Source organism: Pezoporus wallicus, unplaced genomic scaffold (assembly GCF_028554395.1).
Source record: "Pezoporus wallicus isolate ANWC-B61680 ecotype Strahan unplaced genomic scaffold, APGP_CSIRO_Pwel_v1 contig_5785, whole genome shotgun sequence".
In the NCBI taxonomy this organism is placed as follows: Eukaryota; Metazoa; Chordata; class Aves; order Psittaciformes; family Psittacidae; genus Pezoporus; species Pezoporus wallicus.
This window is the reverse complement of record NW_026641150.1, coordinates 4,897,982-5,041,169: the sequence shown is the minus strand read 5'-3', so window position 1 is coordinate 5,041,169 and position 143,188 is coordinate 4,897,982. Positions and strand designations below refer to the sequence as shown.

At 39.9% G+C, this 143,188-nt stretch overlaps 5 protein-coding genes across 13 annotated transcripts in view; all 5 read left to right on the top strand.

Annotated features, from left to right (window-relative positions):
• The window catches only part of LOC130606216 (interleukin-1 receptor type 1-like), a 14,354-nt gene extending 9,712 nt beyond the window's left edge, over window positions 1-4,642 (top strand). The window contains exons 9-12 of the mRNA XM_057422336.1: window positions 1,529-1,677; window positions 1,974-2,117; window positions 3,569-3,730; window positions 4,225-4,642. Of these exons, the coding sequence (XP_057278319.1) occupies window positions 1,529-1,677; window positions 1,974-2,117; window positions 3,569-3,730; window positions 4,225-4,616 (847 nt within the window). The 3' untranslated portion in view covers window positions 4,617-4,642. The remainder of the gene's footprint in view (window positions 1-1,528; window positions 1,678-1,973; window positions 2,118-3,568; window positions 3,731-4,224) is intronic.
• A 19,497-nt stretch (window positions 4,643-24,139) lies between these two features.
• Window positions 24,140-50,773, top strand: IL1RL1 (interleukin 1 receptor like 1). 4 transcript variants are annotated; one of them, XM_057422339.1, is made up of 14 exons: window positions 24,140-24,246; window positions 25,940-26,083; window positions 26,172-26,300; window positions 30,482-30,578; window positions 31,455-31,525; window positions 33,726-33,927; window positions 34,217-34,385; window positions 34,465-34,627; window positions 37,154-37,222; window positions 38,818-38,950; window positions 39,038-39,195; window positions 47,779-47,922; window positions 49,528-49,686; window positions 50,355-50,773. In XM_057422339.1, exons 5-14 carry the CDS (start codon window positions 31,459-31,461, stop codon window positions 50,699-50,701), a joined length of 1,611 nt encoding a protein of 536 aa, XP_057278322.1. In that variant the 5' UTR covers window positions 24,140-24,246; window positions 25,940-26,083; window positions 26,172-26,300; window positions 30,482-30,578; window positions 31,455-31,458; the 3' UTR covers window positions 50,702-50,773. The 4 variants fall into 4 exon arrangements, with proteins under 4 accessions (XP_057278322.1, XP_057278324.1, XP_057278325.1 ...); XM_057422341.1 differs by lacking the exon at window positions 25,940-26,083; XM_057422340.1 differs by lacking the exon at window positions 24,140-24,246 and having other exon boundaries at window positions 25,925-26,083.
• Window positions 50,774-58,137: 7,364 nt separating this feature from the next.
• Window positions 58,138-76,636, top strand: IL18R1 (interleukin 18 receptor 1). Of its 2 annotated transcripts, XM_057422344.1 has the most exons (12): window positions 58,138-58,353; window positions 59,853-60,030; window positions 61,046-61,155; window positions 62,201-62,441; window positions 67,615-67,792; window positions 69,109-69,262; window positions 69,752-69,814; window positions 70,570-70,726; window positions 70,909-71,042; window positions 72,406-72,567; window positions 74,087-74,245; window positions 75,898-76,636. In XM_057422344.1, the coding sequence occupies exons 3-12, from the start codon at window positions 61,110-61,112 to the stop codon at window positions 76,206-76,208; spliced, it is 1,605 nt and encodes a 534-aa protein (XP_057278327.1). In that variant the 5' UTR covers window positions 58,138-58,353; window positions 59,853-60,030; window positions 61,046-61,109; the 3' UTR covers window positions 76,209-76,636. The 2 variants fall into 2 exon arrangements, with proteins under 2 accessions (XP_057278327.1, XP_057278328.1); XM_057422345.1 differs by lacking the exon at window positions 58,138-58,353 and having other exon boundaries at window positions 59,714-60,030.
• Window positions 76,637-83,438: 6,802 nt separating this feature from the next.
• Window positions 83,439-94,432, top strand: IL18RAP (interleukin 18 receptor accessory protein). 2 transcript variants are annotated; one of them, XM_057422335.1, is made up of 10 exons: window positions 83,439-84,032; window positions 85,081-85,345; window positions 85,449-85,623; window positions 86,406-86,580; window positions 88,614-88,682; window positions 88,933-89,053; window positions 90,732-90,886; window positions 91,732-91,869; window positions 93,233-93,403; window positions 94,047-94,432. In XM_057422335.1, the coding sequence occupies exons 1-10, from the start codon at window positions 83,909-83,911 to the stop codon at window positions 94,415-94,417; spliced, it is 1,764 nt and encodes a 587-aa protein (XP_057278318.1). In that variant the 5' UTR covers window positions 83,439-83,908; the 3' UTR covers window positions 94,418-94,432. The 2 variants fall into 2 exon arrangements, with proteins under 2 accessions (XP_057278318.1, XP_057278317.1); XM_057422334.1 differs by having other exon boundaries at window positions 85,048-85,345.
• Window positions 94,433-95,887: 1,455 nt separating this feature from the next.
• On the top strand, window positions 95,888-129,195 carry SLC9A4 (solute carrier family 9 member A4). Of its 4 annotated transcripts, none has more exons than XR_008973914.1 (12): window positions 95,888-96,627; window positions 99,773-100,236; window positions 105,161-105,420; window positions 108,565-108,782; window positions 112,472-112,674; window positions 113,811-113,897; window positions 115,219-115,289; window positions 117,601-117,762; window positions 122,718-122,818; window positions 124,255-124,386; window positions 125,104-125,191; window positions 128,337-128,389. XR_008973914.1 is itself a non-coding variant. In XM_057422331.1 (12 exons), exons 1-12 carry the CDS (start codon window positions 96,324-96,326, stop codon window positions 128,636-128,638), a joined length of 2,388 nt encoding a protein of 795 aa, XP_057278314.1. In that variant the 5' UTR covers window positions 95,888-96,323; the 3' UTR covers window positions 128,639-129,195. The 4 variants fall into 4 exon arrangements, 2 of the variants coding, with proteins under 2 accessions (XP_057278314.1, XP_057278315.1); XR_008973915.1 differs by having other exon boundaries at window positions 122,718-122,814; window positions 124,255-124,378; window positions 128,337-128,360; XM_057422331.1 differs by having other exon boundaries at window positions 122,718-122,814; window positions 128,337-129,195.
• The last annotated feature ends 13,993 nt before the right edge of the window (window positions 129,196-143,188 follow it).

The following is a 143,188-nucleotide window of genomic DNA, read 5'->3' as shown; positions in this document are numbered from 1 at the left end:
TTGTTGAGGATATTTGTACTGAAGCTTAGTGGGGTGAGAGGAGAAAAGGGAGACAGATTTCCAGTGGTGAGTTGGGGTTTGGGAGGAAAATGGATGTGGACTGAGTAAAGTATGAGAAAGGCAACTGGGCGATAAATTGAGGGTGGTGAAAAGCAGATTAAGTGGAATTGGGAGAGAAGAAATTAGACTTGATTTGAAAAAGCAACTAAAATTGGAGCAGAAGGAAATCTGCATTTCTTAAGTATGACAGGTTGGGAACTAAAAATTGTAGTTTTTTTGTCAGCTCCCATCTCATGGTTGTTCTATGAAGATAAAATGTGATCATTTTTGCAAATTCTCAAGCACTATGTATGATCAAGAAACTGGCGAAGAAATGGGAATGATATGTTGAAAGTAAGAATATAGTTGTGAGAAATAAGTCTTCATCATAAAACAAAGGGGGGGAATAAAATGCTAAATTGAGTGCTCACCAAGAGAAAATCTTATACAAACCTATTGTACTGTCATAAAGAATTGCAGTGTTATTAGGTCATAATGCAGAGGCACATGGTCCCTGAATTGATACCATAAAAGCAGTGTTAGTTTTTGTACTTCCTAACATTTAAATAGTCATCTTTGCAACCATTAGTCATTCGCATTAGTGATATTTATTAATTTGTTTTCATTTGTTTAAATTACTGTGACTTTTTGCTTAGAAAGTGATTAGTGTGGTTCTATATACGGCCTTTAAGATATATTTCTAGCTTTTATTTTGCATTTTAAGTGATAACTAGTATATGTTTTCAGGAAAGTATAGTGCTTGGCTAAATAGCTGGCTAATTTTGCTTTTGAAATCTCTTGTTAACAAGATAGTGGAATCCCTCATTTTCCTGGTGATTAAGAAGTTGTTAAGGTCATAGATCATGGTACATGAATGTGCAGCATAATGAGCATTTCTGTGTCCTTGTGCAGTGTATGGGGGATAATGGGTGTCTCTTAATAATGAAGCCTGGCACTAGCTGTTACAAGTCCTTTCTGATCCATGGGGTGAAGCAGCAGTTTAGATGCCACTCCCTGCAGCTGAAATAGCACTGAGTTGCTGGTGTCTGCTGCAGGTCACCACTTTTGATGTCCTCCCTATCCCAAAGCTGCTTACCACAAGATGACGCCTCTTTTCTGTGTCACATAGCATTGTGGAATTTCTCTCTCTCCACCTACTCTTATAGGGGCTGGGAAGCCTGTAACAAGGGTTTGCTTAGGTTTGTAAAATACATTTTTGTACTTCAGGCTATAGAAATCTTACATTCTTTGGGGAACAACCGCTCCAGATAAGTTAACATCTCGATGTTTTCCAGTGTCAATGCTAAGTGTCAGTAGGAGGCCCAACTGTTGTTTGGCTTTCCTTCCTATAATGTAATTGTTCATCTGTTCTGAAGTGTGGTTGACATTTGCAGATGGAGACAACCATTGTCATGCTGCAGCTGTTAGTGATGAAGCCATTCCAGAGAGGGCTGTAGTTTTATGGCTCTATCTGTCACCTTTTGGATAGGGAGGAAACTTCTCATGATGGACGCCCTGTGCATTCTGTGACGCTAGTAATTTTGGAAGTGAATAGTGAAGATTATGAAACACCGTTTGTCTGCCAAGCTTCAAATGCCTTTGGGCAGGTTGCATCCTATATTATATTAAAACGCAGAGGTAAGAAATGCTTTTGTTCTTGAGGCCTGTGTTTTTCTTGACTTCCCCAGAAGAGGTTTTGATATCAGATGCTTATATCTCATGTTGGTAGAAGACAGATGAATTAGAGTTTGCAGTATGCATGCATGTATCTGTGCATGTGGAAGGAGTCACTGTAGTAGTGTATTTGTCATTATTAAAAATATAGATAAACGGAAGTGAAAAAATGATACTCAAATTTATATTACGCTTGTGTGAAATATCAGACTTGGACAAATTTGACATTTAAAAACCAATCTTCTTATATTTTCATGCAGCTCCTGACATACAGAGGTGGCTGACTGGAGGCCTTCTCTCTCTGTTAATTTTAACATTTACCACTTTCATAATCTACAAGATCTTCAAGATTGACTTGGTGCTTTGGTACCGTAGTTCTGTCTGTGCTTTTACAAGTAAGGAAGGTATGTGAGTGTGACCAGGTATGTTTGTGTAACTAGCATACTGACTTTTTCACATGCCATTACTTCTAAGCAATGGGATTATTTAGTAGAATGTATTTTCCTTGAGGAATTTTCAGATACCCACAAAGACATTTTGGGGTGGGGGGGGTGGGATTTTTTCATTCATATGAGTAAAATACATAATCATAGCCGAGGTAATAAACACTGCGTAATGTGGAGGGCAGTCATGGCAAGATAAGTCAAAAGGAACTTCAGGTTGTTCCTGAATTAGCATGTTGCTTTTTGCTTTTCTATAAAGTAGTTTCTTTATATGTAGTTTTCTGGTCACTCTGATGATGATCAATAGGTGTCAGCAGAGCTGCATCCTGTAAACTAGCTGTTTAAAGATATGCATTATATTTTATATTATATTGAAAATCAGACTTATTTTCTCAGAGATTAATTTTTCTGGCTTTGTTTTTAATTATTTTTTTTTCTTTTTTCCCCCAACTTCTCTCTCTTGCTCCTTCTAAATTAGTTAGTATATTTATATGGCAAAGAAAGAAAATGCTACTATTATTCTTATGTGTTTTGATTGCTGTGTTGGATACTTATATTGCACATATGTGAAAAAAAATGGAATAAGTGCAACATTACAGATATTTTGCATGGCAGTGCTCAGAATTAGACTGTCTGAAGTTCCCTATAGCTTGAAAGTAAATGAATTCCATGCACTGGGATAGTTGATGTTCACCAATGGCTGTTCTAAATGCTTTCACAGAAAAGGAGTTTCAGCTTCCGGTTGAAAGTTCAGTCTTCCCAGAACACTTTAATAGGATTCTAACGAAAAAAAAGAAAAAAAAACACCAACCAAAGAAACTGTGTTTTGTAGCTTGTTGAGCTAAACTTAACTTGTTGAATTAAATCTGATTTTGGTTTGTTTTTTTTAATTTCTGTTTATTATGCAATTTAACTCCCAAAACCTCTGCTGCCTTCTGGCCTTTTCTTCTACCTGCCTTTCCCCCACAGAATTATTACAGGAAAGAATTGCTGTTTTCTCTTGTGGTTAATCAGAAGTGGAGAGTGATTCCTCTTGAATTTGTTTCAGGAGAGGGTGAAGAAAGTCCTTCAAGAAGACACTTTCCTAATGTCCTGGCACCTCTGGGGTGGGGGGCTTCTTGCATGTCCCAGGTCCTGCATCCGTCTTACTTGCTGGCGCGTCTCTCCTTGTGATGGGAAAAGAAGCCACATTCTGTGACTGATAGTCCTTTGATTTGTAGAGCATTTTAGTGGTTTGATGCTATTCTGTCAAACAGATCATCTCCCCCCCCCCGGCTACTTTTTAACAGCCCAAAATAAAACCTTCCAATAAAGATATGTTGCTGATTTTTAGGTTTGGAGTTTTTGTTTGTTTAGGATTTTTTTTTGTTGTTTGCTTGTTTTTTTAATAGAAACATTTGTGTTTGTTTTAGATGGGAAAGTCTACGATGCATATGTCCTGTACACAAAAAGCAGTGGAAGCAGAAGTTTCTATCACTTGGAAACCTTCGTTCATAGAATACTTCCTGATATTTTAGAACAACAATGTGGATATAATCTCTTTATATTGGGAAGGGATGATTTACCGGGAGAAGGTATCCTTTAATTAGTAGAGCTTAATAATTGGTCTTTTGACACATTGTTCTCAGGTTAAAAGATTACATATGCAGTTTTAAAAATGCCTGGTTTTGGAAAAAAAAGCTGTATTTTTTTTCAATGGATAATTTGTCCAATGAGCAATTTTTTTATTTTTAAGTTTTTTTGTTTCTTACCAAAAATTCTGTTCTGCTGTTATGAGAGTCTGCACTTTCTTTTTATTGATGAACAGATGAGGATTCAGCTGCGTTATTAATAACATTGTTGAGGTTTTTTTGAATGGTATCTGCTCCTGGGAACTGAAGAAAACCATTTTTATCAGTAATTTCATGCAACAGGTGATGAATCATGAATGACAGTGTGGAGAGCTTAAACATACCAATACTCTGATTTAGCTACTGCTCCATATATATGCAATTTTAAAATTTAGAAAGAATTTACACCATTTGTAAAGTTTCTATGCAAACTTTGATTGTTCCTTCATTGCTTCCAGCTGTGGTCAGTGTTGCTGATGAAATCCTTAAGCAAAGCAGAAGACTGATGATTATTTTGGGATCAGAAACATCTGGTTGCTGCCTATTAGAAGATACCACTGAGCAACAACTAGCTATGTATAATGCTCTCATCCGTGATGGGATTCAAGTGATTCTTATAGAAATGGATGAAATACCAGACTATACAAGCATGCCGGAATCAATCAGATACATTAAGGAAAAACATGGAGCTATCCGATGGAAAGGGGACTTCTCAGAGAAATCTTGTTCAGCAAATACACAATTCTGGAAAAATGTGCGGTATCAGATGCCATCTAAGAAAAAGATATCTTACTCTGAAGTGTATTTGTTGCCCCTGACTTTGAACCATTCTGCAGCAAAGGGAAATTAAGGTGTACTTATTAAAATAGTACTGAGGAGGTAATTTTGAAGTGTGTATTTTGTCTGGGGACTTTGGTTTGGTTTTGTTTTACACAAATTCTTTATATTAAAAAGTAAGTATTTTCTTCAAGGAGTAAAAACTACAGCTCTCTTCCCCAGATTAAATACTAAGAGAAAAGCTCTGTGCAACCTTACTGCTGTTCTGGGTTTTGGGTAGTGACACAGTTTGTTGTGTTACTCTCAGGCAGGTATGAGAAGCAAAGGTTGCCGATAGTGGTAGACTGTTAAATAGTTGTGGCCTACATAAATGTAAGAGCCACTGATGAAGCAGCTGCAAAATCAATTATTTAAAATTGAAACTGCATTTGATAATTTAATCTGTTTCTGTCAGCATTTTCCTAGCTGTTTTGTTCCTTTTCTTGTTGCCTCTTTGTGATTCTCTGAATTCCTCATAACTGCAAGAACCTTCACTGTGCAAGATTTGAGGTCCCCTCCTGAGCAGTAGGCCTTATCTTTGCTTCTTGAAGGCACTGGGGAATTACATGATATAGCAGGTATATTTAAAACTCCTCACAACACTAAATGTGTTTCAGCTAAACAGTTGGTACCAAATGTGTTTAGCAAATGGAATGGTATCCATGGCTTTTTAGACATTTGTTGAATAATTCTGTGATATCTGGTCTATGGGGTGTTTCTAAACTTGGTCTCTTGAAATGGTCAGGAAACTGAAAATACTCCTTTCAGGGTTCCAGCATTGAAGAATCATAGAATAGTTAGGGCTGGAAAGGACCCCCAGATCATCAAGTTCCAACCCCCTGCCATGGGCAGGGACACGTCACACTAAACCATATCACCCAAGGCCTCGTCCAACCTGGCCTTGAACACCACCAGGGATGGAGCATTCACAACTTCCCTGGGCAACCCATTGCAGTGCCTCACCACCCTAACAGGAAAGAACTTCTTCCTTATATCCAATCTAAACTTCCCCTGTTAAAGTTTTAACCCGTTACCCCTTGTCCTGTCACTACAGTCACTAATGGCTAGTCCATCCCCAGCATCCCTATAGGCCCCCTTCAGATACTGGAAGGCTGCTATGAGGTCTCCACGCAGCCTTCTCTTCTCCAGGCTGAACAGCCCCAATTTCCCCAGCCTGTCTTCATACGGGAGGTGCTCCAGTCCCCTGATCATCCTCGTGGCCCTTTTCTTTACCTTTTCCAACAGTTCCATGTCCTTTTTATATGGAGGACACCAGAACTGCACACAATACTCCAAGTGAGGTCTCACGAGAGCAGAGTAGAGGGGCAGGATCACCTCCTTCGACCTGCAGGTCACGCTCCTTTTGATGGAGCCCAGGATACGGTTGGCTTTCTGGGCTGCGAGCGCACGGTGAAGCTGGCTTATGTTCATTTTCTCATCAACCAGCACCCCCAAGTCCTTCTCTGCAGGGCTGCTCTGAATCTCTTCTCTGCCCAACCTGTAGCTGTGCCTGGGATTGCTCCGACCCAGGTGCAGAACCTTGCACTTGGCATGGTTAAACTTCATGAGGCTGGTACCAGCCCACCTCACAAGTGTATCAAGGTCCCTCTGGATGGCATTCCTTCCCTCCAGCGTATCAACCGAACCACACAGCTTGGTGTCATCGGCAAACTTGCTGAGGGCACACTCAATCCCACTGTCCATGTCAGCGACAAAGATGTTAAACAAGACCGGTCCCAACACCGATCCCTGAGGGACACGACTCGTTACTGGTCTCCAGCTGGACATGGAGCCATTGACCACAACTCTTTGCATGTGGCAATCCAGCCAGTTCTTTATCCCCTGAGTGGTCCATCCATCAAATTGATGTCTCTCCAAGAGTATCATCTGAATGCAAATGTGAATTCTGCTTGCCTTTTCTTTTTTTTTTCTTTCCAACCCAAACCATTCTCTGAGTCTATGGTTTAGTATGACTGTGTAGGCATTTTAATATTGTGTGAAAATGAGTGTGGGAGAAAGGTTTCAGTTATTGTGGTTGATTGTTAGCTAACTACTTGAATGTAGCGTGACATGGAGTGGCTTATCCTTTTATCATGGGACTTTATTTTAAAGTTGAATTTTGTTTCTGTTTTCTCCCCTTGGAAGCTTTTTTTTGCCGTTTACATAAGAAAGCACACTACTTTTTGTGGTAAAATAAAAAATCCCATAGAGGCAGATGTGATGATTGCTGTTTATTAAAAAAACCTCCACAAACAATTAGGTGGCAAGAGATCTACTTCTGGAAACTTGATAGCTTCAGAAGGAAAAGGCAAATGCAGTGTAATCCACGGCAAAGTATTTATTCACCATGATGTAGTAGATACTTCCAGTTTATTGTCTATGCTGACAGAGAAGAGAGTCTGAATGGTATGTGGAGGATACATTGAAAACATTCTTTGCAACATCCTTTACTTTTCAACCATAACTGTATGGTATTACTTCTATTGGCTTGTTCTTGTCAATTTATTTGTTACTCCAGATTACCCCTTCCCTTTCTTGCCTTGTGATTAACTTGTTTCAAGTTTTCTCATTCCACTGTGTCTTTCCATCCATATTATGAGGCCAGGTTTTTTTCTGAGAGACTTTACTCCTTTCATAATTTTCCTCCCATATCCTGCTTTCTTACCCTTGTGGCAGCTAGGCCTGTTTCATGTTCTGATGTACACATCTGGTGACTGTATTAGTTCATGGATAGATGGTTATGTGACAGGAAAGAGCATGTGCATTGAGCCCAAACCCAAACCAAATTGTTACAGCCTGGTGGAATCTACACAATGGCCCCAGGCTGGACAGCCCTGACTGACTTTTTTTTTTCTTTTAGTCCTTTTACTTTACCTCTGTATTGCATCCTAGAGGGTAGAAGAACACAAAGATGATTTTACACTTCCCCTTGGTGCCTTGAGCTTCTACTAGAGGGGGGAGCCTGTTCTGTCTTTTGTTCAGAGGCTATGGTAGTTTATCTACTGTACCTCCTTCCATAGCTGCAGTTAGCTTGAAGGTGAAGCAGGCAGAGTATAGTTAATGCTTACAAAATCTGGGCTAAGGAGAGATGTTTTTTTCCCTAGAAATACTTAAGGATGTATTACATTGTAGAGCTTCAGGATACAACCAAGTAAAACCAGTGGCTATCAGCTTTACTCCAGAGAACTCCCCAGATCTCTGGTTTACTCAATGGATGCTACACCACACGAGCACAGGAGCAGTAAACAGTTTCTTCCACTCATCCCTACGCTCATTACTCTTGAAACTAAAGGAGAAGAACACCACTTGATGTGTATGCTTGTTCTCTTTTAAGATGGGGTAATATTTACCAGGACCTGGTGCATTTGTTGAGACAAACTGAACTTAAGCCGCTAAAAGTGAGCTAGAAAGTAGTACAAACCACTTGTGTCCTCAGCACGCTCTAGGAGTGCTTTCCATGTTGAAACTGATTTGGAAAAAGGAGTCTGATGTCTGCTGGGCATCAGTGGGCATAGTTAAAAAGTACAGCTCATGTGTAGACTGTTTCTGAGAGACCACCTTGGTAGCTTTGGCATTACAGCTGGAGCTAGAGCTCAGTTTGGCAGTGATGGTGACTATCAGAGATTGGTATTTCACCCTGAGGAAAGGCAGAAAGTTCACCAAGTCATTAAGGTGAATTTTCTGCTCCAGAAAAGTTGGATTTTAATTGCTGCTACAGATTAGGTAATTTAGATATGTAAATTCTCTTTCTGGTTTATTTTTGCCCCCAGCCACTCATTTGATCTCGACCTTAATTTGAGCACGACAATGGGTATAGTAGAAGGGGAATTTTAATACTGTCTCATTAGTTTGGTTCGTTCTACTTCACTAAGTAGTTACCTTGATGGACTTTATTTCTGTTGGCAATTACTGAAATCTGTGGTCTCTCACTTATCTCGCCAGCAATATGTATCAGGGGAGTGCTTCCTTTTCCTGCATTGTCCATGGAAACATACCCCACTGCTGCCTCATGTCTCCTTTAATCTCTAATGCTGGTTTTGATGTTTTGCACTTTTTTTGCTTGCTTTATGTACTGTGAATACATACAGGTTCCCTGAAAGATGGGAATACATTCAGGTTCCCTGAAAGATGGGAAAGGTCACATTCAAGTCCTTAAGAAGGCATTTTTTATCTCGTTGAGCACATTGTTTCTAACCCCATGTTGTTTGTTTGGTTTCTATTTTTCAAATATGCATAGTTAACTATTTCTTCTATACCATGGAAGTGAGTGACTTGGCCAAGAAGATGAATTTGGAAAGAAATCTGATCTATCTACTCTTACCTCTCGCTCCTAGGGAAGCACACTCGGACTGTATCAGCTAGGTCTGTACCTTCTGAATAAGGTGTGGCACAGCTGCATCATCTCAAATGGAGCTCAGGGGAAGTGACAGGACAAATGCATCTTTGTAGGAGTAAAGTTACAGGCAGGTACAGGAGGCTACAAATTCTCCCACTTCTGAAGCGGTGAATAAGCAGGGTATTTGGGAGTTACAAAAAAAATCAGATTCATCTGTCCCTTTAAAACAGGAAAAAAATAATTGGCAGTTAACTTCTCTACATATTGCATCCAGGAACAAACAGTGAAAAAGCTAAAGAGCTGTCTTGACAGAGACACTCACAGTGGGAAAGAACTTGTGTGCCATATGTCCCTCTACCATCTGTGTACGCTCTCTTCTGGGTCGTGACATCTGGTTCTGCTTTGGTAGCTGGCTCCAATTCCTGTATTTTTTGAGTAAATGGGACTTGATTCTCCTCTGAGACTGAAGAGAATAGACCACACGCTGACTTCTGCAAGAAAAGCCAAGTTTTTCATAAAAATATGTCTCTGCAGCCTAGATCTGAATGGCTTGGTTCATGTATGTGTGTAAATGAGCCAAGGATGTGCCAGCACTGTCTGCTGTCACTTTTAAAAAGTTACTAACTTTGGTGTGTTTGACATTTTTGGAGGGTTGGGCCATAAAGTTAGCTGGGTACCTATATTAGGAGATGAACTGGCTTACCACTGAGGAAAAGATCATGTACAAGAGAGCAGACAACTGCGGATGGGAAGAGATCAGGTGTCCCAGAGTGAGGGAATAATAACATCTGCCATAGGAAGGGGCTGTGGGGATCCCCAAACCCCAGAGCAGTGAGCTGTACTGGAGCTGAGCTGTGCAAGGCCTCCACCTAGTGATGCCTGATGCTGGAGCTCTCCCCTTTTATAAAAGGCCACTCTGTTTACGTAAGATCCTAACGAAGTTCTGTTGCTAATAATGCCAAGCCACAACACAAAAAAAATCCCCAGCCACCAAGAGGGAGTTCAAAAAAGTAGATATTGTGATGACTGCTGTTCTGAATTATACTGTAATTATTACTTTTAGTGCTTTCCCCATCCTTTGAGGAGACTAACAGGGAATTTAGTGGAAAATGAGAATTTTGGCCTTTGAGACTGTACATCTGTTAACTCACTGCCTCAGAATTAATTGGGAAAGGGGAAGGAGTGGTCCTCCATGGAGTTGTGTTTCTATCAGTCTCCAGCATATGTCAGCTAGATCTGGCTGCTTTATGTTGAGCAGCACTTCCCATTGCTTATTCCAAGGAAAAGACTATGAATGGATACTACTTCGTCTGGGATCTGCATTCCAGGAGATCAGCCATGTGTGACAGCTGGAGGACCATGTACTCCTGAGCCAACTGAGAGTCCCACAGCTCACTTGGCGTGGTGAAGTATGGAGAATTTGTGCCTAATTTAACTATCTAGCCCACTGAGCTGGTGACAAATGATCCAATGGTCACATGGTGAGAAAATCTCGGAGTCTGGGATGCTGAAGTGTTTGTAGGAGCTCAGTCTGCAGATGGACAGCAGGCAAGATTCAGTAGCCTTGGAGTCCTTGAAGAACTGCCCTCAGAGAGGAGCAGTCAGGCGTGTCATGAAAAACATCTCAGACTGAGTATCACAGTGTTCCTGGGAGCAGGAAGCACTGGCCAGTTTCCCTGCCTCTGACAATTTGTGAATCCAATTTCACAGGCAGTGTCTCTGCTAAATGAAATGCTCAGTGTCCAATCCTTGCTATGGGTGGTTGCCCAGTCCCAAGGGACCTTGCAAACCCTATTTTTTCTACTTGTGTGTGTGTATGTGTGTATATATATACTAAATTTTTCTTTTTAATTAATCTAAAGCCATATGGTTTGTAAGTTAAAGAGAGTTTGCAAAATGAAAGTGATTGGGTGTTTCAAAGGCTATCTGAAGCCTTTACTAAAATTTCAGTGGAGCCAAATTTTGTACTTGGATTAATGCCTGTCTTAATAGTATTAATAACAATATTAATAGTAATGTTAACATTAATAGTAAATGCAGTCAAATAAAAAATCCTTCCATGGCTCAGGGGAAATTATTCTGTGTTCCAGAACTAATGGTGAATATGAGACTTTGCAGAAAGTGACTAAAGCAATTAGCACAGAATTGCTGGGGCAGAGTGATTTGTATTGCTACCGTCAAATCAAGGAGCTCCTGGTAGTAGCTGGCTTTTGTAGTGTGAACTCAGATGGTAATACTTGAAGTGTTATGGTAGTATATACATTAGGGTACATGAATGTCATCTGATGACTGAAAGGTCCAAGAGCTGCCCTAGGCATGCCTTTGTGTGTAGGAAGTGTTCAAGCTGGGGTGGATGGGGCATTGAGCAACCTGGTATAGTGTGCCCATGGCAGGGAGCTTGAAACTGGATGATCTTAAGGTTCCTTCCAACCCAAACCATTCTGTGATTCTATGATTCTAAATGCACAGTGCTGCCAAAGCTGAACTATTCTGCTCCAGCTGTGAGGAGGTTGTGTGCAGACACTGGTATCCTTGGAGAGGCTGGGAGTTGTAGCACAGCCAGGCCATGGATTGTTTCTCTTTTTCTTCAGTACGTCTTTCTTTTCTTTGAAACCCACCAAAAGTGGCTGCTTCTTGCTCACCTTCTACTCAGTGGTATACAGCTGCTTCCCACAAAAAAACACCACCATATTTACATGCCTGCACTTGTGAGTTACAACAAGTCCTAGCTGGAATTGGGCTAGAGTGCTTGGAAGGGGGTCACTGTACATTTCTCTCAAGGATGTGAATAATACAGGCCTATTTCTATTTATGGAGTAGGGTCCTGGTGGATAGTATGAGATGGTCTTTCACAGGAAAGATATTAGAATTCTTGGCCATACTGTGATAGGCATTATATCCAAGTGCATGTTTTGCAGAAGAAAACATGCCATTTTTAAAAATAACCCTATGACTCCTTTAGCAGCTACAAACCATCCCAACTGAGTAAGAGGCTCATTAGGAAAAAAAAAAAAGCAAAAAATCCTTGTAATACTTTACAAGTGTTTAGCAAATTTGACCTAGACCTGGCAGCATTTATTAAAGTCTTTGTGGATCTCCTGGGGAAGAAGGGAAGAGGTGAGGAGGAATAAAGCCAGCAGCACCCTACATGCTTACTCATTAAGATCATATGTAGTATTTGAGCTACTTGTGGGACATGTGAAGCAGTAATGTGCCATTTTATCTTTAAATGTACTTCTAACCACAAACGTACTTACTATGGGCATATTTTACTGCTCTGGCTTTTCTCTTTGAAGATAACCCCAACCAACCTGATGATCTCTTGATTTCCTGAGTGAAGCCACCTCCTGGATCACCGTGTTCCCTTCACAAGACCCAGTGCTGTGGAAATTCCTTTCCTTAGATACAGAGCAGGTTTTTTCTTCCTCTAAAAGATCCTAGTTTGTTGTCAGTGAAGTGTTTTCAGGCAGTGAGTACGGTGAGGAGTGTTTTCAGGCAGTGAGCAGTTTTGAAAGGAACTGTTATTTTTGACCTACACTGAAAACCTGCACTTGTATTTCATAACAGAGTGTGGGATGTGCCTACCTGCAAGTGATCCTAGATGCCTTGGGGAGGAAAATGAGGCTTTTCACTTGTGATCAAGTTTGGTTACAGACGCTGTGAGTTTACATGTTCCTTTGGTTGGGGGCTTGTAAGGTCTGGAAGGAGATGTGCAGGCTGCAGCAGCTCCAGCTGACCAATTTCTTGGGCCAAGAGCTGTCTTACAGCCAAAGGACCCAGTTTACTTATGAGGGCTGCTGGGAAAAAAGAAAAGAGCAACAACAAACAGTGGAGAAGAGCACGATAAATCCTCTGCAGAATGAGGCCAGCAGCTGACTGAGCCAGGCATTCTGTCTTCTATAGCTGTGAAAGGAGCTGCTGAAAATCCAGCTGATATCTCAACAGCTGCCCCAAGCCACCCGGCTGGCTCCCCAGTTGCCAAGGCAGTCAGGTAGGTCACTGCTACCTTCTCACCTCACTGCCCTCCAGCACAGAGCCAGAGATGCTCCCACATCAGGTTTCTCTCCTCTTACCAAGCTGCAGCACTGGTTGTACAGATACCTTGTGATAATGGGTTTTGTCCCCAGTAGCTGGGGTATTTTAGTGTTGTAACTTTCAGAACACAGTGCTGGTTAAGCAGAAGTGAGTGACATTGTCGTAGAAGCTCTCCTGGAAATCATGGGGTACTCTGCTCTCAGTGTGCTTTGGTCTCCCATCTGCCTGTTTGCCTACAGATGCCAGCATGGAGCTGGTCACATCTGCAGCTGCTGGGCAATGGCTAACTCAGACTACATGGATTTTATCTCCAGCACTGAAGATGTGAAATCTGAGCTCAGCTCGAACCCTGGGGTCAGGATAACATTCTGATGTCTGAACCCTGACGTTTCTTTAGTATTTTGCTTCCTTTTCCACTCTGTAGCAACAAACAAACCCCCATGTGAAACCTGCTGGGTTTTGTGTAGCTTGTTTGGCCTATGTCATTCTAGTCTTTTATGGCATTTTTCCACTGCCTGTAGCAATAGGTGTCAGATGAAGTTGTGTATTTACAATAAGATGCTTTTATAATGCTTACTATGCGAGTATTTAGACTCAGGCAGGCTGTTGACTTTCTCTCTTAAGAGTGAAAAAGAGGATTTTTATTTTCCTTGATATTGGTGGCAAGGAAAGTCACTGGGATGAAGTATCCTGGGGGACGCTGAGAAACCTAGACACTGTTCTGTAAGCCTTCAAAACTACACGAAAGGAGCTTATTTGCATTCAGATACAATAATGCTGAGTTGCTCTGTTGTTATTGCATAACACAATTAACCACATCCATTCTCCAGATAAACAATAAAGCTGCCTTTCCTTATTAAGGCAACTCTGGACCCTAGGAGGTATTAAAACAGTAAATCTTTCTCTTAAAGGAAACAGTGTTCTTCATTGGTTCTCAGTTAGCAAACACACATGCAGCATGAAGTTACTGGAGAAATGTCTACCGGGACCATGCTGGTGCAGCCATACATTGCTGCTGGATATCATGAGAGCTGTGACACTTCTTTGCTATTGCTCTGACATGGTCTCACAGGTGTTTATTCCCTGTCCTCAATAATTTGGACCATCTTGCTCACTCTCTCTATGGTTGCCCTTTCTACCTTGCCAGCACAGCTGCCTGTCTGTGAGCCCTGCCCAAGAAACAAACCAGCTGAAAAATGTGCTTTTGCTGGTTATTTCTTAGGCCGATCTGTTTTCTGGACTGTCCATCATCCAGGAACACAGGAGAAGCAGGGAAGACAAGGGTGGATGATTAGGATGGTATGAGAAGTACTGCTCCTATAGCACAGCCTTGGTAGGGTTATGCAAGCTGTTTGATGGTCTGTGTTCTTGTGGTTATACTGTTTCCAGCACTCAAGCATGGTCCCTTGGAGCCCCCTCTGTAGATTACAGTACACATGTCAGGAACACATTGAGATAATGTCTCTCTTCTTTGGCCACATGTTTGGGTTTTGAGGATTCTTTTGCCCTATGAGTTTCAGTTGCTTTGGTGAAGGAGTTGAGCGAAAAAGGTTATATCTCAGAGTAAGCAGCACAATCTGACACACCAACTTCTGATGACAGGTATTTTCAGCAACCAACACAATTTTTCTCACGTTTTGACCCATTCCTTTACCAAGCTTTAGCACAATCTCAGTCCTGGCTATGCAGCAGATTAAAGAGAAAAGGATGATGGATCTTCAGGAAAGAAATAGCAGCCCTGTGTTTCTCCTTGTCTGAGGACACTGCAGAAGCAGGAAGTCCACACGGGTTTCTGGGGAGACCAGACTTGGAAGAGAGATCTAATAGGAGGTGAATAAAAAGACAAAACATAACAGGCTCAAGAAATGCCTGGTGCTGAGAGCAATTGGAGGCTCAGATATTATTGCTATGGAGTTATGTTATATGTTGGATATGATCTTACTCTTTATTTTTCTTATTAGTCCTTACAACAGAAGTACTGATCTTGATGGTCTGAACCAGCAGAGCTGTTGCCATGCTTCTATTATTTTCACAATAAAAGCAATACAACGATGGAGCTATTCCATCAGTTTGCTGCCACTGCTGATGACAAGCATTCTTTCACATCTTTTTTCATGCCTTTTACTGATGGTTTAATTCCATAAATGACAAATCTTGGAAGGAATCATTTTGTCTGAATTATAGACTCTTCAAAGTTCATCATTGCCTGCTTCTTTCGTCTGTCATTGCCTGTTCCTTCATGTCAACAAAGTTTGTTGTCATTGTCCATTCTGTTGCCTCAATAGGCTCCACAGTTGCTTTTTATCCTGCTGAGAATTTGTCATTTTGCCATGATTTCAGTAATCTCAACTAGCTGTTTCTTGGTTCAAGATCTAGTATTTCCATTGTTTGTCACAGTACTTTTTTGTTTGTTTTTTCAAGGTTTAATGGACCACCTGAAGGGACTCTGTTTGTAAAAACCACCTGGAAACATTCTGCTAGAGCAGGTTCTACTTTTGTCATCACTATCATATTGTCTTAGTCTTTAGAACATAAAAATTTATTTCGTCTTAATGCAGTTGATAATTTTACTGCTTCCTATTGGATTTTGCATTTTGACTGAAACTGCTGGATGCTTCTTTCTTCTCATTAGTTTGCCCAGAATTTCAGTCGTAAGAAGTTAGCTCCTTCTTTCCAAATATTGTTTAACTCAAATGACCAAACCAGAAGAAATAGGTGGCAGTAATAATCAAATACAATTGAGGACACTGGTACACAGTAAATTCAGCTGACTTCGGCAAAAAAAGATCCCTGTACCTGGAACCTCACAGACTTTTCTATTGGCATGGTGCAGGGAGATGCACAGACTAGACTTAAACGCTGTTATAACAGTATATTTGGAATTGAACTTCTGGAGTCAATATGAGCCTCAAAATAGATATGGCAAATACTACTTACAACGTCCTTATTAAATTCCACCTTTTTAGCTACAATGGTAGGTGGAGATGCCCCCTAACAATGACGCACAGATGTGATTTAAATAGGTTCCATTCTAGGTTTTCTATTCTCCAGCTCAAAAAGGCAACAATAAGGAAAAGAAAAAAAAAAAAGGTATAGATAATCAGAATTACTCATTTTCACTTTAGCTGGAGCACTGGAAATATTTACTGGCAAATGGAATTTCCAGGAAGGAGTTAAAGGTGAAGTTGATGGAAAATATGGCTACAGGTGGGAAACTGACTGACTGAAAGGAAACATAACTGAAAGGTATGCCCCCTGAAATGTACAGTCTCGGGGGTTTTTTCTTTGCACATAATCTCATGCCTTTTCATGTTGGCTGGAAGGGGTTATAGTAACATTTGCTACAATACTTAGTTGCTCATTTGAAAGCTGCTGCTTCTGAAATCTAGAGATGTTCCTCTGCTTTCCTCATGCTGTTTCTTGAAAATGTAGTTGAGGCATGTGCTTTTATGCTCATCTTCTGTTGTGACAGATATGCTAGAAAACATGTTACAGTCTTGTTAATTTTCTATTTCTTTTGCTAAGTGCATGTAGTTTCCATCTAGATTAGAAGTGTTTACAGAAAATTAATTTTTCCTTTTTGGATTCAGATTTTCTCATCAGACACATTCTTGTTGTGTAATTCAGTATTCAGAAACTTCATAATAAACTACTCCAGAAAGACCTCACAAGATGAACTGAATATTTTTAAAGAACCCAAGGACTTTAGTATCGCCCACCTATTTTTCAAAAAGCATTTGTTCTACAGATATGTTTCTTATCAGACAGAATTGCTCTTCTACTTATGACTACTTTTAAACTGTGTCTTTCCAACCCTTAGCATATGAATTCATAGAAAAAGAGTGCTTTTGCTAGTGATGTGGAGAGAGATTAAACTGATTTTATGGGTTTATTTTGTACGATGATAGACTGCGATTTCTGCTGAGCTCTTAAATTCAGTTGTGGTTGCCCAAAGGTCAGGTCTTACAGCTGAGGTTTTGCTGGGGCAGAAAACCAACCTGACAGAAACTTTCTGCTGACTTTACAGTATCAATAGGCTTTGTGATAGCAGCAGGGGGAAAGTCTGTGGAAAGAGCGCTTCACACATGCGCTCTCATTCAGAAAACTTCTCTCTGTGTCAGAAAATGAAGATAGATTGATTTGCATGAATGTTGTATTGCTTCTGTGTTATCCTGCAGAGCTAGAAATGCCAGTTCCTGTGGGCACTGTCTTTGCTGGAATTCAGACACACACACACTCAAAGGGAAAGGGACGGTCTAATCCGGTTAGCGGCAGAAAGTTGGGATCTCCAAGACCTTCGGAGGGAGCTCTAATCCCCAGATTGGCTACTCTTGACCGTTATTGTAGAGATAACTGATAAGAAATGCTTACTTACACCCGCAGTCATAGTGTAAGCTGGCTGTCTGTCTTCTGAGAATAGACGCTAATGGAGCAGAAATGGCTCTGATGGTACAAAAAATCTGAATGCACAGTGTGCCCCCGCTCAGCTCTTCATTCTCCCACTGGCCTTATGATTAAAGCAATTAGCAGGAAACTGCTGACCTCTCTTGTCTTATAGGAGAATGTATTCCTTCAACTCTGCCTAGAACACTTTCTGCTGCTTCTGAGGTACCTGGGGCAATCTGCACCTGCTAGTACAGTTTTATTTATTGAAAGCAAATGTCAGGGAGCCCTCCACTTCAGAGGAGTTAAGAGCATCAGAGTACAAATTTCTTATTAATGTCCATCCCATGGACATTTGGCTAGAGTCAGATTCACTCTTGGGTGTTCTCTGGCTTCCCCATGATTTATAAACCCCAAGACGTAGCATCCCAGTTTCAGTGGGCAGGGTGGAGGTCTCTTCTCATGCTGTAGAATCCTCTAGAGACCTTATAAGTTGTGTTTTCCGGTTGCTGGATGAGTGCTCTGTAAAATAGCCTTCTCTGGGCATTGCAGATTGTCCTTAGTCCAAGCTGTAAATGTTTTTATATTGGAAATAATTCCTTGTCCTTTCCAGAGGATGGTGTTCTGAGTGTGTAGACTGCCTATCTTAAGCACAGAAAAGATCTTGATGAGTTTAGGCTGTGCTGCACATTATTGCCTGCGATGTGGGTCAATCATATTTTCTAAATCCCAATTCAGGTGGTATTTTGCTGGAAATGCATGACTGCTGTAGCATGGCTCCAGAACTGTAGCTCATGTGCTGCTGAGCAGGATGCTCAGGTGAGTGAACTAGGTAAGGTTTCAACAGAGCTCAGTGCTATGGTATTTCAGTGGCTAGTAAGAAACACCATAGAAGAGACAGTACCAGGAAGTCTGTTTCCCAAAAGGGCTTTGACATGTCACTGTAACTGGGATTTAGAGAACAGGAAGCCATCTCTTGGCATAAAACAATGGGTTTCTCTGCTTAGAAATACGAAATTTGACACCTTACATTTATTCTCAAAATCCACCAGTTTCATTGCTTCTGGAGAAGCATTTTTTCCATATATCTGTTTTTCTCTCTATCTCTGAGCCACAAAGAATGTTTTTTCCCCCAGCAGATTTTTCTGCTTTAAAGAAGAACAAAAGGAATAAAAGGAATGAACCTTTTCAAAAAGCACAACTAGATACCTTATGTGAACAGATCGTCAGGCTCTGCAGGAATTCCTTTTTTTCAGGGAAAGAAATTGCTCTTTTGACATTTAGCAGAATCATAATATTTGTGAGATGAAATGAAATGACTGACAAAATTTAAACTCAAATAAGAATTGCCTCCACTTTCATGTTTTCTGTTTCCCTATTAATGTAAGAAAAATAACTGTCATACCAGCTTGCACAACCTCCCCCATGCCACATCCCCAGCTTTTAATCCTGTTGCTAACCAAAAGCATGAACCATCAAAACCAGGCAAAACAGAGGATGATGAACCCTGCCTGTGTCAATCATGTGGGATGGACATTCTTAGTTTAAAGCAGCTTTTCCAACAGCTTCAAAAAGGGTGATCAATGTATCTCTCCTTAAATTCATGTTATGCCTTTTGAACCCAACTCTGCATCTACTTTTGATCCCTTCATGTGGCAATTAGTTTCTGGTTTTATTTATGTAAAAGATTGCTGTTCCTTGCTTTAACCATGTGCCTGATCATTTAATTTCCTTGTTTCTTTTATCATAACAGGTACTGAAAAATTGTTCCCTATGTAATTTTTCCTAGTGCTTAAAGTCCTCCCTTTCCTCAGCTGCAGTGCCAGTCAGTTTGGTTTATCCTTGTCGCAAAAGCTCTCTGTACTTCTGATATCCTTTCTGCTCTTTTCAGTAACGTTTTTCATGCTAATGTATCCTTTTTGTCACTGGTGAGCAGAATTGTACCCAGAGCTCAAGATAAGGATATGTCTCATCAGTAGAATAACATTTCCTGTTTTGTTCTCTGTTCTTTTGCTAATAATTTCTCACAATCTATTTGCCCCCTTGGCAGCTGCTGAATATTAGGCTGTTTTAGGAGAAAATAAAAAATGACCCTAAGATATCTTTCCTAGGTAGTGAAAGCTGACTGCTTTCTATGTGTTGGCAAGATTATTTCTCCAATAACAGTGCTTTGTGTGGATCAATCGCTAACAATAACTAATGAAAGCTAGAGGACAGCTGATCTCATGGGATTTCCCACAAAAAGGTAGCCACTCCCAATAGCAATCATTCTGCTACAGACCTGTCTGACAGAGTGGCCTTTGCTTTTCAATTAGTTTCATGTGATCTATGAAACTTCCAACATTTGGGTCCTTTCTTGGAGCCTCAGTCCTGGACTGGTGTGTCTGGGAGCCACAGGCAGTCCAACTGTTGGGCTCCAGTGTGCAAGGCTGCGATGTAGTGAGAGGACAGGGAGATGTACTTATGGCGTACAATGCATAGCACACACTTGCTTCTGCAGCCTGTTATCTGCAGATCATAGGTCAAGGAACAGTTTGGCCTATGATCATGGACTCTGAGAGCAATCGGGCAGGAGTGCTTGAAACCTGCAGCTCTTGAATGCCTTCAGGTCCTCAGGAACTGCTAACATAATGTGGAAGCTCTGCTGTTGGCCATGGAAATGAGGTAGAACAGAGACATTCCTAATCAAATGCTTTTGGGTAAAAAACCCACACATGAACTGACCTCAGCTTCTGGCTGAATCCATGCTGAAGACTCATATTTCTAGCATAGGCACTGATTAGCTGTGGGTTAACCTTTTCATGGGGGCACTGGGGAAACTTGTGCTCCACTACATCAGAGAGCTGCCTCCCAAAAGTCATCCAAATTCCAAAGAAGAAATGCCTTCAAAAGATGTTTGCCTAATTTGGAGTGACTCCATCATTCAGCACTGGATTCCTGTGTAGTTGTGGGTTGCTCTTATACTGTCCACAGCCTGCAAGGAAAGCAGATGAGGTAGGGCTTCTCTGTGTCTTCCCTGCAGCTGCTGCTTCTTAATGACGTCTGGCGTGCCAAATATTTGGATACAAAACCCTCTCAGATGTGAAGCAGCCCTGGTGAAGACCTGCCTGGGTTTTCAATAGGCCACTGTTATGTAGAGGTTTGTTTTCCATGTAGAATCCTACAAAAATGATGACTTTGACCTGAAGGACAATAGAAGGGTGAGCAATTGATACGCCAATACTGTGATATGTAGGGGGGTGAGAACAAATAGCTCATTTCAGACTGATGGGAAAAGAAGCTTGGTTCCTGGAAATCATATGGAGAGCTGCAAGGTTTTCCATAGAAGAGTCTTGGTTAATGAGAAGAGAGGAAAAAGGTTGTGTTGAGTTTATATTACCATGGTGAAAGAAACATGCCCGAAACATCACATAATAAGTGCTGATAGGAACTCTGCATGCCATTTGGTATCTTTGCAGCTTACAGTTAGGAAACTGTGTCTATCCCCCGAATTTCTTGCAGGTGGCCAAACTGGATACATATAATTCTACAGTAAACACCCCAATTACTGACATCCTCTGTCCTGGTTTCCACGTAACTAGCTGCTGGGAGCCAGGGCCAGAGAAGGCTTTCATGCTCATAGCCTTCCCTGCTCTGAAGGCTGAGGATTAGGCACTGTAAGGATTTCTGAACTCTAGCAGGGGACTCATTGGGGCATATGTTTGATTCAGCTATAGGAAACTAATAAAAGTATTATATTTTTTATTATTCTAGAAAAAAATAATTTGAGTGACATTCATAGGACAAGTTCAGAATTCTAGTTTTCATGACAAGCCTTGATTTTTTTACCCAAATATTTTGAACTTTCAGGGAATGCAGACTCCAAGTTGCAGCCAGATCTGATGGTAAATACAATGAGATAATTATAATAAAAAATGTTATTCTAAAAACCCAATATAGAAAAACCCAAGGTTTTTTCTTAAATAGTGATATTATCAAAAATATAAGTAATTTTTGCAGCTAAAACTGTGCTCCTGCATGCTGTCACTGTGTCATGACCCTCTTTAATCAGTAAGATATTAACTTCCAGTAATTCATATCCATTGAGGAACAAACAAGACTATTTAGTAAGAAGTCATTATAAACAACATCCTTTGTCAACTAACTATCTTCAATGAACTTTCGGAGAATCCCAATTCATTTTAGTTTTGTAAATTAACAAGAACTGTGTCTTTCATGTCTGTGTTATGATTTCCAGAATGTCATGTATTTGTGGAAGCGTCTTCCTAAGAAATCCTATAGAAGAAACTCATAATTCTCAGGGAAGAGGTCAGATAGGAATAACAATGATGTGCTGAATAATCTGTTTCCACAGTAATGGGAAATAGAGTGGGTGCTGCACAGGAGGAGGTTAGCTTTCTGTGCACTATGAGTGGAGGGTTGACTGTAAGGGGCTGGAACTTTTGCAATTAGTCTATGCTGTTGCACCACGCAGTGACCTCTTGGATCTAATGATCTTCCACTTAAAATCTGGAACATTACACTTTGATATATCTTGTCTGTGCCCTGAAGCCGGACACAGGAGGACTGGTTTATTCATCTTTTCTTTTGTGCATAAACTTTGGATAGGTTTCTTGCCCAAAGACACTTGCATGCTCAGACTCATTCTCATCTCTGTATTGTAAGGCATTCTGGCATCTGAGGACAGGACGACCTGTGGGAATGGAAGGTCCTTCAGAGTCAGTACAGTATTTATTTCCATAAGAGCAACAGAGGTACTGCACGAGTCCCCTCTCTGGTGGGCTTTGTGGTCTCCCCACAGGGATCCTGCTGTTGGCCCAGTGACATTCAGAGCAGCTGCTGTTCTTTTGCTTCTGAATGGCTGTATCCAATCTCTGTGGGATGGTAATGCGGCTGCTTTCCTTTCGGGGCATGGCATGGAGCAGAGAAATTGAGAACCTCTTTAGAAAGAGAATCTGATTTTAAGATGCAACAGCTTTGGTGATGACATTAAGATTTTTGTTAGAATATGCTCCTTGGCTTGACAAACATAACTATCATTGTTAAGATCTTTATAAACTGATGGTGATCAAATAGCTTTCCAAGTAACATATCAATGTGCAACCCAAAGGAAAATATATGACAGCCACACTAAAAAGAGCAGATATAATTACTGTTACATTAGCCGATTTCTTCCTTTGGGATGTTCTCATTTCCATTTTGCATCCTCTGAACTTTAGAGTGCTAGCTGGCAACTATAGTGGAGCTGAAAACCTGATAAGAGACTTAATATCTCTGCCTTGGTGGAATGAAGGAGAAAGGTGAGTATAATGAAAATATTGATGGTTTTGTAACACATAAAAATTCTTGTTTATCTTTTTCTGTCCACGTGCATGTTTTCATTTACTCTTGTGTGGGACCCTGACATGCCAATTGACCTTGTCTGGCTGCCAGGGGCCCAATAAGCTGCTCTATCACTCCCTCTCCTTAACAGGACCTGGGGAGGAAATACTATGAAAAGCGCATGGGTTGAGGTAAGGGGAATCACTCACCAATCACAGTCAAGGGCAAATCCCAGACCCAACCGCCTTCCCCCCACCCTTCCCTTTTTTCCAGGCTCAACTTCACTCCCAACTCTTTTACCTCCCTCCAGGGGCACAGCCTGCCTCACCGTGGTCTGCACCACGGGCTGCAGGGGAATCTCTGTTCTGCTCTGCTTGGAGCATCTCTTCTCCTCCTTCTGCACTGACCTGGTGTCTGCAGGGCTGTTTCTCTCACTTCTTCTCAGTTGTCTGTCACAGTTGCTGTGCAGCAGCTTTTACTCTCTCTCAAAGAGATGCTACCAATGTCACCGATGGGCTGCACTTTGGACAGCAGTCCGCCTTGGAGCCAGCTGAAACCGGCTAAATCCAACATGGGGGCAGCTCTTTCTTCTTACAGTAGCCACCCCACCCCCAGATCTTGCCACATTAACCCAGTAAACTCTGGTTAGGCATATACCCCTCAACAGTTTCTTCTTACGATGACTGTCTCGAACTTCTCAATAAAAAGAACCAAGAGAGCTATTTAGGGACCAGCTCATTCGTCTTTATCACAATGTGGGTTGTAATAGGACTGCATGATTAATGTTAAAAATCAGGGGCAACTCTTCCCTTGAGGGAAGAGGAGTCCATCCCCATTATAACCCTTGAAAAACTTTTCTGATTTTTATTTTGCACAATGCAAGAGGTGCCTGTGCTAGCCACAGGTAAGGCATCACAACACAGGGGAACAGGAAGAGCACTGCAACCTCAATAGGGTGGATCCCCACCAGATAAGAAACATTAGACCTATCATGCGTATGGGCACACCCAACAACAGCTTCCCCCACCATCCCACCATCTGTTAACTCCACTAGTGCTCCACTAGTGTTGGCCTCAACAAATGTAGATTGTGAAACCTTTCCTGCCAGGATTGCTTCTGTCCAGGTGTCCCCTATAGTGTGCAGTGACAGTCTGCAACCCGGGTGCAGAAAAATGTACCTAGCAAATATTTCCTGGCTAATAAAGGCAGGTGTTAGACAGCCACGACTAATACTCTGCTAGGCTAAGCACTGTTTCTTGGGCTAGAGTGAACCCTGATGTTGCTGAGCTGCTGCTTTCCTATCTCTGTTTTTCATCTCAGGATTTTATCTTTTTTGTGTCATCAGTTTTACTCTTCAGCGCTTGAACTCCTAACTCTTTTGATATCAGTAACTTCATTTAATCTGGGGTTTCAGGTTTTGTGTCTATATCTTTTTGTATGGCTTTAACTTGCATACTTTTCACAGTTCAGAAATCATTTTGCCAGCACAACTGAGTTAAGCTCATATAACCATGCGGCACCAAAATCAGCCATCACAGACACATCAACACAGGCAGCTGAGTCTCTGGGCCGTTGACTCCTTGTGCTGGTAAGGACCTGAGGGGCTAACTACAGCCTCTTGATGCCAATACCAGATTTTTCTTGAAGGTCTAACACTTAGTGGCAGCTCCATTAAGTTCCCAGAAAACTCTTGTAGCGCTTCACTGCCTTTCCTGTTAAAAGATTTTACTTGCTGTCTTGTCTAACTATTCCATGCTTCAGTTTAAACCCATTAATACTTGACCTCTTTGCTTGAAGAACATGTTTCTCCTGTTTGCTGAAGTGTTATGCACGCAGGCTGCCAAGGGAGCAGCATCTAATTCACCAAAGACATTTCTTGACTTATTTCCATTAGCACATTTTTCCATACACTTACTAAATAGAAATTTTTTAGAAGCTGGGCCAAAAGTTAAGAAGCATTCTACATTGACTGTAGTTTCTTAAGAAAGCTGCAGATGGCTTTTGCTCAGCTGGAAACTATCCCCTTTAGCCAGGAGTTCAGCTTCCCACCTGCATTATGATCTGGAAACAACCTCGGCATGGGGAACAGACTACAGGATGAAGGGCTCTTCTTACTCATGGAGCAGCATGATGACTCTCTCTGATTTAAGTTTCAGTGGGCTTTATGACAGAAGAACTTATTCCGTGTCCAGGCAATGGGAGTTAGCTTGACCTGAATATGTTTAACCTCTCCCTAAAGTAAGGGACATGTCATTGTGAGATGATGATGGATCTACCAGTGAATGTATACCCTTGCTCCAGACTTCTCACCTGAGACAAAACTTCAGTGGTTTGTGAGCTTTTTGAGGGAGGGATCTGAGCTGACCCTGATGGGTTGACCAGAGTATTGTGAGATTTCATTTTTGTATGGTTTGATTTTGCATTTTCTGTGTCATGTGTAAAGTGCAGCCCCCAGACCACTTCAGAGGAGAAGCTGTACCAAGAACTGCGGAAAGCATGGGTGTGACATCAGTAAGATTTCTGCATACTGGCATATAATTGCTACATCTTTGTGTATTGTTGGAGTTGCTGCATGCTGACAGCAGTGTTCCATGAATACTGGAAGTGATAAATGATATTCATAACTCTGCCAGGGAAAAAGAAGAATTAGAATGATCATAGTACAAAATCTGTTTTGGTTAAAGGGAGAATGAACAGTTGATTCCCAAAACATCTTTAGGGGTTGTTCTGCTAAGATGTACAGGCAGATTTGTCCTCTGGAATTCGGCTGATTTGGTACTGAAATTGCCTGCTTAAACTGGCTGCTGCACAAGGTGAGACCTTTGATCTGATGGGTCCAGGTTTAGTGCTGATGCTTAGAAGGCTGCATGGCAGTCTTGAACAGTGCTCCCTAAAAATGTCTTTCTGGCACGCAGTGGCCCATATGGTCTCCTGAATGCCTGCTCTTGTGGGTCACTGTACGCTGGGTTATGTCCACTCCTTGCTCTCCCAGAGCTGTTCTTTATTTTCTGTGGAACTGCTCTGCCCCTCCAGCCTTCTTTCCCTCAGAGAATTAATTTACCTGCTGGTGCAGACAGCTGGTTTCTCAGCAGCCTTCTTTTAAAAGCTTCAGTGAAGCAGATTCCTTCATTAAAACCTGTTCCTGCTGCTCCAGGGGCTTTTAGAACTGTACACCTGGAACTGCTGCCCAACTAGACCAGGCAAAGCTGTCACTGTTTTCAGACAAAATCTGTTTCAAAGCACCCTCTGCCGGCTAAGTGTCCCTTCTTTGTTCTCCCCAGGCATATGAGAAAGCCAGTAACCAGCCAGCAGACTTATTGCTTTACAAGCACGCTAAAGTGGAATAAGTTGTGATAAATGGAAAACCTATGCTATTAGTGAAAGATAACTGATTAATTGGAACTATGAGATGTCATCTCTGATAGGTACTTAGGTTTACAACAGTAATTTGCATGTTCTGCTCTACTCAGTGGGAGGTGTCTCAAAATGAAGCTTTATATCTTGCTCCTACAGATAGGAATTGCACAAGCCAGTTAGAAACAGTTCCCAGTAATATTTGGTACGAGCTACAACAGAGAAATCAGTGCAAAGGACCCAGCCACAGAGAGCAAGCCACTTTTCTGCTTTCTTATTTTCCAGATGGTAGGTCTAATTTTTATATTACCATTTAACCATAAATAACTGAAGTGTTTTATAAGAAAGTTTATTTCAGTTCACTTAAATGCTTCTTTATCTCAAGAAAAAAAAAATAGATTAAAATAGTGGCTATGCTTATGTGCTAGACAAATAATTTTGGGGCCGACATAAAGATTTACCTTATTATGAAATGTATTTAGAAGTGGCTTTGCTGTCAGTTTTCTGGCAGATATTTTTACTAATTATTCAAATACGCAGAACAGTGCAATGGATTTTTCAGGGTTTAGTATATTTATGTACTTTCTTGTTTCAAAATACTTTGTAAAAATAATGTGTATATTAATTCTATCCTTTCCATACTTTAACATTGTTATTCCTAAATTTTACACTTACAGCTGTAACTAGTGTAGGTGTTAACAACTGTGAATGCTACTTCTGGAATACGTTCAGTGTTACTGTTGCTATTTTGATAGCCCATTTTCAGTCAGAATGGGTTTTCAGGTTTGATAATGAAAACAACTTTTAGGAGGTGAATGAATGAATTCTAAGTCTGTTAAGCTTTTTGGAGTAGAAATTGCAATACCATTTCCAAGTTTTGTTAATATGCAAGGTATAGTACTTTTATAATGTTTGCTTACTTACATAAGCAGTACTATAAACAGTTTGTTGCCAAATACAATTTTGGAAAGAAAATTGCAAGTACGTTACTGACACAGCTGCCTTGGGAAAAGCAACGAGTTAAGCCGTATAGGGGGTACCCAGTTCTTTCTTCTTCCTTAGATATTGGATCTTTAGGGGCTAGGTTTTGACATACTCATGTAGGTATTCCAATCTATGTATTTGGATCTATTGATTTTTCCGCATCATACCGAAATTTTCCTCACAGAGGAAAGCTCATAACATGCAGTTATTCTGAGCTATAGTAAGAAAGAGATATATGGAAAATGTCTCATCTTTTTTCGCCTGGATAGTAGCAATCTAAATTTATGGCATACTGAAGATCCAAAAATCTGTTACGCATGTTCTACTTCAGACAAGTGTATTAAAACATAAGTTCCAAATAAACTTGCAGAAGCATAAAGAAAACTCATAACTATTTCCAGAGATTATGGCCTTCGTCTCTCAGAGTTTAAAGCTGCAGGAACTTCTTCCTTGTGACTGTGGGATGGGAGGTGTTTTAATGCCTTTGTGTTGTGAATCGTAATACCCTGATTATTTGAGCTAAGTACTGCGGATGAGCGGATGCTTTAATTTTGCTTTGCATAAAGTAATGGCACAAGCTGTAAGGCACTAGTGAACCAGTCCTTCTCTTGCTATTTGCTGTCTAGAACTGCAGCCTCTGCCACAGTTTTTATGGAGGTAATTTGGCAGTTTGCTGCTGGCTTTGGAAATTGCAAACAGAATCATGTTGTTTTTTGATTGCCTGAACTCTTATATTTTCAGGGAACATTCCTCTTTAATTAGACCCCGTGTGTTGCACGTATTCATACATGCAATCCCCAAAGTTTACCCAAACTGCTGCCAGTACATGGCAACTTAAAAACAGGGGTAAAATCAATCAAGCCATCATCAAAGTTAGATGAGGAGAATTTGTCCTTTATGACAACTGTTTTGCACTGATTTGGTGCAGGCTGGTAGCCCAGTATGCGTAAGGTCTCTTGAGAACAGAAGGCTAAATACAAAACCTGGCGAGTACTCAGGCAAATAAAAATTTCTTACTCCTGGATCATTCTGGCCCTTCTTAGAAGAGTTGATGAGGGCAAATATTGGCTGTCTCCGTTCCTAGACAAAGCTGTATCTCAAAAATGGAGAAAGCACAGCTCCTTGCAACTTTTGTTAAACACCTACAAATAAAATACCAAGTGAGAAAGGACCTCATTTCAGACCGTCTCCAAATCTAGTCTATGAAACTTGTTTTCCTTTAAAAATCAATTGTTTTACGTTTTCATCATCTTGTTGAAGCATCTGCTTGCTTAAACAAAATAGTACTAAAAAATAGTAGGAGAGTTGGTATAACTGCTGGTATATACCTTGTTAGGGGCAAATAAGTTTGTGAAAGAGAACTAACCACTTGAAGACAAAAGGCTCCCAGCAGAGCAGTAATATTCTGAATATTTTTATGTCTATTTAATTACCCTAATTAAATTTTATTTATTATTCATCTTAGAGTTCTTCACTTATCTGATTCTTAGGGGCTGTTTGGAGACTTCACTGTGGAGCCTCAGTCGACTAGATGTATATAATCTCAGTTATATGAAGTAGCCCTGCTGCAGTTAACGTTTTGCATATCATGCTTGCTTATGTAAATACACATACGTGTGTTTTGGACACTGTAGGCAGTCAGCATCTAATAGCACAGTGTGCTGGTAGCCCGCATAAATATCTTTTGAAAGAATTCGCCTTCCCTTGCTACATCCTGTAGTTTGGTCTATACCCTGCTGCAGTCCCAGACATGTGTCGTGGTTTAAACCCAGTCAGTCCTTCTCTGGAACAAGTGAGCCTTTCCAAAAGTATTTGGGTACCAAATAGTTGAAAGTCAGCTTGCAAAACTGGCCATCTGGCTGATCAGAGGGACCTTTTAGGAAGAAAAGTTTTCCTCTGTGTAAACCAATGCTGATTAGCAAAGTCACAAAAATATGGAGGTGGCAGATTATTTCGCATGATCAATAATGGCTCTTGCGAGCTGCAAGTGAAAAAGGTAATTTCAGTGAAAAAACCAAAAGGAGCATAGGCTAACCAAAGGTGATTTGAACCAATAAGACTAGGGACAGCAAAAGGTAGTGACACATAGTTGAGTAGAGGGGAAATTATTGCAGAGAATGAAGTGGTGGTGGTTTAGAGGAGATCTATATGATAATGAGGCACAGTGAAACCATGCCAAGGAAAATCAGTTCCCAGAAAGATTAGAGCTAGATGGAAGTGTTTAGATTTCACCCAGAGAGACAGAAACAGAACAGGTAGATATCTCATGAATAGTGGAAGTGAGGTGCTCAGTACCATGTGCCAGAGAAACTTTCATCACTTGCTTTTGATGAGCTGTTCAAGAGACCAGGACACCATGTATCTACCAAATGTTGCTCACATCAGCTGAATAGCAAACTGGTTTCCAAATGTGTGCAAGGCATTTGCACTTCCCTTTTCTTTCTCAGGAGAACATAGAGCCATGAACCCCCGTATAATTTTTCAACTGTGATTAAAGTAGACTTTAGATGATGAATTAAGTCAATAGAATTGCTGGCAAATACAGATCTGTTTAGTTCCTGAACTGGATCCAGGCCTCAAATAATGGGGATATGTGAAACTCAGTTCTGCATTCTTACCTGCCAATCTAGTTGCTCCCTGGTAGGGTCAGAAATAAGCTCTAGGAGCAAGCCTTCCGCTCTAAAGAATGAACAAAGACAACTGATTTGCTGCCTTGATGCTGTGAATTTTGTTGTGTGCTGTTTTGCTCTATATCTTTCTTCGCAGGGGGCTTATCCTGTCCCTGTCATCCCCTGAACCCTCTTTTGGACCAGCTTGTTCATGTCGTCCAGAGCAAAACTCCCGATATTTGTTTAGGTGAAAAGTACCTGCCAAAATCTCTTAAACTGGCCTAAGATTTCCTTAAAATAAAAGAAGTCAATAGGCTGCAATTTCTTGTACGTGGCGCTTTTCCCCAGCTCTAATGAAAGCAAGCAGCACCTCATGCACATTGTTTCTGCAGCCTCCTGACTGGTCATTCACTTCTCATAAAAGGCATCAGCCTTGCTGTGACATTAATGCTGGAATGGTGTTATATATACATAAATACCTACATTGAAATTCTCATGTTTTTCTCTTCCAGCACTGTTTTGTTATTATTTTTAAGAGTTTAGGAATAAGCTTATGGATATTATTAAACCTTCTAAAAGAAGAAACTTTCTGTATCGGTACAAACCCAATAGCATTTCTGAAAGCTCAAAATTGAGTTTGTTCTGAATTTCAGACTTCACAAAAATGTAGGTCTTGATAAGGTCTTTCAAAGTTTGCTTAGCCTGGAAATCTTAGGCACTGCAATACAAATGCTTTGCAGCAAGTGTGACGACAGTACTTACCTTGCCTGTACGTTTCTTGTGTATTTTTCACTCCTCCTCATGTTCGCTGTCTGCAAGATAAATTATAATGAATTTCTACTTGATTTCTCTTGAAAATTTATCTTCCAACTGTAGTACTATGAGACAACTTCTTTCTCCTCCATGATATTAGAACCCACCACTCTGTGATGTGAGGTAAAGGACAGAATTCAAGCAAAGGGTTTATTTAATGGTAAGTGGAATGCTTACAGCTCCATAGTATAGCTGGATTGTATGTCTGCCATCTCATGAAATATTCCTAGATTGCATCAATTTAATGTCCATACACAAATAGCCAGTTTCTTTAATAAAGGAGTTTGCTGGTGAGTGCCTGAGCTACACTGCAAGGTGTGAATTACATCAGGCTAATATCAGTTAGACACAAATGAAAGCATCAATGAGCCATGAGACCTTCTCTACTGCTGCTATATGAGTGCAGTATATGTCCTGTTACCTACCTTCCCACTCCATTTTTTGAGTTCCCCTTCAGGTTAGCATTGCTGATGGCACTCCCCTGGTTTTGTTCATACTGATGAATGCTTACTTAGAGAAGCTGTCACTGAAGATACCTTCACTTCCATAGATAGCCAAAAAGGTGTTGTGCCCCAGGCAGTTGATTGGATGTAAGCTTAATTCAAAACCAGGTTATGTATTTTCAAATCCAGAAATTAACACTTTGTAAATCATGGTATAATTTTTCTGCACTTGACTATGAAGAGAATGCCAACATACAATTAGCTTCCTTAAAAAAAAAAAGCAACTAAGCAAAAAGAATCTTTTACCAGAGGCCCACTATGGCAGAGTCATCCCTCCACCCTCATTAAACTAAGTCATAACAGTAGTTTGAATGCAACATCAGCCAATACATTGATGATAGAAAGAAGAGCATTATCTCAAAGCTGCAAAACCCCTGCTACACACTCACTCTGTATAGATTCATCACATGATGCACTTTATCACTGCACAATACCATTATCTGTTAGTAGATGTACATCAGTGCCATGGCAATAGCATAACTGACGCAGTCAGAGCATATTCTGAGATATCAATGTTTTTCTTTTTGGTTTAGAAACATGATGGTGTATGTACATTTGATCTTCCTGTCTACCTTCGTCTCGGTTTCCCTGACATCTGAAACATGTAAGTCACATTTAAAAAATACTTTCTGATGAGGTTTATTCTGAATAAATGTGTAGGCCATTCCCAAATTTTTATGTTTTTTTGTTTGTTTGTTTGTTTTTTGGTTTTGTTTTTTTTTTTTTTAAGAAGTTAACTAGCTCACCTCAAGCCACAAATCACAAATGAAAGTTGGCTTTATGCATTTTCTCTTTATACTACAATCTGCCAAGTGCTGTCCATTTCTTTGACATTAAGTCTGGGTTCTACTTCTGCTCTTTGGCATCTCTGCAAAGATGCCTTTTGGAATGGATTTGAGAGCAGCCGGTGTTCCAGGTCCCAGCTTGGCAAAATCTCCAAAAGCATGCTTAAATTGCTCTGAACTTAAGTTACATATATGCGTATGCACCCTGCTGAACCAGCGATGTAACGGTGTTTTGCTTGTTAAAAATGCTTTTCAATGTCCTGGGTTTTGGGCTGTTAATCCACAAGTACAATGTAACTATAACATTTCCCTGAACATGGGGGATATTCAAACCAGTAAGCTCTTTCTGACTCATCTATATAATGCTGAGTAGTGCTGACTAGTGACAGTGTTACATTGCGCTCACATAGTTCTGATCTTCAGCTGAGCTGCTTATTTGTCTGAAAAATATTATAAGATATGATCTCTAAATATTTCCCTGAATTCTCAAGTTTACAATATGAATCCTAAATTTCAAATTAATTAGATTTCTTAAGTGGCCAAATTCTGCTGAAGAATTTGCCAAGATAATTTTCCCTGATGTGATTGATTTTGGATGAGGTCTCTTATTTTCTATGTGTTCCCTCTCCTCCTTTATTTTAACCTGAAGAAAGCTGTATTTCCAATGTGTTCCTCCTTTATTTGTGCAATGCTTCCTTCCCTGACACCCTTGATACATCCTACTGTCTTTGCAAGGCTCACAGGTGGGAATGTTGTTACAATAGGGGTCCTCATACCTGATGTGGCTAATTTAGGTGACTGAATTAATAAGCGAGATGACATGTAATGTCAGTGGGGATGGACCACTTCTTTAGGAAGAACCAGAGCAGAAGCCAAGTGCTCACCATGTAGAAAGACTCACTACCTAATTTGTCTGCCTATATGTCTAAAGCCAGGCAGTGGCAATACTCCCACAAAGTGTTATTTTTGACAGATATTATTAATTTTGGTTAGGTATTTGGTTACCACACTCCTCTCTCTACTGTAGTCCCTCTGTCAACCTCCATCTTTGTCCAGTCTTCATCCTTGCTTATATATTTCCTTTTCTCCAAAATGCAATATAACTTTCAGTTATTCAGGTACCCAGGGATTTCGATATTTGTCAAAATTGCTTGATTCAAGTTTCTCTGGACCAATTACAGAATTCAAAAGTAGGAATATACTCAGTTAAAAAAAGTAAATAAAATATCTTGCAACTAGTTCTTCTTTTTCCTTATGTGTGAGCATGTGTGGTTTGTTTTCCTAAGCTTCTTATTTTTCTCTTATTCCCTTCTGGCATCTTTTCACCTTCCCATCAGATACTTCCTTTCAGTCTGTTACATTAGTTTCAATGTTTTCATATTTTTGTGAACTTCAGAGAGAAACTCTTCTGGATTTTGTGTGTTTTCTGTTTGTTGTTTTTTTTTTTTTTTAATGATTTTATTTACGGGCTTCCTCCTCCTGCGTTTTTCTTTCATGAAAACTAAAAAAGAAGCTTATTTATTTCTTTTTTTTTGTATTAAAAAGGCAGGACAAGAGCTCTTCTCTGTTGTATAAATATTTATCACATTGAAGTAGGGAAAGCTAACTTCATAGTAAAGCATTAACGACAGTATTTTCCTTTGTGTTTATATTCCTGGATTTCAAGGAAAGATTTGCGTACAAAGTTCATTTCAAGAAATAACCATTTTTCAGTTAAAACCTCATGTTTAGTGTATGTCTGGTTTGAATCCAGGATTTTATTTCCTTGTTTGCTTGTTTGAGTCCCACACATTAATTACTAAACAAACAAATGCAAACAAATTACCCCATAACTCAAGATAAATAAATTTTTTCTTGAAATATCATCTAGTGGGAATGTTTGCTATATATCACCTCTGAAAGCCCAAAGAAGGTAGAGTGACATGACTGGCCTGCTGGTCCAAGAATGCCAAGTTCCTCTCTGCTCAGTGGGGCTAGGGTTTAGTTCTTCTGAGATATTTATTTTTTGTTCATTTGCAGTTGATGCAATGGAAGGTGAGGCTTTAGTTATAAAATGTCCTCGATGGAGTTCATCTGTGAAAGTCACCTGGTATCACACGGATACAAACAAAATGATTCCTGCTGAAGAAGAAGGATCAAGAATATTTTCCTTAGAACGATTTCTTTGGTTTCTGCCAACTTCTAGAGAGGATTCTGGAAACTACACTTGTGTTATACATTTGTAAGTACAACTTTGAAAAGTGAAAGGCATAAGACTAGAAAGAAACATACTTTTTTTAGCAGTACATTATTATCATGAAAATGATGCAATTTTTTTATGGTACACAGCAGTTCATGTGGCTTTTCATCCTGTAATTGCTATTTTTATCACAGGTCATTAAAATCAATATGTGACTGAACTACAGTCATTATCCATATGTTTATAAAACAAGATTTACATTTGTTACAAACATTTAATATATTCCTTATAAAAATGCTATCATTGACATAACTTTATTCCACTTTTAAAGTTCAAATAATCGCACAAGGTCATTCAACATGAATGTGCAGGTGCATCCATACAAGCAAGAAATATGTTTCCCAAGTCGGATTCGTTATCCAAATGACACTGGAAGAGGAAAAATTGTTTGTCCTACAATTGACAATTATAAAAGTGCTACTATCATCCAGTGGTATAAGGTAAATAAAACCCTGACAGTGCCAGCTGAAGATCAGGTTACTGTATTTGCAGCCAAATACAGAAATATTTATTTTCCAGGACTGTAAACCTCTTCATGGTCAGAGATACTTCAAGGGAGGAAAATACATTTATATTAAGGACCCAAGAAAGGAGGATGATGGTTATTATACTTGTCAATTTAGCTACACTCATAAAGGAAATGTGTTTAATGTATCAGCAATGAGGATTTTCATAAGTGGCGGTAAGGCAGTCATTTTGTAGCTTGCTAAGATAAAAAAGACTGAGGTCTACTTAAAGCAAAAGAAGCTTTTTTTGTACGTTAAAGAGAAAAAGTTTCTGTTGTTTCATCTTCTCATAGAAACTTCAGATCAACTTTTTTAGGTGAATTTTGTGAATGGAGATCCAAGTGGAGCAAGATGGGGGTAAATTCAGACCTGGTCACATTCAGCCTTTTGCTAAAAGTCTCTGATGATTCTGGTTACATACTGCGGTTGGAAGACCTGGCTGGTAGAACTCATTTCTGAATGAAGGGATGCCACAAAGCTCTGCTTTCTATTTGTTCAAAGGGAGAAGAATTTGTAGCTAGTTAGGATCATCTGGTGATCACTGGACCACTGTGTTGATGGCCTACAACTCAATACTTCTGGTCCATCTTGATTATCTAGTATTTATTTGATAGTGAGGCTAAAAAAATGTTTTAGGTTTATCTTGAATGAGACAAAATGAGCAAGATATATATAGAGACAGAAAATGAGCGGAGCTCAGTGATGACTGTGTCACTGTTATTTTGAATGCAGCCAGCACGGCTAAGTGTGTAGTCTTTGGGGTGCCTCTAGAATGCAGTCTCCTCAGGGAGGCTTTGTGCTCAGGGGAAGATAACACAGCAATCAGCAGTTCCAGACTGCATCAACTCGCAAAACTTTAATGTGCCTTCAGTTCTTTAATCAGATCAGTAGAAAAATGTTTTGGGGAGGGTTGGGGATGGGCTTTGAGTTTGGGTTGCTTGCTTTGTTTGTTTCCTTTCTTTTAATGGATAATGTTTATTTGTAGATTGACATCGTACCTTTTTTCTGTGGGTAGGTACACAGCCTGTGAACAGAATGCAGATTTGGAATGTAGGGACCTTGATTCCAGTTCTTCCTGCTGTGCCCAGATCTCAGTAGAGGAGTTCGTGTTGATTATTCTGGGCTGGACAGAAGACAGATTTGAGCTGAGACCTAGTACAGTAGTTTAGGAGGTGTCATGCCTTTCCTTCCTCTCTAACCTGTAATACCCTGTTGGTCTACATGAGACTTCCCTGCCTAACACCCAATTTTTCTTTGGATGTACTTTCACCAAAATGTCTCTAACTTGTCATCAATATTGTTGTGTCTAGGTTATAATGAAAATTTCTGGGTTTTATTTGGCATAAAGTCATCCAAGTTTACAAAAGCCTCTGTTACATCCAGGCAGATTACTTTGTTTTAAAGTTAATCTGTCTTTCTTTTGAAATAACTGCAGAAAGAAATAATTGCAACATAACGTGAAATCTGAGCTGAGTTTGTTGTGTCTCTTCCAGCTTTTGTTAAATTCAAATTACTTAGTAATACCTTCGTTGAGTTTTTATCAGACCTTAAAATTAGTATCTGATGAGTGGAGCTGTTATGTTTTGATAATATTGGCTTATGATGTAAATTCCTGCTGCTTTGCAGATCCACTCTGACCCGGAGGACTTTCTGCCTCCGAATGCTGGCAGCTAGCTAGGAAGTTACTGACTTTCTCCTGACTTCTTTTCTTACCAGATCCAGCTAATGACAATTAGAAACAGTTAGGATGTGTGAAGATAATTGCTTTTCTTACAGCCTGGGAAGCAGAGGGTTAAATGAGTTCTTGCATATTTTTTGAGGGAAATACGGTTATGGGTGTCACATAGGTGCCTTGAGATGGAAAAGCTTAATGAGAGAAAGGATAACAAGCAATATGTTTGGAGTGGGATACATAAGACAGTATAAAGGACAAGAGAAGAAGAAAACCGCATCAAGGAAAAAAATGTGAAAGAACTGAATGCCTGTTTCGAGTTAAGCATGTGGATGTAGTTTGGACCTGTCCATAACAATTATTACTTGGAACAGAAAAATAAATATGTCAAAGAAAAAGCAGTATCCTTTTAGAAGGTAATGATAAGGGATGCCCAATGTAATGGAAAGCAGCTGAATGCAGCAGTGGTGTACAGACAGCAGGGAGAGACCTGGGAACAAGATGTGCTCAGCTGTCAAGCTACAGGGTTGGGGAAGACAGGGGAACATGGGTGAGCATCTGTGGGCTATAGGGTCTCCAGTTCAGATACTGAATAAAAGTGCATTTTAACTGTTTCATATCATGGATATGAGTAATTTCTCAACTGTTGGAAGGAATCTTTATCTCTTTTAAAAAATGAAATAAGCAACTGAGAAAACACAAGCCCATAACTGCATTTTTTTTCCCACTCAGCAGCCAAAGCAGTGCTTGAGAAACTGAAACTTTTCCTTGCTCTTTATGTACAAAGACAAAAATCAAATAAATTGGGAGAAAATACTTAAACTATTAACACATACAGACTCCTTTGAAGTATTTGGTCAGAGGAATAAAACCAGGTGATCCCAACAGACATGTGAAATGATGTTTGTAGTGTTAGTTTGCAATTTTGCTTTGGGATCTTAAAACATTAACTATACAAGTTATGATAATTATCTTACAAAATAAATTTTCACAACTAATATGTGCTTTCTTTCCCTCCTTAATTTCTAAGAAAAACACTCCCCTCTATCTCCTAGAATTTTATTTCCAAAGGACAAAGATGTAATAGAAGTGGAGCTTGGTAAGTACAGACTTTAAATTGTTTTTAAATTAACATTTGGTGATTGCCTAAAACCATGGGGATTTTCAAGAGCAATTAATGGTGGAGATTTTCCATAACATTTACCAGATTTAATTCACCCCAGGCACAGTGATGTGAAGTCAGATACAACTGATGGGTTATTTAGGCATTAAGCAGCAATTTAGGGGATTTAAATAAACCACTCTACCCTCACTGGGATAGACTAGGATTACTCACACGGCCAATTATTACATCCCAGCTGAAGGAGTGAGAGCTTCCATCCACTTCAAAGAAGTGTTCTGGTTTCTCTGGTTGGAGGGCCCATGATGCAGAGCTTGCTCTTTGACACCTTTTTGTTTAGGACTGTAGATGTTCTCAGTGATTCAGGTTCATCCTGCATAACTTGCAGCATCAGAACAAGGTGCTTATGGTAGGAATGAGAGCTGTCTGGGGTTTTTGTATAGTTGACAGAGAAAGATGGACCACTCCAGAAAGTGACTGAGCTCATCTGAAACATGAACAGGTATCCCAGGATGCCTGTCTCCCAGGGCAGGTGAGGTGAACAAGGGGCACTGAGAGATGGGATAGCGATTACTACTTCACTGTTTCTGTTTTACAGCAAGACTTCTCTGGTAACAGCACTGCAGGGGCCTGGGGCCCTGTCAGAGCTGCCATGTACCATGGCTCAGAGACTTGCCATGTTGAATTGTATTCCTCTTCTTTTTTCCCCTTTCCAGTTGCTTGTCACTCAGAATTTGATGATCTGTGCTCCAGGACCAGCTTTCTCTAATAAGATGCTCAGTCTCTAGTGCTCTATGGGCTTTGCCCATCCCTCTGGGCCAATAAGTAATCTGTCTCTGTTTGCATGGAGGAAATTCTCTTTACATTGAAAAGCCATTTGCTGTACTGCTTCTATGTTCTCCTCTTTCCAAAACTGAAGGTGTTTCTCCATGTTGCCTAAAACCAATTCAGGATGTAAGTTGTAAGATTTTAAATGTTATCTAAGCCCTGCTTAGATGCAGATTTACATGGAAATAATTTGAAGTCTTTTAATTATACCTTCTTCCAGTGCAACAGTGACTCTTACTTTGGAATAAATATTTCCTAATGACAAATACTTAATAAGTAATTTCCTGTTTTAGCTTTGCTTGAACTGGTTTACTTTACTTTCATCCAGCTTGACTAAAATCCAAGATAAAACTGCACACATGACTTATGTAATATGATATATACTTAAATTTAATTATGTTGTTTCCATGTACATTTGTGTGAAAACCAGCATTTACTATCTATGTTCCTCAACAGTTGATCACATGGGTTAAATGTCACAACTCTAAGTTGTCTTCATCATAACAAATATAAAAAATTCCTTTTGAAATCCTTGGTATTGTCCTAGATAATTTGCTAAAAACCTCATTTCACCATTTCTTTCTGAGTCTCTTTTATGCATCATTTTGTCAGCAATCATTCAAAAAATAGTCAAAATTGTTAAGACAAAACTTACAGGTGATATGAAGATTTGTAGAAAAAGATGCTATGAGGAAAATTGCACTTGTTTTTCAAGGAATTTATACATCTCTCTGCATCTTGGTCAGGTGTTGCTTTTTCTCTGAAATGTCGGGCCTGCCTGGGAATTAAGAAACAGCCAATGGCTGTTGTCACATGGGATGTGGCTAACATCCCAGTGAAAGACTTACATGTTTCAAGATTCCATGAAAAAACTCATTCGTAAGTACATGTAACACAGAACAATCTTTCTTCTATGATTCTATGCAAACTGTGCCTAACGGTACCAGTTCTTTTTCTTTCTATTAGTTTTGAAGGACATGAGCAAGTATATTACAAAGAGGCCACTTTGCATATTACTGAAGTAAAAAAGGAGGATCTGCAGGCAAATTTCACATGTGTAGCGCTGAATGAAATGCACAACATTAGAGCCACAGTGACGTTGCGACTCAAAGCACAATATGAAGGTAAGATTCTTTTGTTTTTTTTTCTTACACTTTGCACTCTGTTTTAAATGTTAGTGAATTTATTTATTTGTTTCAGTTAGCAAAAGAGTTTCTGTTAATAAGAAGAAAACCCAGCCTGCTTCCTCCTACATACTCATGACAGTGGCAAAATTCTCATGGCTTTGATAGGTCACAGAAGTCCTTGGAGTAAATTCTGCTGGTGGGGAGCATTGGGGGGTCAGGGACATTACTCAGATGGTGTCAGCAAGACTTTAAATATGCAGAGCATGAGTGTATCAGCCTGTGAGAAAAATATCCTGGTTTTAGTATATTTCTGCTCAGTGACAAATTCCCCTTGCCTTGAAGGCAGGCAAGAGCACTTAGATGTCAAGCACACTGGAGTCTGGTCTACAAAACACTTGGGCTCTGGAGGAGCCCCTACAGATAGTTGGGTGGAGAACTGACATGTCTTTTGGTCATCAGTGTTATGATACATTGTGAGGAGCAGAGATTCATCTTTTGAGAATCAAACTGTTGTTTCTAGTGTGGAACTGTAGCAGAAAACAGCAACTAAAAACAAGAGTCTCAGCTGTCAGTTTGCCAGTTTGCTTGCCTTCCCTCCTATGCCACAACCACTGTGGTGCCTTATTTTTTGAGTGAATAGTAAGTTATGTAATTAACTTCTGTGAGGTCTGGCTTTATCCTCTCACCCTCTGAACACCACTGTTCATTGTGTGCCACACAGAGGTGTAAGTAACTTCGAAGGCTTTCTCCTGGTTTTGTTTTTAAATTCATGGTTCTAGTAATTCCTGCCAAAGAAGGACATTCCAGGGCAGTAAATGGTGTGGACTGGGATAGTCTTTAGCTCCTACAGGATTTTGCTGGTTTTGTTTGGTTCTTGTTTTGTTTTGTTTTGTTTTGTTTTACTAGGGATAGCCAGAGAACTAAGCACTGTTGACAGCAACACTGAATACCGCATTCTTATGACAGAAAATGCTATTGTGTGGGTGAAAGCACACTAAACTTCACTCAGTGGTTTTCTTTCTTAACCCTTTGGATATTCTGAACCACCAAGAATCTTGAAAAGAAGCACCAAGGCCTTTAACAGTGATTAGTTTTCTATAAGAGAACGGTGGGAAGAATAAAATCAAGTGTATTGTTATCACAGGGTGTGCACAGTTTCATGTCGTGCACTACTTTTGACTGTTCATAACTTCCTAAAGGATCATGGGTTCAAAGCATAAACATGTTTCCTTGCCTAAATCAGAAGGAAAGAAGGAATGGGAGGGTATTACCAAGCAGGATAGCACCAATTCCCCACTGAGGAATGTGGCAGGAAATGTTTTGGTTGGATATTACGGAGTGCAAATGTAGCATCACTAAGGAAGTTGGAAGCACATCAGCTCTGCACTGAGGTATCTGAGTGTGGGAGCATACTTGCAATGATAGAGAAGGAAACTGACTAACAGTTCTTGCTCACTCTAATTCAGGCAATACAAATCCTTTATTGACCTCATATTATAAACTAGGTGAAAAAATGAGCGTATTTTCTGTATTCATCAAGTGATGGACAGGGGTAGAGCAGCTGACGTCATCTACCTGGACTTGTGCAAAGCGTTCAACACTGTCCCACACGACATCCTTGTCTCTAAATTGGAGAGACATCAATTTGATGGATGGCCCACTCGGTGGATAAAGAACTGGCTGGATGGCCCCATGCAAAGAGATGTGGTCAATGGCTCAATGTCCGGCTGGAGACCAGTAACGAGTGGTGTCCCTGAGGGATCGGTGTTGGGACCGGTCTTGTTCAACATCTTCGTCGCTGACATGGACAGTGGGATTGAGTGCGCCCTCAGCAAGTTTGCTGATGACACCAAGCTGTGTGGTTCGGTTGATACCCTGGAGGGAAGGAATGCCATCCAGAGGGACCTCGACACACTTGTGAGGTGGGCTGGTACCAACCTCATGAAGTTTAACCATGCCAAGTGCGAGGTCCTACGCCTGGGTTGGAGCAATCCCAGGCACAGCTACAGGTTGGGCAGAGAAGAGATTCAGAGCAGCCCTGCAGAGAAGGACTTGGGGGTGTTGGCCACCAAGAAACTTAAAACGAGCTGGCTTCAGTGTGCGCTCGCAGCCCAGAAAGCCAACTGTACCCTGGGCTAAATGGGTTAAAACTTACACAGGGAAAGTTTAGATTGGGTATAAGGAGGAAGTTCTTTACTGTAAGGGTGGTGAGGCACTGGAATTGGTTGCCCAGGGAAGTTGTGAATGCTCCATCCCTGGCAGTGTTCAAGGCCAGGTTGGACAGAGCCTTGGGTGGCATGGCTTAGTGTGAGGTGTCCCTGCCCTTGGCAGGTGAATTGGAACTTGATGATCTCAAGGTCCTTTCCAACCCAAACTATTCTATGATTTGTTGAAACTGTTTTCTGCTATAGACAAATATTATTTTGTTTTTTGTCCATAGGTCTTCAGTAAATGTTCATGAAAGCTCATGGCTGTGCCCTTCCCTTCACTGCTGCCTGTTTTGTGTGGATATCTGTCCCCTTCTCGTTGCTGTTGTTAAGATGCCTGCTTCTGCTCCTCAGTGCTGTTGGTGAAAGCAATGCTGCATCCAGAAATGGTTGTGCTCTGCTTTAGTTTTCTTCACTGACTCCTTGCACAGCTAAGTAATATTTATTCTGAAACAGTGACAGCTTGTCTCTGATTATAATAAAAATGCTGTAGGGTTTGCTTGTGTCTCTCATCTTGTAAATGTGTAATAAAAATGTGTACTCTCTGTCTTTTTTGTGTTCTGTTTGTTTGTTTTTAATGGGAAAAATGTGTTGGTTTGTTTTAATTTTTATTTATATTTTTTTTAAAGTGATTGTTTCTTAGTGTTTCCCACAGCACAAATTGGGTCTGCTAGCTACTAACCTGTTAATGTTCTTTTTACACAGGTTCCTGCTCTGTATTCTGATTTTATTTTCAGGCATTCAGTATGGGTTACATTATCATTATTTGTATATTCCTAGCACATACCTATGATCGGAAATAAGAGATTAATAGGTGTTGTGAAACTTACTACTCAAATTAGTCCATTCTGGGGGCATTGAGCATTTAATGAACTAGATAAACAGTGTTTAGCAGCAAAGGAGGAAGCAGAGATGCTGTAAGTAATTGGATTAGAGCTGCTCTGCATGAGTAACTATTCAGTCTTACAGCAATAGTCTCCGTCTTTAGAAGCCAGAAAGCTGCTGAATTATTTGGCTCATCACATGGAAATTTTCTGTGGGAACCAGGAATTAAATCTATTTTTCTGAGTCACAATCAAATACTTTAAGTCCTATTTCACTGTTAACAATATAATTATAATTAACCCTAACAATTCCTTTGATAATTTTAATCCACATAAGAAGAAAAAAAATGCCAGAGAGAACTGATGAGAAAAGGAGGAGTTTCTTTTGCAGTCAAGAGTGGTGAGAGCTGTTTGGTTTTTTCTCCATGGGAAACAAAAATACTCCATTAATACTTCCAGGAATGGATGTTATCAGCAAAGCTGCTTGGCATTTTGCAGAGAAAAAAAAGTGTATTTTCCAGTTGTGCTATGTCCACTTGTGCACGTGTGTGTGAAGAAAAGTACTGTATTGTGAAAGAAGTGTCTGCCCCATGCACCTTTTTACTTTTTAAATAGTAAAAAAAAAAGAAAATCCTCCAAGAGAAGGGGATCAGCTCTTTAGAAATGAGCAACATGAGATTAGTACCTCAGTTATCAGGTGTAATGCAATGCAGTCAGCTCCTTTTGGTGTGATTTGGTGGTATCCAGGCTATGCACACTGTGACTTTCAGACACAGAGAAATCAGGCAAATTCTTTCTTTAAGAGAAGAATTTAATGAGGATTTGGCTATGAATTTTGATGGTCTCTGCAGCTATGCTTTTTGCCTCCATTATGAGGTGCTAATATCCTTGTGTCTCTCAGCTGCTGCTGCTACATTCAGAGGTTGCTTCTTGCTCTTTGCTGTCTTCTGACTCCTTCACCAACACTTGTTTATAAACGCCTTCTTCATGTCTCATAATACCTCTTTACAGAAAATACAGGCCGTCTCATTTCCTTCAGATCTTTCAGTCCTGTATCACACTTTCTCATTCCAGAGACAGTGATCATCCCAGATTTCACATTTCCTCGGTGCCGCAAGACATGCACTCTTCTACGCTCTGAGATCATCTGCATATCGTGTGGTATGCCTCTGGTCACCATAAGGCTGGGGAATTTGAGACAACTTTTAATTCCCTTCCACCTTTCATAACGAAGATGCAGGTAGTCTTGCTGGACACCTGGCAAGAAACAGCGATTCTGCCTGCCAGGCTGCTCCCAGTTGTCCCCCACAGCTGCTTGGTGTCTCTCATGCTGGAAGATGCCACCTCTCAAGGCCAAGAAAACTAATTGGCCACACTGTTCATGCCAGGTCAGCGCATCGATAACCATGGGGCATCAAAGCTTACTAAAGTAGACCTGCTGGCAGAAGGAGGGAAGCTGTTAGCTCCTGAGAGAGAGGCAATGACAAGTTATTTGAGAAACACTGGAAGTATTAACTCCTTCTTTTAGCAGAGCTGGGTCAGAAGAGAAACATCCATTCAGCATCCTCTTTAAGCAGTCTGGGGAATATGTGGGCTGTCTGAATACCTTCCTTCCTTTTTTTTTATTAATATATAAGCTACCACTGGCATTTAGCTCTTCACCTTGATTCAAGACTGGTTAAATAACTGGAGACAGCTTTTCATGTGTCTCACCCACAAGCCTCATTTTATTTCTCCCTGAACATTCCTCAGTTCTCATTCACAGGGAAGTGTAAAATGCCCAGAGGACCGCCAGTCTTTCTGGTGTGGACATTGTTCTCTTGAGAATGCCATAAATTTCAGTCATTCAGAGCAGAACACCAGCACTGTTGTTCCTCAAAGACATTTAATGCCAAACCTAACCTTTTGACTCATCTTTGGCAGATGGATGTGGACAGCAATTCCTGATCCAAATCTCTGCCCTTACTGTCTGGAAGTGTATCCACCTTAGAAGCCAGAGAAGTTGCAAAAAACTGTTCTTCTGAAGTTTGTCAGGAAATCCTTCAAATGTCACTTTCTGACCTGTTTTCTCTGGCCTGTCCAATATTGTTTCTTGCGAGGTGGTAGTTCTGTATTCCCAGTGCTCTTGAATATAAATAAATAGCATTAGAAGACAGTCTGCTCATGAACTGTCTGCCCCTAAATGACACAACAAAGTCAAAAGGAACAACAAGATCTGTTCAGCCTTGTTCAAGGTACCAAAAGTGGCTTCTGACCCTTGCCCTCATTGTGCTGAAGATAGCTGATTTATTCCAGAGAAATAAGAGGCTGAGTCAGCCTTACTTTTCTTCCAGGAAGACCCCTATGTGGTTCTTGTCTGACGCTTTACAAGCTGTATAAGCACAGGAAATTTATCACTTCTTTTCCAGCCTTGGTCTAATCATTGCAAAAACATGTAAACAGTTTTAGGTTCATAATTGCAGAAGTTGTTATTGGAACCTGTTTCTTCTCAAGTAGTTTTATAGATGCTTACTCAATACAAATACCCAACAGTATTTGTAATGTCATGCAAGCACACTGCCAGCAAATGAAGCAATAAGAAATAGGGTCAATCTCTGATGCTTAGGTCAACCTCACCAGAAAATGGAAGTGGTTTCCTGCTTTTGTACCTGTGTGTGTTTATTGGCGAGGAAAACAGATCAAATAATAAGATTTGAAGGGCTCCACAAGGACAAAGTTCCTTCATGGGCATCATGTGACACCGTTAAAACTACAAAATGGCCTAGCTTCACTGTGAAAGAAACTGGTTGTTTTCTTGCCCACTTCAATCTTATTGGAAGGGGGTTTCCCCAGATCTAGTTCTGGTCCTATACTTCATCACATGCCTGATGTTTCTTTTTTTTTCCCTTTAAATGGAAAAGAAAGAAACAAGAAAAGTGTGAAAATAATGTAAAATTTATCTTGCATCCTACCAGAGGAAAGGGAAAATGTAAACTCTTTTATATACTTTTTCAGTGGGATTTATCAGGCACTAGTATTTTTAGGTTGTTTCTGCAAGTATTACTCAATACATTGCCTTATTCAACATCTGGAGAAGCCAAGAGACTTGTAAATGTCAATATAAGAGACTCTTCACTGCTAAATATTTTACTTTATTTCATTTACTTAGGGACAAGTCCAAGTGAAAGCTCTGAAATTGCTCCTTTGTGGTGGCTCAGACCACCACAAAGCATACTTACTGCCTGCATACAGTCTGCAACATTTTCCAGTCTGTCTTATTGCTTCTTCTGTAGAGCAAATTAAGACTGGCTCTTCAGCCTGCTGTAAGATGCACCTCCTTAAGTGCTGATGAATAGCCTGCTGCTGCAGCCACCTGTTTTATGTGTTTTGCATGCAGAGGGAGGCAAAGCCCTGAATGTCTGATCCCTGCTCTGAATGCGTAAGTCTTGGCAGTGTTGTTACCAGTACATATAATCACCCTTCATAGGTTGAGTTGTTTTGTTGCTACCAGTACATACAATCACCCTTCATGGTTTGAGATGCTGTGAAGAGTCTTTACACTGAGGATGTCAGAGATGACCTCCATGTTTGTATTGCTAAAGTTCTTGTGTTTGAATTTATATGTGGTCAGCATTCAAAGGAATATTTCTTTCCTCAGCTAATGGAAATCTGAATTTGCAGCATACCTCAAATCTCATTGCAACACTGAAGCGATACATGCTTCTAGTGATATCCCAAGCCAGGGCACTGCATCTAACAATTATACTTGCTATAGCACAGTAAAATCAAAAGACAGGTGGGCCCTTTATGAATACGTGTGCACAATCTGGGTGTTTTCATATGCATTGCTATGGTGGTAGAAGTTCGTCACACAGTCCAATGCTCTGGGGCTATATTTTTAATTCAAATAATCCCACTGATCTTAATCACAGAAAAGTCCCCAAAGCAGCTATGATATTGCAACTATAGGATGAGGAGCTGTCATGCTGAGCAGGAATAATTAGGTAAAGAGGGTTGACTGCAAATGGAAAGCTTTTAATGGATTGAGTTGTCAGACAAAAAATGTACATGGAACTGCTCTGAGTCTACACATTACACCAAGTAGAGTGGATCTATGTATCTTTCATTTACTTAGGAGCAGATTTCTGATATGAAACAATTGCCATTAATCTTCCCTCCAAGTGAATAATGAATCTTTTTTTTTGTGTGTGTAATTGCAGTATAAAGCCTTTGATATTTTAATTTCAAACTTGGCCATCTGCAATTCATAGTTTTCAATACTGAATCTTGGGTGGATTCAATACATCCAGGACATAGGCCAAAAGTATCTTCTTCAGCTTTTTTGGCTGTAACAGCCTGTGGATTAAGCTTCTGTCTTTCTATTTTAGAGGGAGTACAAAAGGACTTTGCTTCTACCTCCCATTGACTCTTACTACAGCAGAACTAGATACCATCTGGGGGATGCACATATCTAGATTGACTTTGGCTCTGTGAATCACAGAACAAGGGGAAAAATGGGCTGTCACAGAGATACAGCTGTCTGGGTAGTGATAGAAATACAGCTGTATCCCAGAAAAGTGATAATCACACTCATGTCCTAGACCAGCTGTGTGCATATGATAGTGCAGAGCTGATGACTGCCACCCTTACAGAATCATAGAATCACAGAAAGGTTTGAGTTGGAAGGGACTTCTAAAGGTCATCTAGGTCCAACAGCCTCCGCAGTGAACAAGGACATCTTCAACTATACCAGGTTGTTCAAAGCCCCTTCCAGCCTGACCTTAAATGTTTCCTGGGATGGCACGTCTACCACCTCTCTGAGCAATCTGTTCTGGTGTTTCATCACCCCCACTATAAAAAATTTCTTCCTTATATCTGCTGTGAATCTATCCTTGACAAGTATTCATTTCTGAGGTACAAGTGGTCTAATTCAAGAGCTCTTCCATGAGGGAAGCTGAAACTAAGGTGGGTGGCTCCTTTCTTTCCCAAATTTCCTTAGTCGTCATTGCTATTTTATGCTCCTTGACCCTCTTCAAAGGAGAAAGCAGGGGAGAATGTCATCTGCCTCCAATACAGTTTATTTTTGTGACCAGGATATGTTCTGTTTTCCTGCTTGTTTTGTGTACTTTATTCTTATCTTGCAGGTTTCATTATTTGCATAAGTTTCTCATTACCCTGTTCGTGCATCTATGTCAGAAGCCTCCACTTGTTCTTTCATGGACACTTAGAATCATCATGTGTAGGCTTAGATGCCTTATGAAAAGTTTGAACATTGTTGCTGGTTGTGTTATTAAGTTTTACAGCCTTACAAAGTACTTAACATCATTTTCAGTTGTGATATTTAACATAGGTAGATTTGGATTCAACACAAGAAAGAATTATATACTGCTTAATATTCTTCTAGTTTAGGTGTCTCTGTGTTGGCTATGTCAGCTGGGAAAGTACAAAACTATGTTGTCTCTCTTGTAAGCTCCATAAAGCTGCAACAGAAGTAAGAATATGAGAGGCTGAGGCTCCAGCCCACGGGTTAAGTTCTCTACTTATCTTAACAAGATTCCTCTTCTTTGCAGTGGGCCTTCCTAGTGTCCTCTTGATCATAGGATCTCTAGTTCTGCTGGTTGCAATAGCAGTCTCCGTGATACTTTATCAGTCCTTCCGAGTTGATATCGTCCTACTGTATCGGGAGATATTTCAGCCCTACTCAATCAAGGACGGTAAGCAAGAATTGAGCAAGAAAGTTTAAAAAGAGGAAAAAGGCAAATCATATGGAAATGGATTTAATAGTTGCTTACTAACTCATATGATACCTAAGTCTGATCCTTTGGTTCCTCAAGCCGTCTGTAATCATTTAGATAACAGGGGGCATATCTAATCCTTGTAGGGCTTTACTTTCCCTGGTTTCCTGGGTTCTGTAATGATGTACATAAAGGACAAATACAGTCTTGGTTTTACAATTTTTGAACAAACACGAAACATGCCATGAAACATTGAATGGCAGTGAAAATCTGATTTACAGTGCTATTAACTTGTTATGTGTTCTCTAAAGCAAAGGAACCAGCCTGCTGGCAAAAGCGTTCACAGGCCTGTGTTAGTGCAATACAGCTTTTATAAACCAAAGTGAAAGGTACCAATATTATGGAAGACACTTTTGGGAGGCATACATCCCATCCAAGTTCCCATCATAGGCATGAAACCCAGAGACCTGGGTCTGGGTTCAGCTGTTTAACTGTAAGCAGCTAGTGCTGTTGGAACTCCTGTAGGACTTGAGAGACCCAAACCCCTCTGCACTGGCAGCTGAAGGGCAAGCAGTGCCTAATGACACTCTATGGTAAAGTTTTTAGGTGACCAAATCTAGCTCCTCAACAATAAATCCAACAGAGTTAACCAGGCACTGGGACCATGTGTCACTGGTCTAAACATGGGCATCTGGAGTCATTTGGGATTGCCAAAACACTGGACACAAAACTCAGAAGTTGCAGACTTCTGGAGTAGGGTCTGGAGATCAGGCAGGTACCATAGGAAGTCCCAAATGGCACTAGATGTCTATGTTTAGGCAGCTCAGCTGGACCCCTGGCATTTACATGAGAGTAATCTGAATCACTCTAGAATTCAGTAACTACAATGGACTTTCCATGCATTACAGCGGGAATTTTGACACCTAGTTTTCATGCAGACACCTATATTTACATTTTTTAACTCTGAAGCTGACTCATACCATAGATGTTTGGATTGTAGATATCCATAGGGGATCGGGATCTCTTTAAAGAGGAAACACATGGTTTGAGAAATCAAGAAATGAGTGGAAGAAATATTTGACTTTGCACTTGATTCTGACTGTAAGACTACCTCCTGAGTAATGGAGCTGTTCGCTCAGAAGTATGATATGTTGTGGGAATGAAGAACAATTTCAAGGTGGAAGAATTTAAGTGTCCTTTGTCTTGTCCTGAAAGACAAAGGCTGTCAACAGCCTATTGTAACTCAGAAATAACACATGCTGAGTTTCATCTTTATTTCATGCTAATTCACATCAATCAATCAAATTTTTACTCTGTATACTCTGGGATACAGCCTTAATGCAAAGGTCAGGTTGTCCAAAGTTACAAACAAGCAGGACATAACAACTAATGAAGGAAAACACCAAATGTGCACTGTCTCTCATTTCCAAACATGCACCTGATGATATACATCATTCAGATTAGCAGGAACTTCTACCTAGATCTGTTTCGAATATTGAGATTTTTACTTTTCTTCCAGCTTTTGCAATAGACAGCTCTAATTCATGCTAACACAGTAGGCTTTTTTCTTGTTTTGCATTACAGATGGGAAGATATATGATGCATATGTTATCTACCCCCAAAACCATACCAATGAAGCTAATTTTGTGGAGTATTTTGTTTACCAAATCATGCCTGATATTCTAGAAAATAAATGTGGATATAAACTGTGCATTTATGGGAGAGATGTATATCCCGGAGAAGGTAAGATTTCAAACCAAGTAACACACTGAATGAATGACTTGTCAAGCCTGAGTAAATTGTGGTTCTAGTCCCTTTTAAGGGTATAGAAGGTCCCTTTATGTTCCTGAGCTTGCTGCTCATCTCAGCAGCTGTCCGCTTGCTCTTTCAGGCAGGGTGACACAGTGGCACTCTGTGCTTGCCAGTGGTCTAGGAAAACCAAGCTACAGGGCAGGGGCACAGATTGTTTATCATCTTCTTGGGTCACACAGGAAATGTGACCCCGAGTGACTCTTTTACACACACACCTGCTCTTTGGGTAGTGTAATGGCATAACTGTTATCTGGGCAAAGCCACAGCCAAACTGTGAGTAGGTTACAAGACATGGAAGAGGAGAAAACCACAAACTAAGTTGAGGAATTAAACTTGCTGTTATCACTCAGGCTTTTTCAACCTGTACAAGGGTGTTAGAGTAACAGGAAGTTCAGCTTCTGTTCACTGACATGACCTACTTTCTGTTGTTTTGTTTGTATTTTTGCTTCTTAAACTCTTCTTCTAATGAATGCCCTGTACTAGATTGAAGTGAGACAGAAGTTATTTGTCATTAAAAAGTAACAAAAATGAAGTGCCTAAACACAAAAGAGCTTGTAAAAGGAATTTCAGGGTCTTAACATTTTCTTGTACATTGCTAGATACAGCCAGTGCAATTGAGAAGAGGATACAGAAGAGCAGATGTCTGATCATTCTTCTAACACAGCAGCTGATTAATTGTAAAGAACATACTTATGATCAACACCTTGCTTTATACAATGCCCTCATTCTAAATGATACAAAAGTGATCCTGCTGGAAATGGAGACAATTGGGACTTACGAGAAGCTTCAGGAGTCTCTTAGGTTTATTATTAAGCAGCAAGGTACAGTCAAATGGAAAGAGCCACACACGGCGCACCCACAGTCATCCAATTCTAAGTTCTGGAAACAGGTGAGGTACCATATGCCACTGATATTCAAGTCCTCGTACTCAGCTAATGCCAGGTGAAGAGCCTATGAAAATCCACGAGGGATCACATGCCTGCAGCTTTTTTCCTTTCAGCAGGTGTGCGTTTTCAGTGTCTGGAAGTCTGGCTGCATTTTTGAACTGTTTTCAGTTGTTCAATTGAGTAATGATAAAGTAAACTGAGGGAACAGGTCTGGGGAACTGAGGGAAGTTTTTATAGCTATGGGAGGTCTGTAAATAAATAATTCTAGTCTGTGTGCAGCATTTTGCATGTCACAGGAAAGAAAATGTACTTATACTCTTTCTATACCTAGTTGTACATACAACTGGAAATTAGTAATACCTTGCGGATTTGCTTTGCCTTTCTAATGCAGGATCAAACATAAAGGCCTTCTGTATTATTTGACTAGAAGGTAAAATGTGTATTATGCAACTAGAAAGTATGATGTTATGCTTCTGTTAATTTTTTCCACCACTTATTCCTTTTTAATTCAATAGTAATACTCATACCATGAAATCTTATTTTTCCTTAGTATGGATACCTCAGTAAAGGCTCTTAAAGGCTCTTTTGAGACTGATGTGAATATAGCATTTAAAAAAATGCAGTGTTAAGGGAAATACACTGATATATATTTATACACATTTTATATATTTTTATATTCATATATTAAAATTAATCTCATGCAAAGGGGAAATTTTAAATCTTTCAGGTGCAACAGTGCTGTTACTGTTGCTATTGTCTCCAGGTAGAAATAACATCCACCTTTTTTTTCCTGCTGCTTTGACCTTATGCCTAGTTATACTTTCTTCTGATAGGGAGTACCCTGAGATGTAAAGGTCAGAGTCAAACTTCATTCCACTTCAGGGGAGTATGAACAAAATGTCCTCTAGTACAGACATCCTTGCAAAACTTAATCCTTTTAGCTTCTTCAAAACCAGGATTTTTCTAATTGTTAGAGAATCCTTTGCTTTGAGCTTCAGTCTTGTTACAGAATGGACTTAAAAAGTAAAAATTAGATGCAGAACACCTAGTGTTACGAAGTCCAGGCTTACAGAACAGGCAAGTTTTTTCCTTTTATTGCAAGTTTTTATTGAACATGGGTCTTTAGACTAAGAACAACTATTTGGAGTATGAGAACTCTTTACGCAATGTACCTATAGATTTATTTTTTTCAACATTAAATTTAAGGATCTACTTCAAACTACGCAGATTTTCACAAGTTTTATTTCAAGTGTTCATGCACACATTGCTTACTTCACCACAACTATAAAACATGTAATGTTGCATTTTATTATTAGAAACTGTAGTTTACCAGCAGTGAACAGTATGGCCTTGACAGAAAGAAAAGGGGAGAATTCAGAGAGTGGCAAAGAGCCTTTACAGGACCTGGGGGTGAATATTTGACTGTAATAATAACAAAAAGATTGCCACAGGAGTCACTTCTTTTTTTATTCTTCGGTGGTTAGTAGGAATATGAGATGAGCATTAAAATCAATGTCTTTTACAGCTGTTAGCACATTTGTACTGTTAAAGAGAAAGCACAAACAGAACTGTGGAATACTTTTACAATATCATTACATCAGCACTGTTTATACCACATCTGGAGTCCTGTGTCCAATCATAAAGTCGTAGAGTCATAGAATCACCTAGGTTGGAAAAGACCTTTAAGATCATCAAGTCCAGCCTCTACCCCAGGACGGCTAAGTGCACCGCTAAACCATGTCACTAAGGGCCTTGCCTACACATTCTTTGAACACTTCCAGGGGTGGTGATTCCACCACTTCCCTGGGAAGACTGTTTCAATGACTGACTACCCTTTCAGTGAAGAAATTTTTCCTAATAGCTGGTCTAAACCTCTTCTGGCACAGTTTGAGGCCTTACTTCCTGAAAATTAAATTCTTCAGTTCTTCAGTTCTGGGGTCCTTAGCAGAACAGAGACATGGACACAGTCCAACAAAGGGCCATGAAGTTGGTGAAAACACTGGAGCATCTCTTCTATGAAGAAAAGCTCAGAGAACTGTGACCCTTCAGCCTGCAGAGGACTCCTATCTTAAGGGAGGGTGCAAAGCAGACATAGCCAGGCTCTTCTCAGTGGTGCCCAGTGACAGGACCAGAGGCAATGGGCACAAACTGAAACACAGGAAGTGCCCTCTGGTCATCAGGAAACACAGTTTTACAGTGAGGGTGACCCAGCACTGACACAGGTTGCCCAGGTAAGCTATGGACTCTGCATCCTTGGAGATATTCAAAAGTCGCCTGGACACTGTTCTGTACAACTGGCTGTAGGTGAACCTGCTTGAGAGGGCTGTGATGGTGAATTCCTCCCACCCTTCCCAGCCTGTTCTACAGTTTCAATAACTCATGTCAGGCCTTGGCCATTGCGTAAGACCTTGGCAATGAAGCATCCCTTAATCGTATCAGGAACACTTTCAAGGCTAAGGTGAGGGCAGCACAACCTGTACCAGGAACTCCTGAGTGGGAGATGAGAGTGTGGCTAACCATTCCCCTGATAGCCTTGGAACATTCCTTATCTGAATGCTCCAAGTGAATTTACCGATAACTAGAGCCAACCATCTCACAACCCTATAAACAGCAGTGCTAAGTAAGACCCTTTGAGCAGTTTTGGATGTCAGAAGGCATCCAGATCATCCTGGCACCAGGATCTTGCTTTGAGTGGGACACCTCTCAGGATGCACAGACCCTCAAGTTCATGAAAAGGGGACTGTTGGCTGATGATGGGACCAGGACTGATATCCCCACTAGTTGAAGCTCAACCCCCACCTGTTGAGAAACTCCAAAAAGGTATTAGATGTATTTCACTAATTCTCTAGGAAAATATTTATGGGTATACTTCTCTATATATACATATATGTATCCTTGTATATGTACAAGGATATATATCCTTGTGTTACCTTTGTACATCTCCCTATATGTAACTATGTGTGTATGTGTATTGACTTGAGCACCCTCTAACAAATATGGTATACTTGTTATTATCTTAAATCTACAATATTGTTATTATTGCTATGTTTATAGGTGATCAGTGGTTAATCTAACATTTAAGTGCTGCTATGATTAAGTGCTGCTAAATCCTTTAGGCAAAAACCGTTGACTGAGTCCTAGCCTAAAACTGAATTCAACTGCATGTGGGCTCCTCTCTGAGAAGGAGTTTAGGAAGCAAGGGGCATTCAGTCTGTATCTTGTGACTCAACTAAGAGTGTCCCTTACATTTTCCTCCTTTACCCCTTTACATTCTGGCCTCTGTATAAATCACAGTTGATTCTAATTTGACTTTCCTTTATATGTATTACCCAAGCAGTAAGTAATAGAGTAAACCTGCCATCAAACTTCATTGTGCTTCTGCAAATTTACATTAAAGCTTGTTTTGGCTTATACCTTTGACAGTGATTCTTTCAGAGACCTAAACCACTCCCTTCCATGACAAGAGGAGTTGGACTAGGTAACCTCCAGAGGTGCCCTCCAACTTCAGGCATTCTGTGATGCTGTGATATTTGACTTAAAATGAATCTAAATTTTCAAAAACATGTTTTTAAAGAAAATTGGCGATTTTTACAGCAGGCAATCTGCCTTAGTGAAATAAACAGTACAGTCTGCCCTGTGCAAAAAAATCTCTTCTTACTCTATAGAAAGCTCATAGAAGAATAAATTTGGATGCTTAAAGCTTAAACTACACAGAAAAAAAGTACTTTTGTTGCTGAATTAAAACTTCCACGTAGAGATTTAATGCCCTTTAATTCTATCCTGTGCTTCCCTCGGTTTAGTACCTTAGGAGAGCATTTGCGCCCACTTGCTAATAGAACAGAGTCATCATGCCATCTAGTGGTTGCACAGGTAGTAAGAGATTCTGACCAACTAGAAACTGGTCTGACAGCATTAGAGCTAAATACAGTGAAATTTTCAGGGTGTGCATAATGTTGCAATCTCCCGCAACCTTTTCCCACTTTAAAGCATGATTTTAAAGTGTGATTAAAGTATGTTTCTTTACTTTATACAAACGATAGAATTTGTTGTATAGCAATTTATTCTTTAAAAAGAGGGATAGTTGACACACTGAAGCACACGATTGGTGTTTCGGACAACAGGCTTAAGAAATGGACTGTTAGGAAATTCACAAAGTTCAACCCATGGCACATGCAAAGTGCTGCATCTGAGATGGAATAAAGTTACTCAACAACAATTGAATTGGCTGGAGATCAACCCAACACAAAGTAGCTTTGCAGAAAGAAACTGAATATCTTGGCTTACACAAAAGTGAGTAGGGTTCAGTAGTGTCCTTGTGAGAAAGGTGACCAACTTCACCTTGCACCTTACTAGTGATAGTGTAGTTAAGGAAAGTATTTATTCTCCTATATGCAGCATTTGCAAGATCACCTCTGGAGTGATCACTATGTCAAGTTTTGGGCTCCCTGGAACAAGTGAGGCCCTGACATACTGGAGTGAGTCCAGGGAAAGACCACCAAGAACACAGGACACAGAGGGAGAGAACAGGATGTCCTGTTTCTGTCTACAAGAATCTAACAGAAAGATAGAGGGAAAGTACGTAGCCAAACTCTTCTCAAAGGAGCAACAGAGAGATGGGACAAGAGAACAGCTGGCACAAATTTATGGGAAATTTACATTACATATTAGGAGGAAAAAAAATTCACCATATGCATAGTCAAATGCTGGAACATGTGCCCAGAGAGGCTGTGGAATCTCCATCCTTGGTGTTTGGGTCTCAGCAGTATATACCCTAAGCAGGGGCTGGACCTTATGAGTTCCAACCTGAATAACCTGAATTATTCTACAGTGCTACAGTGTGGAGAAAAATCTGTAAATACACAACTTGCAGATTTTAAAACTTCTGAGAAACATACAAAGCTCTCACAGACAAGGTAACAGTCCGTAACCTACTTCTGGACATCAGATAATGCTGAAAAACCTATGGCATGTAACTTAACCTCTGCTAAGAATTAATATAACTGGTGTACAGAGATAACAAGTAGCTGAAAAAGGACTATTACCAGCTAGAAACAAACAGGCTTAGGCTGTGGTTACAGGAGTTGCATGTGTTGCTGTTTTTGACAGTTTCACGGTTTAGGTTTTCAGTTAGCACTGCTGTGAAACGTATGTTCGATGGAAAGGAGGATGTGAAAAACTGTGAGAATTAACTGGTCTTCCCTAGTTGATAGGTCCGGTGGTCAGAGCTTCATACAAAAATCTGTTTTCCAATCTTAGTGCAAACTTTCACTTTCATCATGGCATTTTCACAATGAAAATTTCAGCAGCAGTTATTTTTGGTCGAGTTACTTTTCTATTATGAGGATAGGACTTCTCCATTAAAACCGTATCAATCTGAGGACTAAAAAGTGTAAACTTTATCCTCCTTTCACATATATTCACATATCACAGAGCTAGCTATGGCAATAGCTGAAAGGACCAATTGAACACAGCACTTTCTACAATGCAGATGAAAGTTCAGAAACTTGACAGTATTTCAAAGGGATATGAAAGCAGATAAATGCGAGAACAGCTCATGGAAAATATTGTTGTAAAAGTGTGAGTAATAAAAAAAGATGTTTCCAAACTGCCACTATCAAGACTTAGCCTGTCAAAGTAAAAAACTGATGAAATTTTACTTTACCATTTTATTTAGAAGTATAGTGAATCATTGCACAGTACATGTTGAATAAACCATTCACGTGACTAAGCAGCGGCAGGCATGCATTTATCCAGGAACAGTACTTAAATAGGAAATACAGCTGTGAAAAATACCTGATGGAAGTATATCAACATCTGGCTAAAAAGCAGGGTCACCTACAGGCATGAGCACTTATTTGCAAGTGAATAAAACACTCCTTTTGCAGTAATGGAACTACAAAATGTTTAATGTCTTGAAAGCTTGCATTACTCTTCCCCCAAAGGGGATACTAGCACAGAAAAAGTACCACTGAAATTTCCTGCAGATAGTATTTTGTAGTGTTTTGGAGGGTTGTTTGTTTCTTTTATTTTATTATTGCTGTTGTTATTATTACTATTATTATTTTCTTTAGCAGCCTTTCAGGATATGTTTTTTGTCTTTGCACATCCTCAAAACGGCCAGTGAGGAGGGGTGAGGGGGATGGGGAAGCTGTAGCAGAGGTAAAAGGTGCTATATTTAGCTTAATATATAGGTTCCTAAACCTCCATCCTACCTCCATCACACCTGTAAAAGGGCCCTGCTGTGGGCACTCAGCAGAAAAAGCGGAGGAAGAGGCTTTTCGACCGAAGATAACCGAAAGCATCACCCACACTACGCCTTTGCTTTCGCCGGAAGGCTGCGGGAGGGAGACCCCGCCGTCTCTTAAAGGAGTTGATCCTTCCTCCCGTTGCTCGCGGGGTGCGCCCCTGGGAGCAACCCACGACGGGCTGACACACCGGCACCCTCGGTAAGGTTGGTATTACATTAACCTGCCGCCTTCTGCTGTCCCCGCACCCCGGCGGAGGAAGGGTCGGCGCAGCGCGGAGCTGCAGCTGAGCGGCCGGGGAGGAAGGAGATAAGGCAGAAGGCTGCGGGGGAGGCGGGGGGAGGCACGGGCAGCTGCGTCTTCCCTGTCTCGGAGGAGCCGGGCGCATACCTCTGCTCAGGGCATCTCTGCGGGGTGTCTCTGCGTGTTTCCGTTCCTCTCCCTTCCCACCAAGACCCATGCCTCCGGCCCCCCCTGCCTGTCCCCAGCCCTGCCTGTCCCCAGCCCTGCCTGTCCCCAACTCTAGCTTTCCTCAAGCCTGCCTGTCCTCAAGCGTGCCTATTCCAAACCCTGCCTGTCCCCAGCCTTGCATGTCCCCAACCCTGCCTGTCCTCAACCCTGCATGTCCTCACCCTTGCTTGTCCTCAACCCTGCCTGTCCCCAACCTTACATGCTCCCAAACCTGCCTGTCTTCAACACTGCTTGTCTCTTAACCTTGCCCATCCTTGACCACCCTCTCAATCCTCAACCCTGCCTGTCATCAACCTTGCCTGTTTTGCAACCCTGTCCCTCTCTCAACATTGCCTGTCCCTCAACCCTGCTTGTCCCCAACCTTGCCTGTCCCCAGCCTTGCCTTCTCTGCTTTGCTTCCCCTGCCTGTGGTGCTGTGATGCCACATTGCCCAGGCACCTCTTTCCGACTTTCTCCCATGATACACGTCTTCCTTATCACAGAAATGTCATAAATAATTTAGCTCTGAAAAAGGCTTATTTCAGAGCGCAGCCCCTCACTGGCACTGCAAACTTGCCCTCCCTGAGCTGCCCTCAGCCCTGTCCCTGACATCTAGGTGGCTTTTAAGCTTGATGGGCTTCTGAAGCGCTATTGTAATTGTAGCAGCAAAAGATGATGTCTAAAACATTTGTATATCAGCCCTCAAATACTTCATTTAGAAAAGTTAATATTTGTAATTTGCAATTACCTTTCTGCTAATATTAGCAAAACTTCATTTCTCACAACTACCTTTTCTGTTTTCCTCCCAGCAGTCAACAGTTCACAAAGTGAGAAATTCCACTCTTTCAGGAGGCTTTTCAGACTGAGCTGTCTATGTATTGACTCATTTATTGAGAGAGAGTGTTCTCTGTTTTAGTAATGAATGAGGTTCAGAAGAGTTATAAGTACACGTTGTAAGTCTTTGGAGTTTGAAAGACCACCTCTTCATCTGCTTTCCACCTGGCAAGACTTGCATAGTAAGTAAATGACTTCACTTATGCTGTTTGGAATGAAGATAGATTTTAATTTTACCAATAAATTGCAGTAATTTCTAGATCCTTTTGTGTTCTTCATGAATCCTATGCAATTTATGGCACTGTGTGGTGATATTTTAAAACAAATTAAATTCCACAAGAAGGCATTCTTAAAGAGGTAAGATTTATGCTTTCCTCCCTTGACCCCAAAATATTTGCTCAAACAGTCTGATGTTCAGAAGAAACTATTTTTTTAAAAAAGGAAGTGGCAAACCTCTGGGGCCAAAGTCAGGTTTACAAAAGTGTTGCTCAAAATGAGCTGTTCGACCAAAACTGAGGATCACTTGAAGGTACCAGCCCCCTTTCATTCTAGGAAAATAAGAAAAAATTATAACAATGTTTAAATACACACAATTATGTAGTCCATGAGGTATCATTAATGCACTTTACAGAACTTACACTTTTGGTTTGTTTGAAGATTTTGTTGGCTTCACACTGGCACAATGATTATTAAGAACCATTTTTTTGTTGTTAAAATTCCATCAGTGGTTTAAGCATATTTGAAATTTTTCAAAAGCATACTTAAAACTATTCTTGCTTTGGATCTTACAGACAACTGGGGTTTTTAGTACCTTTTTTCACTGAAACTCATTCCCCACTATTGTCTCAGCATTTTTCCCATTGTGTATTTCTGTATTTCTTCACCAGGCAGAGAATCTTTGCCTTTACTTTAAAATAACTCTCAATTGCTTTCTGAAAGCTAATAATCTTATTTGGTTCCTTGAAGAATCTCTTTACATTAGCTGACTTTCACCAAAAGCATATATCTTCTTCTCTCCTCACACCCCCACCCCCCCTTTTTTTCCCTCCTAGTGTTTCATTGAAGAGTACTGCAAACCATATGGCTCAAATGTAAATACTGTTAGCCTAGGGTAGAGCAATTTCAGGCAAATTGATCAGGTTCAACAGCAATGTGAGCGTAAGATTAAGCACCTGTGCTTTGCTCCTTAATAGCAGCCACTAATCTGATGGCTGGTTATTACTAAGTAGGTTGCATTTACTGTGTTCTTTTATCCCTGTTAAAAGAATGGAGAGCTCTGCTCTGCATTTAGCAAAACTTCAAGTGTGCTGATGTGATGTGCCAACAAAGAATGGGACTTAGAATTAAAAATCTGGTAATAAATGATATTATCTTTAGGTAGTGGATCATAGTTTCATGGTCAGCTGTATTTCTTCTGAATGTGATGGGGTGAAAAATGAAAAGCAGTTTCAAGAAATGAAAACAGAGAGAGGCCCTAATTTCCTTTTAAAGTGTAGCATTTTGAACCTCCTTGTGTAGAAGGGAACTGAAAGCAGATCTGATGGGTGTTCTCCATGACCCTTTAAAGTTGTTTGTTGCAGTATTCTGCATCCAACTTCTTCTAGCTGCTTTCTAAATCTGGATCTGTCTACCAGTCATTTTGAAAAAAGGGATGTGAAACACTTCTTTCATCTCCTTACAGTGATTTATGGGATGATGGCGTACTTGTAAAGAACTGGCAAGAATGGTAAGAGAGAGAGAACAGCTACACAGCTTAATGTCATTCTGGAATATTGCTGGAAATGCAGTAACCTCTGTTATCCATCTGCTTTAGACCACAGGAAGTTTCTGAGTGAATCTCAGGGCACTGTCTTAGAACAGTAAGTATTTCTCAAATTACAAGAGGTTTAGGTAGTAAAACCAAAGAAACTGATGGCTAATGAGATTTCTTTTGGCAGTTCTCTGTGAAATACATCTTGTGTGTGTCTTGTATGTCCATGCATGTCTGGGTCAGTGACCAAGCAAGGTTGTCTGTCTTGGATGCAGAGGTTGAACTGAACTTATCAATGTGTTCATTTTGTAAGCAAAACTGAGGCAGAGTCTTTGAACTGGCTCTGCCTTGGGTTGTGAGCTAACCTGCTGTTCTGAGAAATCTCAGAGGAGATACTCCATGCTGGTATTATTTAGTAGTGTTTTCCATTTGCCTTTAAAAGCACAGTTCACTACATAAGAAGCAACAGAATATGAGCTTCTTCATCTCCTCCCCCTCAGTGTAAATGTTAGCTTTTTAAGCTGGCACTTCTTGATTCCATAGACAAAATTGTGAGGCAAAATTTTAGATCCCATTGTTTTCCAACAGTTTCAGAATTAGCCATCAAGATGTCTGATCTATCAACATTTTATTGTTCTCACTGAAAGCAAGGAAAGTTTCTACTAGCTGTTTCTACACAGTCCAGTCTTGCAAAGTTTATACTCGGTGACGAAAAAAGCATTGTCCTATCCTGTAGGTGTCTTCTGGCTTGGGATCTAAATTTGAGTGCTTCTGCAAGATTGTCAGTTTAGTCAGAAATGTGAAATACATCTAGTGAACAAGAAAATGGAGGAAGAAAACCCTGCAGTGCTTCTGAATTTAAAATGAAGTTGCCACGAAAAATCTAGATACATTGGGGGTTGGAACTAGATGATCTTAAGGTCATTTCCAACCCTAACTATTCTGATTCTATAATTCTGTGATTACCTGATGTATGAAAATATCTCTTGTGATAAAAATGTGTAACTTTGGAAGTGTGTATTTGGAAAGGCCTCTTCAGTACCAGGCAATAGTTGTACTGCTCAGATGCCCAAAGGATTCTCTTTCACTGTACTTGTGATAAATTGTGAATCTGTTTCCCTTAGTCTTTCAGAACAAACAAGAACAATTCAGTTTCATTTTTCTGGAGAAGAAGTGAGAAATAAGAAGATGACTCTGATTTTTTTTTTAGTGCTTATTTTTGAATCTGCCACTGGTAAGTATCAATCTTCATTTCAATAGTAGAACCTTTAGAATAGTTGATGAATATGTGGCATCTTCTTGACAGTTGCTTAGAGTGAGGTAAACATTACATTTTGCAGTGAAGAACAAAACCGTAGAGATTTCGTCAATTTCAGCCGAGCTGCAGAATTGGGAAATTTGGTCCAAAAACCCCAAAATTATGAAATTAAAAGAGCAGAAAATCTACCTGGAGACACCTGATGATGTTGTGTGGGAGCATGGCTTTGTGAAAAGCCACAGCAAGGAAGAGAATGAGTCTTTTTGTGCCATTCAGAAGTGTGGTCGCAATAGTGGCTAAACAACAATAATCTCTGAGAACCTCAGGACAAACAGAGACAGAAGGCTTATGTTATTTTGACTGTTGTTTTAGACTATAGTCCCTTTTCTGTATTTTTATGACTTCCTTATGCCAAGATACATTTGGGAAATTTGTTTGGAAAAGTAGACTTTGAGACTAAATTTTACACACATAATCTCATTCCACAGCAACTTCCCCAAATATATCTGAAGCTTTAAAGAAATCTAGCTATATAATGATTTAGCTTTAATTAAGAACATAAAAAACTGCAAATGTCAATTAAAAGAATCTCTGCTTTTGTGGCAGTTGACCAGTTCTGAGTATTATCTGTAACTGTCAAGCCAAACCATATGTGAAGAATTTCTCCTTTCCCTTCCATTTGTGGCAGCTGCCGGTCTGTAGAGTGAGTCCAGATTCTGCTGGTTGTGCCCATTTGATTCTGAAACTGTTAGATCCATGTGAAAGAAACTTAGTGAAATATCTTTTTTTACCCTCCCTCTCCTTCTGGTTTTGCTTGCGTGACATAGAATGAAGACTTGGAAAACTGAGTTTTCCAGTAAGAACTACTGAAATAAATAAATGCTGCAAAACCACTCTGCTGAAAGGAAGTCGCTTTATAAGTCCAGCAGTAACACAAGTGACTTTGAAGTCAGGCTAATGTAATTTTATGAGAGAAGTGCTTGGCTTTCTAATGTATTTTTCTTCCCCTCTCTCTCTAAAGGGAAGCTGTGTCCCCTTCGTGCTTCCATTGATGTGCTAGAAGGAGAATATTTTTTCCTTTGTTATCTTGAGTCAATGCGAGAACACTTTCAGGAAGGAGCATACACAATAAACTGGTACAAAGATAATGCTGGAAAGCAGGAACTGATAAAGGAATCACACAGAATTGTTTCCCAAATGAATTTTCTGGAGTTTTGGCCAGTTGAACTTGGTGACTCTGGGAATTACTCTGTCATTCACAGGTAGGTGCACAAGCCAGTGGGTGAATATCTTGCCTTTGTGCTTGTCTATGAAGAAGATGATTTCTTTGTCTTGCTTTGTATTGTTAGTGGCATCCGTACAAAGGAGGTACATTACCTGTACAATCACCATTCAGGCAGACCTATAATATTTACAAATAGCTGTAGGCAGTTGTAGCCTTTTAAAGGTTCTGTAAACCTTTTGATAAGACAGGTAGCATTTCTGCTGGGTTGTGATTAATTACCCAAGCAAAATGAGTGATAGGCAACTCTTCTGTCCAATGCCAAGTAAAAGGAAACGTTTCCTTGTCTTCTCCACCAGATTTGTGCTTCCTTATTCTGCTGAGTGGATCTCATGCTATGAGGCCTGCCAAGTGATTTAATTGTATAGTAAAGTAACAAACAAAGAGTGGCATAGCTGAACTCTGGTTTCTGTGCAAACCTCTTCATACTTGGAGACATTCAAAGAACAGCTGAAATAAATGGATTTGGTATCTTACCGCTGTAGAACATAGTGAGTCAAAAGAGAAATAAGGGTGGGCCTCAATTATTTGGTGGTTAGCTTCATTAGAACACCATGAAAAACTAAAGGACTAAATTAAAGTTCTTATGCATTGAGTTCTTATACCCAACTTGCGCCAAAACTGTAATTGAAGCAATAATTAATTAATTTAAGCAGGTTGTTTTGGACGTAATGACTTGTGCTGTTCTTCAGGTAACATTTCCAAGGTTCTTGAGTGGTTTGTAAATTACGGGACTGCCGATACTGAAAAAATGTTCTCCACATTTCTGCAGTAACATCACAGACACAAGTTTGATAGTTCACAGTTTTGAGCTAGACTTCAGTACTTAACTTCCAAGTTAACTTGGAAGCTGAAAACTTCATGTTTTATTTTTCTATGTGTCATTATTATTATAATCTTACTTCTTGATAAAAATATGTATTTTGACCACTCTGAAACAACTTTTTTTTTTCTCCAAAGTATTTTTTTTCGTTAGGGCCATACAGATACTAATTTTTCTATTAGGATCAGAATGAAGGCACATGCCAGAATCTTGCAAATGTCGTACATGGACTTTTCACAAGTCTCACCCCTGGAGCAATAGGTATAAGGGATTTTTTCTTTTTCATGGAATTGGAATGGTATTTCTGGCTTAGTTTATATGATGGTTCTCACTATTGGCAAGCATATTAACACACACTTTTCAACAAACATTAAGATTATTTGCAGAACCGTATTTCTGCAGAGAGAGAGGACTTTTAGTAGTCTCCACTGATAAGGAAAAAGTGTGGGCTACTGTGGACTACTGCATTGGTTTATGATGCCAATTAGAATGCTATTAATTTCATTTCAGAGCATTTATAATAGATTAAAGTTTTGGTTTTGAAGGTGGACAGCTTTTTATTTTCAAATATTTAATTTAGAGGTAATTGTAAGCAATAGGGGAAATGATTTTTAGAGTGCTTGTAACTGTTCAGGCAGTTTTAGTGAACAAAGTGACATACTGCAGATTTTGAGAAAAATAAGACAACACATGTTGACAGATTTTGCAAATTGATTAAATCTCTGGATTTTATTTTTCCTTGTATGATATAATTGACAATATTCAAGAAGTGAGAGATGAAAATTATATAACAATGTTTTTACAGTGTGTTATACACTTATTTTTGACTTAAAGTATCAGATGTTTTACAGTTAAAGCAGAAGTCTACTGCTAAGGCACAGCTCAGATAGCTAAAGTGTATGTATGTCTGTGTTGGTGTGTTCACATGTTTGTTAGTATAGTAGACAGGATATACATTCAGAAATGAATAGGAATCGCTTGTAAGCCTGAGCATGTGTGCATCTTCAGCAATGTTTCTTGAAAGTAAAGGATTTCATATGCACTGTGGTAAACATTAAAACTGTGTCACACATCTTTGGCAGGATTTCTGTTTTCTGTGTTGTTTCATAGCTTATACCCTGTGGTTATCAAGAAAATAAAAGCAACCCAGAACAGAATACAAAAAAGCAGGTCATCTGGTTACTCTGAGTTGGTGACCTTGAAACTGATGGAACTTAACAGGTTTTTGAAAAAAGCAAAGGTACAGATATCCACAATAAACACATTTTAAGATCCTAATACTTCTCACATTTTCACTGCGTTTAGAACAGTTGAGAGCAGTGGGAATGCACGTATTTAGAGTTAATATTTTAGTTAGGAAAGCAGGATGATGGTTTCTTTCAGTAGATTGAAATATTGTTACAGTGAAATAGCTAAGGGATGGCTCTAGAGCTGGCTATGTATCCGGTAAATTTGGTCTGTATTCTGTAAGGGCTTTCACTTCCCTGTATCCTCTCCTGAGTGAAGCCAGTTTTTGTTGCTCCTTGGTGGGTTTGGTGGAGGGAGTTGGAAGGTTGTTAAACTAGAAATGGTTTTGTTCCCCACTGTCCTGGTTTAAACCCAGTCAGGTAATTTGTTCGCTCACTTCCCCCCCTTTTCTTTCCCTCCCCCTGCTCTCGGAGGGACGGAGAGGAGAACTGAAAAGAATGCAACACCCACGGGTTGAGATAAGAACAGTTTAGTAACTAAGGTATAACACAAATCACTACTGCTACCACCAATGATAATGATGATGAAATAACAAGGGAAGAGAATACATCATCTCACCACCAGCCGACCGATAACTCGCCCCCCCCAGCCCGACCAAGCTCTGACCGATACCTCCTCCAACGCCGCAGTCTCCCAGCCCTTCCAGCTAACTCCCAGTTACCTCCTGGGCATGACGTGCTGTGGTATGGAATACCTCTTTGGTCAGTTTGGGTCAGGTGTCCTGTCTCTGCCTCCTCCAGGCTTCCCCTCCTCCCTGGCAGAGCATGAGGCTCACAAAGTCCTTGGCCAAACCAAAACATCATTGTTATCAGCTCTGTTCCCAGGCCGAAAGTCAAAACACTGCACTGCACCAGCTACCAAGAAGGAGAAACATGACTGCTACTGCTGAACCCAGGACACCCACAGATTATCACTAAACTATCTCAGCCGGTGAAAACTAGGCTATAAATGCAATGGCTTAAATACTAGCATATTAAACAAGACAACTTTGCATTTTGGGGGGATTGAAAATCATTTATATGGTAGACAAGTAGAAATTATGTAAGGCCAAATATAATTAATCTTAGTTTGCTTAGATACAGTTTTGTCACTCTCCAGGGAGCTGCTCCTTGTTTTGGCACATCAGGTAGAGTGTCTTGACCCACTTTGGGTGAAATCCTCATATTTATTGAAGTGATTTCACAAAATATGATCACAGAAGAAAGCATCTGGAGTGATAATGCTGAGGAGAACACATGGCTTTATTGATCCTTTTCTTCTATCTGCTGAATCTAGATAGTAAAATTGTATGTATTTTGTAGCTAGATCTGTAATTGCCTCTCCAGCAGTATTCAGATACTAGTATGATGCCTAAAGAAACACACAGACTCAGTGGAATTAATTGGAGCTAACTTTTAGGTCTACACCTAGACCTATCGTAGGTACCTGTTATCATGAGGGAGAGAGTGTCCTTCCTGGGGCACAGATTATCTTGTCCTAAACCAAACATATAAAATAGGTCATGTAAACTGCACTCTAAAAGGGTGGCTATTGTTCCACTGCTGAGTATGATTAGTAGCTCTAATTTAAATGTGTAAACATGATGTTGAAGAATTGGTGAGAAGGACTTCAACTCCACCCCCCCCAATACCCATGCAAGAGCAGCACTGATGAAAAAATTTTGATAAGGTTTTTCCTGTTTGTGACACCTCAGTTAACTGATTGAGAAAACAAACCACTATGTTTTGATTTATACTGTCAATTGCAATTATGAGTAATGAATATCTCAAGTGAGTAATGAGAACTTGGGTAGGCTGAAAAAAAGCTACAGTGTGAAGACAGTGAGCAAAATAAGTAAGTATGCCTGACTGGGGAGCTTAAAAAGGAGGAAAACAAAAACAATCCCAAACTGGGTCTAAATTCATCATATAAATGATGTCCTAACAGTTCTTCCGAATTTTTAACAGTAAAAGGCATGTATTTAAACTGATACACTTGTCAGGCTTGCTTCTCCATTTCAACTGCTTTGTTCCCTTAGCACTTCTCATCCTTCTTTACTAGTTTCAGTTCTCCTGGGAATGATTCCTTTTTCTTTTCTTGGAGACAGAAAGATTCAAGCAAATTTATGAAGTGATGACTTACGCTGGAGGGAAGTGCTCTGTGCTGCTTTTGCTTTGTCAGAACTTGTTCAGTAAAAAATGGGAGCTTTATACATGAACTGTGAAATCTCACTTATAAACTTACAGCAGCATATGACTTTCTCTTAAGTCCTAACTTTGCAAAAGTTATGCCAACTTTGCCAAACTTAAGCTGGAAGTCCTCCAGCTTCTTTTTGCTTGGTAGTCACGTATTTGGACATATCCAGTAATGGAATAACTCACAGCTATGTTCTGATTCTTTAGAGGAATATGTGGATAGAACACCGTAGATATCTGAGTGACAATGTTCAGCTCCTAGATATTCAAAAGAGGCATTTTTTGAGCATATTCACCTGATCTGCAGATCTCTGATCTGTGCAGACTGAAAGACAATGAGACGAATCCTTTCCAAAATGCCTTGTTTTGCAGGCATGCTTGAATCCATAAATGATTCTGTCATTCATGAAACTTGCATAGTTTAGAAATATTTCCAAAATATTGGTGATTGTCTGCATGCTATCAAAAGAATGAATAATGTTGCTTTGTGAACAGTAGCAGAGTTGACCATCTTGTTACTGTTTTAAACCTTATCATGGCACAGGAGAGTAAGCCTGAAAAATCACAAGCTGATTCAAGGTCCTAAACCTCTTTTATGCTCATTTGTAACTATACATGATGACACAGATTCTTGCATCCTTTTTTCTGGTCGGTACAGCATACATTGTCATATTTCATAGATGCAGCTGTATTGTCAAATGTTTTGTGATAGATGATTTGGTTTAGAAAACCTCCTTTGTTGTGGGAAACGCATATTTGGGAGTGGAAAAGTAATAAAGAGGAATATAAGTAATTAGGTCACTGTAGATGTACTTTTTACCTAACAGATGTATTAAAGAATTGATTTGTGTTTTGCTGTGTAATTCACTAAACTCCTAAAACTGATTTTGCTAACTTTTCTTTCATAGCAGTGGAAAACAAAATCTCACAATTCAAAAGTGGACCTTGAATGTACTTGAAAGAAACAAAAGCAGCTGTTTCAACAAAAATCATTTAACTACAGAAATTAAAAATGCTGGAACTGGTCATTCACTGAAATGCAGTGATTTGTCTGTCACTGAAAATAACAGCATAACATGGTACAAGGTAATTACTGCAACTGTCACTCAAATAATTGGCTGTAGAAACAAAACATCTGATTGCAGCAAAAATTAATTACAAACAAATTTTTAGAAGCATCTATAAACCTTGGAAAGCTTTAAATTCTCAGATTATTAGGGAAAAATACATTCAGAAATAGGTACAAAAGCAAATTTTTCTCTGCTTTCAGATTTGTTAGAAAAATGTACCTGTAATTAGAAATTTTTAATAAACTCATAGTTTGGAATGGTAAAAGATCTGGTGCCCATGGCTGTCTGCTGATTTAGCTAGCAGATGGATTATGCAGCTGGATTATCCAGCTGCTACTATGCTGATACAGATATTATACTGACTCTAAATAAGGTGCCAAGATGTTTGTTTTACAGTTGGCATGTACTTGTAAAGTAATTGCAAACTTTTCAATTTTGCTGTTTCTGAACACTTTTTACAAAATATGTAACAGATCCATTTCTGTTCATTTTAGGCATATCACTAAACTTCTCTCTATCAGATCTTGACAGATCATAGGTGATAGCTGTGCAAGCACCTGTAACTGTTGGGTATTGTGCTCAACCATTGGATGAAACACCCTGCCCCTATACTTTGCCTTATGCAGTGCTCCTCATTCCTCTCTGGTGTCCTGGCTAGAGTAACAGACCTGGTTCACTCCATGTTGAATAAGTTTCAGGAAGAGACTTTGGCTGCTTAAGTACAGGCATATGGTTTCTCTCTACCCTAAGTTGAGATAGAACAGATGCCTTTTGTATAAGAGAACGAAATATTGCTTGGTTTTCATAGGTATTTCACTTTGCATGTTCTATGAAATAATAAAACCCCCCGAAAAAACCCAACCCAAGGAACCAGTGTTTATTTTGGGGGATAGGGAGGTTAACAAGTCTGAGTCCAGCTCTTGACATCCTCTGAGATGTTCATTTTCCCTATTATTGAGACATTTTACTTTAACCTGAAAGATCCTTCTAAGTCTAGACAGCTTTTGGCCACAAGAAGGTGACACCTACAGAGCCAAGGAATCATTCTGAAGAAAATAGATAAGTGCATTTAAATTCCCAATACAACATTTTTATACCCAGATGCTTACTTAGAATTGCAGAGCTCTCAACTTCTAATGGGTTAAATGTTCAAGTGTTGCATTTAAATCAACATGTCTGAAAATTGGGCCCCCACCTCCTTTGGGTCAGGTAAATGTCATTGAGATAGTAAAAGAGTGATGATGACATGGTTTCAAAAACAGTTTTTAACTTCTTTAAGGTTTTGAATGTATGTTTGCTACAGAATAATATTTTCTGTCTTTATTGGTGCAGGACTGTAAGAACTATGAAAATGCAACAGAGCGGGAACTGGATTTTGAAACCTTAACAGTACAGCACTCAGGGATATACACCTGTAAAATTTTAATCAGCCATGAAGGAAAGATATACCACAGCACAAATACAATTAAGCTGGTAGTAGAAGAAGGTAAAAAAGTTTTATAAAATTTGGAAGTATGCTTTTTGGTTCTTTCTACTATGGAGATTTTTAATTACATTTCTTATTTGATAAATACATACCTCGGTGATCAAATCTGGTTTGAAATATTCACAATAATTTCAAAAATAAAAAGAAGTTTGTGTGACATTACCAATTGGAAAATTTATTTAGTATGTTTTCCCTGCATTGTTTTATTTTTAATTTCAAAATTAGCTGCTGTAAGTCAGTCATACAAACTTACTAAGAGTTTTGGGGAAGAGCATTTCAAACACTGTAAGTTGCGCACTGTATAAAATATATGCATTTGAGAAAAATTCAACAGGACATACTGTGTTTTAAACTACTCAATTATGCCAGAGTCCAGATAGTATTCTTTGAATTAAATGAAATGTATGCAATTAGTTTTAGAAATACGTAATTTTCACTGTGATAGAATGTAAATAAGCTATTACTTCAATGCAATACTTTGTGTTTTAGATGCACCAGAGACTGTAACTTTGGAGATAGTTGGACGCCATGAAGAAATTGAAACAGAAATAGGTATGAAATCAGTACAAGAATCTTTGTGATAGCTACTGCACATATATGCTTTTTTTCTGATCTCCTTATGGTTGATGGCCTGGTTAAGTGTAATAAAATCAAGAACTGTTTGATTCTCCTAGATCTGATCCATCCTTACATCTGGTTATGTTTTTGTTTTGCCAAATGTATTCCACGGTTGATATACAAGTACACTAAATGTGCTCGTTTATAGAGGTAGAAGCTGATGTTGCTGCTATGACCAGCAAGAGAAAGTGGTGGTGATGATAAATAATCTCTCCATGGATTTCTTTTTTAGATAGCTAACCCCACAGAATAATGTGTGAAAGACATACAGTTTGTTCAGTGAATACCAATAATGAGGAATTCCCTTAGTACCTAACTTAGTTGAGGATGTTATTCTGCAGGGAAATGGATAGTGTGAGGGCTGAAAGTCCTGGTAATGTGAACATGAAGATCTGTCACTGCTTCAAAGAATAGATCATATTGTCAAAAGCCAAGACCTTAACCTTGCTTTTGGCTGGGAGTAGGTTAGATAACATGGTCTTCAGTCTTCACACAGTGTTGGAAAGGTTCCAGGATTTTATAAGGCTGTAATTAAATTTTAGAACATCTATAAAACATTCTGAAGGGGTTGCAAAGTCCAGAACAGAGCACTGCTCATGGGGTACATTGCCTGGAAAGCTGTCATTTTGCTGCACTGCAAATGTGAAAGGTCCTTCTGACTAGATCTTTTCATGTTATGCTTTTTTTAGGTAAAGAAGAGATACTCAATTGCACAGGATTCTTGGGTTATTATATGCCAGAAGATGCCAGCCTCTACTGGTTAATTAATCAAGAGTTTCCAGAAAAATGTACAGGTATCCCCGAGACAGACCCTTCAATATGTGAAGAAGAATGCAAAAAATTACAGTAGGTTTCCTGAGAATACTGCGTTTTTGTTTGTATGTGACAATGTCCTGTACTTTGTGGAACTGCGAAGTCAGTAAAACCTCGGTCTGAGATTACTTTAGAACCTTTTCCTCAAAATCTGCCTCTGGGCTACTTGTAGGCTTCTGTACAGATAGCGTTGCTAACACCATTCCTTGTTGCAGGCTGGGAAACAAGTTCTATGTCACAAGGCTACTACAGATTAAAAAAGTAACAGACGAGGACATGCGTCATAATTTCACCTGCATGTTGCAAGCTGATGAAAGAACACAAATAAAAATAGTGAAACTGAAGAAAGGTACAGTTTAATCTGTGAATAATACTTTCTCAATTACTAACTATGCCAGCCTTCTCAGTCCTGACGGCAGGGTACTGATTACAGAACATCTTTCCAAGTGTCGGTGTGCTTATGAAGGGCATGGCCCATCTAGTGCTGGACCTAACAACCCCCCGGGTGATTCCTCCTGCTCTGAGACAGGGGCAGCAAGAGCTGCTGCTATGTCACCTAGAGCAGCTGTGTGAGGGATCCATAGGTCAACTCTGGTGCTGTGAACACAGATGGGGAGGCTGCGCTATGCTCCAGCTGACAGATCCCTGGGTGCCACTTTGTTAGATCCCATCACAGAATGTTCCCTGTCCCTTCCTAATTATTAGATTAGTGGGATCATGGGGGTTAACTAACCAAAGTTTGGTGCAGCCCAAAGTCTGTTATTTGAATCACTTTGCCTATTAAGCAGCTCTAAAATTCCCCCTCCCCCTCCCCTCCCCCTCCTGAAAGGTCAATCTTTTATATTCCTGATAATGCCTGAAATGTTCTGGACCACAGTTTCTCTCTTGTCAGGGATTCTATCCTTCTAGCTATGGAAATCTGACATCTACCATATAGCACTACTTCACATTTATAGTCCTGACAGCCTGGAGATTTGTGGCAAATGGGAATTCCCCTTCCCTTCCATCTCTCTCAGACCTTTCCGAGCTGTACTGGGAGCAAATACGTGAAAATAGACTAGTCAAAAGATGTTGCATTTTATAAACCAAATGAAAGTCTGACTACAGTGAGCATGATTTCAAAGTGCTTTCACAAAGACTTCACATATTTAAGGGTAAAAAAAATCTGTATTTTGAACTTAAAAGACAAAGATAATAGAATAATAATTAAGGGGGGGGGGGGGGGAAGCCTGAAAGAGACTAAAGATATAGAAGGGGTAAAAAAAATTATCTATCTTGGTCAAAGGGATTAAAGGGATCATTACAGACTGTTATGGATAGATGGAGACGCGGGTGAAAGGTAGAGAATAACAGGAAATAATAAAGAACTTGAAAAATCTCATCATAAAAGGAGGTGACCACCAATTTGGGATGCTTTACTGTAGTGTCAGTCTTGATCCCACATACAGTTCATTTATGTGTGTGGTGTGCATGTGAACACATGCAAGGTTGTTCATCCAGTTTTTAGAGTAATCCATGTTCTGTAGTTCTCCATCTCAGGACAAATGGCATGCATATGTGCTTGAAGCATTAACAGGAAAGTATTCACACCAACACTGAGATTTTCTGGGGGTGATTTTAAGATGCCGTCAGTACCGAATAGACTAATCTTGTAATCTCGTCATATAGTACCTTTTGTTAAGGCTGTAATTTCCTGGGTATCTGTTTTACAGGGAACACCCAAGATCTGCCTGTGCACATTTTTACAACAGGAATGGTCCTTGCTGTGCTATTTCCATGTGTTGCTGTAGCTTCAGTGTTTGTCTGTGTGATGTTTAGAGTCGACTTAGTTCTGTTTTACAGGAACGTATGCAGAAGAGATGACACTGCTAGAGGTATGAGTTGGCTAATGTTGGAATAAGTGTATTGATTAAAAAATAGTTTCTGGTAGGTTCTCTGAAACAATCATCTGAGGAGCAGACAAAATAAATCCAGGAGTTTTGTGCCTAGAAACAGCAAAAAAATATGTAAAAGAGAGCTTGATGGTCAGGTGCTAAAATAAGTTTGTTATACACCTGGGGCAGTAACAGCAAATAAACACAGTGAAGAAGCTGCTCCTGGAGCAGGTAGTGGAAGGGACGTGGTTAAATGCAGTTCAAATGTGCCCTGTTCTGCCATATTCTTCATCACAAAAGTTGATGAAGGTGGAGAATTATGTATCTGTAAAGAGGATGAGCACTCTAGAGTTGTCAGACAGGCAGATTGGCATGAATTTGTTTTAAATTGGTTAAAATGCTTCCTCAACTGTAGAGGCCACCGCAACGTTTATACGTATAACATCACAATGTTTGTCACTAAAAGCACTTGGGAGCAGGAGGGCACACTACCAGTAATCTACCAGGCATCGTTGCTGTGACCTTCAGTTAAGAAGCAAGTCTAAGAGTCACCCAGTTCTGTGTATAATTTTTCTGAAATTGGTGTGAAAAAATATTGTTGTATACATATACCTGCTTTTTTTAGCCCTCCTTATTCTCTAAATCAGCTTGAATATACTGTGGTGGTTGAGATGTCTGCCAATATTATTTATCTGCTGATGTTAGCTATCACTGTGTACGCTGGCTTACTGGGAGGATCTCTGAGGACCTGCACTATGCCACCCTAGAGGAACTAGCTGTCTGATACTAGGCCATGGATTTCCTACTCCTAGAGCTTTTGCATGTGTAGGGTTTCATGGACTTTAGTTTGTGCTCTGTCTTATGAACTATATGTATTAAAGTATCCAGAAAGGGAAACAAAGAAGTACTGTTTAAGGTGTGCAAAGCTATGTGCACCACTGTATCAATTCAGATAGTTTTCTATGGCAAAGCTGAATTAGATATCACTCAGTGGGGCAGACCGTTCCCGGATTTCACGTTTGTAAATTACTGCCGAAAGCATGGCCAGACGTTGTATACTCTCATAGTTAAAATAATAAATTGATTTATTCTCTTTTGCCAGTACCCATTCTACAGAACTACTTGATAGTTTTGCACAAAGAGTAAAATAAATGTGTGTGTCTTCAATATCATTTAAATACAATTCTTACCAGGTTACAGGCACAGTTTTGCTTCCCTTAATTTTCTTTATCATCACACATGTGACATTAATTAGTTAAACTAATCTGATTTAAAAAAAAACACCTTAATGTAGGAGGGGTATTTTTTTTCAAATGTTTGCCCAATGCAATTAGAATCTTTTGTATCAAATTTAAATTGATTCATATTTTTTGTCTGTTTGTTTCAAGACTGTTCAGGGTATCAAAGTAGTTTCTAGATGATTTGGTACTGAGACAATTACTTTGAAAACCAGAGTGGTGGATCAGGTCCATGCTTCTAATGGTTCCTAACAAGACAACAATTGGTGATTTCTTTCCAGATGGAAAAGAATATGACGCATTTGTGTCTTACCTGAAAGACTGTGTTTCTCCTACTGAAGAAGAGAGAGAATTTGCTTTGAAGATACTGCCCATGATACTAGAAGAAAATTTTGGGTACAAGTTATGTATATTTGAGAGGGATGTATCCCCTGGAAGAGGTAAGTGCATTGAATATTCTTGTCATTAAATAGGCACATCATTTTCTCACAAAGGTAAAAGTGTGTAATTAGAAGGAATTCTCTCAAATGTGTTCTGTGTTTTATATTTAATCTAGACTTTGTGCATGCAATGTTCACATGCACACATTTTACTTGTTTTATAGATATTTTTATGAACTCATGTACCCCTAGACACTCACATACACACATATCTTTAATTACACAATACCAAGATAAACAGATGAAGAAGCTAACATGGAGAAAGATAAGGTGAGAATATAGATGATGTCAGATGTTTCACAGTAGTAGCGCTTTTGCTCTGCTTTTGCTGAGAGCAGGTGCCTACAAATGAACTCTTATTTAGTGCACAGAGTAGGTGGTGTCTCTGGTACTAGTTATTAGATAACTTGCATGTTTTTACTGTGTCTTCAGTGTGGTGGTTGAAACCGTTTTGTGGATGTAAAGGGTGTCATAACAAAATAGAAATGTGAACATGGAATTCTGTTTCTCTAAATGGCCTATGGATAGATAGCCTTTTGCAGATGCTTGGAAAAAAGGTACTAGGGGCTTCGAATTAGTCCAAAGATCTAATTGAGGAATAGGATTTAATTGTTAAAACCACAGAACAATAAGGTCAGCCAGCTTTCTTCAGGCAGCATCTTGTCTCCTTCTACCAATTCCTGACATAGTTTTTTAATCTGAGAGGTACCACAGCTCTCCCAGTAAATGTTTTTTCCAGTTATTCTCTCCCCTTAGGTACTAAAAAAAAGGCTTTCCGAAGTGTTCAATCTGATTCTTTCAATAGTTTTAACTTACTTCCTTTTCTCTGGTCTGATCCATTATGAATATAGAAAGCAGAGTATTTCCTTCTATTTACAGGACCTTTGGTGTGTTGCAATACTTCTATTAGCCTCTTTCTCCTCTCAATTTTCTCTTCAGGTTACTCGCACAGTTTGCTTTGCCTTTCCCTACAGGGCACATTTTCTACACCTCTGATCTCTGTAGACTGTGTCCCATGGTGATGAAGCAAGCACAGGAAGTTGTGCCTGAGAATTCAGTTTGGTGCTTGGTTGTTTGAAGGGTATCACTATTTGATTTCATTCATTGCTTGTCATGATAAATGTCATGGATCTGAAACACAATTGTAACTCATTCTGACATCACATGCTAGTCTTCTCAGCCTTGGATTACTGGCAATAGATTTCAGTATTCTGTGATGTAAAAGAAGGAGTAACCTGAGGATTATACTGAATATTTTGAGAGAGGTTGTTGTTGGTGTCTTTCTGTGGAATCACTCCAATGGTATCTATTACAAAAGAGCAAAGAGATGTCTTGTTGGAGGAAAAATACATTCTGCTGTCACCTTGTATCCATCTGACTACCAACAGCTGTCTAGGATAGCTGGATACTGAATGTGGGTTCTTTTGTCTGCTCCAGAGAACAAGCTTTGGCCACACCTGAGCTCATTTTCATGGACTCTTAATCTATAATGCATATTAATCTTTCCATAGGGACAGAATGCTTACATGTCTCCTCTATAGGAGCATTATAAGGGAAGCATTTTTGGTACATTTTTGACTGTTAATGGATAAGTCAATTCAGTGCCTATCCTTTCAATTTAGTTTAATAATACGTTTATCTTTAATTTGCAGCGGTTGTTGATGATATCCATTCATTCATTGACAAAAGCCGAAGATTAATCATTATACTGAGCCAGAACTACATTTCTGACAGAGCCATATATGAACTTGAAAGTGGACTGCATAAGGCCCTAGTTGAAAGAAAAACTAAGATCATATTAATTGAGTATATGCCAATAAGTGACTACAGTTTCTTGCCAGAATCACTGTCTCTTTTACCATCAAAGAGGGTTGTGAAGTGGAAAAAGGATAAATCTCTTCCTGTGAATTCCAGATTTTGGAAGAACCTTCGGTACCTGATGCCAGCAAAACCTGCTAAGTAAAACATCAAAGGTCACTATAATAATCTTGACCTAGGCTCACAAGGGGCTCAACCATGGACTGAGGGCTGTGAATTTAATGGAGTTGTATAACAATTCTGGAGGCAGAAGACTATGCATTTTGCTAACTACTAGAAAACACAAACTGCACACTTGCTTTGGAAAGACAGTGTTCAGAAGAGGTCAAGTCTGGGATCTGAGAAAAATGTAGAAATTGCTACAGTGGCCAAGATGCTAAATGTTATCCCAGAGAGTTTCCTTAACAACCTGCACAAGAAGCAGGAATTCCATTCTGCTTAGGACTTGCCACATGGCACAAAACGCAATGCAGGACATTTTGATTTCACATTTTTCAGTAATGTAGAATGATATGAATTATACTTCCATACATTTTGAGTCCCCTTAATAAACGTATCTCTATTTGACACGTATTATTATTTAGATGCTTTTCATTTTGTATTTTGGATTTTCCTAAGGACCTTGCTTGGGAGCAGATTCAAACGGCTCCTGCCATATAGAGCTTTGCATGCAGGCTTTGGGCAACATCAAGCAGAAAAAATCAAATGAAAACAGAAAAAAAAGAGGCTGGAAAGAGTTAGGGCAGATTTGGTCCTACTGGCAGTATTCGCTACAGAGTTGTACGTAGTCTGGAAAAGCCAAATGGGGCTGATTTGGAGGAATGGTAAAGATTGTTTCCATCCTTCTGTTTCACTGAGAATACTGTAAATGCTCATTTTGGTAGGGAGAGGAGGGGGTTGAGCTAGAGATAATAGTTTTTTGCTCATGAACACTGATATCTACATTATAACATGAGCTGCCTTTAGCTGAGGGATGTAGGGGATTTACATGAAAATGAGCTCTTCAGTATGTACATACACTCCTAACCCTTTGGAACATTTGTATTTAGTATTATTTTTTAAAACAAACATAGTAATATCATTCAAAAACCGTACTAATCCTCCCTTATTATTAGTTGCCTGGCAGAATATACTAATCTGACATAAATTTGATAAAATGGATAAATCTGATAAAATGGAACCGTATTTCCTTCTAGTGCCAATGGGGAGAAATCAATAGAGAATAATTTTGGAAGATCTTCTGTCAGTTTGCTAGGAGACCATCAAGGTTCAGCTCATTCTCCTCATTATCTTGCATTCAACTAAAGCTACTTCTGAGGAGGCATTTCTTTGACACCGATACTTAGTGCTGCTGTAGTGGAGGGTCTTTGTTACCTTCTCGGTGTACTTGAGAACACAACTGGAGTGCTGGATGTGTCCTAAAGGAAACACACAGCTAATTTGTGAAGGATGGTCTAGAATTCTATGTGTCACACCCAGATATCAGTAGACTGTATAACCTAATACAAAATGGACAGAGGTTTGTGTTTAGATATTGTTCAGACACCTGCTGTGACAGCAGAACCAACACCACTGACTCAGTGTAGAGATAATCGGAATGGAAAATTTCTTACCCACTGGTGTTAACCATAGCTGGGCAGAGGAGGAGGTGACATGTAAATGTGTCAAGGCAGAAGAGTACCAGAATACTAAAGAGATGGAACCTCCCAGCAATATAAGACTACACTACACACACACTGAGATGGTGCATTCCCCCTCCCTGTTCCTTGGGTGGCAAAATGCTTGAGCGAAAGTGAGATGGACAAGGTAAGACTGAATTTCCACAGGGGTGGGGAGGCACAATTTCCTGGAACTATAGCATCAAATATCAAATATGATATCTGTGTGTGAGTAGAGAAGGAGGAGAGAGAAAGGAAGCAGGGATGGTACTCCGGAACCATCCTTTACCCTTTCCTTTAAAAACTTGCTCTAGCAGCAACGGATAAATTTGAACCTGGGAAGTGAGGCTGCTTTTTAGTGTATACATGACTTTTACAAAAGAGGAAAGGGTGAATTGGAGCAGAGGCTCAGCCAAATATTTGGTACTATTTGATAAGATTTTCATCCAGTCTGAGTAACCAGTATGACATACCACTCAGTCTTTTGGCAGCATGGTTTTCAAAACTTTATGTGACTGGTGCTTCTGTTGTATTTCTAAAATCTGCTCTTAAAGTTGGACTGCTCTACTTCTTTTATTGAATGCAATAAACCCATTACTTTGACAGTACAACAGTGGGGACTTACAATGAATGAGTAGACACATTTTGTGTCCTTAAAATGTGTCTTTGGGAAAGAACCATCTTTTCTGTCTGATAGCCTGAGCAATGGCTTAAAAGCAGCATAGGTTGACTTTATCTGTGTTGCACTTTCTAATTCCTTCAAGGGAAGAGGAAAATACAGTGTTTCTTCTAGGCAGAAAGGACACCTTCAAAAAGCTGAATTCTTTATAGTGAAATGTGCGAATATACATTGGAGCCTTTTGTAATTCATAAACCAGACATATATTTGGTACTGGGGCAAAACGCTAAGTATTTTAGGAGACAGTCACCAAGTTTAATCATCAATGGGGTTTGTTCTGGAAAAGGCAGAGAACTAAGTACACTTTGGAAGCGGAGAATACAAATCCTGTATCTCCAAATGCTCAGAACCCAACAGAATCAAGCATTAGTACTGGCCATTGCATAAAAGAATATGTACATAAGAAGAGGCAAGATTGAAATCTCCTGTTCTAGAGCAAAAAACCATTGTTTAGCTTCTTGTGGAAACAGAGAAATTGACCCAATGTGCAGTAAGGAGGGTGAACTTCACACAAAAAGAAGGAAGTCCTACTGCTCCTGAAATGACTGGTGCAAACTGCTGAACCTGTATATTTTACAACCTATTTTTGTTGTTGTATTTTGTTGTTGTATTATTACTACAATATTTTTCAACCCCTATTGAAATAGGGAGAACTGGGGTCTGAGTTGATGACAAAGTGCTCTCAGATGCTTTTGTGTAGTTTGAGTCACTGTACAGCCTGTCTTTTTTAGGGGATTTACATCCATACAGGAAGCCTGCAAGAGGGGGTTGCACTGTGTGGGACTGTATATGCTTAATGCTCTGCTGCTTAGTGGGGCTAAGGGGGCAAGACACAAATAGCCCACATTGATCAGGACTTCTCTTTCTGCCAAAGCTATGGCTGGGGTAACCAACAAGGCTTAACTGGGAGGACACAGATAGAAAGTAATAGCGTGTCACAGCCTTCTTATAATGCCAACTTTCAGTGGGTGTGGAAAGTAGCTGAGAGGCTAGGAGTAAGGAGAACTAGGCTCTTATAGTGGATATTACCCAGTATTGAACAGAATTGTGGTTCTTTTGTAAATTTCAAATATTACACTTTTTTTTTTTTTTTTTAACCACCTAATAACAGCATTTAGGCAAAAAAAGAAAAGTCCCAAAATACTTTTACCCTTCCTCCTCTTAAATGAAACAAATTAAAAAGTCCAATGCTTTTCTTCACACAATGCAAATATAAGATTTTTAGAACCCAAAAGGCTTTGATTTTTTAACTAAGGACAAAGTATTTTCCCTTGTTCTTTTTACAAGAAAGTTACCAGGAAATTTTGAACCTAACAGAACTAAACTGAGAAAGGAAGGGATGATGACAGTGAGGTAAAGGAAATTCCTGTAAAGGAAACAGACTCAACACAGTGAACAGCTAGAACTAAACCACATTTCTTACCCCATAGTGTAGGATGTGCAGGTAAGATTTTCAGATAATATATTTTTTTTTTATTATAACTTTTATCTTTGGATTTTACCCTACCCCATCTACTTCGTAGGTGAGTTGATTTATTATCTTTGAATGTGCATTTTAAAGTAAATCAGTTTTAGTTGCTTAGTCAGACAAAATGGTAGGGTCTAGTAAGTACCTTCAGTAGGGCTAGGGTAATTTTTTTTCTTTATAGGTATGGTGAAGCTTTCTTCTGTGTGATTATTACTAATCTTACTCCTAGGTTCAGATTAAGTTTGGTTTTCCACCGTTGTAAGTCCAATACCAGACGCAGGAGTTGATAGCTCTGACGCAGAGTGAAGTGATTTTCATCCGAACGGGAGTAGTAGATTGTAAGATTGTGGCATGCCACTCTGTACTAGACTTCAGAGATATCATGAATCGTGGTGCAGCTCTCAAGAAGTTGATCTTCTGATTCTTGTGCTTATATTTTAAGCAAATACACACAAAATGCTATGGAATAGAGATTTATTGGTTTTTTGTGAGAGTCCGCTAAGAATTTAAAGATATGCAAAATAATACAGTTTTTATTCTTCTCTTGTACATTTTTTCACCACAGGAAGTTGTGTTAAGGCCACATTAGTTTCCTTTGTATATGAGTTTCCAACTAAATGGCATCCTAATTCCCTACACTAAGGATACAGTAGTATGGGTGGGTACATGAAAGGAGAAGGTGGAGAGACTCTTGGTAATATGTTTCGAGAGTAGAGTGCTTTTTTTTTTCTTGCAGATACTAACCAAGATAAAATGAGTCATTGATTATATCAAGTTACTGATTCATCTTCAGACCCTGTGTAGTGAACTGGATGGTCAGTTAAAGATTATCCTGCTTCAAGTACCCCGCCTTTGGTAATTGCTGTCTGCTTCTGCTATGAATTTGTCTTCTTGTCAAACACATTTGAAAGACAACACTTATCAATTTCATGCACTACTGTACTTCTTAAGCACTATAAAAATTCAAAGATTACAAGGTTCTCTAAGAAAAGTGTCATCAGTTAACAAAAATAAATTGGCAGTGGTGCATTTTCCCATGGCTAGCAGAAGAAAACTGAAAATTATACAGATTGCTAACCAAACCTGTAACATTCATTAGCTAACCATCTCTACACTTCTTCCACATTTGTGTTGACCTGTTGAGCTTGAAGGGCTAACAATATTGTTAGCATGGCAATAAACTGAAGAGCAGAGAGATTATACATCACTGGCATTATTAAATACATTGTGAATGGTGACTTGTTTTGCTACAGGTAGCCTGTGTGTCCCCAGACAAATGGGCAGCTGGGAAGTAAATGCTTCCACTGCCTATCTTGTGCCATGTCAGGCACCTCTCAGGTAGCTTCTCATGGCTTAACAGGTTGAATGAATCACCAGAAAGGATTGCAGCTGTTATAGGAAAGGGCCTGGATCATTTGCCTGGGATCAACGGAGTGGAGAGGACAAAGAAATAGAGGAGACCTTCCACTTTTGATAATACTGACTGACTGCATCAGCTCACTTGCAGCACTGAATTACACACAAGGCCCTTGGGTCCTGCTTGCTGCCAACACCAGTATGTCTGTCCTGGTTTTGTCTGGGATGGAGTTATTTTTTTTCCTACTAGCTGGTATGCTCCTGTGTTTTGGATTTAGTGAGAGAACGATGTTTTAGTTGTTGCTGTGTAGCACTTACCCTGATCAAGGACCTTTCAGTGTCCCGTGCTCTGCCAGTGAGGAGGGGCAATAGAAGCTGGGAAGTAACAAAGACAGGACACCTGACCCAAACTAGCCAAAGGGGTATTCCATACCACAAAATGTTATACTCAGTGTATAAACTCTGGGGAGTTGATCAGGAGCCACAGATTGATGTTTAGGGGTGAGCTGGTCATCAGTCAGCGGGTGGGAAACAGTTGTGCTGTACATCACTAGTCTTTATAGGGTTTTATTTCTCTCTTTTTCCTATTATTATTATTTTTATAATTATAGCATTTTAATTTATTTCATTTATTAAACTGTTCCTATCTCAAGCCACAGGTTTTACCTTTTTCTGATTCTGCTTCCCATCCCATTGGGGAAGGCGAGTGTAAGCCAGCGGCTGAGTGGTACTTATATTGATGATTTAGACCATGACAGTGTCTTTGCCATGTGGGCTGTTGGGTGATATAACTCATCCTTTGTTTTATACAGTATTAATAGGGGTAGAGATGCAGCCCTAATGAATGCCCTGAGAGAGGTCTTTGCAGTTGTCATAAACCCAAATTCAAGAGTAAGGATCCATTGATCCTTTTACAGTGGATAAATCCTAAAGTTTAGGAGGGCTTCCTCCCAGTGCTGCTGGGAAACTGTCTCTTTGTTCAGACATATGTATTGGTCAGGAGTTTCAGGATGATTTTGAAAGATGAATGGGGTGATGACTGTTGGCGGCAGCCAATCTGTTATAAAGCACCAGGATGCATTAAGACAAGTGAGTTAACCTACTCAATGTGACCTCCAAGTGTAAAAATAGATCATTCCGTTCACTTGCAAGGAATAAAGATGTGCTGAAGAGAATGATGACTAAAGTGCTCCTCTTTACACAGAGCAGCTGCGTGAAAAAGTGCAGAGTGGGAGTTCTTTTCACGTCTTTTGCTAGCTCTGTGTGCAGTGGATGCTCTCTTGCTGCCTGCCTGTATGAGTGGTGTCTGATTTGCATGAGGTGACAACAGACAAGGGACTAGCCTTTGCCTGACCTTTCTTTTTTTCCTCTGGGCTGACTCAGTGCCTCTCTGGCAGATGTGCAGGTGCGGAGACACTCTGTGGCCAAATGTGCAAAGGAAAAAGCTCCTTGAGGTCTCAGTTGCATAACATGAACATTAGCAAAGCACATGGCCTTTACTCCTGAATCAGGCACTCCAGACATGTCAATCACAGGCACTGGGTATGTTCTTACTAAATATGCAAATTAAGCCATAGCTGTTGAATATGCATGATTGACAGCCTGCCTTCCCTCTAGCCCTGTGGTTGAGAAGGCTGTGGTACACAGATGAAACCTCCTAGTAGGAAAGACAAAATACTTAATGCAATAGTGTTTGGGTTTCATCTTGTATAGGGTGCTGTAATATAGGGGTCTGGGTGCAGCTGAGTGATTTCGGGTCCTGCTCCCACATCCCCTGCATGTCCCCGGTCTCAGCTCAGAGGTGGTATGCCACTGAGCTCATACCTTATGGTGGAGTGGATGTTACCTTGTTGAGCAGGTCTCTCCTAGGGTCATTCAGGCAGTGCAATGCAGGACTCTGGTGCAGAAGCGAGGCCTGATGCTGCACGTATAGGTAAGTCATGGAGGAGAAGGGGTTTTTTAGGTTCCTCTGCAGACCATAACGGGCATTTTATGGTATATCCATTTTAGCTGGTAATAAAGCCCAATAGGAGCATGTCTCTTGAGTTAATGAGTTGGAACCAAAGACCTGGTGTCTATACAGTACATGCTTTTAGGGTTTTCCTTCTGCATAGCTCTGCTCCAGTCCCATGGACTCAATGCCGGCTGTAGCTGCAAAGCATCTTCAGATTTGATCTCAAAGGAATCCAGTTTACACATTCTGAGCCTATTGGCCTTCAGGATAAAACAAATCTCCACAGATTTTAGGGCCAGTTATGCCTTTCTCAGTCTGCTGCTGATAGTTGTCATTAGCTAAAGGCATATTTTGTTATTTGATATCTTATCTATCATCTTAGAGGACAGGTTCCTCTTCTAACAGCAACGTCTCCTGCAAGACCTGCATTTCCATTCCAGATGTGGAGCTCTGCATTGCTGTAAACTTGGAAATCCCTCTGTAAGCAATTCTATGCAAGATATATTTAAAAAGGATGTTCATATTCTTGAATATCATCTATCCTGTATTTGTGTGAAATAGTATGAATAGGAGGAGTGCTGCAAACCCTGTTTCAAAAGGCACAATATCTAGAAAATACTGTCTGTAAGTTTTATAGAGCTACATAAGAAGATATGTAATTGCCTATCTATGTTACTGGAGTATTACTTGGAAAAGAAAAAGTCTGTCTTCCTCTTTTACAGAAAACAAGATGATTCTTACAGAAAATACCTCAGAATATCAACCAAAATCAGTAAAGAAAATCATGCTCACTTTGTGCTGGATCCTAGCATTGTTTATCAATGGGGCAGAAGTTAGAGAGATTAACTTTTTAGGTAAGAGGCTGCTTTGGTGAGGTTTGGGGTTTGTGGCTCTTTCTAACAGCTGAGAAAACTCGATCTGCATTTTGACATGCCTTCATGACTTTTCCCTGCACCTGTTTATACTCATGTAAGGCAAACAGCTGTTTCTAGCCTTTCTGTAAACTTTTTAAGTGTTGGTAATACAATTTACTGTAAATAGGATTCAAAAATCAGTTCCCAAATGAAAAAAAAAATGGCAAATGTAAAGGAGAGTTTCTGAGAACTGAATGGAGGAAAAGAATTGCTTCTCTAACTCATCAAAGTCTCCAGCAGCTGGTCCAAGCCCACACAATGTATTTGAAGGAGCTTGATTCAATTCAGTTCACAGAGAGAAACCAAAACAGGGAATCTCCAGGTGGGCAGGTGAGGAACTGAAGATTTCATGCTGTCATTTCTGCTGAAGTGAAATCCTAACATATTTTCAAGGGTTACCACATCTTGACAGGCTGGAGGAGTTACACAGCGAAGTCAGTCAGCCTTCAGGGAATTTGGGCAGGTGACCTCAGCTTTCAGCATCAAAAAATCTGTTTAATTTTAGTGACAGTAGCTGAAACATAAGAGGGGAAAGATTTGAAAGCAGCATAACAATAATGATAGTCAACCTTACCCAAAATAGGGAGTATGGTTGTCAGGCTCTGCTTCTTCAGGCTTATGTTAGTCCCTTCCCCATTAAGACGAGGAGGGCTAGAAAAGCTGCATCTACTTTCCCACAGAGTTGACGTTTAATAGGTTAGCACCTATGTGAAAATCTTCGGTTGGCTAAAAATCTTAAGCTATTTTCACGTTAGGCTTTTAAAAAAGGTTTAATAAACCTTTGGAAACCTTTGGATAAACTTTTGAAATCACTGGCAAATTTCATGTTTAAGGAAATCAATTCTCTATTAGTCCAGCATCTGGTCACATAAAATTATTTAACAAAAAGGAAAGTTGTATTTTTGTAGTATTCCTAATTATATTTTTAAAACATGATGACTGTGTGATCTTTCAGGTGGTGTTGATATTTTATTGTCCTGCTTTTCAGGATGTTCCCATGTTGAACCTCAAATATGGTATCGTGCAATTAGTGGTGAGGAATTTGTTTTACAATGTGCTTTACCAGATAGAGATGCTACCCACATTTATAACAACTCACTTCCAAAACAACATAAGGTGAAATGGTTCTGGCAAAAAGACAAAGAGCCACTGAAGGCTGTCAAGGAAAGCTCTAATCCTGCTCTCCAAGGGGATGCACTTTGGTTTAAACCAGTAAGGGACAGTGATTCTGGAATGTTCATCTGTATAATATGGTATGTAATGGAACAAAAGGCTTTTAATTCTATACAAGAATAATTGTTTTCTTTTGCTTTATTTTGTGCATTAAATGTTTAACTTTTTTCCTGCATCACTCAGGGAAAAAATCTCATGTCTCAAAATTGTTTTGGAGGTTCAAACAAAAAAGGTGGCAAAATGTTCAGGTTATGACACAAGCACGCTCTATCTTCTTGCTGGCAATGGGAATTCAATATCTTGTCCTGGGACAAAATGCTACAGCCATATAAAAAAGCCAGATGTAAAATGGTACAAGGTAAGAGTCATTGCCTTGACAATTCAAAAAAGCTCAGTGGTCTAGTTAATGCTCATGTGTCATAAGTTTCTGAATTCTTGTTTGGCAGACGATGCAGCCTGAAAAGTTCAACCCAAAAGTAGAATCTTGAATTACTATATATCAAGTTGACATGTAAGAGTTTTGATGAAATTTGCCACACCCAAAATATCATTCCACAAAAGAGAAGCCTGGAAATGCTTTCTCTCCAGTGGATTTTTTTTCACGAATTTGATTAATGGAAAATTCTTAGTGGTCTTAGAGAATATGAATACACTGAGTTGAAAAATATGGGTGTTTTTCAAAAATTAGTGAGTTTTGATCTTTTGACTAGAACAGTGTTGTCAATCTCAGATAATCCAAATCCATGATATATTTCTCATGAAAGAACATAAAAATATTTTCAAAAAGAATTTATTTATAAAGAAAAAGAATCCATCAAAAGGTGATATTTTTTGTTGCTCTTTAGTAATAGTTTAATTTAGATTAGATTCATGATTTCACATTTCTCTCAAGAATCACAAATTTAAAATATTTTTTAAATGATAATCACATATTATAGACCAAATTTTTTTTTTATATCACTGACAAATGTCCTCAGATTCCTAATAAATCTGTTTTTTGTGATTCAATGTAATGAGTTGGGCTTAGATTTGCTGCCATGGTAACACTATCCAAATATCCTAAAATATAATTTAATAACAGCAAAAACAACAACGAAAGACTTCTAATTCCTTGGGGTTTTTTTTATTTTTTTTTTTTAGGATGGTCATCAAATAAAGCATAGGAAAACCAGAAAAAGCCTAAAGCTTAAGCATAATGAAATCTATTTGAATCCAACCTATGACAAAGATGCTGGAATATATGTGTGTGATTATGTTCTATATGACAACACTACCAAGTGGACAATGAGAACAACAGTTACAGTAGAAGTCATCAGTGAGTAATATAATAACTCAGAATAGAATACATGAAGTAAAGTCTGTTTTCTCTATTCTCTCCTACCCTATTAATGTCTTTTGTTCAGACTCTTGTTCTGAAAAATCCATAAACTGAATTTGCTACATGATCATTAAAATCCTCTTCCAGGTATTCTGAGGACATCTTGACTAGAACTTTCAATTATAGAATCATAGAATGGTTTGGGTTGGAAAAGACCTTATGATCGTCTAGTTCCAACCCCCTGACATGAGCAGGGAAACATCCCACTAGACCAGGTTGCTCAAAGCCCCATCCAACCTGGCCTTGAGCACTGCCAGGGATGGAGCATTCGCAGCTTCCCCGAGTAGCCTGTTCCGGTGCCTCACCACTCTCACAGTAAAGAATTTCCTCCTTGTATTCAATCTAAATCTCCCCTGTTTAAGTTTGAACCCATTACCCTGTGTCCTATTACTACAGTCCCTGATGAAGAGTTCCTCTCAGGCATCCTTGTAAGCTGTTCAGTAACAACATATAGCATAAAATGCCATGATTTTCAAGATCTAATTCCACCTTGGATTTCTTGTGGTTCCCAACAGTGGAGACCAAGTCTATAAAAGGATTTAGATCTCGGAGTAGAATTCATGAAACTCCAACTGGTGCCAATGAGTGCTAATCCAGAGCTCTATGGCACTTTGATATGGCATGGCTTTATCTTCTCCTTCAAATCATGGTAACCTCTTCCATAATATTTACTGTCCTCTCCTGCCCTTTGGGTGAAGTGCAGATATTGCCTGAGAGCTGTTGGATAATGTCAACAAGGGAGCGTGCTCGAAACTCAGGATCACAAAAGAGGGAGACTGTTTATATTGCTAGAAGAGAGATGTGGTTATGCTTTACTCCAGATGCCTGTGGTTGAGTGCTGGTTGAGACTTTTATTTCCTAGAGGAAAGTACAGCTACTTTCTATAGTACAGCATGGGACCCATTCTCAGCATCCTTGTAGAAAGTGTGCCACTGTGGAAGGGAGAACAAGATTTAGGGAGCAAAAGAAAGGTGTCAGTGGAGGCAACCTGTTTCTATAGTCTAGTGAGAACATCACTCCTCTGAAATTCCATGGTCTAGGGGAGTACAGCACTCCTCTGAAATAGCTGTTCCCTATTTTGCAGATGTTTGAGGCATTTGGTACCAAGAAGTCATGGAAAAAATATATACTCCCCACCAGAACAGGGTCTGGAAACCACACCTCACCAGCCTTTGAGACATCTGTGTTCTGAGTTACAATGCTCTTTCACCCCTTTCTCTGGCTATAGTCCTGAAATATTTTCCAATCAGTCATGAAATAGCTCTGCTTTTATTCTGATCACACTAAGCCTGAGCTAAGCACTGTGCTTCTCAGTTCTTTTCCCTCACTTCACAGCACACCCAGAAAAACATTTGAAAAGAGTCATATACATACATAATTGACCTGAATCTTGCATACATTTCTCTTCTGTGGCTTGGTTTAAAAGAAAACCCGAAGTGTTATGTGGCACCGTTTCCTGCAGGATGGGACTTTCCTAGAATATCAGAGCTGTGGGTTTTAGCACCTTCAGGTTGTTTTTCCGGAGGCTGGGTACTTACTTAGTAGCTCGTATGAACTGTGGGTGCCATTATCTGTGCCCTTTGACAACCCTTGTTATGAAAAGAAAAAAAAAAAAAGAAAAAGAGGTTATTTTAATGCAAGTATCTGTGCTCTGTGTGTGCTTAATGGAATGGGGATTGGCATGGAACACCTTCAGGGGATTTTGCAAGGGGAGCCCCTAATTTCTAAGTTCTAAATAGCCTTAAGCACAAGCTACAAAGTCTCAGAGTAACTGAGATAGCAGGTCTTTAAGTAGCTATATCAGGTTTGTGTCAAAACTCCCTTATCTGTGCGGTTTCAACAACCCTTTTGGATTTTGGTGTCTAAATTCCACCTAACATTTAAAAACGAAAATTCTGTAAGATGTTTTCTCTGCTCTTCTGCACTGATGATAGTATTGTAGTTATTAACAGTACTCCCGTTAATTGCAGCAAAAAACACTATCCATCCACCCAACTTCTTGTATCCCAATGGTGTGATGATCCTTGAAGCAGAGCTTGGTGAGTTTTGATTCCTTATCTGAAAGTGAAAGAAAATGTTTAAATGAGATATTAATAAAGATCTGGATAAAGCAAAACAGCTTTGCCTTCTAGGAGTATGAGAATTTTATACAAAATGTGTTTTTTTGCTTGGTATGTATCTTTGTGGATATTAAAGGAAGCATCATGTGTTATATAGATCCCAGGCTTTTTACGAGAAAGATATTCTGGTAACCTACATGCATGATTTTCCTGATTTAATTTGTTCCAGGAAAGCCACTTGAATTGGAATGCCGCGTACAGTTTGGGTTTGAAAGAGCTTCTCTGATGAGGGTAACATGGAAAAGAAACAACAAAGAAAATATAAACGAGAAATTGAATCAGGAAACGCGGTAGGAAAATATCCCAGTAGTCTGATTAGTACTAAAGTCAGCAGCTATAAAAATCCTTCTACAACTTTACCTAATACATTTTATTGAAAGAAACTCAGAAGGCTCTGTTCTTCAATTTATTAATGTGTATGTCCATGAGCATGTGACAGGCACAGGCACTTCACTTACAAAAGCACATAATGATGACCATAAAGTGAAGAACTCAAACTTTTTGCACAATTTTAACTCTTCTTCCTAAAGCTTTAGCCCTTGGACAGCTTCAGCGTGAGTGGTGCTTGGTTGCCTTTGCCTGTATCAGCTCTTTTCAAGTGTTCCCTCTGTTGTACCTTGCCAGCAACTCACATGTTCTGTCTTCTGAAGCTGCCCCTGAAAGGGGAATCAACCATATCAGTAAAACAGTACTGTGGACATATTGAAAAGAGTTCGGGTGCCTCAGATGGTGGGGTTAGGCAGTCTGAGGACTGAATTTCAGGACACTGAATTTCAGGATTCTCCCCTGACAAGAATTAACCAGACCCTGTAGAAAAGCCACATGCAGGGAAAGATTTTCTGTGACCTGGGGACAACCCGTATAGTCACTTTTTCAGTGTCCAGCTTGGGCAAGAAACAGTGAAGACAACACAGGCAAGTGTGTCTCTCACTACACAGTCCTGAGTCATCTTTATGAGGAAAATTTTCTGTACACCATGAGAAGCTAAAGTCCTGCTGCCATTGCTAAAATTCAATTATTAATAGGAGTCATATGGGAAAAAAGAAATTATGATATTACACACACACATGCACATATTCATGCTCATGTGGTAGATTAGAAATTTGATTTTTCTAATTTTTGAACGTTTAGCTTTGTAATGTTCTTCTTACCAGGTTTTTAGCTTTTTGCATACAATTTCTGATCATTTTTTAAAAACCCAAATGACTAGAACATTCCCAACAGACTTTTGGTACAGGTTGAATTCTTGCCCATGCTCATGCTTATATACCTTGAGTTAGCAGAAGTACGGCCATGGTAGACTGTCGTTTTGCAGTGTCAAGATGTGAGATGCCTTCAGGACCACCAAAAAGATGCCTGTACTTGTGGCTTTCAAAGAGAAACGCCAAGACACAGAAACCCTGGGTTCTAGAGTTTTTGAAGACACACATCTGTTCCATACAACCCTCACTCAGCCCCAAAGGGATTCCTTTGTTAACTCTTCATTTCCCATGCTTTTGTCCCTTATATCTTAATCTATTTGCCTCTCTTGTCCTTGGGCTTTTTACCACTGTGCAAGAGGCTGTGCTGCTCAGTCTTTTTGCCCATCTAGTTCTTTCTTGTGGCTCCTTTTGAAGTTTCATTTCCCTCCATTTCTACCCTGAGAATTTGTTTTACATCTTAGAAGACCACAAATACTCATACAGAAGTCAAAGGGGGCTATATATTTAAAACTAGGCAAGTGCTTAAGAATTTTGTTGAGTTGATGAATTAAGAATAAACCCTTCAGTCTGCACGCTATTGATGTTAGTAGTATTTTCTTTCAATGTGAAAAACAAATGGAAGTTTCAAACCAGAATATCACATCATTGTTAAAAGTTCAAGATGAGTGTTAAGAAGTTGCAAACTCCTCTTTGAGTTTAGGACATTTGAAGATGGTGTACATGAGCAGCAAAGTTATCATGCAAATAAATATTTTTCTCTCTTTAGTGTTTATCCAGAAGGTTTAAAGGGGCACACACTTCTTCATGTTGCAAAACTGAAAGAAGTTACTGAAAGTGACCTTGGAAGCAACTTCACGTGCTTTGCTGAGAATTCAGTGGGGAATGCCACAGCTATGATCCAGCTGAAAAGAAAGCAGAGAGGTAAAAGTATCGATGGATGACTATTTGCCCTTGAAGACACGTTGTGATTTGCTGCTACAAATTCATTCTGCATTGACACTTTAGCCAGCTGCAGAAATTTCTTGAAGCTGGCTGGGAAAGTTTGATTCGCCAGATGTCTAGAAAGGCACTTTATTCTGACTACTTAGAAGGATGGGGCTATATGGGGACTTACTGCAGGCAAGTGGGCCAATTGCAAGCTGGAGAGTGACTGGAAGAAAAGGAGAGTAGCATTTCTCAACATTAATAGTCAGTCTACTAAACCAAATCAGAGCAGCTGCTGAAAGCAATAGTATTCCTTGATTTTCATAGGACATTTCTGTTTATTTTCCCAGTCCTTAGCATGCATGTTTCTGAGAAGTTACCATAGCTGGTATGAATGTGGAAGCCTTTCAAGCAAAGACCGAAACTAGAGTGTTGAAATTAAACAATTGAACCATAATTCACAGTGGAGATTCATCTTTGGAGTGGCACAGGAAGTCTCCAGCAGGGCACTGTGTGTGCTCTGATGTGACAATTCCAACTCAAGTGATGACTACTTTCAGCCTTGCTGAGTGCGCCACAGACCATTTTCTATGTGCTTTCCATCACAGATTAGCTTTTAATACCATCAAAGAGAGTCTATTCAAAAAAGGTCCCTGGTGGTAGACTGAAACTCTGTTAAAGTTTGCAGCTAAATATCTTCCTGACTTCTCTAAGGCCTGCCAGTGGCGTAAAAAAGAAGATTGTGAGGCAGTTTGCCCCCGTTTTTGGACTGAATTTTTCATCTAGAGTGTTAATATTATTTTGGAAAGCCTGAATTATGATAGACCCTTTTCTTTCTACAGTGTTTCTCTTATATGTCCTGTGCAGTGCCATTTCTATTCTATTTGCATTACTTTTGTGCACTGCCTTTATTTACCAGCACTGGATTGAAATAGTGCTGATGTACCGAAGTTATCTGGTCCACAATGAAACCATGGGAGGTAAGAAATGTTGCACAATATTAATTTTATTCATATTTTCTACTGCCTTTTTCCATGTGGGTTAATCTGGTGGGAATTAACTGTTTAATTAAATTCTCTTACTGATGCTGCTCTCTTTGAGTCAATACAAATGCTGCTAAAACTAGCAAGACATCCAGTGGGTTTAGATGGAAAAAAAGCCAGGCAGTGGGGAGGAAGTATCTAACACCAACTGAAATGTCACAGTTAGCCTTTTACAAGATCTCTTATTTAACCAGGTTAGCATAGGTAGTTGAATTTTGGCAGTCCCTTTTCAGGGGATAGTAGAGCATCTCCAACATTTGAACCTCATTCTCCAAAAGTGTTCAACAGAACCTGTGGATAAGAATCAAATATCCTTGCAGAACTAAGTGAAGAACTCCAGAGCCTATTGTGTTTTTCACTTGAAGACAATAATTTCTCAGAACAATAAACAAAGAAGAAAAATAAGATGATACAGGGCACCGATTGAGAAGTGTACATTTGGGAAATATTTATATTTCCTTTCTAAAAATTATGTTTACCATCTTGACACTTACATTAGCAATCAGCTTCTGATATTTCAAATCTTCATAGTAGCATCACTCCATCATCTCAGCTAAAATGGGTCTCCAACATAGTAGGCAGTATGAAAATGCATCAGAAATGACTGTTACTGCTTTAAAGAACTTAACATATAATTTTCTTACATGAGTTGAAAGAAATCTGGCAGTATGTAACTAACGAAATTTTTCTAAAAATTCTTGAATCTTGATGCAGATTGAGACAGAGGTGTCTCGGTCTGCTTTTGTGTTTGCATGTGTGTATGTGCATTATACGTGAGTGTGAAATAACTGGATCTAGTTATCTATAAATACATATGTAATGAGAGACAATTAACTGCCCTTTTGGAAAGTATTTCTGTGAGCCCTAAGGCAGCTGGCAAAAGTGATTTGGGAAATCACTGAAAATTTCCCCTCTATTTGGTAACAAATTGATTTAAGAACCTCTGGAAAGTCCCCTTGGAGATCACCCCATATGTCAGTAGGACAAGGAAAGACCTGCCAAGATTCGTGCATTGAAGTTGAAGACACAGTTGTGTTCCATTGTGGTGGCTTCTGTCCTTCTCCCTGATTCTCATGTACCACACGCACACAGTACCATTCACAGTGTGGGTGCATGGAGTGTACAGGCCAATTGTGCCTACCCAGTTAGCTTTTTGCCTAAGGGGATTGGCCATAAAATGTGTTCTCACCTGTTGGATTATGTCCTACTTAAATACGTATCTATGGAAACCGAACATTAAGAAAGAAGCCGAATGCTTCAGACAGATTTGCTAATGTATAGTGTTATTTATTTATTTTAGATGGCAAAGAATTTGATGCATTTGTGTCCTATGCAAAACTGGACTCTTCTGAAAGTGACTCAACTCTAATTAGTGAAGAAAAGTTTGCCCTGGAGCTTCTTCCAGATATACTCGAAAATAAATATGGATACAAGTTATGCATTCTTGAAAGAGATATTCTTCCAGGAGGAGGTAAGGTCCCTGTGGATGATAAAAAATCTTCAGTTCTTTATAAAAATGTTTTTCACTTTCCATAAAACATTATGCACCAGATCAGCAAATGGTATATTTTGGTACAGGAATTTCTGCTCAAATCTCATGCTGTTTTGATCTTTATGTCTGGCCTCTGCGCCTAAGGCATACATATGTTTAAGTGCGATCTCTGGGAGCTACTAGGCTGAGATAAAGCTTCTTATTGAAGAATTTCTTTGCAAGCAGACTCCATTCACTGAAAAGAAGACCACAGATATTTCAGTAATTACTTCCTGAGCTACTTTGGTCAATGCTAGCTGCAGTAATTAGAAAGCCCTCAGTACCTGCCCCTGGGGAGACAAAGACAAGTCCAAGTGCCCTTTGAGACTTTTAAGTAGCAACAAAGTGGGTTTACATGTCAGCTCTGTCCTCTACCTCCTGAGCAGCAAATTTAATTCTCCAGGCTGTGTATGAACAACAGCAGCACCCTCTGATAGCAAAGACATGTATAGGGGTTATGTGATTGCTTAGCATCCGTATTTTTGGTTTCCTTATTTCTGGGTTTTAGCTGTCTATAAAGGAATTGATAAGGTATAAAGTCCATTATAGAATGCAGTAATGATTGTTGCCATTTCTTCTCCAGCATACACAGATGAAGTTGTTACAGCTATTAAACAAAGTAGACGAGTAATAATCATTTTGAGCCCAGCCTACGTCAGTGGGCCAAGCATCTTTGAACTGCAGGCAGCAGTGAACTGTGCCTTGGAAGACAAAAAGATCAAACTGGTATTAATAAAGTTCCAGGCTTTCCAAGAGCCAGAGACTTTGCATCCAGTAGTGAAGAAAGCTCTTCGGATATTACCAGTCATTACCTGGGAGTCTTCTGTTTCTGCTGCTCCAAATAAGTTCTGGAAATATATGCATTACCACATGCCAGTGAAAACTACCAAGATGTTGGGAAATTGGAGCTTAAAGGACTTTTTCCTAAGGTTATTCAGCCTGGTATATCGATAGCAGAAATTTCACAGAGGGGTGATGACAGCAGGCTCAGAAATGGTGACATGGCTGTAAAGGGCCTTTTCTGCACTGGCTGACCACTGTGGATTGAAACTACTGTCAGCAATAGCTCACTCCAAAACACTGAGAAGGACTGCAGTGTGACAGTGCTGCAGCTCCACAGTAAAACTAAGTGGCACTGCACACAAATGTAAATGTGAACTGTTTTTCATAAATTATTTCTGTATTATTTTTATTGTATTTATTATATTTTGCTGTGGTGTTGAGACATACATGTGAATGCTTTGTTATTTGTACTGTATTTCTTCTGGAATATTTTTATATTCGTTTTCTAGAAAAATATTAAAAAAGGGGACTCCAGAGAAAGCTTGAACTTTAATTTTCCTGTGCAGTCCAGTGGGACAAATCCAAAGTCTTTAAATGAGTCACCTCCTCCTGTGGGAGCACCAAGAAAGTGCCATGGGAGACTGTTACCACTGGGTACGCCAAATGAGCTGAGAAAAGAAGGAGCACTGTATCAAGTCTGATCCCAGGCATCTCCATCATTCCTGCAATGAGAGAAAGCATTCCTACCAGCTGTGAAACCTTTCCTACTCTCAGACATCTGCATATTGCTGATCCTGCCTGGTGCTGGTCACTCACAAGTCCCATTGAATCTCTTGGTATTATTGGTATCTTGCAGTTGTAAATCAAAGTCCTGGTTGTCACAGCTGGTAGACTTCCAGGGACTTTGAAGTCTTTCTTTTCTAGTCCTCTGGCTGCTAACTCTCCAGGGTTCATATCACTTACTTTCAAGGCATCTTGCTGTCTGTAGCTGTCAAATGCAGTGGTTACTGTTAAGAAAATCTGAGCAGGAGAGCCACTGATTCGGTGTTCTGCTGACTTCATTTGGCCTTCAAGTTGAAAAATCACTGCTTTATAATGCTAATTGAATAGTTCATCTGCCAGATTTCTTGTTGGAAAGGGACTTCAAGAACTGCTGTTAACAGAACCGGTATACTGAAAAACCACCCTAACTCTTCTGCAAGCAGCTTTTAATCAACACTACTAGGTTCGTAGACTTTGTTAACCTAACACTAAACATGGTAGTTTTTGTGGAGGAGAGAAGAGGCTGACCTTTTAAAGAAATATTCTGTATGGGTGAATGTCGCGTTCAGGGGGGATAATGTAGTTGTCCAGTAAATGCCTTGCTGGCATGAGTAAAACAAATGCCAAATATAAGACAACTCAAGATAGAGTTTTAGGCATGTGATGTAATTCAGACCTTCTTCTTTCTTTTGTTATTATGTGCTAAATTACGTTCATGAATTTAGGGGAGAGAACACGTTTCTAAACAAGAAGGCAATTTGCGTGGTCCTCCACCAGATGTCCCTACTGTAAGCCCTGCAGAGCACATTTATTTACACGCCGAGCAGCTCTGTTCCCAGCTGAGAAAGGACCAGTGAGCAATGCCAAGTGTGGTGGTATCTGAGGTTCCAGTTGCACTGGGGAGACAGACAGGGAGTGAGGGCAGAAGAGGAAGGTATGGAGCAGGCTCTCCTGCGTGCACAGGGTGCCACCATTTCACCCACCTGATACTATTCACTTGAGCTGTACTTGCTACCTGAATTTTTTTGTTTGACAGTGGGAAAAAGAAATCAGAGTGGCTGGATAAATAATATAGTTAGAAAGGGCTTTTATTCCTTATCAGGGTGATGCTGTTGCTGAGGTTTATCTAGGTTGAAGGAACCTGCAGAACCGGTATCTTTATACAAACTCTAGGTCCGTCTGTAATACAAGGAACAGGACAGGCACATTAGGGCTTTTAAAACGACATCTAAAAGGCAAATGAGGCAGCCCTGAGGAAGAAGCGGCCATGGATACGAGCAGCGCGAAGCAACAGGAGTGAGTGTTGCATACCTTCATGCGCCCACTCTACGCTGTATCTGTAATAAAACAGTCAGAGGCAGACATGGGCTCTGCCACACTTGTACGTGCAATGCTTTTGAACTGGTTGCTCTTGCTGTTGAGTCTGGTATGCTGTTCTGCTGCGGCTTATGTGGATGAGCCCAACCTGAGCAACAGTTTCTTGCCTCACTATGAACCTGATCAGGCTGTTGGCTCTTCACAAGATACGAGGCTACATGTTTTCACAGTGGACTATGGCTATGTGCAAATTCCCTATGAAGTTACTCTTTGGATCCTCCTTGCCTCTCTTGCAAAAATAGGTAAGTAGAAAATGGGATCTTGGGTCCTCCTACCTCAGCAAGAAGTTAAAAACATACCAGGTAACCAAGTATCTTCCATGCACTTTGTAGCTGGGATTGTTTTTACAGCTTCTGTCCTCAAAAGAAAAGGTGTGTTCATTACCATGGCAATGACAAAATTCCAGCTCTGAATGCTTCCAGCTTACTTAGGTAAATATATGACCTCTAACCCTCCTGTCTCCTGGGTTGTCTATGTTAGTGAGTAGAAACGGAGCTGCCCTACACAGTGCTGTCCATCCCTTTCTCTAATTTTTAAATGTCACAAGTTACCAGAATCTACAACGTGCCACAGCTGTAGAAATCAGTAACACCAGCTGAGCCTTCAAGTGATTTGAATTTGGGTGAGAAAAGTGGGGAGAATTCTTCCATTGTGTAAATAATAGGAAATATTTCCCTTTGAGTCTTTGTTTTACGTGTTTGCTATTTATAGTTGCTCAGAAAGTAATACCAGAGGAGAGAGACTGAGAGTCTGAGTGTAGGTCATTAGAGATGTAGGGTAAGTGCCTTTTCAGTACATACCAATGCATCCAGCTTCTATTAAAACTCCCTGTAGGTATCTGAATGAAGAAAGACGACTCATGGGGAGGTAGGAACTGCAATGAACATAGCAAAAAATGGCTCACCATGTGTCATACATGTTTGCATGACTGGGTTCAAAGTATTTTGACCATTCAGAATTAATGCAGCAACATCAAATAAATGAAGAAGATAGTACTAAAGTGAAGAGCTGCGCACATGCGATCTCCCTGTCCTTTTGATCTCTCCATGGGATTTTTCAGAAGTTACTATGGAACAGGCTGGGAGGTGGGACCCATGGTTTTCTGGAGGTGGCCTGAAAATAAACATTTTTCATGTCATAGTCCCACAGTTGACAAAAACTGTTACCACTGGCCATGATTTGCCAGCTTTATAATAGCTGATGATCTCAATCCAGTTCCTATAAATAAATTCTTCACTGCTAAACTAATAATAAAGATTTTCACAAGTCAAGTCTGCTGTTATGGTGTCAGCAGAATGTGACAATAGCAGTGAGCGTATTGATCAATTTCTTCATCATCCATAAAAGCACAGGACTTGCCATATTATAATTTTCTTGGTTTGAGCAAGAAACAGATGTTATAGAAGAACTGTGTGATGCCTTCCAAGCATCCTCCAAAGCAAACTTGTTCCTTAGCCAGGGGTTTTCAAGTAATATTATTTTCATTGAAAAATGTGGAGCTGCTGACTCAAAATCTATTTGGTAGGAAGAGTTAGTCTGAATAATCTGGTTACCTAGGGAAGAAGATTTCCAAACCGTTAAACTTTTCTGTGTTCTATTCAGGCATTATCTTCTTTCCAGATTTCAGGATTCCAGGGTGGGAAACATTTCTGAGACCTTGAAAGACAAAACAATCCCCTTATCCTGTAAAACTGACAGAAGAATTGGACGAGATTTTTTTTAATTAGAAAAGTAGATGAGAGAAGCTATGATCTTAACATACTTTCCAGTATTTCAAATAATCTCCGAAATAAATTATTTAAAATGTCATGCAAATATTTTTCTTTTTCTTCAGTGTTTAACATAGATAATTTGAGGGTTACAGAAGCGCAGTCATGGTATTAACTTCTGGAGTTATGGAATGAAATTTGACCTAGCCTCAGGCATGGAGACACAGCCACTGGATTTAAAGGCTTATTAGTCTGCCTCATTCTCATTCTTGTAAATTCTGAATAATTCCTTAAACTTCTAATAAAAGAACCTCTCATTTACAGTATAATGACACAGTTCCTGGTAAAGTAACTAGATGAGCCATTGCTAGACATTGTCTTGGTATTGGTATCAGTATTTGTGTCAGATGGGAAGAATTATGCAAATGCAGTTGCACTAGTAGTACATCAAGGTGGGCAGGAGATTCATACCCACAACATTTATATTGGTAAGTATGACCCTTTTTCTGTAAAACAGCTTGGCTACATCTATGCTTGTAAACTACCAAGCACCCTGTTGGGAAGCTGTGTGTGACTGTCCATACCACATCAGTGCTGGCGTGTTCCTTCTCAGCTATGACTCGTTGACAAGCCTTCTCCCAGGCAGTGCTTAGGCAGACTTGTGGGCCAACATATGTTCCCACAAGCAGTTTGGATGTGACCACTATTTGCTGGAGTAGGGAAGAGAATTTGGCTGTATGGATGCAGCCTGAACCTTTCTGCTTTGAAAATTCTCTGGCCTGATTAATTTGCTATAGTGTAGACCCAACCTTTTTTCTAGTAAGGGAAAAAAAAATCAAACCCTTAGGATGCATTATTTTCTCAGATACTTAATGGCTGTTGGTAGCTCTTTCAGCTCAGCTGAAATCATCGGTTTTCTTTCAGTAAACTAAGTCATAGGGTTCTTTACACTATGTAGGAACAGCAGTTTTCCCAGAAATACAAGGTTAGTCATCTTGTACAATGCCTTATATTACTGTGGCTTGATTACTGCTGCTTTGGATATGTTATTGTTCATGAGTACTCAGCCCCTCTGTGGATAGCCTTGAGTCCATTTCACACTTCAGGGGAGTGCTGGAAGTGGAGGGAGCTCAGCAGATGATGGCATCTGGGCTGCTCCCTTGGACTTCTCCAGATTCCTGGTCAGCCCAAATCCAGCAGGAGCTCTGCAGCCAGTAAGCCTCCACAGCACTGGGCGGCGGGGGAAGCTGCCTTGGAACCTGCAGCCAGGGAGAGGGTGTCTTTGAGATGGAGGGACAATACTGTGCCTCAGAGGTTTGGCAGTAGCAGTTTGGCAGCAAGGACTCTTGAAGAATGCTTTCTTTCCAATTTGTGGAGCACAATTTCAAAGAAATTTCTGCATTCTTAGAAGTAGAGCTTAGACTCAGTCACACTTGTTCAGAGGTTGAGAGCTGGGGAGCAGGTAGACAAGAAATTTTTTGCCAAAGTCTTCCTCTGCTTTAGAAGTACAAGTCTGGGAATGTTTCATTTTGAAGGGAACGGTACTGCCTGTTTTTACATTCATAATCTAAAGAACAATACCTGGCTGTCTGATGACAAAGTATTTGAAGGCAGGCAAAACATCTGTCTGACATCAAGTTAATTTAAATTGGAATAATACCCTAATGTTTTATTCAAGGTTTCCACCTCTATCACCGATTACCCAGACTCATGCCTGAAAGCTGCATCCTGATTGTCATTGGAGCACTAGTAGGAGCAATCATTTTTGCTTCAGATTACAAATCTCCACCGGTGATGGACTCAAGTATTTACTTTTTGTATCTCCTTCCACCCATCATCTTAGAGGAGGGTTATTTCATGCCAACTCGCCCATTTTTTGAAAACTTTGGGTCCATCCTGTGGTGGTCTTTGCTGGGATCTCTGCTAAACTCATTTGGAATTGGCTTCTCCCTCTATGGGATCTGCCAAATAGAAGCCTTCGGCCTGACTGACCTGGACCTGCTGCAGAACCTGCTCTTTGGCAGCATGATTTCAGCTGTGGATCCTGCGGCAGCTCTGGTAGTTTTCGAAGAAGCCTCCGTTAATGAGCAGCTCTACATGATGATCTTTGGAGAGTCATTGCTAAATGGTGGCATCACTGTGGTGAGTCTCTTTCTGCTCCTTGTCTTCCCTTCTTTAGGCTCTTGTGGCTTGTAGGGTTATTTGGCAAAGGACAAGAGCAGCTCTAAGGAGATCCTAGATACATTATTTATGTTGTGGATACTCTATTCCATCACACACAAGTAATTTTAATGTATGTAAAGATTACATCTTATATTAACTCTTTAAAAAGCATATTGTGTTAGATCTGATAGGAGAGGGAAGCATAGACCACATCTTGCTTGTGCATTCACTTAAGTGAATAGATAAGCTAAGGCTGATTTCACTGGTAGGATCAGTGTAAGACCTAGAAAAAATTCTTGTTATTGTGCAAGCAGGTAAATAGAAAATTCTACTGCTTAAAGACATTCTACTGCTTAACCTTCTGCAGCAGGGATAAAAACACAGGACACCTTCCTTGTCACACGCCGTAGAGAGCACTCTGCAAAAAAACCCCAGCCAAACCAGATGTGAACAACCTCCTGCTTCTCCTAGGAAATTCCCCAGAGACCTTAGACAGGGATTCCAAAAGCCACTAATAACTTTGCATAACCATGTTTCTATCAGTAAAAAATTAATATCTGAAAAATATTCACCTTTCTCGCATGTCTTATCTTAAGTGTCCAGAAACAGTGCTTCAGGAATAGGAGAGATTTTGTTTGTTGGGGTTTTGGTTGGTTGGTTGATTGGTTCAGGTGTGTTTTGGGTGTTTTAATATGAAAAAATGTTTTTTACAGAACTCATCTTGCTAATACTTTTCTAAAAGTTTGCTAAAACTTGGAGCAACCTGAAATTCTACCTGCAAACCGCAACTGACAAAGTCAGAAGATATGTGGTTTTCAAGGAAGAGATTTCAAGCAGGAAATTCAAGCACAGAAACTAACAGGACTGCTCATGTGCTGCAAGTTAACTGCAGGTTAAGGAGTTTTGCTAGATAAGATCTTTACAGAATTTTAATCACAGGAATCTAGAACACATAAAAACTATTCTGATGCTGTTATACATGAGGTACAGCACAACTTGGACTTTAAAATCTGTGCAGAGTTCACTGCTGAAAGGTTTTGGGGGAGAAGTGCAGCTTATGAGCAATGCAAAAAGGAAAAGGAATGAAGTAATTTCTTGCAAACCCTTCCTCTTGGTGAATCACATGTAGGGCTGATGTTAGGAATAAATGCTAATTAACTTTACATGCAAACTGCTTGTGTATTACAGTTGTAACAAAATAATCCAAATGCATCTATCACTTTCACCTGCCTTCTCGGTTCCTTCACATGCAGACCTCAAAAAGTAATACCTCTTCCTCACACTGGGAAAGCTTGTTTCATCCTTTTTTTGACTGGCTCTTTACATTGCCTTCCCTTTGTTCCCAGCTGTTATTTATGATGTGGATCCAGCTCATGGTATTTACATGAGCTTTCAGTCAGCATCCTGCTACAGCATAAATGTGTAGTGACACCCTTTAAGAACACTGGTTTGTAGGCATTCCCCAGCAACACTAGGTAAGTCAGCAAAAGAGATGAAAGGGCTGTACACAAGGAGTGCTGGCTACACCACTGTGACTTCCATTTGCCCCACATCCTCTCATCTTTGGGGCTCTTCTCAAAGCAGCTGTGTTGCAATCAGTTTGTCAGCTCTTGCTGGTGCAACTGTGCATTACCCACATCTCATCCATTTTCAGGACATTCAGATCTTCAGAATCTCTACCTAGTTTCATGTTTGAGGAGACTGAAATAACTGTCACCTGTATGGAGCCCAATAGGTGTATTTCTCCTCTCTGATACCCCTCTTGCTTTTTTAAAGGCTTTAAAACTGTGTATCTTAGGCGTCTCAGTTCCTCCCTTTTTTCTCTTAATAGTTTCCATCAAGTTAACTCTATGTGTTTAAAAAGATAGTATCACCAAGATATATTAAGCATACATACTTTTTATATTGTTTAAATGCAAATATCCCCTGGTTCTCTCCAGTCTGCTTATCAGCTTGAACATACTTTTTTTCCCCAGCAGGAAAAACTGGTATGAAATTTCTGAACTTGTGTATTATTTGAGCATCAACAGCTCCTTCTCCCATATTTAGTTCAATATCCTGGTATAAATTTTTTTTCAAAATTACAGGCTGCGGAACGTGAATCATTACTTAGGAGTTATGCATTTGACTTAAGGGACAGAGACAAAAGTGCTTAATTTACCTTTTTTTACCCATTTGTACCTTCTCCTATTCTCCTCGGTAGGGCCATGTCTATGGGTGGAACAAAAGGCTGTAGGTCCTGCTAATTTCTTCCTGTTCCAGTTGCTTCTGAGCCGACTGTTTGCATCAGAAAAGTGCGGAGAGCAACAGGACTGTTCCTAGTATGTATCATACACTAGTGGATTTTCAAAGCCCTGTTCAAAACAGCAGTGATGTTAAATTCAGTGCAGGTTTCATTCAAACCTGAACACAGCTGGAGGACGTGATTTTGCTGGGAAGTGTTTCAGGCATCGGAAACTCTGCTCCCACACATACACAGACCATTTCTGTCCCAACAGGAGCTGAACACCTGCGTGCATGAGGAAAAAGAATATTTCCCCTTACTACTTCATCTCCGAGGCCTCATTTTAGAAATGCTGAGAACACCTATGCCTCATGCTGTAGTCAAAATGAAGTGGCAGTGACCATTTTTTTCTAATGGTGCCCTCTCTTCTTTGTATGCAGTAGCAGACCATTTAAAGAAATCTAGTGCATGATGGAGATGCAAGTAAAATTAACTTCTTTATTTGAGGGGATTTGAATTTACTCTTGGATGTTTCTGAGGAAGGCTTTGACCACTGGGATGTATGGGTGCTAGGAAAGAGGATGAAGATATTCTCTGCTCTGGTTGTTGAAGCTGACCCACTGTGTTCAGAGTAAAATTAAATACATGTGGTCAGGATGGAAAGAAAGAGTTATGAAGGCTGCTTGTGTCAGTGGTTAAGATGGCCGCTTTAAAATCTTTTTTCCAGAGCTTCTGATGTGGATGGCATGTGCAATGTATGTATCATATAGACTGCTGGAGCAGGGACCTGTCCCTCGGGAGGTCCCCTGTGGGCAACAGTGTCACGCTGTCTCTTCCTCTCCCTAGCTTAAACAGCCACCCAGTGGTATGCCGCTACATGGTAATGTCCTCTCCAAAAAACCCAAAGCATGACATTCTCACAGTTGTTAAATGAGGCCAGCTATCAATACATCCCTTCTACTGGGTGAACAAAGGCATCCTAAGCTGATTCAGGCTTTCCGACCATGTAAAAATTATAATACTCAATTTACTGGCATAAACACCACAGTGTCTAATCCGCTCTAGTGAGAACCCACCTGGGATACTGCATCCAGCTCTGGAGTCCTCAGTACAGTAAAGACATGGACCTTTTAGAGAGGGTTCAGAGGAGGGCCACAAAAATGATCAGAGGGATGGAGCAGCTCTCCTATGTAGACAGTCTCATTTTTCTTCTCAGCCGGAAGAAGAGAAAGCTCTGGGTAAACCTAATTGCAGCCTTTCAGTACTTAACAGGGCCTATAAAGAAAGATGGTGAGAGACCTTTTAGCAGGGCCTGCTGTGACAGGACAACGGATGATGGTTTCAAACTAAAAGAGGAGAGACTCAGGCTGGATGTGAAGAACAAATTTTGTACATTGAGGGTGGTAAAACACTGGCACAGGTTGCCCAGAGAGGTGGTGGATGCACCATCCCTGGAGACATTCAAGTCCAGGTTGCATGTGGTTCTGGGTAACCTGATCTAGCTGAAGATGCCCCTGCTCATTGCAGGGTGGGTTGGACTAGATGACCTATGAAGGTCCCTTCCAACCCAAACCATTCTATGATTCTATGATTCTAAATGGAGCTTTATTTGTATAATGCAGTTCAGGATGTTGTATCGAAGAGTTTACTCCAAAAAAAAAAAGTTATAAAAAATGAAAATTATGTCATATTTTCATAATTTCCATTTTAATCCACCAATTATAGCATATAGACACTTTAGGAACCAGAAAAAGGGAGAAAAAATTACTAAGTAAGATTTTTCATCACAAATTTCTGCAGAAAAGAAATTTTGACACTGACAAACTTATCTGATCTAAATTAAATTACCTTCACAGACCAAATTATACAATGTATGAAATTAATTCTTTCGTTTAATCTGACATTCTTTTTATTTTTGTCATTTCAAGCCTTCTAGTCAAAATATATGTGTGAAGGGTCTTTAGGCCATTTAAAGTGCCACAGCTTTTGATCCCCACTTTGCAATCAAGACAGAGTTCCTGTATTGTGAGACTAGAGAGGCTGTATTTATCTAGCTAGAGTCAATATGAAACTGAGGCTTCCATATTTCCCTTGCTTTGCCTTGCCTTCCCTCTACTGCTTCTTTTCCCATTCTCAGTGATTCACAATTTTTATGTGTCAAATACTACTGAAAAACATTTAACATTCCCCAGTCTATCTAATGAAGTGTGTCCACTCTACAGATCATATAGACAATCTAAATGGGATTTAAATCAAAAGTGTGATTCTTAGTCACTGCCCTGCCCCATCCTGAATCAGAAAGAGAGCATGGAGGGTAGAGCCTGAGGTTGATAGGTACCCATCTGGCCTTAAACATCTGCTACAAAGACCAGTTATTAAGTTCACTTTCAGAAAACAAACAAAACAAAGAGTATTTTTTTTGTTACTTGAATTGCATTTGATCCCCTAGAGTTTTACTCTTGTTACATAACCGTCTACCCTTCCTGGTTTTGCTATTTTTTGAAGTGCTTAGCAGACCCTCATTTCTGGGACTTGTTAAGAAGGGCTGAGGTTTCAACTGTTACTTTGCTGATCCATTTAAAGCAATTTCGGGTACACACACACACAGAGCTATGAGGTGAGTAAGCCTGCCAAGTTCATCAAGACACCTGACTGTTGTCTCCTTATTTTCACTTGTAGGTTTTATATAACATCTTCATCGCCTTCACCCAGATGCACAGGTATGAAGAGATCGAATCCATCGACGTCTTTGCTGGCTTCGCTCGCTTCTTCGTGGTGGGGCTAGGTGGCATGTTGTTTGGCATTGCCTTTGGATTTGTTTCGGCGTTCATGACTCGATTCACCCACAACGTTTCTGCTATTGAACCCCTGCTGGTCTTCATGTTCAGCTACCTGGCATACTTGTCCGCTGAAACCCTTTACATCTCAGGCATTTTGGCGTGAGTATCTCTGATGGCTTTTCAGATGACCTCTGGAGGGAAGTATTATTACTTCGAGGAGGGGATTTGCATGAGGTTGGTACAATACAGGCATTTTCAGTCTCTGTCCCAGAGATCTGCAGTGGAAGGCTTCTAAAAGATCTGTAAAATGCAATGCTAACTAGGAAATGCAAACCTACAGTCAGCATAAGTATAGATGTACTATTGAGGAGTGCATATCTGCTCTGAAACTTTTTAGATTTTTGCCTATTGAAAAAAACCCTGCAAACTGTGGGTGAAGTGACTAGTGCTGCCACCGTCTGTCTGCTGCCTCTGATAAGATCAGCAGAATGAGAGAATCATTTGACAATAGGTCAGAGTATCTACATTTATTTCTAAGCAGCATCACCATCAGATTACAAGAGAGATGGAAAGTAATGAGTATGCAAACATAATAAAGAATGTCTAAGGTTTTGCTTTTGTACACAGCTGTGAACATCAGCCCTAACAGACTTTACTGGAATTACTTTACATTTGAACAGCAGCATTGGAACTGACAGTGGACAAAACCAGACAGCCAAGGACATCAAGTATATATGCATACATATAGTCATGCATATGGATATTGGTGATCATATTTTAATGTGATCAGGATAGCTTGATGCTGCTGTAATGCTAGTGACTGCTTCCTGCAGTTAGAAAGCTGAAAGCTCTATTGACCATAGTAAATGAAGAGAGGATGAGTACTGTCCGAAGGAAAGAGGGCAGCATCAGGAAAGGAGTCAGAAGAGAAAGGAAGGAATAGGGGTGAAAGTGAGAGACTTTACAAGAAAGCTGCTGGGAGGTGAATTTCAAACATAATACTGATTTTCAAACAAATAATGAATAATGAATTTCAAACAAAGAGCTCCTCAGCTAGGTAAAGAAATGGGAACCTGATGATAGTAAATTCTCCAGCTGATGTTGGTGGCTGCTGCAGTCTCAGTGCCTAGCTGTTGGGTGGAATCAGCCTTGAATGCCTTGTGTTGGCTCTGATCTTGCATGCTAGGTCTTGCAGGTACTGGTGATCCAGAAAGGAGTCCCTTTTATTGAGGACAAACCAATTTAAACCTAACAAATACAAGTATGTGGCCGCTGATGTTCAGACAGCTGCATTTACTCACCTTCACTTGTCAAAGCCTGATTTCATGGAATCATAGAATCATAAAATATTTCAGATTGGAAGGGACCTTTGAAGGTTATCTAGTCTAGGGGCAATGACCAGGGGCATCTTCAACTAGATCAGGTTGATCAGAGCTCCATCCAGACTGACGTTGAATGTTTCCACAGATGGGACATCTACAGCCTCTCTGGGCAACCTGCTCCAGTGTTTCACCACCTTCATTGTAAAAGATTTCTTCCTTATATCTAGTCTAAATCTACTAAAATCTTTTAGTTTAAAACCATTACCCCTTGCCTATTGCTACAGGGCCTATTAAAATGTTTGTCCCCATCTTTCTTATAAGTACCCTTTAAGTGTTGAAAGGCTGCAATAAGGTCTCCTCAGAGACTTCTCCAGAATGAACAATCCCAATTTGTTCAGTTTCAGAGTAGAACTGGCTTTGTAAAAACAGCTTTTTAGGATGGTCCTGGGAAGCAATATTTGAATATTTAGTCATATTAAATAAGTAGTTAGACAGGATATATGTTTTCCTGAGCAATTAGATAAAGAAAATGACTCTTGTACTGTGTTTTGTATATCCAACACATTTGCTGTGATTGAGATAACTAACAGCTTTAATTGAGCAGGTTTAGACCTAGCATGTAGTGAACACTCATACCATATGGACCCTTTCCTACCTGCACTGCCCAAAGTACTGCTTCCCTGCCTATTCGTTACACTAGACTACATGGGTCTTTATTTCTTTTGCTTCATATTTTCATTAGAGTGCTGAAATTATTACTAATAAAAGAATGTTAATATAGTTTATTATTCTTACTGCTTCATTAAGGAAATTATTGCTTGTTTTAGGGATGGGAACTTATTGTCACCCTTTTGAATTATTGAGGAAATCATTAATCTTTCACTTGGGTCATGAAAGTCTATTATGCATGTGCCTTTGAAAGTCAACAGTATTAAACATTTATTCCTAATGGCCTTGTCTTAGAGTGTCCTTGGACCTGCTAAATGTCTCAGCTTCACGAAAATACCCTTGAGATTTCTTCAGTGGAAATTAAATGAGCAGAAGCTAGATGAAGGGTTATTTAATGAACAGTCAGCATTCTCTGAATTCACAAGTTTGGAAAAATATAATCAGAAGAAGCCCCCAAAGACTAAAATACTATCAGTAGAAACTAGATAGATGATGGACTATGTTACTAGCATAGCACTCAATCTATTTATTACCTATGACTATGGAAAATAAAGGGGGAAAGAGGAAACCTCCTTTAGTAGGGCTGCCCAAGTACTACTGCTCCAGGTGATTAATACTAGCAATTGTGTCAGGCTGCTGCTCATGCCTCTGAAGCAGACTCTAGTCTTCATTAACTGAAGAGGTGAAAAATGTCCTTATGCTTCCTTAGCATGTTCCCCACGCTGAATAAATAAGAGGGGAAGGACACATCTATAGGGTAACTGGATTTCCCCTTGTTCTACACAGTGGGCTGCTGTGGGTTGAGTCACTGAAGCTTATCCTAGCCCTGTTGATCTTGCCAGCTAGCTGGCAGGGAGCTGCTGGGAGCATAGGACTATTACCCTGTCTTACCACCACCAACCACCTCAAAGAACAAGATCACTGAGAGGTTGGTTATATCCCTCTAAACATAGGCTAGTACAAAATTGACTTGCCCTTTGTTTGAGACTCAAATATTTGGTGCTTGGTGGCTTGTGCATTAAGCATTCAGGATATAATGGACTTTGAACTGAAACGTGATACTCTCGCTTCCTTGTCTGGAAGGCTGACTGGTTTGCTTCCTTTTTCCTGTATGCAAAATGGATTTGTGAAGTTGAATGAAAATGCTCTTCTATCTAATGAAATAGCTAACGTTACTGAAGAAATAAAAAGCTTCTTGATATTAGGAAGGTCAGGAACTGGTAATGGAGAGTGCAGATAATGAAAGCTGAGGTTGTTCTTAAATGAAAGAAAAGCCAGGTTGTGGCTGATCTTGATGTTTTCCCTGGTACAGGATGACATCATGTGCAGTGACAATGAAAAAATATGTGGAGGAGAACGTTTCCCAGAATTCCTATACTACAATAAAATATTTCATGAAGATGCTGAGCAGCGTCAGTGAGACCCTGATTTTTGTATTCATGGGAGTGTCTACAGTGGGGAAAAACCATGAGTGGAACTGGGCCTTCATTTGCTTCACCCTGCTCTTCTGCCTCATTTGGCGGACACTGAGTAAGTCAGCTTTTGCAGGCAACCTGCTGTGCACCTCTGAGAGAAACCCTTTGGTGCAAAGGTATGTTAGGAAAGTCTGTGCAGACTGGCATAACCAGTTTAATAACAAATTTGCTAGGCTTATTTTATTGAGAAGTTAATTTCACAAATCTACACATGAAAAATAGGGGAATGGGGGGAAACCCAAACAAATAGGGGTCTGTTTTGAACCTGAAGGCTTTATTCTGCATCATGTTAAGTTACAGTAGCTGGAATAGAAAACAAACACATGTACTCTTGGAGAAGTGATGAATTAGAACATCCCTTACTCAGCCACTGTTATTTGTCACTTTAATTAAAAACAGGAGTGAACAATGCTTTCGAAATGAAAGGTGTAAAGACGTTTTGGAAGTAGTACACATGAGAAGGCCAAAAATACAATTGTGTAGGCAATCTTATTTCTGACATTTTTTTAACTTCTGAGTACCTGAACTGGCCATCTTAGTAGTTCTGGGTGTTTTTTTTTGTTTTCGTTTTTTTGTTGTTGTTGTTGTTTTTGTTTTGTTTGTTTGTTTGTTTGTTTTGGGGTTTGTTTTTTTTTTTTTGGTCAGTTGGTTGGTTTTCTATTCTGTCTTGGGTTGCGCTTTCTTTTTTTTTCCCAGTATTTTTTTTTCAGAGCAATTTATATTTTTAAAGAAAATGAGAAATACAAATATTCTATCAGATGGCCTTGGAGGATATAGTCTGAGCACTGACATTTAGGCGTCTACCTTGGGTAACTAAGCTAGTAGGTTAGTTCCCCTGTGTTTCATTTATAATCAAAGGATGCCCCTCTGAGGCATCCTGTGGGGCAGAAATCTACATTGGTCATCTGCCACCACCTCCTACAGCCTTCAGGCCTTGTCTGTATTTCCTTTACATATAGGCTTTAGCTCTGGGCATTGGTCCTGCAACATCTGCTACAGTACTGAGGAGGAATAAGACCTGAAGGTGACTTGTCAGGGCCAGCTGTATGCTGAAGGGAAGGCAAAAAGGTTGAAAGGAAAAGGCAAGTGACATTTGCTGGAAAGTGGTTGATGAATTAGCTGAAAGATGTGCTTTGTCTTTCCTACCATGCCCAAAGAAGGAAGAAATAGCTGAAGACTGAGGGCAGCCTTAGCTGCAGTGACTATGAGACTGTGGATGCTAAGATCCTGAGAGGAGTGATCAAGCCAACAAACAACAGAATTACAACCCTGGACTTCAAAAAGCAGATTTTGGCCAGTGGTTGATAATGTGGTTGATAATATGAGCTCAAAATACTGGTCTAGCTGGTCACTAATGGCATCCCTCAGAGCTCACTACAGAGACCGATATCGTTTTGAGGTCTTCATTAATGACCTGGATAACAGAATGGAGTGCACACTGAGAAAGTTGGTGGCTGGAACCAAACTGCAAAGAGCAGTCAATGTGCTGGATGGTTTCCATTCAAAGGGACCTGGGCAGGCTGGAGAAATAGGCTGACAGAAGCTCATTACATTCAAGAGCACGTACAAGGACTTAACGTGTGGCTTGCAATAACTTCATGCACCAGTATAGGCTTGGAGTCTAGTAAGCAGCTCTACAGAAAAGGACCTGGCCTGGTAGGTAACAGGTTGAATGCAAGTCAGAATTATGTTCTTGTCACAAAGAAGACAAACAGCGTTCTGAGCTACATTAGCAAGTGTGTAGCCAGCAGGTCCAGGGAAGTGTTTCTTCCTGTCTCTTCAGCACTGGTGGAACTGTGTGTTTCCAGAGCAGTCTCTTCAGTTCTGGATTCCCCAGTGTAGGAAGAGCACAGAAGTTCTGGATCAAGTTCAGTAGAGGTCACCAACCTAGTCAGAGGCTGGAGCACTGGATATACAGATTGAGTCTGAGAGTGCTGAGTCTATGCAGCCTGAGGGATATATAGCACAGGAGAGACATTATGTTCTACAAGTGCCCAGTCAGAGGAGAGAGAAGATGGAGACAGACACTTCTCAGAGGTGCACAGCAACAGGACAAGAAGGAACAGACACAAGCTGGACCATGTAAATTCAGAATAGACAGTAGGAACCCATTTCTTAACATGAGGCTGATCCAGTATTGCAGCAGTGCTCCAGCTCTGTTTTTGAAAGCATTCAAGACTTGACTGAAACTTTGAACAACCTGATCTGATTAGCTCTGCCTTGATAAGGATTTTGACTAGATGACCTTCAAAGGTCATTTCCAGCCTACAGTACTCTAACATTTGGGACCGGCTAAGTATTGGCATCAAACACCTAAAGTTAAGGTGCTCTTGCTTGAATCTCTCAGGTGGCTTATCCCTTCAGACAAAATGAATACCAGAGCAGAAAAAAGGCACAGGTTCAAAACCCATGCACATTTCAATACCATTGACTTTTAAGCCTGGGAGCCCTGTAGGAAGGCATTTAATGCAAGGGAGAAGAAAGAGGAAACCTGTGAGGGTTCAAGTACATGCATCTGATCAGCTCTATTATACAGGGATAACACAAGTATTCAGTGATAAAGGCAATATAACTCCTGTGGGCTGACAGCAAAAGAAAGTAACTAAGAATTTTCTTGCTAATCCTGGACCAAGCGTGGCCTCTAAGTTTTTAAAGGCTTACTTTCAGAGTCCATATTGGAACATCCATCCAATCAAGACAGGAAAAAATGCTCTCCTGATACAAAAGGTATTTTGCTGCTGTATGTCCATTCTTCTCTCAAACAGCAAGGGGAGTGCTAGAGCTTTCCAGAGGATGGCTGAAATATTTTCTGCTAAATTTGTTTGCTAAAATGATTACAACAATTTGCCTGAAGCTTGAGTAAAGTAAAGAGAATTGGCCTGAGGGTGATACTTTACATATGTAGTTTCAGTTTGAGTAGCTGATCTCTAACATAGCTATAAAAAGCCAAAAAAGGTCTTATATAGAGTGATATCCAGCAACCTGCATAACAGGATACTGCTACTGGCCTTACATATAATAGTGCACTGAGTTTATCAGTGACAGCTGTGTAAATTATTAGCATTTGTCAGCTTTTACTTCAGTAATTTAACAGTTTCCACACAAAACAGGATACATGTTTCTTATGGGAGATGAAGATTAAATCAAGCAGATTGCTGAATATATTCTATAAAGAAAAGCAGCAGTCCTTACACAGCCACAGGCTCTCTGATTAATTTAACTTTCATTACGAAAGAAATTAAATTTGAGAAATAAACATGGAATTAGAGACACAATAAGCTAGAGGATTAAAAATTAAAATGTTATTACTCTTTGCCTTTCAGTGAAACTGTCCACAGGACTTGTTGGTAAAGCACTACTCAAACACTTTGGGCAGACAATGTGCAGAAAGCAGGAAACACTGAAAGGGAAGGCACAGAAAAAGCTCTCATCCAGTGGATTGTCTTATCTCAAGAACACTTCAGAAAAGAAGTGTGCATCATAAATACAGAAAGTAAATATTTTCCCCATATCTCACTTTAAACTGCATAAATGAATTTAAATCCCAAAGCAGGTAGTAACCATGGTCTTTTCTAGGAGTTTTTTAACATGAACCAGACGGTCAAAGAGAAGACACAAGAACCCAAAACTGAAAAGACTGCCAACAGCTGAGAGAGTCAAGATGTTGTTTTGCTTCAAGTATTTTCCTTTTCACCTTGATTAATAATAGTTTGTTGTTTGGTTGTTTTTTTTTAACCTCCCTAGGTGTATTTGCTCTCTTCTACATCAGCAACAAGTTCCGAACATATCCCTTCACTTTCAAAGACCAACTTATTATTTCCTACAGTGGCCTTCGAGGAGCCAGCAGCTTTTCTCTTGCATTCTTACTTCCAGTGAATCTCTTCCCTAGAAAAAATTTGTTCATTACCGCTACTCTTGTAGTTACATATTTCACTGTGTTCATCCAAGTAAGTGTATTTCTTAATGGATTGCTTTCATGTAATAGAGGTGACTGAAAGCTTCATAGTGAAGATTGCATTGAATTTCCACTTAAATCATATTTTATGGCCAGATTTAGAACTGGAACTATAATTACCCTTTCAGGGCTTTCTAGTTATTATTAAATAACTTTTTGAGAAAGTTGGCATTGAAAACCTGTGTCTTTTAAAGGAGTATTTTGTGTCCAAAATCTTTTATGTTCACTGCAGATGTGCTTCCTAATGCTTCCAAATAAAGAAGCATTTTTTAACTTTACACTTCAGCACAGAATCATTCTTTGTTAGCGGTGTACCACAAACTGAACAGAAAACAGTATGTCTGTTCTATGAAGGATTTTGAATTTTTTACTTTTATCTTCATTCATCTTGGTGAATGAATTTTTTACTTTTATCTTCATTCATCTTGGTGACCAAATGAGAACATTTAAAAATCCTTTGTAAAAGAATATTAGAGAAAAATGAAGTGAATAATTCAGATTTCTAAGAAAGCTGGCTACTTCAGATGTTTGGGCTGTTCCACTTGTCTTACACTGCTATATGTGGAAGAACTGGATCTTCTGGAAGTCTTGCATCTCATGTTCTGTATTTTCCTGTACCAAAATCTGAGCTAATCTAGGATGCCAATGGGGCACTATGCACTTGTGGTTAGAGTCCACCGGAACGTTTCTAAAAAAAAAAGGAAAAATTGTTTCTGTTTCCCCTTTTAAAATGCTATTCAGTAGCACTGCAGTAAAGAGTTGGAAAGAGCTGAAAATAATTTTGAAGTTAAAAAAACACACCCAAAGTATTTAATTCTGAACACACTGAAGTAAGAGGTTTCAAGATTGTAAGAACCTCACAAAGATTGTGTTTTCTTTCAAGTGAGTGCTGTTTTGAAGGTTGGCAAGGAGTTAAAACATGTCAATAAATACAATCTTGATTACAAAAACACTGGTGCATAATTTTTAAAAAGTTTTTAAGCTTTAAACCTCTTTTGTAGCTTTCCATACAATTAATCTGACTAATACACAGCTTTCTTAATTGATTAAAATGAAATCTTTTTGCTTTCCTTCTTTTTTTTTTCCCTAAAGGATAATTAACATTTCAACTCATTGTTCCAAATGCAGGGAGTCACAATTGGACCATTGGTCAGGCATCTAGATGTGAAAAAGACCAACAAAAAGGAGTCTATCAATGAAGAGATTCATGTGCGAGTAAGTCTTTTATATCAGTAACTGATATCCTAAAAAGAAGAGAAAGGGTATTCCAAAAGAGCTGGACAGATGGAGGCATTTGGTAGCACTGGCATTTGGTGAATTTGGAGACAGAATACTTTTATCAATATTTGGAGCAAAACCATAAGCATAATTTTCTAAACTATATTTCATTCATATTCATAGTAACTATCATATTATAATATTATACCACAGGTGTCATGGTGTAGCAGGACCCTTACTTCTTGACACCTGTGACCATGACAGAAACATGAAGGCCACATTTACAAAATGCACTCATCATCCTTCCAAGCTAGATTTGCCAAACACCTTCTTGCCATCTTTTGACCGTTTCTGGGTACACAGTTACCCCTTAAAAGTCTTTAATCAAGTTTTATTGAACTGAAATGAGTTGAACCATTGGTCTGCAAATTTGGTTTCAAGTTATTCTGAGTAATGCTGTTTTCCCCTCTCAAACGTTTACTTTAGCTCCCTAATTAACATTATAAAAAATTACAGAAAGCTGCTTAATCTGACTTAACAGTACGCAAAATATGTGTACATGGTTTCATTTTCACAATAGGGAATATATTTGAAATTAACAGAAACACTGTGCCTTAAAATTACACACATGCAGAGACATTAGAATTAGAGCATCTCAACTGGTTTGAATTTAAAGTACATTTAATTCTTATTATTTCAACCCTTACACTTAACCTTGAAATGAATTTATGTTTAAAAGCACCCCTTGTAACAATATGTATGTAATCATTCACTATATTTGTCTGTTTCTATAATGCTAGAAACACACAAAAGATGACTGAAAATCCTGGCAGTTATCTGTGATGAACTTGTGAGTCTCGTGACAATTTTCAAAAGCCTCAGAGGATTTGTCAGCCAAGGCAAAGTTAAGGTGTGTGGTACCTGGCCCTGTGCCCCTCTCAGGGAGATCACACATGCGGAAGGGAAACTGGATTGACAGAACCAAGAATTTAGGTTTTGGTCTCAGTAAACACACAGGACCAGGCAATTTGGATGCTCGGTATCATCTTCCTTTACTTGGGCCTATATGTTGCTGGGTGATGGTGAGATGACAGCAGACTGACAGACTTGCCTCCATCAAAATATTGCCCCTGCAGCCAAGCAAAGGAGCTCCCACAATGGTATCTTTGCCTTGATTTCTAGAGAAATATAGATGCTTTCAGAATTAACTCACACCCTCCAATAAAAAAATCTCAAATCCTGTCAACAATTACATATATGTGGTAACACTATTTTACTGTAATGGCCACTTAAATTTTTTCCATGTTTGTTTCTCTAGTTGATGGATCATTTGAAGGCTGGTATTGAAGACATATGTGGACACTGGAGTCATTATCAGCTGAGAGATAAGTAAGCATCTCTTATTGCAGCCTACTGTAATAAAACAACGTATCTATCATGTAAAGCACAATAGTTTAATAGAATAAGAAATCAATCTTGTGCCCCATTAAAGCTAAAATAGCATGAAAATATTGGGGACATGTGCAATATCTCTTTTTAAAAAGTGAACTCCTGAATGACCATTATTTCTTGGGAATGCAGTGCTCACATATTGCCTGCTAAATTATTTCTGCAGAAATAAGCAGAAAATAAGCCTTCTGAAAGAAAAGCATAGCATGGGAACTCATGCTGCACACATCAGCCTGTGCACATAGCTTTGGCATAAATCTTAGATACATGGCAATGCTCCTTTAGGTCTGGATTTAGAACAGGAGCTACATAAGATGACTTCACTGACTTTTGCTGTAAGCTTCTGCAGTAAATATAATCCTGTCTTAGTGAGTACCGATTCAATAATAGTTACCTGTCCTTACAAGCCTTCACATTCAGTAATACTTAAAATAAGAGTACTGAAGGGAACGGTTAAATTTAGATAGCCGGTAGCATAAGCAGATGCTCTCAAGCTAGTCTTAACTCAGAAACACAGGACCTGCCCTGTATTTTCTAGGAACAGGAGAAGAGATTTTGCAAAGCTTGGCACTGTCCAGAAGTGATAGGCCTGCCATCCTGAGCTGCTGTTCCCTTTACCAGGGAACTTAAGGGAGCACTGTGAACATGCTGGCCATCACTGTAGCACGTGAAGGGAAGTGTGGGAGACAATAATCTTCCTTTCCCACAGACATTTTATTACGATGTTGTGGGCTAAAAGTTATCCCTAGTTATCCTAGTTATGCCTAGACTTCTGTGCTGGATTCCTCTGTCTCACCTTTCAGCACTGGACCCCAGTAATCTGCAGAGGGGTCTGTTGAGACTCCTTTCATGACTGGGTCTCTCCCTATGGAAGTCAAGATTTAAGAGTGGGAAGAAGGTGGCTGGTTTGCATCTGGCTCTTGTCCCAGTGAGGAGTAAACGTGTAATATGCTAGGGCACATACCTGAACCCAGAAACTAAAATGTCCTTTTGTCTCTCTTAGTACAGATTGAACTTTAGGACATCTGCTGGGATCACACCACTGCCTGTGCAGTCAATAAGATAAACAAATCCCAGTTGGAACAGTAATTCCATTGGAATAGCTGCATTTACTCACATCTGTGAGAAAATGTTATCCCCTTATCTCACATCTACCCAACAGCTATGAAAAGAGCATTTTGTCTAAACTAGCCATAAAAACAGAATTTCAGTTCAGGGACAGATTCAAAAAACAAAGTGCATGTGAAGACATTTAATGGAAGAAGATTGTATTAAAAGGTAATTCCCTACATGTTTCTACTCAACTTTAAAGAGGGTTAGCATACGTATATCAGAATTAATTACTTAAGTGATGACACTCCAGGAGGCTTTCTGTGACATAATAAAACATAAAGAAGAACAGATATCCCAATGGAAATGTTTGTGTACCTATCTCTGCTATTATATATAAAAACTAGCCTTTGTTAAGAAAAAGTGTATAAACTCTTTAGGGTTTTTCCTAGCATTGTGGACCACATTACCTTGCTGTGGTAAACTGTAGCTTTGAAAGAAACATATAAGAAGATCCGCTGTTGTTCTATTAAACGCCTGCCTGAAAGCACATACCTGTTCCGAAGCCACACACAACATATTCACATTCAAATTTTGCCCCACATTAGTGATATTTTACAGTCTGCAGCATGCAAGCACATAGTATTTTGTGGGCCATTCAATCTCTCTGTTATTCAGAATACAAAGAACTGTATTTTCTCTGCTGTAATTGTCAGGATACAAAATTATCAGCAACATAATGGACCCAAACTACTGTAACTACTGGGCCATTTAAAGCCTCATTGGTGGCTGGCTGAATAGGCCAGGATTGCTGTAAGAGCAGCTGCTGCTGTTATGCCCTACCAGAATACAACATTTGTACAAAAGCGAGGAGACTGTCCATATTCTTTTCCAACAAATGTGGCGGTGTTACATGCAAACACGGACCCAGCCTCTTTTTGCTCTAATTGCAGCTTGTTTCTTTTCTTTTGTCTGGTGGGCTTTGCAATCTCTGTGGACCAGCAGAACATGCCAAATGTCCCTCTCAAGGTCTCCACTCACTAGGCCTTCAGGAGTCCACAGGTGCCTCCAATTTGAATTCAGTTTCTACCACTGAATTATGTATGTGTGCATTTGAATGAAGGTCAGCTTGTACCTCAAAAATAAAAACCCCACATTTCATTTTTTTACACTTTGATCTTAATATCTATCTCTTTCGCAGATTTAAGAAGATTGATAATAAGTATTTGAAGAAAATCTTAATTCGGGAACACCAGCCCAAATCCAGCATTGTGTCATTGTACAAAAAGATGGAGATAAAACTGGCCATTGAGATGGCTGAGAGTAGCATGAAACTTTCAGAAACACCTTCAGCTTCTTCACAGTGAGTACTGACTTCCTGACTCCTTTTTAGTGTAGGTGCAGGAAGGACGGGGACAAAAATGAGGAAATACCCAAGGGATTTTATGACTTAAATAGAAATATTGGGGGGGGGGGGGGGGGGGGACACACAAATATAGTTATGAAAAGAGAAGTTGCTGGTTTGGGCTGGCAATTTGGTGCTCATCATATTTGCACTTTGTCTTTTTATTTGCAGAGTGAAAATTAAAACCAGGGACACTTTTTCTGTTCTCTTTAATGATGGGCAGTTCTGAAGAGGAATCATTAGTCAGGGTCAGAAGGTGCTCTGGCTGCTTTACATCACAGCAGTGGTTCAAGGTGGCTGTACTTGTCACTGAGCTGGCCAGTGGGTTTTGCTCATCAGTGACAGGTGATGAGAGACCTGCAGGAGAGCTTGGAGCCAGGTCCCAACTGTATTATCCCTATCACAGATTTTTGTTAAAAGCAGATTGCCTTGTAACATTTGCAATTATTGCTACTTCAGTTTGCAGTCCTTCAAACTGTCTTGTCTTATTTTGGTACTTCCTTGCAAAATTTGTCCTATTAAATCCTGAGGACAGCCCTGCAGAGAAAGACTTGGGGTTACTAGTGGATTAAAAGCTGGACATGTACCCAGCAACATAAGCTCGCAGCCCATAAAGTCAACCATACATATCCTTAACTGCATCCAAAGAAGCATGATCAGTAGGTCAAGGTAGATGATTCTGCCCCTCTACTCTGCTCTGATGAGACCCCACCTAGATTACTGTGCTCAGCTCTGGGGCACCCAGTACACGAAAGACCTGTTGGAGAGCACCCACAAAAATGACCAGAGAAATGGAGCACGTGTCATGTGAGGAAAGGCTGAGAGTGTTGGGGTTGCTCAGCCTGGAGAAGAGAAGGCTCTGGGGAGACCTGACTGTGGCCTTCCAATACCTAAAGCAAGCTTATAAGAAAGGTGGGAACAGAGATTTAATAGGCCATGTAGCTATAGGACAAGAGGTAATAGTTTTAAACTCAAGGAGGGTAGATTTAGACTAGATACAAGGAAGAAATATTTTTTTGAGGGCGGTGAAACACTGGGGCAGGTTGCCTAGAGATTTGGTAGATGCACCATCCTTGGAAACATCCAAGGTCAAGCTGGATGGGGTTCTGAGCAACCTGATCTAGTTGAAGATGTCCCTGCAGATTAAAACTTGGCATCTAACAGACGTTCTTTGCTGAACAGTTGATATTAAAAAGACTGCTTGTCTGTCAGGCTCCTTTCTGTCTGCTGTATTCCCTTAACTGTTCTGAGCCAAGACAAAATGTGCAAGTTTGGTAGGCAATCTATGGCAATCAAACCATATTGCTCTTATTTTCTTGAGTGAAAGAGAAAATAAGACAAAACGCTTCAGTATAGTTCAGAAATTCTCTCCTGAGCTGAAAATTTAGACTGAAAAATATTCTATGATAAACAGCTGATAATAATGGACTAATTTTTGCCATCTCTACTCTGGCTGTAATTGAATTTTACTGTGCATCAACAGTTTTTAGGAAACACAGGTTTTCCTACTGAGACAGCCTTTTAAAAATGAAGTGCCGACTTCAAAAAAACAAGTGCATCCTGTGGCACAGAAACATGATTCTTGGAGGCTGTGAGAGTGTTCTAGGAGAATATATGTTTTCCCAGCTCTGTTCATTGATAGGTTTGAGCCCTGGAAGAGACAAGGTAATGAGCTAGCTGTTGAATCTTTGGTCTGAGCAAATGCAGTAGTTCTTTTCATTCTCCTGACCCATTCAGTGAACCTGCTTAAGACTAAAAGGTTTCTAAATTCATTTGTAAATTGCTTGATAGTTATCAATGAAACAGCTTGTACCTAAAGTCTGACTTCAGTAAGTATACAAAAATCCGGCTGTAGGCAAGTGGAGATTTGAAATCAAATTCCAATGTATAGCTTGGAAAACAATATTTGCAGTGCCAGAGTAGTGCTCTCTGGGGCTCTCTCTCACAGAGTAGTACTCCCTCGCTAGCACTTATGATCAGTTCTACAACCTTGAGGCACATGAGGGGAAATGCTCTATAACAATCAAAGTGGATCTCCATCTCTGTGAATTACTCTCAGAAATTGCATTCATGCTGGTGTAATTCCTGCAGGTGGAGAAGGTGTCCAATATGCAGTGTTTCCAGTGGCGAAATTTGCCCATGGACTGTGCAACAAAGAATTCACATTTGAATGAAAATAGAGCATTTTGTTACAGTGTTTTGTAGAATATAAGCCTTAGAAATAAAGACGGAAATTGCAAAAGCAGTGTTGAGTAGATATTATCAAAACTGTTTGTATGGCTGTTTCTTGGAGGAAATATGCCCATTACACAGAGAGACGGCTTGATGCTTAGCTTACTTACTGTTGGCTTCATATTGCTGCAATACTGACTTTGACAAGAGTAAATCTTAGAATGCATCAATACAGTGCAGGTCAAAATCAAGTGTCATGTCATTTGTGGTGATGCAGTTCTGCAAGGACTGTGCCCTAGGAACGTTACTTCCTTCACAGGCTGGAGACTTCACAAAGTTCAAGATTTTAGATATAACACAAACTAAATAATCTTACAAGGTTTATGGAAGGCATTTTATTTCCTCCATGAGTCAGTTGTCTACAGATGTAAAGAAGAGATACTGCCATGGTACTCATTACAGAGAGACAGTTTTCATGGCATACAATAATTTCTTTATTTTCTTCACAAATACATCTCCTGTACTGTGTTTTGTTGTAACATGCTGGAAGTTTCACTAAGAACAAAGAAATTGTGTCAATAAGGATCGCTTGGTGGGTTTGGATTTTTTTTTTTTAAGTTCTTTTTAAATGCATTGTATATTGCAAAATGCAAAAGCAATCTGTTCCTTGCACCTGTGCATTGTAGGTTAATATTAAATTCCATTAGAATAGTGCATGTTTTCAATTTATGCTTCAGAACAATACAGACTACCTTCCTACTGTTTGTTCTCTTGCTATCCCAGCTCAGCTGAAATTCAGGGAATTTTATTTATTCTATTTAAGTCACTTTAAGAACAAAATTATGAGCCTTTAAATGACTGAAGTGGCCACTTCTGTGCTGGCATATGGAGGGTCAGGTATGTAACTGGAAAAGTAAAGAGATGATCTGATGTCTTCCTAGCGGAGTTCTGCTTTCCCCTACTTACTTAGCTGCTTTCCCCCATTTATTCCCAACTGTAAGGTATATGGACCCTGTGGAGATTTTCATTGAAATGTGGATCAGAGAGAAAATTAATCTGTATGATGTCAAAGCTGCTTGCATCAACTATGTCAGTTCAATTTGCATTACACAAATGAGCAAAGCCTGCATTTTATAGACAACTACTCACTGACAGGCTAGATTGTCATTAGTCCCCAGGGGCTGGGTCTGTGTTTGCTTTCGCAGGTGTACCTCACATCTCTCTGTTGTGAGAGACTGGTTTCCGTGCTGTGGAAAGTAGCATACATGGTCTGTCCCACAGGCTGCAACACACCAGACCCAGTATGGAATAAAGATGCATTACACCTAAGCCTGGAAACTTGGTGGTATCCTTGGATCCTCTCAGTGTTATTCCTGAGAGCTGAAAGCAAGTGAAAACCCACCCACCCACCCAACCAACCCACCAGCTGGCCTGGAATTGGGTGGGTGTGCTCGGCTTTCTTCACTGCTGGTAAATACCTAACTTTGTTGTGCTATTGAGAATTGATAAATACTAATGAAACATTTGTTGGGAAGGATTCATTAGGGCCAGGATAAGATTTCTGGTCAAATCCAGAAAGTGAGTCCTATTCACCCACTTTGGCTTGTCAATAGCACAAAAACAGTGGTAATCTTGTTAAACTAGTGGAAATTTCAAATCCCAACCTTTTTCCTATGTTTACAGCATAAACTCATTTTAGCTTGAATCCATCTTCCTTTGTTTTAACTTTTGTTAAAAGTTTTTGATTTATTGTAGAGAGAGTAAAAAGTAAACGCACACAAAGCTTTGATGATACTGTACATTGATCATAATCCATCCTTTAATTGCACAGTTTACAGGTGACACTCTAAGGACATCACTTAGCTGAGAACAAAGATTTGAAATTTCATTAAAAAAAAAAAAGAAGTCAAGAAAGCAAATGGAGAAAGGAAAAAAAAATAAAAACAAAACCCAGAAACAAGAGGAACACTGATTAATTCTGAATGATCACTATCTAATTCCCTTTGCCTTCTTGGGAATTGAGCTGTATGCTACTCTCACACATATCAACCTATTTAGCAAAACCAGTTAACATTTCACAGTAGCCCTCCTCCATTGTTTTGCTAGTGAAAGAGCTGGGCAGCTACAAGTGACTTGAGCTTCTTGTCACAGTTTGTTAAAAATACAAAGATGACTATCTTTTTGGTAGTTCTTTCGTTAATAAATGGAGAGTCAGGCTCAGTAGCAAGGAAACCCTACATGTTCTCCTCACCACAGGCTGTCTTGTGCTCTTTCATCAGCATGGATTTTAGTTCTAAAGGATCCACTGCACTTTCTCAAAGGAGTTAAAACCAGTAGGTCTGCAGGGCCCAGACTGCTAGACTGTGCTGAAGAATGTATTCAGACAGAGGAGGAAACTTGCAGTGCCTTCCTGAATGCACTGCTGGTTGTTGCCCAATCTAATCCTTAAATACAAACTTCCTCACAAAGCTTTGAGTTAAAAAAAAAAAAAAAAGAGTTTCTACTACCAGCTGTATGAGGGTTTAGGGCCCATTCTGGCTACCCAGTATATTGAGAAAACCCAGGAAAGAGTAAAATATGACATTTTTTATTAATCTTTGAATGATTTTGTGGTGTCACTGGTCACAAAGAGGCTGAAGAGTCTTGTGTTCTGGTACTAAAAACAGATCATGAATCATTTCATGGGAATAGTATTTAATCAACTCATTAATGTAATATTTAAACTTCTCTTTTATTTGCAGGAATGGTAGAAATCGGCGTGTGCGTAGGCTCTCCCACACAGAGATGAAGTCCTTGAGAGAAGTCTTGGCACATAATCTATACCAAGTGCGACAAAGGGTGTGTAAACGACCTGCTATCGCTCACTGTTTGCAGACTGAAAGCTCTTGTTTGCCCTCCCCATATCACAGCCGTGGTGGGTGGTAGCACTAGGACCAGCCCTGGGGTCAACGCTGGTGGGAGATGTGAACCCAGTGCCCTGAGGTGCTCCGACCCTAGAGATGCTCAGGGAAGGGAAGGAAGGGAAGAAGCCCTGGCTTGAGGCACATTCCTGGATGTAGAAAGAGAAAGCGAGTTTTCTCCATCAGCTTTTCACCCTGGCAACAACATGGAAAGCTAGGAAAATCCGTGACTGGGCTGTAGAGGTCAGGCTTTCCTCACTACACAGCTACCCGCGACTCGGGAACCACCATCTCCAGGCTGCCAAATGCTCTGTCCCCACGGCATGCACGGCCCGTGCAGTGGATGGCTAGGCTGGACCAATGCTGGGCAACCAGCTACTGACGCTGATCAGCCAGCTACCTGGTACCCGGGGATGAGTGCAGGCTCTTGTGGGGGGTGGCCAGCAGCAGTGAAGATCCACCCTGTGGAGGTGGATGGACCAGCAGTGGTAAATACTGCATAGCTCAAAGACAGCTGAGAGGCTGGTAAATCCTCCATCTGCATGGGACCAACAGCTTAACAGGAGAAGAAAGAGGAAAAATAAATAAATATTCCACCTCCTCTGGAGCTTTACTTTACACATTTGGGTTCCCCCCCCATAAAATGAGGGTGATAATAACTGATAATATCTGGCTCACCAGACCAATTTTACAAGGAGCTTTGCAGGTGTGACAGAGATCAGATTCTGCTTTTTAAGAAGGCTTAATTTTTCTCCTTAAGACAGATAAATATTTCCCTCATTTCACCTGATGTATGCAATAAATTAAAAAGCTTGTCCTAAAACATACTCTGTTTTAGGGTGATATTAAGGTGTAGTTTGTCCAGGTATGGAAAGGAAACTCAGTCTGTGTATCTTATTCTGGAGATGTACTCTTCTTAACTTAGTCTTTTGCTCCTGGGCACATCTGCAGCTTGCTGCTGGCCCAGTAATATTAGTACTAAGGCTCAAAGGCTAGTTAATCAGCTATTTCTCTCGGGACCTGTCTCAGATCTGTAGCTCCCAACTGTGTGACAAGGAAAAGGATGACAAAGGGAGAACAAGCCCGGAGATGTTAATAACCTTGTGTGGGCAGGTATATGTTTCTAGTGCACTTCAAACAGTCAAGAGTCTATGAGAGATGGCATCAAAATGCAGTCCTTGAAGTCTAAGACATACAGCTGTTCTTGTGTTTCCTCCTATCTTGATCTCCAGCAGTGAATTTAGTACGAGGCTGCATTTTTTCATGTGATGCCAAAGAGATCTACGATGAGTCTATGGCCCCATGATCAACCAGACTGCACAAGGTTTTTAACATTGGAAGAACAAAGAAAATCAGCTAGGTGCATTTTCTGTTTCAGGCACCAGCGTACAATCGACACAACCTGCCTACCAGCGCAAACGAGAAACAAGCCCAAGAAATCCTCATCCGTCGGCAGTACAGCCTGAGGCAGAGTTGCAGGAAAGGAAACAGCTTACCTTGGGGTAGACCGGTACCTGTTACATATACTACTGTTTATGTGAAAAATGCCTCTGCTTCTCTGTAAATAAGGAAACAGACACCCATTCTATATGCTTTTTTTTGTAATAATTAAAATGGATACTTTCCCCAGTGTCCTTAGCATGTTGACAGCAACATATTAATGTACTACCTCTATACATTGGTTAGAGATCAGCTACTATGGCTGTCAGTAGTAAAATAATGTAATTTGTATTGTTTTGGTATGTGCAAAACAATATAATCACAAAAAGCCAGATGCAAAGCCCTTGACACCTTGCACTGACTGTTGGCTCTTGATCAGTAAGATTTGTCTGATCAAAGGTAGTCATTGAATAGCATAGATATTTAAAGCTGAGTTGATCACAGTGGGGGAAGATACATAAGTTGTTGCTGGGTATATTAATTTTATTTAAAGTTGTCACATGAAATAGGAAAGGTGAATCTTAGAAGAACATATTTCTCTCTGCTGACTGTAAAAAAAACCCATAGGGCCATTACATTAGACACTGACATTTTTCACTGGCATTGACGTTGAGTTCAACTGTCCAAGCCAAGCATTGTTCTTATTCATTCCCCTCTAAATTGGGCTTTAAAAGTGCAGAGGCACAAAAGAAAAAGCATATAGCCATCCTTCTTTACCTTCTCACCAAAGAGGTGCAAAAGGCAGACACAGTCACAGGAACTGAACACATTTCTGTCTCATATGCAGGTTAACACCACAGAAGTACGCTACCTCTCCTTGCCTCAGGGCCCCAGACAGCACACAAGACAAAAAGCCAGGCATGTTACTTTTACAGGTAATGGCAATGCTTTACTCTGTATCCTACTCCAGCAGTGAAAGAAACTTGGCCAGTGGCTCAGTGGATTTAGCAGTACCAAATAAGGACTCCCAGGGAAGTCCCTGGCCTCTTTAAATGAGCTACACCCTTTTCTCCTTTCTTTTTGATCTGTGTTGTTTACATGGTCGTTACTGCAGCAGTTTCTATCTCATCCCAGCACCGCCCAGGTTTCTCTTCCCTGTAGCAGGCTCCTGGATCCCCTGTTCTCCCCTTACATCACACGCAGGGGCTAGTTCATTGTTGTTGGTATAGATTATGTGGTTGTCTTACCCTGTCCATGGGGCTGATACCCCCCGCCCCGCGATGGATTCAAGTAAGGGGACAGAAGTTAGGGATGGATCAACACTGAATTGTCTAAGGAAACACAGCGAAACAATGTCACAGAAAATACAGAATTTAAGACACTTGAATGTTCATCATTGTCTCCATCTGTAATCTCCCTGACTCCTTTCTGAATTTACTTGTGTGAACCTGAAAGGCATTTGTGTTCCTTAGAAATATTCCTTTTCATTTCTAGCAAAATTAGCTTTAGAGATTGAAAGCATATGTTTAATTGTTGTCTTTATATCAAAAACTTGGACAACAAAGTTTGTTTCCTGCAGGTGCAAAACTGTTTCTTCTTCCCTGTTTTACTATGAAAGAGATTAAAACAGGAGATCTGTGAAGGCAACCATCTTCCTGGGGCTGGGCAGTCACACATGGTGGCAGCAGAACCGAAACACAAGAGGATCTGTTCAGAGGGGAAAATAAAATTACTCATGGGGATTTTTTTCTTTTTTCCTTTTTTCATACAGCTGATTGATTGTTTTCAGTTCTGTTTGTCAGGACGCCATGATGGGCGATATGTGCATTTCTAAAAGATTCAAATTGTTCTACAGAGCAGCCTCAGACCTAAAAGCATTTCAGACATTTTCAAGAGACCAAGTCCTTCTATACCAGACAGGCATATTATTTCAGTGGGGAAAGAGCTAAATCCTGAAACAGTGTATGAAAGTACTTTTTTATTAATAGCTAGGCCTGAATTTGAGACCTACCTTATGATCTATCCAAATAGATCATATCCAAAGAGGCTTCTTGGTTCAGCTTCTGACCCCATCCAAAGTCGGTTGTGTAGCATTCACCTTACTTTAAATTGTCTTCAGCAGGAGGAAGCCACCCTAAACTCCTTTCATAAACTGTGTTAGGATGAAATAAACTGCGCTTAGAAACTGAGAAAATAAATGTAAGGAATGTAGGTGTCCTGGGTTCAGCAGTAGCAGTCATGTTTCTCCTTCGTGGTAGCTGGTGCAGTGCTGTGTTTTGACTTCCAGCCTGGGAACAGTGCTGGTAATACCGATGTTTTCAGTTGTTGCTAAGTGATGTTTACCCTGACCAAGGACTTTGTGAGGCTCATGCTCTGCCAGGGAGGAGGGGAAGCCGTGAGGAAGCAGAGATGGGGCGCCTGACCCAGGCTAGCCGGGGAGGTATTCCATACCACAGCACGTCATGCCCGGGGTGGGAGTTACCCGGAAGGACACGGGCTTCTGGGTGGGACTCGTCTCTTGGCCGGTGGTATCGTATTCTCTTCCCTTGTTGTTTTCTCTTATCATTGTTGTCGTTGGTAGTAGCGGTGGTGATTTGTGTTGTACATTGGTTGTTGGACTGTTCTTGTCTCAACCCCTGGGAGCTGCACTCTTTCGATCTGGGGAGAGCCCCGGGGGGGGGGGGGGGGGGATGGTGGATTGCTCTCAGCCCAGCACCACTCACTCAGAGTGAGTGAACAAGCTGTCTGGCTAGGGTTTAAACCATGACAGCAGGAAATTAGAATGACAACCTCATATATGCACATATGCATTTACAGAGACAAATGCCACCTCTTCTCTCTATGCCTGGAAGCCTTCCTGGAGCAAGCATCCTCTAGTGAGCTTGGTTTAGCTCTTATTTATAGCTTGTGCAGAAAGTTTAGTAACTAAAACATGAGAAATAACCACAAATAGATCCTTAAACCACGTATCAGCTCCTTCTGCTACTCATACAAATAAATTATTTCTTTGACAATGTACATCGTTCTTGGCAGCAGTAATGCTCACAAAGGGCTAAGTATGAAGGGCTAAAGCCCTTCAAATCTGAGACAACTTATCCTATTTCACTGCTTATGGTATGCCCACACGGCCTACGAGAAGCAGGTTCTGCTGTTAAACCAGTCTGTTCCCCTGTTTTGTAGAGGTATGTGCTGGTGCATGCATTCTTACTTTGCGATGACTGTGAAGTAAACTTTAGTTTAAAACAATGTAATAGTTATTAAACTGCAATAACTTGACAACTTTTGAGTATGTGACTAAGGCCATACATGTGTGCTTTAACTGCAGCAGTGTATAGTTTAATTTTACTATTAATAGACCTTTGTGTTTATTTCCCAATGCCTCCTAACTTGTTACAAGCTGTTTCTTAAATTAACTACAAGTGGCTTTAAGAAGAGTGAAAATATTCTATGAACTCAACAGAATGAGCAAGCCAGTTATTGGCCTACGGCAGGCAAATTTTTATTGTGTATTTGTGGCAAAGCAAGCTGGTAGGAGCAGGTCTGACACACCCAATGTAATCAAAGCACCCTAGAGTCTTACTCCTGGTTTCAGGTGAAACTGTTTTCCTACCAGGTGTTAATCACAGATAACTGGTAAACCTGATTTTTGATGCCACTGTAGTTGTCTCTATCACTTTTCTTCTCTTTTCCTGTGGGTTTCAAAATGCTTTTCAACCACAGTACCAGGTACACTTGTGAAACCTGTAGAAAATTGAAAGCTACATAAAAGAGAACTCTTGCCCTGTGAAGGCATTGAGCAGCTCTGTCAGGCATTAAAAGATAGCTGAATGTGCTTACTTGTTGGGGTTTCAGGGTAGAGGCAAGATCAATAAAATCTTTTGAACATCAGCTTTGGGATAAAAATTAAATGTAGGGTTATTCTTAGCTCTCTATATAATAATTATTTAAAATACTGCAGTTCCAGGGTTTAAAACCATAATGCTGTATTGTATTGTATATCCTTTAACTGTCCTTGCCAATACCGTGGTGTTTCTCTATTCTCCTCTTCAAAATATGAATTATTTGCCTATTTTCCTTCAGATCACCACAGAAGTGGCTCTGATGCTGCATTCCCATTAATGTTCAGACCCCAGCCCCAACTACGGCCAGTTGCAGCAAAGTATCACCAGGAAGAGCTGATTCCAATGGCACACTTGGATAGACGAGCGCGCTCATCCAATCCATCAGGTCGAAGAGGAAATTCAATCAGGCAGCATCGTTTCACCAGAGCAGAAAATCTAGCTCTAATGCCAAAGTCTCAATTCACTGTGGGAGAAGTAAAGGGATATGAGTCAGAAGAGGAGACAGTAAAAATGGCACCAGCCAAGCCATTAGACATATGAGGAGCACAGAAGAGCAATGTTTGCATCTCTAGGGTCCTCTGTGCACTGCTCCAGAGAAAATAACAAAGCTCTTATATGAACCAAATCCCAATTTTCCTTTTGGGACTACTGCACTTGTTCTCATATCACTTTCAAATGCTGTATCAAGGTACTTAGTGGCTCAGAGAAGGCTCAAATTCTTACATGTTTCTGTCAAGCTTTCTTTCCAACGAAACACTGCAGGAAAGAGGAACATGACTTTTGTAGGGGTTTGGACACGGATTTAAATGACGATAGTTGGGCACATGCAATGCTGTGGGTGGAAGCTAATATTGCCTTTCTCTGTTCTGCACTATGGCCTGCATCCAGAAGAAAGAAACACTGAAGGACATACTTGGCACAAGAGTGCCAAGATTGGTAACTTCAACTTGCTTAGAGCTTTTGACCTCAGAGTAGCTGAGATTTTCCAGGAAAAAGTTAAAAAACAGAAATGCATTTTTAGGCACCTAAATGTCATGGAACATGTCTAAAGAAGTACTTGAGTAAAAAGGAGTTTTAGTGGACATTTTCAGCACCACCAGAGGGAAAAAATAAAACCCTTTTTCCCCCTTTTTCTCATGTTTGCAGCTTTTGTGTGTAGCAGGCCATAAAGAATGCACTGGAATTGTACAAAGCTTTATGAAACTTAAGTTCTGTTTGCATTTCCTTACTGTGCCAGAGAAATGATACAACTTCCTTTTATGAAAGCAATTATTACAAGAGGGTAAGGTCTGGCTTTTGTACCAACACTGAATAAGCAATGAAATACAGTTCTGTACCTGAAAATCAACAAATAAACCCAGCTTCACCAAAAGAGGAAGTACCTCTTGCCAGATTTCAATCCTATAGCAAGTTATGTTAACATTTTATAAATCTGTATGAAAACATTAAGAAAAAGAGTTATCCTAAAAATCAGGTTTTAAATTGCAATGTGAGTCACCCACTTGCTGCATGAAATTTAATGAGGCCAAATTAGTGATGTGGTCCTTAGGGCATAGAGCTGATGCAGGTGCATGGAGTGAGGTGATGAAGGTGTGGGACCTGCTGCTGCACTACAGAATCACAAGGGGGTAGGATCTCCAAAACTGGCTGCTGGGTGATGTGGACTGGAGGCAGTCCCTGGAGACAGCAGTGAAAGGCAAGTGGAAATCTGAGTGGAAGGTGAAGAAGGGATAGTATCTCACCTTCAAAGGGAGCTCAGGAGAGAGATTAAACACAGGAATTACTGTCAGCTGCAAATTCAGCATTTCCTCTTTAAGAAGATTTAATAAGCAGGTTGTGTGGGGGAGCTGGACAGATACAAACGTGAAATGAGGAAGGTTAATTGGATATCTGGAGTGGCATGGAAAGGGACTAGACATACATGATGGAAAAGAAGACTGTGCAATTTGGTCAGGGTGTATTTGGCAGGCATGTTTAAAATTGACTCCTAAATTCTTTATTAAATACTATAAAAGTCATGGAGCATTCATATAAACACCCATTGTAAGGAAGGAGCAAAGCATTCAATTCCTAATGATCATTTATACTAGAACTAGAGAAAAAGAATTAAGTCTTGCTAAAATACAAATAAATATACAAGTACAAAAAATACAAGTACCGGTGCATAGTTGGAATAAAATCTACCTCTTGGTTTGTTCCTAATCTTTCCTTGATGAAATCAGTGAGCCAGGTCTTCAGAGAGTATAAAGCCATAGAGCATCTAGAAGTTAATAGAGCTCTCACAGCTTTTGTAGTGTGGTCCACAAACTTGTAAAGTCTATTTTTAGTTTTCTTTCCTAGCAATTAGAAAATAGGAGTGGAAGAAAATTTCCTTCTATGCAATTAGTTGCTGCTAATGGTTTTGCTGGTCATCAGCCAAGAAGAAATGCTGCAGATGCGTGTATAAAATATGTTCCAAAATATAAAGTTGCACTGTTTGTTTGTTTTCATGGGTATTTCATACTTGTAGACAAAAGAGTTCTTAGAGAAGCACATTGCTTATATTTTAGATAGCAATAGCTACAGTAATGGTTCACTACAAATAACTTACTCATGCCTAGAAGGTGAAGAATTATTATTTGAAATCCAGAGAGAAAATAGGAACTTGGGTAATTAAGTCTGTTTCCTTGGGATGGGGGGATAGGGCAGGACAGGTAAGTTTCAGGAAGGAATAATAATGAATAGCCTGTACCTTTAACAGCAGAGAAAATGGGAGATACACTTGACAAGAACTTGCTAACCAATGAGAAAAATAAGACAATAATAAGAACAGTCATAATGAGAAAATATTTTAACAGTAAAAGCAACAATGGTCAATCAGTATTTGCAGAGTTATCAGGGTCAACAGTATATTGTGAGCAACCAACAATACCTTCGTATTTATTGCATGGTGTGATTAACTGTTAGATCCTGTTGTTCTTGCTGCAGCTGTTACTCTTCAACTAATATTCCAGACAAGTTGGAACTTGTAGTTAAAGGAGAATCTCTTTCTCAGAGATCTTATCGTGAAGGATGCAGCAGTGAGAGGAGTGCCAGCAATCCGGACACAATAGCAGCTACTGTAGGGAGTGCCCAAAATGTGACCTCCAGAAATACTAGTTAACAGATTGCACTGAAAGACAGCATTGCCATGGTTCCTCCTCCAAGGGGAATGGTGCCCACTGGGAACGTCTGCAACTGCATAGTCAGGGAAACAACACGGTGGCTGCATAGTAAAGCAGGACAGGGAGGGATGCTATGAAGGACCTAAAAGCAGTTCATGAGTTGCACTATGGGAGGATATCAGTGAAGGAGTGCAGAAGCAGGAGGGATAATTTGCCTCAGAACATGACTCAAAACTCGAGTCAGTGGAGCAGTCATGTGTGTATTAAAGCCAGAGAGGAGAAGCTGTAACAGGTGGAAAAGATCAAATGCCTCGGCAAGAGCTCTAGATGAACTGATTTACTGATGTGTGTGTGGGCAAGAAAATAGGCCAACTTAAAAGACCAAAGTAAGTTCAGATGTGTTCAGAGCAATTAAGAAAGGTTGTATGAGATTCAGAAAAGTAGGCTAGAGTTTCAGGCTGGAGAAGCTGGTAGAGAAGTAACGACCATGTTCAGTGTAAGAAGGGTGGTTTAATCCATATTTAAAAGACAGGTAGTCAGAGAAAGAGGACCAGTGATATCTATAGGGGAAATAATCAGATTGCCAGAAAAACATGACTTTTAAGAAAGAGAAGATGGAAATAATTATGAAATAATTCTTATTTTTTTGCAAGTATGTTGGTTTTGTGGACTGACACTTTCAAGGTTTTTCCTGAAGCCATTAGACCCTGCAAACTCATGTTTTATTGTCATGTATAAATGAAAACTGCTATTTAAAAGCCTGTGGGAGACTCTGGAAAATATAACAAATATTTCCAACCTTCCTTTCCTTATAGAAACTTTTTCTAAATTTCTACCTACGTGTATGGATAAACCACAAACGTTAAAAGTGGAAAACCAGATTACCTTATCTTTATATTTTGTTTGCTTTTTAGGTAGGACAGTTACGTTTCTTGTTTTGCCAAACTCACGGTACTTAAGAACCTTAAAATTAGAGGTGTAAGGTAACATGAGTAACATTCTGATTCAGTTAAGAGGACTGGAAATCTATTGAGCTAAGATGCTTAATTTATTTCCTTTTGCGAATCTGCCTCAAAGTTAATCACAGTGAAACTCCTTTTTCTTTCCTGCTTTGGTTTTGTAAGTATGAAATTTCAAAAGTTAATATCAGTTCTTGTTTATTTCTAGTCCACCCTTCCTCTTGGGAAAAAACAGGTTTCGACTGTGTTTCAAGCTCTGATTTTCAGATTTCTTTCTTTGGCAGGGCAGACTGCAGCCACACCAATACTAAACGGCTGGTCAGGAGACTCTCAAACAGAACATTATCTCTGACTTTTTTTTACTGTCCTTGCAAGGAGCAAGCTAAGAAGAAAGAAGTATCTGACAAGAATAGCTGTAGTGAGCTGGGGCACAAGTATTAGTCATTTCCAATGCTTTTATACATTTTATACATTTTATACACAGACAGCTGCTCAGTTCTTTTTTCTATTTTATTCTGCTAAATTCAAAATTATCATGAAACCAGCTTGAAGTTAAACTGTTTGTTTGGGTTTTTGCTGGCATGTATGTTAGGTATTAATTTAGACTCATTATTTGGTACAGGGCCTAACACCATTTACTTCTTGTATCTACTGTATTAGCAGCAGTGATAAGGGGTAAAAACAGTGAGTAATGCCCAAATGTCAAAATAAAAGAGCTCTTTTTTTTAAGATAACTTGGAATAAAACAGAAAGTCCTCTAGCTAGCTTTATACATGCCTTTAGTTAAGGGTAAATTCCCATTACAGAAGCTTGGTGAGAAAACAATAGATAAATGGAAGCCAGCTGTGGAAATAGCTTCAATATTACATGAAGGTAAATGACCACTGTTGTGGTCAAAAGTTTAATGTCCAAGTGGATACCAGTGATGAGAGGTGTCCCTCAGGGGTTGGTGTTTGGGTCAGCAGTGTTTAACATTGTTTAAAATCTTTGTCAGTGACATGGACAGTGGGATTGAGTGCACCCTCAGCAAGTTTGCCTATGACACCAAGCTGTGTGGTTCAGTTGATACGCTGGAGGGAAGGAATGCCATCCAGAGGGACCTTGATACACTTGTGAGGTGGGCCAATGGGAATCCCATGAAGCTCAACAAGAACAAGTGCAAGGTTTTGCAGAGGGGTCAGAGCAATCCCAAGCACCAGTACAGGCTAGGCAGAGAAAGGATTGAGAGCAGACCCGAGGAGAAGGACTTGGGGGTGTTGGTTGACGAGAAGCTCAACATGACTCAGCAATGTGCACTTGCACACTGAAAGCCAACCATATCCTGGGCTGCATCAACAGGAGTATGGCCAGCAGGTCAAAGGAGGTGATCCTGCCTCTCTACTCTGCACTTATGACACTGTACCTGCAGTACTGTGTTCAGCTCGGTCCTCAACATAAGAAGGAGGTAGATCTGTTGGAGCAGGTCCAGAGGAGGGCCACAGAGATGATCAGAGTGCTGAAGCACTTCTCCTATGGGGACAGGCTGAGAGAGTTGGGCTTGTTCAGCCTGGAGAAGAGAAGGCTTAGAGGGAGACCTTAGAGCAGCCTTCCAATACCTAAAAGGAGGCCTACAGGAAATCTGGAGATGGACTTTTTACAACAGCATGTAGGGATAGGACAAGGGGTAATGGGTTTAAACTGACAGAGGGTAGATTTAGGTTAGACATTAGGAAGAAGTTCTTTACTGTGAGGATGGTGAGGCACTGGCACAGATTGTCCAGAGAAGCTGGGGCTGCCGCATCCCTGGCAGTGTTCAAGGCCAGGTTGTACAGGACTTTGAGCAACTTGATTTAGTGAAAAGTGTCCTTGCTGTGGCAGGGGGTAGGAACTAGATGACCCTAAAGGTTGCTTCCAACCCAAACCATTCTATGAATATATGAATATTAGTAATACTTGCAGTGGTGCACAGTGTCTTCCAGGTGCTGTATGAACACAAGTAACAGACAGTTCAGAGTCAGGGCATCCTGTGCGTTATGCCACTGCTAAATCCCCACATGAAAGGTGGGGAAACTTGCACAGAGCAAATGAGCTGTGTGTAAACATTACACAGGAACAGTGCCAGGAACTGAACATGAGACCCTGCTCCCTTGACCCCAAGTCTACTTTTACTTCTCTTAGGCTTTCTGGTGGCTGAAACCTACAGAAAGGAACAAAAGAACAGACTGAAACCGTTCATTCAGCTCACACCACACAGAAAGGAACAATCCAGACAGACATTAGATTCTTTCTGTACTGCGTCAAGCCAGGCATAATGACCTGCTCTTTACAAACACTCCTAAAAGACATCATAAAATTTTGCTGCATTTATGTGTAAAATATATGTAAGGTAAAAAAGATGCAATTCTTCACTCATTTTTCCCCAACACATTCACTGTTGTTCCTTTCAAAAACCAATATAATGTTCTGCATGTTTTGTATAGTTACATAAACTTGGTAACATTGAAAGGGTTTGTAAGAAGTGAATATACCATAACAAATACACCTTTTTCTTGGAGGCTAGAATGAAAAAACTTGTGTAAGTTGCTGCTCCTACTGCATTTTGGTCCAACGAGGAAGGGAGGATGTAGGTGTTTAGCACAGGTGTTAGACCTAAGATAAATTCCTTGAAACTCAGGGCTAAGTCATGTGCAGATGCCTCAAGACATCTGAGTTGCCAGATTTGGCAGAGAAGCCAAAGGAGCACACTGCTCCCTGGGTAAGTAGCCAGAGGCCAGGGAGGCCCCATGGGCACCTTCATGGCAGCTGGACTGCACCCCTGGGGCTGGCATTGGTGGGGACCTACAAAAGGCAGCCAATGGCACTTAGGGCATAAACCAGTTGAACATATGTGAACGGCTGTCTTGCAGGGATCTGATGAACAGTTCAGCCTCCACTGACTCCAGTGGGAGCTCAGCCATCTACCCCACATGCAGACACCTTCATGGTGAGCATCTAAATGCAGCTTACTGAGTCTGAAGTGGAATTCCACAGTCCTGACCCTTCAAGAAATTTTGGCATGTATGAATGAAAAACATCTTTCCAAAGATAGGCGTTATAACTTCTTTAGCTTTGAGATTAATCTTTTCCTTCTCAAGAAATTAAGCCATTTGTGCATGTACACATAAAAAGGTAATATATGTACTTTTTTAACAATGTCTAACTGTGTACAACTCCTATACTCTATTTCTGAAGACTTTCTGCCTGTAAGCATATTTGGCTCAATCTTCTGTAATGGGTTTAGCAATAGAAATTTGCAAGGCTTACATTACTGGTGGCTCAAATGGACCCTTTGTCTTGAATTCCTCCTGATGACAAATATCCAAAAATCTTCCCCCATTATTTTCATAAGTATGCAAACATGGATTCAAATGAAAGAGATGAGTGCTGACAAATTTGCTAATCAAGTCTTAGCAATTTGAAGGAGCTCTTTCAGGAGCTTTTTTCTTATTTTATCTAATGCAAAAATGCCTGGTACTGGTTTACCAAGAGCTGCAGAGCTGATAAAAAAGCTGGTGCCAAGACCAGATTTACAGGTCTTGTCCTCAGATTATGAAAAGAAAGATAGATGTAGCGACAAAGCTCAAAATATCACTATAAACAAGTTTGTATAAATTAGGTTAAGTTCCAAAGCTCAAAAGAGCTATCAGTATTATTATTGTTGTTGTTTTTTTTGTTGTTGCTGTTCGTTTGTTTGGTTGGTTTTTCCCAGCCTCCTACTATGTGCAGATTTTCCTGTACCAGTCTCTAATGGTTAAATTAAAACTGTGCTCGATGAGAGCATTAGTGCTGCCTTATCTGATGGAAAAGTCATACTTTCGGCGAAGAGGAAAAGAGCTGCAGTGACCTCTGTTGATGGAATTAAGTAGCGTATTTAAAAAGCCAGAAAGGAAAGGTGTCACATTAAAATCTTCTGCTAGGAGGATTTGAGTGCTAGGATCAAAAGAAAACCATGCTAAGAGGCAGCGGCTTTCAGGTTGCATTTGAAAAAGACTATTTCCCAACTCCCACTGCAGACAGGATCCTTATCAGGATAGTTGCCTTTTGAGAATTATTTTTCACTGTGGAATTAAAAACCATTGGCATGAAGACAGAGGACATAACATACTAGGGAAGATGTGGGTTTTTTGTAGTGCCATACTGCATTCCAGGAGTTTATATCAACAAAAGAAAACATCGTGCTTGTATGCATTACCTGATCTCAACTAGGGACCTGTTCCCGATACCACCCTGACACACAGTGTTGAAGTTTTGAGGCAAAGGAGCTTTCCAGTTGACAGGCTGCCTGTGGCAGAGAGAAGTATCTAGGAACTGTCATGCCTTTATGACCAAGAATTTGGAACATGTCTTTGTGGGCTAGTACTGATCCAGGAAAATAATTAAACACATAAATACCCACAAGGATCTAGATCTTAATGCTTAACTTCAAGGTTGGGAATAGTCTCAGTAAAGCCAAGCGTTTAAGGACTGATCCTGTATGATTAAAGTTATTGAAATCAATAAGAAAACTTCCATTAAGAGCTAAGTAGCTTGTGGAAATGAGGGTATTTATGTCCTTACTTTTTTTCAGACTTGTGCCTTTGCTAAGGACTACCCAGTATTCAAGAAAAGCATAAATGAGGGTCAGGGCTTTGTACAGTTAAAGTCATTTTGTGCTTCCAAGCTACCCAGTAAACAATTGGCACCCACACTGTTAGGCTTTTCTAGGAGCCACAGCACTAGAAACTGGTACGTTTTTCCTTCTGTGTCTGGTGTTATGGCAGGTCTGACCACGATCACAAAGCTGGGAGTTTTCCCAGTTCAGGTATTTTAATTTATTAATGCTTCCACCAGAGCCTGAGAAGTTTTACTTTCAGTACGCTTGCCAGAATCACTGCTATCCCTCTGATCCTAAAACATCCTTCTCACAAGAGACAAGTAGATATGGGTAATGACGTTTTACTAGTATCTACTATGGTATCCTTATTCAGGCTTTGCAAAGAATAATTTCTTCAAGTGTAAGGAGGGAAAAAACCTAAGTTAACTCTCTTTTTAATAAAAAGTATGAAAAGCTGTATATAAAGCCATATCTTATTTTGATATAGATAAAATCATAAAAAGAAATAATAAATCAGTGCACTGTGGTATTATTAACTAGATGTTAAAGGTATACTTGCTCTGCTAAGAACATCAAGATACACAAAATGTAAAGTATTAAAATCAGTCCTAGTTTACATGTTACTGATGCAGTGCACAAATTTCACAATTAAGCCAAACATTATAGCTACCTGTTTGAGAACTTCATGCTCTCAAGCATGAAGGAGGTATTGATGTATCTTTCATATATAATTAATGATCCTGGCAAAGACCTTCACTGACTTCTGGGAAACCATGTCTATTTCTTTTCACTCTGCATGAGTCTGACTTTTTTTTTTTGGTGGAGAGTGGTCAAGATAGGCAGTACAGTTGGGTGGTAGGTTGGATCAAAGACTTTGTTGCCTTAGTATATTTAGTATCCTACAAAGACTTCTGCATGTTAAAGGACTTCAGTTACCCATTCACTTTTCTGAAGATAACCCAAGAAAAAGCTCTATTCCTTGGAGAGTTTAAACATTAAGTAAATTAATTCTATGTTAGAATATCAGATAGAACCATTCTATGCAAAGAATAATTATTTTCTTCCAAGCTTACCTTGTGATAGGATTTTTTTTTTTTTAGGTTGCTTGACATAATTCTAAAATGAACATTTGTAAATAATGTTTATAGCTACAACTTTTGCACGGAAGGCTGAAATCACCCATGCTCTGATATCTGTGCAAAAGCTGAGCCCCAGTTCCACATAGCTTTGCTACCTCAGGTATAGTTTAGGTAGGAGGTTGTGACTCAAAAGGAATCAAAATATCTATTGCCATTTTTCTACTATGCATTTCTATTACGCAGCATTCAGACTTTATAATTAAGTTCTCTTTCAGTTTTATCTTACAGTGCATTTATGAACAAGTTTCTGAGTGGTTATTTATGTACCAGTTTTCAGAGGTCAGCTCTTTTGGCTTATCTTCTTATAGAAGAGAAAGGAAAAAGTCAGCAGTCATCTTTTTTTTACATCTGCAATAGTATCTTTTTTCATACAATTATAACTGTTTGACAGGAATTTGCTCAAAGTTAAAGAATATCTTTGGATGGAGATTAAAAATGGAAAATTACATCTTCAGAGATGTACTTTTCTTTAAATTACTAGTATGTGAAAACTGTTTTGGAACTTTAATTGCTGCTACAGACTAACTACAAAATAAACTTTGCAATAAACCCTGGCTGATCCTTATCTATAACCAAAAATCTCCACACTGGCAAGAGTATAATATAGGGTGAAATCATATTTGGATTTGGAATTTTTTTGCAACTGAGTTCAACAAGGCAGGATCTTCTCTTTCAAACAGCCCCAAACTTCTCCTCCTCTGTGTATGTAGAGATTATCTGGATCCTGCAGTAATTGCTGGTTGGGTCAATTGTTTGACTTTTTACAGCGAGGAGACTTACATACTTTCTGGTTTTGGCCTCACACAGAAAAATTTGGGCATGATCTCTCAGGGTAAACTGGACAGGCCAAACCAGTGTTTGAGTGACCTTCTGAGTTAGAAGCCGGCTTCTCTGGTCAGTGCCAGCTCTGAATGATAACAATTATGCCTGTTTCCAGAAACTGCATCTGAACCTGCCATTCTTTTGACCATTGTGATTTTGGCAATTTGCATCTCTCTGCCCATCCTCTTCTAGCATGCTGCAGGTGGGACAAACCTGAAGCTCAATACCAGGAGAGAAGGCTTTGTCAAAAGCTCACAGAATAGCAATCACTGCAAAGTTGGTAGGTAAAACCCTTTCTCATCACAGAATCACAGAATGGTTGAGAAGGGATCTCTGAAGGTCATCTAGTCCAACCCCTCATCCATAGCTCCTTTCCCTTCATGTGAAGAGTCATTTGCACACAGCTACAAGTCTCTTAGCAATGTCCAAAACTGATATTCTATCTCAGCACTATAAGACAAACTCATGAAGAAGTACATGCAGTGAACAATGATGGAGGAGGCACCTTGCTCAGCTTTGCCTGTGATTTTAGTATCCGCTGCAGGACAAGTGAGGGGCTGGAATATACCAAATCTGGCTTCAGTTTTGTGTGCCAGCCTATCAATATGGGGCTCTTTTCATGCTCAGTTGTAAGAGGCAGCATCTACAGGCGGTGATTTATGGGCCTCTACTGGGAAGCAGCAAGCAGGCCCTTTGAAGTGCCTGCTGCTTTCCAAGAGACCTAAATATAGGTCAGATGAGCAACCCTGAAAATAAAATAATGACAAACTTTTACTGAGGCGTTGAAGGGGTTTTAAGAGATTTTGGTCTTGATGTGAGCAGCATCTGTACACAGTTTATGTGATGCTAGGGTTGAACTTGTGAGCAGTTCTGATACTTTTTACTGTTGTTTTGTACCCAGACACTTGCATTAGTTCTAAAAAAAGCAATTTACATAACAGCTGTATCATCATCATCTCTATCATGAGCCCTGTGCCCATGTTCATCTAAGAAGCCCAGCTATTTTGCTCAAGAGCATATCTGACCACCTGTGCATTGTCCAGCCAGGGCTGGACTACATGCTGGATCAAAAATTTTTTAGTCCCTCACTGCTGAACTTCCTGCAGCTTCAAGTTATGAAGCATTTGACTTCTACAGTAGAAAATGCAGGTCAGACTGATTCCTCTCTGCGGTTTTCAGGTAACTAGCTGCTCTGGTTTATTTCAAACACTGTGGGATGGGGTTTGCTGCCATTACGGGACTGGCACCAGCAAGCTGGTCTAGCTGAGAACCAAACTGCTTATGTGACAAACTTACTGCACCACAAGACAAGAGGATGTTGATTGCACAGGCCAGATATGCAGCCTCTGCTCCTCTCCTCAGAACTGACATAATTACTTTCCCGCATTTTCCAAGGTACCTGCAAATGGAAAAGGGGATTTACTTGTTTCTGTGTATCAAGAGGTCCCACCCCCTTTTGCCAATTCTGCTATAAATTTTGCTAATTCTGTTTTTTTGCAGTACATTCCTTCCTCAGGAAATAAATGGAGTGACATGCAGGAGTTGTAAAAAAAAAATACTGTAGTTACTGACTATGAACATCATTGCTCCACCTTTTTTTCCACGATGTAATGTTCCAAGAAAGTCTGTTACACAAGAAAGCAATCAGAAGCAGGTTAAAATACAAGGAAATGGGTACAATCATCTCAGTAAAGTAATGCTATCCTGACATGGCTTCTGTGAATTGATTTGTTTGTTGTAGGCATCAGAAGGCACTTCACATTCCTCTGCACTTTCCTGCTATGCTTATTGAAATGGTTTTCTTCAGAGTCTTTTTGTTTGGTTGGTTGTTTTTTTTTTACCCTGTGTAGCCTTTTCCTGGGTTAAAAAGTATGCTCACATTTTGATACCCATATATCATTGTGAGATCAAATCCTACTACTTTTTATTATAACTTGTAAATGATTTGGATTAATTTGGGAACTCTAACATTTAAGTGTCTAGTTGAAATGCTTTAAAAATACGGGAGCAGATTCCAGTTGCAATATCTGCATGAATTAGGAAAGAAACAATTTAAAATATAGGACTGTTGATCACAGCTAATTATATTGAGGATTTATAAAATAGAAATAAAATTATATACACATATGTGTGTGTGCATGTAAATATATAGATATAAATATTAACTATCTATATATCAAAAAAGAAAAGGGGCTGGCATTAGATCATGCAGAAGCAGTAATTTGTTCTCTACTAAACTGTTAGTATTCCACTATGATCAAACCTAGAATATAGGGAGACATGGAGGGTATGGGAGTCAAAGTGATGCTGGTGATCACCAAAGGATTGTGAGGATTGTGACCACCGAAAAGTTCCATCAGATCTTTCCAGTGGTGTAAGTTACATGTCTTGCATTTAAAAAGTTTAGCAAATGTTGAAGTTAACTGAAGTCATTTCACTGAGACAAAGAAAATTTACCATCTTTCTCATGATGCCAGTGTTTCCAGTTCATTTCTACAGCAGTCAGCAACCATGTTGACAAAAGTTTCCACTCATCTGGAATTATTCCAATGAAGAGTCCACATTTTCAATTCCTGAAAGCTCTTGTATCCATCTTTCCAACTTAAAATGCCATTAAAAGTCTTTGAAAAGTTTCATAATATTAGCAATTAATCCTACAAATTTTCATTTTTTATTTGGAAAATTCTGGTAATTAAAATATTTCATATTTCTCTCTACACTTGTTTGTAATGTTAAATGAGGCATGGGGTTCAAACCATATCATCTCTGAGATCAAGAGAAAGGTCTTTCTATAAAACAAAGGATTTTGATGCTTGGTTGCTGCTTGCTCTAACCACTGCGACACTGAATGTTTTAGAATGAGGCTCTGTTAACCCCATATACTGATGCATTCCACTTAGGAAGTGCTAAAACTGAGAATGTACATTAGGGAGGGGTTTGCGTGCAGCTGAATACCCTTTATCTCCAGAGGAGCAGAGTTTAACAGCCATAGTCCTTTTGACTCTATAGGTATGATGCCTACAGGTAATCTCAAACCAAAGACTTTCTTTTCTCTCACAGCCTCACTGACTGTATTCTCCCAAACACACTTTGCCTTTATACAGCGCCGCAGAGGGTGGACTTTCCTGTGATATTTCTTCTTGAATGAATGAGTGGTTTTCATTAGTTTCTTACCTGATTGTTCCGTGTTAAGTTTCCCAAGGACAGGATTATGTGAAGAGGTGAGAAAGGTTTTGCACATGACTTTGGAACAACAATGAATGGGACTAATTTTTTATTGAAAAGAAGCCATATATAATGTTCTGTATAAAATTTAAAGCCAAACTTCCACCAAGTCAAGGGGAAAACCTGTGTTCATACCAGCTGTCTAATGGTCATAAAGCCAAGCAGCTGAGATCAACAGTTAAAGGCTTTGCAAGTGTTTAATAACATTCTGCAATGAAAATATGGTGACATAAGAGATGCAAGCAATGGCTAATCAACCTCAGGGAGTAGGCTGGATAAAGAAAAATAAAAAATAGGAAAACTCGGGAAAGATACGCAAAACATAAACTCAAGCCACTGAAAAGAAGTAAGATATCATTAACTCTTGAAATACGTATTCCTGAACCCTTATAGAAAGTTATACATAGGGTATAGAAAATATCACCTACTCTTTTTTTTTTTTTTTTTCTAGATAACAAATGCTCACAATTCAACCCTTGTGAACACAGAATACAGGCAATTAATTCTTTGGCTGACCACTGCAGCAATTCAGAAACTCAAACAGCAAAACACCCTCTTTGTATTGAGGCTGCTTCTGCTTCAGCTGTCAGGAACAATTCTCTGGCTTCAGCAGGATACATATAGCATCACTGAAGAAAGAACATCAGCTCTGAGGATTGTGGAGGTTCTAAGGTAGTTTTTGATGCCATTGCTAAAGGATGGTTACTCTTGGCTCAGTGACGACTAGCACTGATCAGCTCTGACTGAACAAGCACAGGGTGTGTGTGTTCGTATTTTGCAGGTGGGTTCTTGATGAAAAGTGAGAGACAAGAGGATGTCAGAAATAAAGGGCAGGTGAGAAAGGGGCCATGGGGTGAACAGCTCCCTGTATTACCCAAACACACACAACAATTCCAGATCCTGGTTATAAGCTGACCTGCATCACTGACTACAGAATCATGTTCTGTAAGGCACCCCAGCAGACATTTCCAGACTTTCCTGAAGATCAGAGTCCTCTTAGAAAAGCCCTTATTAAGGGCCCAAATGTAACCTGCTGTGCTTATACAAACCAGCTCATATCAGTGAAGGGGAAAACAGACTTTAGGCTATGCTTGTGAGCTGAGTGCAAGCACTGAGAAGAAATCTCTTGGACCAGATCATGGTAGGAAAGCCTGAGAATAAGGCAGTTGGTTTGATTCAAGACAGAGTGC

What these genes read in the sequence shown, in the direction of transcription:
- IL1RL1 (XM_057422341.1), top strand. Translation starts at nt 31,459, where the DNA reads ATGATGGTGTATGTACATTTGATCTTCCTGTCTACCTTCGTCTCGGTT. An exon ending in CTATCATCCAGTGGTATAAG is followed by an intron (nt 34,386 to 34,464) that starts GTAAATAAAACC and finishes TTTATTTTCCAG; the next exon opens with GACTGTAAACCTCTTCATGG. An exon ending in TGTAATAGAAGTGGAGCTTG is followed by an intron (nt 37,223 to 38,817) that starts GTAAGTACAGAC and finishes CATCTTGGTCAG; the next exon opens with GTGTTGCTTTTTCTCTGAAA.
- IL18R1 (XM_057422344.1), top strand. Translation starts at nt 61,110, where the DNA reads ATGACTCTGATTTTTTTTTTAGTGCTTATTTTTGAATCTGCCACTG. An exon ending in GAAGAATGCAAAAAATTACA is followed by an intron (nt 70,727 to 70,908) that starts GTAGGTTTCCTG and finishes TCCTTGTTGCAG; the next exon opens with GCTGGGAAACAAGTTCTATG. An exon ending in AATAGTGAAACTGAAGAAAG is followed by an intron (nt 71,043 to 72,405) that starts GTACAGTTTAAT and finishes TCTGTTTTACAG; the next exon opens with GGAACACCCAAGATCTGCCT.
- IL18RAP (XM_057422334.1), top strand. Translation starts at nt 83,909, where the DNA reads ATGATTCTTACAGAAAATACCTCAGAATATCAACCAAAATCAGTAAAG. An exon ending in CCACAATGAAACCATGGGAG is followed by an intron (nt 91,870 to 93,232) that starts GTAAGAAATGTT and finishes TATTTATTTTAG; the next exon opens with ATGGCAAAGAATTTGATGCA. An exon ending in AGATATTCTTCCAGGAGGAG is followed by an intron (nt 93,404 to 94,046) that starts GTAAGGTCCCTG and finishes TTTCTTCTCCAG; the next exon opens with CATACACAGATGAAGTTGTT.
- SLC9A4 (XM_057422331.1), top strand. Translation starts at nt 96,324, where the DNA reads ATGCGCCCACTCTACGCTGTATCTGTAATAAAACAGTCAGAGGCAGAC. An exon ending in TGCCTCTCTTGCAAAAATAG is followed by an intron (nt 96,628 to 99,772) that starts GTAAGTAGAAAA and finishes GTTTTATTCAAG; the next exon opens with GTTTCCACCTCTATCACCGA. An exon ending in CATTATCAGCTGAGAGATAA is followed by an intron (nt 115,290 to 117,600) that starts GTAAGCATCTCT and finishes TCTCTTTCGCAG; the next exon opens with ATTTAAGAAGATTGATAATA.